Source organism: Mustela erminea, chromosome 8 (assembly GCF_009829155.1).
Source record: "Mustela erminea isolate mMusErm1 chromosome 8, mMusErm1.Pri, whole genome shotgun sequence".
In the NCBI taxonomy this organism is placed as follows: domain Eukaryota; kingdom Metazoa; phylum Chordata; class Mammalia; order Carnivora; family Mustelidae; genus Mustela; species Mustela erminea.
The window spans coordinates 31,821,911-31,966,089 of NC_045621.1; the positions used below are offsets into that span (position 1 = coordinate 31,821,911).

Below are 144,179 nucleotides of genomic sequence, written 5' to 3' on the forward strand. Positions count from 1 at the left end.
CAAATGCTTATTTCCTGTATCTTTTTGGGGGAAATACCTGTTTAAATCTTTAAGTATGCTGGATACAAACCTTTTGAGGTTTTTTGTGAACATATCTCACTTACTTTAAATGCTGTTAGGTTCTGCCTACAACAGATTTGGGAAAGAACAGGATAGTCTGTATGTTCACAGATCTTGCTAGGTTGGACGCTGCTGCCCTGACTCAAGGCCGTAACTGGGTGGGGTTCCTCACAGTGGCTCAGCAGAGCTCCAGAAACAAAGCCCTTCCTCACTCCATTAGCTATTTCTACTGGAACTTAAGGTTTTACATTTTGTGTTCATGTCATCTTAACAATAACTAAGAACTTAAACATTAGACCTAGCTTTTTTCACTATCAGTATCTACTGGAAGAGTCTAGATCAAAGTATAAAAGTAAATCAGAAGGCAAGACAAGGAAGACTGACAGAAAATTAGCTTCAGAGGAGATCCAATACTTCCCTATAAGACAGAACCTAGTTGCTCAATTAAATATTTAACGCCACAATTTTATAATACTGATTACAGTGAAATGTATGGCCTAGGGCAAAAGTAATTTTTCACTGTTTCCGATGTTCCCGCTGCACCGCTGTCACCATGTTTAACTCCGCCGGCAGAACACAGCTATGCAGCAGGTGCTTGGTCTCAGGATATCAGGGAGTGAAAACACCTCTGCACATTCAAATATTTCAAATACTTGCGACATTTTTTTCACTTTAAAATAACTTCAACGGCTGCAAGACTAACTGCTAGACTGTCACTGCTTCCTAATGGTCTCCTAAAAATACTGTTTCCCAATGCTGAATGTCAAATGTGAGCACTGACTGGAAATCTTTCACTCTTTCCTACTCGTGCGCCCTGCATCCAAATCCGCTCTCTGCTGCTTCATCCGTTAAGCCTCCGGTCCTGTGCTCCTCTGGGCTTTTCCTAACCATGTAGCTTCACGGACACCGTGTTCGCACAAGCTGGCCTAACGCAGGGAGTGGGCGGCATTTATCCACCGAGCCAGAATCGCTTTCTACTTTATTAAACATTAAAGCGTAAATGGATACTCTCTGTGGGGAGGGCTACAGGACACCAAGGAAGGAGAAGGGGACACTCAGGGAGAGAGTCACACAGCGGAGCCCGATCTTCACAAAAATGGCTCAATATTGATTTCCAGGGAGGAGCAGGGCATGGTCAGCTCAAATTTGGTGATGACGTCAGGATGAAGGACCCCAAGCTTCCCGATGCTCTGACCCCTGGCAAAGATCTCTGCGCATCTCCCAGGGAAGAAAGCCGGGCCTGAAAAAGAGGACAGAAATCAACGTTTCTCCTGGCAAAAGCATCAACAGACATTTAACACCTAAGTTTTTCATTAGGCTGCTGGAAAAGTAAGTTCTTTAAACCACTGGCTAAGAAATAAAAGTGCCATCCTCATACTTTCTAATCTTGAAATATTTGGTATTACAGCAAGAAACTCTTAAAAGGAAAAAGTTAAGGGCAAATATGAAAGTCAGGGCCCTGTTCGGGTTTTTGTTTTTGTGGGTGTTTTTATTTGTTTGTTTGTTTTAATCATGGGGCTCCAGGAAGGCAGAAGAGGCTGGAGGAGCACAGCTAGAGAAGTCTTGGGGAGCTCCGCGGGGAGGAATGACAAAGGGGAGAAAGGAAATGTAACACTGATGACCTTGCATGGGAAGAACCTGTTTTGAAATAGGTTTTTCCATAGTCCTACCTGCTGGATAAAAAGTCCACCCTGAATCCATTTACGACTCAAAACTCACTCTTCTACCTTATTACACAGACAAACAAGCTGCATGGTCACTGGCAGGCTCAAGCTTTGCTACCATAATGCAACCCACATTCCTGCTGGAGAAAGAACTTTCTCAGTAGTTTCAGAGCACCTTCCGTAAAACCCACGCTCGCAAAGGCGAGCACCAAACCAGTATGGGGTGAGCCCCGAGTTACTTAAGACAGGTGGGAAGTGCTCTCTTCTTCTGGGTTCAATGCACAGGGCTAGGGCTCAGCGAACCAGGAACTGTTACGGAGGTCCAAACAGCTAAAAACAAGCAACCATCCGGGCCCACTCCATACTCGCTGACGAGGGCCACAAGAGTTCATCAATGCTTCAGTGCTCGTGCCCTACTCAAGATTCAAAAAAGGCTGACTCATTTCACTTGCCACCAACTTGAAAAGGGATCAGACCCACAGCTCCCAACTGATTCAACCAAAACTTTTACCGGAATGAACTAAAAATACCCAGCAGGGCTGGGCCACAAGCCTGCAGCCTGCCATTTCAGAGTGAGTGCATTATTTATGAAAGAATAAACTGCTGAGTCTCTACAATGGCTCCAAGGTCAGCAGGATGAAGAAATCCAGCACTGGCGGGGGAGCACATGCTGCTAACAAGTCGTGGGTACCAGCCACACCATAAAGACGCAGGACAATTCCACCTACCTCACAGTCAGCCTAGGACGATGTGTGTTTATATTCCTGAAAAACATTTTTAATTGTCATTCTTAACCCCCAAAGCACCCTGAGCTGGAACAGAAGGTGGCCTGTTCCCCACAATCCCTCAAACTAAACAATTCTGCCTCACTGTCTTATTAAAGCAAGACTTTCACTGCACTGCCTTTGAAATAGACGGCCCTGCACATTATTCCACATCTGGGGACAGGGCAGAGAGGGAACTCAAAAAACACAGAAACCCAACTGGACTGATAATGTAGAGCCTTAGTGAGATATGAATAGCACTAAATCTATTAAAGATGGTCTACTTATTTTTAAAGATTTTATTTGTCAGAGACAGAGGGAGAGAGCCCAAGCAGGGAGAGCAGCAGGGAGAGGGAAAGGGAGAAGCAGGCTCCGGGCTAAGCATGGAGCCAGATACGGGACTCGATCCCAAGATCCTGGAATCATGACCTGAGCCACCAGGTGTCCCAAGATGGCCTGTTTTAACACTATCAAAACAAAAACCCAATTTACAAAATTCTGCCCCTCTCCCTGGCCCAAATCTTCAAACGACAAAAAAGTGAAGCTGATATAAAGCATTAATGCTAAGCTGTGTAACCAAGAATCAGGAAACCTTCACTTCACCGTGCGTCACCCCTTTTTTTACAGAACTATAGCGGAACACCCTTCACTAACTGGAAAAAACAACAACAACGAAAAACAAAACCAGCCTATTTTTAAAGGTCATCCAGAAAGGAAGCTTAAGGTCTTCTCTGGTAACCTTGTCATGTTTAAGAATCCTCATGTGTATCAAAATCCTTCCTTTTTATCTAGAAATTCCAATTTGATTGGATTCATTTTAACTGAAGCATAAAACCAGACTATTTTAGAATCTAAGCCAGATGTGCTAGTTCTAACAATGTTAGCAAAATAAAGCTTAAGAGATAAGAACTTAGAATTTTTACTTCATAAAACAACTTTTTGAATCAGCACTTTTTAGCGCAACCAGTTACCTTCTTCTTCAGTGAGCAGGCATGATAATGCCATCTCTGCCCCTTTCTCCAGAAGTCTGGGCCACACTTGGCTTTAGCTCATTAACCAGTCGGGTCTCAATCAAACAAAATGTCCCTATTACAATTTTCCCTCTTTCCGAAGAAAAGCAAAGAAAACTGAAATCTGTATGTTGCATTATTTAAAACATACTCAAGTAGGAGAGTATTCTACCTGATGTCAATATCAACAGCTCTCCGCCCCGCACACAGATCTGTCAGAGCCCCTGTCAAACCCCAAATCACCCCAGCCGGAGGGCCTTCACTGCAGAGGAGCTGCTTTCCAACCGAGAGGGCGCCAGAGGGGTCCTCGGCCTCTCAACCAGTGCTAATCCTCCCCTCCCTCCCCGCATGTAACAATGACATTCACTAATGGATTTCTGTATAAACTTTGCTGAAAACCGCACACTTTAGCCTATGACGACCATGATCATTTTCTTGCCATTTTTCATTTCTCACAAAGTCAGATGATGACAGGAAGCCCTTAGGATTTGCTTCCTCTCTGTTTAGTCAGAGTGAGGCTGCAAATTTTGTTCTTCACATGCACAAGTTGAGAGGCACACAGAAGGGACTTGACTGATGGGTGTGGACTAGAAATCCTAAAAGAAAATACAAGACTGAGTGGTCGCAAACAAACTCTGCAGCAGAAAGGAACCGCTCTGAAGAAGGCAGTCAAGAGAGCATTGCTTCACTACCAAAACAAGGGCATGCACCTGCTAAGGCAATTCGGCCCAAGTTCAAAGACAAGGGCATCTCCCATCAGCAGCATTGTGGTTGTGCTCAGTAACTCGGGTGGAGGGATGGATCCTAACACTCTAGAGCTGGGACAGGAGGCAACTTAAACCAGCCTTTCCGGAAGAAGTCACATCCAAATAGAGCCAAAGTCTGGGTCTGGGCTTGTGAAAAACCACACCCGGATGGCAGTCAGAGGCCACTCTAAGCCCCTCAACAAAAACCAAACAGGTGCCTCTGGAGAAAGAGCAGCCTGCTGGGTCCAGAGACAAAGTTGTCAATTCAAGGAAAACCATGTTGTCCTATGAATGGGAAATCTAAAACTCAAATTCTAAAAAATACAGTTGCCTACTCTTCAGGTATCTAAGCCCAAAAAGAGTTCCCGGTTTGCTGTAAAGACTCCAATTTTCAACCTGTGCCCCCAACACTCCACGGCACAAAGCCCCTCAGCCCACTTTTCCACCTGGTTCCTGACATGGATTAAGCGCTCCGCTTTGCTGGTATCCATCACAGTGAAACAGCCTCCAACATAAAACAGACCCGGGGGGAAATAGCACTCTCTTGCTGAAATCCATGTGGAAGCCCAGACAAAAGAAACATCAGTTAAGCACAAGCAAGAATTTAATTTCCAAAACTTAGTGGGGTGTAAGTAAGTCCCTTAATTAAAGCTTTTGTAGCATCTCCTCGAGGTCTATAATTGTCTCTCTGTGCTCAAGCGGCAGGACCACTTTGAGGACCTTGGGGGTAATTCTCGGCCAGTAACGCAGCCCAGCACCCAGTCTTTAGCACATTTTCTGGCTAATTGACCTTCAAAGAGTTTGTGAGCTCCCACTCTTGCTCGTTGCCAAACACCTTTCACAGTTTCTTTTTCCCCTGTCTTTCTTTTAGAGTCGTATTATAGGCCCAAAGTTTGGATAAGCTTTCCACAACGAGTCACTCCTGTAATTTTATGAAGCATCGGAAGTAGAGGTTTTGGGCGGTAACTGAGCAGACCCCTAATCCGAACGCGGCACAGGTTATCAAGCATGAGGCCCTTAATGCCTTAATCTTCAACCCCTGCCACTGGCTATATTCAACTAATTCATCTGGTACTTAAGTTCGCCATCTCTAATAACCATCTGACTTACAGTTTTATTTTTCCCTCTCTTCACATCACTGAGACACTTCGGGATTCAAATCTACACACTGTTACCTGCCTTCATCACCCCGATTTTCTCCAAAGAAAGGTAAGAACAAAATTAAAAGAGGCCAGGAACTCGGAGAAAGGACTGAGTGTACATCTCATGTGTCAGAGCAAAAAAGAGAAACCATCACTGTTGGCTTAAATACAAATAAATACAAAATGCATAATTCTATTGATACAAGGGACCAGTGGGTCAACTGAGTGTGCTTTAAATCTGTTCTAAATGACCAATGATGTAATATGCGTAACAGAACAGGAATAATCACTCGACAGGCTGGTCCCAGGGGGTGGCCCTACCAAAGCCTACCTGTCCTAAATCCCTAATTCCAAATACAATTAGATATATATAAAATAATCGATTCCATGGTGCAACAGTCCATCCTAGGAAAAACACAAAGGACAAAAAATCCCCAGTGTTCCATTCTCGAGTGAAGCCAGCAGAGCACAGCACAGAGTGGGGCACAGGTCAGAGTGGAAGAGGGCTCAAACCATGTTTCCCTTCCCTACACAGGACGCGTCTCCCGGTTTCCCACCAGCTCTCTGGGCGTGGAGTAACCACAACTGTCTAACTCTGCTGCCAGCACCTCAACCCTCCCTTTCCTTTTCTGAGTAGCGTCAGTTTAAAGGAAGAGGAAGGACAAAATAAAGGGCTTAAACACACACACACACACACACAAAAACTGGGTACACACTTAAACTGAACATGGGAGCATGGCTGGTTGTTCTCCAAGTTTTCAAGGCAAGAGTTTTTGAGCGTACAATTAGAGTTACACAAAGTGGGGAGAACCGAAGGGGCAAGGGGGAGGCACGATGTAGGCAACATATTAACTTATAAAAAAAAAACAAAAAAAGGTAGGAATAGAACAGAAAACAATCAGAATAACTGAGATATATGCCTGCATAATTTATTTCCCCCAATCTCAGTCCACTACAGTTTGGGAGAAAATACCTCTACAAAGATCACGTAATTTGTAAGTGGAGACTGAATAATTTCCAACTGGTAATATAAAACACCCATTTTCCCTCAGATGTATACAATTCTTCACCTTACATCTGAAGTGAAATATTTATGGTACCTAAAGTCTTTAAAGAGAAGGGACCTAATCCCTTGAGTTTAATGGCTATCTTTCATCCCTTTCAGAAGATCAAAAGAAAGAAAAAGCCCTTACACAACTTTACAGTGCTAATCCCAACACACCTGCAGACATCATTAACTCTTAAAGCGAAGGCAACCGGACATGAGGAGGCCGGGTGCCCGCTCAGCCCCACAGCACGGGACCAGGGAGGACACCTGTGCTCTTGGCGACATCCTATCGAGACAGGACAGACAAAACCCCTACTGGATCCTGGAGACTTTATTCTTAAAAAGTAATCAGCAGAGCCCAGATTATCTAGTCTTCGAATAAAAAGGAGAAATGTCTTCAATAAAGCACCTTTTAAAATAAATCACCACAATCAACCTTATGATAAGTTTTTAGAATCAGAACTCCGAAGTTTCCCAGTTTTATTTTGTATAGAAAAATGTGCCATTTATTTCCATGGATATCACTTAACATTTCTTAAGATCTACTTTAAAGTTTAATCTTTCATGCCTCTCATACACATTCGTATTTAAAAACCTGAAGGTGGTCAGCAATGTTCGAAGAATTTAAATGTGATCCATCCAATAACGATTTTTTTTTTTTAAAGATTTTATTTATTTATTTGACAGAGAGAGATCACAGTAGACAGAGAGGCAGGCAGAGAGAGAGAGAGGGAAGCAGGCTCCCTGCTGAGCAGAGAGCCCGATGCGGGACTCGATCCCAGGACCCTGAGATCATGACCTGAGCCGAAGGCAGCGGCTTAATCCACTGAGCCACCCAGGCGCCCCAATAACGATTTTAAATCAGGCTCAAATTTACTTGTATAAATACAAACTAAAGGATTTTTAACTCCAGATTAAAATGTGCCCTATCTCTACTGGTTTTGAAATTCCTATTCTAAAATAATGCCACTATCTGACATGTAAGTCATTTCCCCCAAACTGTCACATTTCTTAAACACTCATAGGATGGTTTTAGAATTACAGTCTCAGAAATAAAAGGTATGGATCACCTGCCTTCCTGGGCCGATAAAATGGTTCTTTTCTAGTTTTTCACCTATAAAATCCTTTAAGGAGACAATTTCTCAAGCCAAATATGAACTTTATTAATTTCTCCACAATTACAGTGAAATAACAGATTATTACAGGGCTAATTGGGGAAAAATGGGAATATGGAATAAATAAGATTAGATCTATAATTTCACAATTAGTTAACTTACTATTCAAATTCAGACCTTTGGCCACAGTGCAGTGAACAGAACTTCCAATGTGTAATTATGCTGGATGGGCTTTAGTTGCAGAATTTGATTACTGCAGACAGGTAGGGAATGCAGGAGAAAACGGAAAGAAAACAGAGACTGTTAAAGCCAGAGTACCCGGCCTTCTACTCCTCTCCTTCCATCCCCAGAAAAGGCAGTGCCTCCTCAGTCCCAGCGCAGCCCTGGCCAAGCCCCTGAGGACAAGCAAGCTACAGATGGGGAGAAAGCGAAGCACAAGGAGATTAGGAGACCTGCCCAAGGCGAGCAACAGTATCGGCTACAGCGCGCTGAAGGTGCCGCGGCCACAGACAGGGGTGCCTCCTTGTGTGGGGCCCAGAGGCACAGATGGCCTACAGGATAGTGTTCTCAACCTTTTGGTCAAACTGTCCATTTCATGTTTGCAAACTCCTTCTGGTTTAAAATAAAATAAATAAACCAAAACTTGAGAGGGAAAAAACGAAACAAAACAAAACCTGACAACCTCTAACCTTAGGACATGCCAAGTACGCTCTATAAAATTATGAATACAACATAATATTGACGAAACGAAACAAACCCCCAGGCCTTCCAGGGAAAAGAGAACTACTTTTTTCTGATCTCACACAACACAGGCACCCTTCAAGAATAAACTCCAGATTCTCGAGACAAAGCTAGAGTAACATGAGCAGCTCAGTCAGCACCACAGCGACACCAACTAAACAGGCGAGAAAGAAAGGCAGGTCTGTCCGAACTCGCGGCAGAGCCTGCTGCCGAGGCACAGACACTCCCGCAGGGTCTGCACACTGGCGAGGGCTCTGAAGACCCTGTCCGTGCTCTGTTTTAGAGATGAGAAAACGGTACCAAAGAGGAGAGGAAAATCACCCAGTCGGGCAGCAGCAGGACGGAGACTCTTGTCTCCAGGGCTACCTCGCTGAAGGGCAGAGTTGAAATCTGCCCTGGGTTTACTCTGGAGAGGAGCTATTCCAAAATGCTGTCCCAAGCTTACCGGACTCTCAACAGCTCTGTGGTCCAGGCGGACATACCCCACCATTCCCACTAGAGATGAAGACACTGCCACGAGAGGACTGAGTCCTAAATCACCAGGAGCAACATCCAGGGTTGTCTTCACTGTGCCACAGCTGACCACACATCCGAGGGTCTAACAGAACGTACTCTTCCTGTCATTTTAAATGGTGTCTCTACCATTTCAGGATCTGCATTTCAACTTAGTTTATATTCATACATGTAAAGAGATTTTTAGCATTTCCATTGTATGTGCCATAGTGTTGCCAGACTCTAAAAGTATGTTATGTTGGAGTCATTTCCAATTACCCACTGTTACACAGAGGGCTTCTACAATACACATTGCTTCTTGCTCTTTCTTGGTTTCTTTCCCTTGGCCAAAAGTAATACCACACAAGTTTAAAAAAAAAAAAAAATCGAATCCTTGTCTAGCTCATTATATATCAAAGTGTTCAACAACAGACTTCTAGCAATGGTAGCAACAAACCCCAAACTTACACTAATAAGGACTATGCGGATCCCATCTTGTGTGACACCAATTAAGAAATACCTTCCCTTGCACTATACCAACTACTACCTTGTTTAGTTCTACTGGTGGGGGAAAACAAAATGCTTCAAAGCAGCCGAGGAAAATAATTTTAAGAGAAGGTCTCTGTTCAGAGAATGTAATTCAAACAAGCCAGGAGCCTTTAGGAGTTAAGAGAATAATCAGAAACGTTTCTCTTCCGGACGGTGAGTGCCAAGTTCAGTGGCTGAGATCACAGCATTGATAAGAGACAAACCAGCTACTGACGAACGTTAGACACAGCAAAACAGGTCTTACCGTAGAAACAGGACATTCTGGAACTGTTCAGGGCAAGGCATTTTATCTGATATTTTTGCTCCAGTGCTTACTCTTTACGGCCTTCAGTATCAACTCAGAAGAAATAAAAATCCTGAAGCTACAGTCACAGTTTTCCTTTAGAGTAAGGCAAGGAAACAACTGCCTGTATTTGCTAGTATCCTGGGCAGTGTGGTGGGCCCACGTTTCTCCTTCCGCCTCTTCCTGAAGATGCGTTTTTCACATAAGAGCATGGCTCTCACGAAGGCACGGTGTCAGAGGGCAGGGAGATTTTTCTATTCCACCAAATTAGCCCCCATTCTTTGTGTTAATACCTGAAATTGTTATAAAGGGACCATATTTCTGCTCCTTCATAATTAGAAAGGCAGCTAAAAATCAAAGCATCTCTTAAGTTCACACTGATATGCACCAACTTAACCGAGGTCAGATCCTCTCCCGAGAAGAAAAATGTTTCTCAAGGAACAGAGGAAACAGGGAAGAGCAAGAGGGCAAGTGGGGCGAACACCCGCGGCACAGACGGCCTGCAAGGGCTGCAGCACAGCGAGGCCAGGGGTCCTCGAACACTAGCTGCCACCTCACCTCTGGCCTGTCGGGCCTAGAATAACGCCTGGCAAGGAGATTCCTGACCCCCACCCCGCCTGCGCCTGCAGTTCTCAGAGTTGTTTCCAGGAGGGAGGAGACGACGGCTACGTCACCCTCGTGACCGAGAGCGCCGCTTTCTCAAACGGGTCAAGATGAGGCCAGAGTTATTCAACACCAGCATAAAGCAAAGTAACTCCTCAAGATCCAAGTTCTCGATTGGGGCCTTGATGAAGTTGATTTGTCCTTCTATCATTTATTTAAAAGCTTGGAACACTGAATGTCGATCTGTGGCATTCCTGCAATCAGTGATAACAGAAGACTAAGCTAAATGGCAGAAAGCAGTCTCTCTAAACAAAATCTGGGGAGAGAGAAAAGGTGCTGGCGGACGAAAGAAGCTCTGGAGAAGACATATCTAACGAACATATGATTATGGTTCGGCTTCCCCAATGCCCCAAAGTGACAGTAAAATATGTATTTCTCATCTTTAAACAAAGCAGATTATGGGTTGATATTTAAAAATCAGCAAGCAGGGGTGCCTGGGTGGCTCAGCGGGTTAAGCCGCTGCCTTCGGCTCAGGTCATGATCCCAGGGTCCTGGCATTGAGTCCCGCATAGGGCTCTCTGCTCAGCGGGGAACCTGCTTCTCTACCTTTCCCTGCCACCACTCTGCCTGCTTGTGCGCGCTCTCTCTCTATGGCAAATAAATAAATAAATAAAATCTTCAAAAATAATAAATAAAAATCAGCAAGCAATAGGCTATTAAGGATCCCGGAATCTTGCTTGCTAAAAAAAGGGAAGATGTTGGTCAGTGATTTTTAACAACCTTTTAATTTCCTAAGCCGTAACAGACAGTAAGCTATTAGCTACCAAACAGTGGGAGTTACTACATCAAACTATACCTTTGGTTCAACTAAGCAAAGAGGGAGCAAAAACCGAGGCTGCGAGAAAGGTGCTGGCATCCAGTGGAATGACTTTGTTATTCTAAAAGGACAGAAGCAAAAAACCCAAACCAAACCAAACCAAAAATCAACAACCTCACAAATACATCACTCTAAACAAAGTCCTTGGGTGGGAAACTGGTTATTAAGTTGCAAAGTGCTCTGAAAGGATGATGGATACCAACATTTGCTCCAGCTCCAGGACAAACCGACCACATACAGAGTCCTCTACTTTGATACAAACAATTACAAAATAAGGCCAACATATAAATACACCATCAGCTAAAGGTTTTATATACTTCCCAGTTACAGTACAGATGTTTCCTTTTGGAATATCTCTGAATCTTATCAATATATTACATGATTAAGGTCTCACCTCAATTTCTAATTATCTACCTTTACATATAAACAAGACATTTATTTTAATGCTGGAAAAGACTGCTAATGGACTAAGAGGGCTGGGCTGATTAAGGAGACTATCATGCCAACTTTGATTGTGCTTGCCAGTTTCTTAAAATAGTTCCCAAGAGTTGAACAATGGAAGTTTTATTTTCCTCAAATAGTCTGACCCATTCAGATATCCTCGTGTTTTCTTCTGTACCTGTTCACTCTAACAGAGGACTTCCAAAAATCATTCTATCTTTTAAAGATACCAAAGATAGAAGTTCAGATCTCTTCTATTCTTTCATGGATTCCAAAAAAGCATTTACCCTAAATTTAGGAAGGTAAACAGTATCATTTTAAAAAAAGAAGAAGAAAGCAAGCGAGCGAGCGGTAACTGGAAAACAGCATGTATCAAACTCTCCAAAGAATATGGAAAAAGAGAAAACTGGATCTATTCCTCAAATGTACTCAGGATAAATTACAAACAGGTAAGAGGTGTGAATGTAAAATAAAGAAACACTTAAGCACTAGAGGAAGCATGGGGAATTCCTCCCTCATCATGGAGTAGAAGAAACTTTAGGACTCAAAATCCATAGGCAATACAGAAAAAGCAAATTTTATTACATAAAAATCTACATGGCAAAAACCAAAAGAAAAAAAAGATAATTTAAGAACTTATAAAGAATGGTGTGATGTACATCACAAAGGGTTAATATCCCTAAACACATAAAAAAATTTTAAACAGAGAAGAAAAAGACCAACATACCTGAAGAAAAAATAAGACACAGGAACAGGCAGCTCACAGAAAAAGAAATAAAAATGTCCTAAAACACGAAAATATGTTTACTTGCTCATAAGAGCGCCAATTAAAACTACAGTAGATACAATTTTCCTCCTGAAAGACTGTCCCCCAAATAGAGAATTCTGACAAGTCTGTGAACACAGTTCAGGAAAAAAAGGTCCTCTCATCCAGTGCTGCTGGGTTGGTACAACGCCAGAACACAAGCCTTCTGGAGGAGTATTTGGCAGTATCGAACAAACATACGAATTTACCCTTTGTCCCAATAATCCCATACTTCTAGCAATCTGTCCCAAAGAAACACTAGCAAAAATACCAGATAACATATGCACAGGGCTAGTCACTGCGGCATTATGTGCAGCAGCAAAGACTGGAAAGACCCTAATTACGTCCATCGAAAGGGAACTAGCCAAATCAACTTGTGGCACTCCAAAGCAGCGCTCTGAAAAAAGAAAGCGGCAGATCTCCCTCCCTGTGTGGCGGCAGTGAGCTTCAGGTGCAGATTAAGTAAAAAAAAAAAAAAAAAAAGGTACAGAAAAAACCTTATGTAAAGTTTCAACTCCCGAGTCAAAAACGTGGAGAATACACACACGCATTTTAAAAAAACTGTAAAAGGTAACTGAAAACTCATAAAAATCATAACCTATACAGGCAGTGAGGGAACAGCGTGATGGGAATAGAAATGGAAGCTAGAATTCTTGAAATACACTTCATTTTGTAAGCTATATCTTAAGTACAAAGAAAACTGAGGATAACATTTAATTTATTATAATAATCATATGATCCATTTTTGAAAAACACGTAGCGTGATAACACCCAAAAAACAAATAATCAAGTCAAAAAATGGGCAGAAGACATTAACAGACACTTCTCCAAAGATGACATACAAATGGCTAACAGACACATAAGAAAATGTTCATCATCATTAGCCATCAGGGAAATTCAAATCAAAACCACACTGAGATACCACCTTAAACCAGTCAGAATGGCAAAAATTCACAAGGCAAGAAACAACAAATGTTGGGAGAGGATGTGGAGAAAGGAGAACCCTCTTACACTGCTGGTGGGAGTTCAAGTTGGTACAGCCACTTTGGAAACAGTATGGAGGTTCCTCAAAAAGTTAAAAATAGAGCTACCCTATGACCCAGGAATCGCACTACGGGGTATTTACCCTAAAGATACAGATGTAGTGATAAGAAGGGGCACAGGCACCCCAATGTTCATAGCAGCAAGGTCCACAACAGCCAAACTGTGGAAAGAGCCAAGATGCCCTTAAACAGACGAATGAGTAAAGATGTGGTCTATATATACAATGGAATATTACTCAGTCATCAGGATGAATATCCACCATTTGCCTTGACTTGAATGGAACTGGAGGGGATTATGCTAAGTATAATGAACCAAGCAGAGAAAGACAATTATCATATGGTTTCACTTATATGTGGAACATAAGGAATAACATGGAGGACATAAGAAGGAGGAAGGGAAAAATAAAAGGAGGGAAATCAGAGGGGTGACAACCCATGAGAAACTATGGACTCTGGGAAACAAACTGAGGGTTTCAGAGGGGAGTGGGTGGAGGGCTGGGTTAGCCCGGTGATGGGTATTAAGGAGGGCACATGTTGTAATGAACACTGGGCGTTATAAACAATGAATCATGGAACACTACATTAAAAATCAATGAAGTACCGTATGGTGACTAACATAATAAAAAAAAGGAAGAAAAACACATAGAATAAGCAAATAACATAAGCTCATTAGGAACTGAGATTTTCAATGTAAAGGAAAGAACTATAAATATAAAGCCAAGTATATGAAGTAAAAATCCTCTAATCCTAAATATAAATTGGAAATATCCATATGAACTCAATGTTTTCTCATTTAAAAGAGGACAAAAAAAAAGCCACCACCACCACCAACAAAAAACCCCTGATTTCCTCAGCTCTACACACCAAAGTCCTAGAAACAACTTCTTTAGTAGCAGTGTACAACTTCAGCACCCAGATGGCAATCTAAATTAGATTTCTCACTAAAAGGAACCAGGGCCACTTGGAGATACACCTGCTTCCAGGTCTGCCACCAAAAATACACAGGAGCCCAGAAATGTTTTCTATATTATCACCAGCTTTAGAAAAAGCCTCCTCCATGCCTTGTATACAACCATTTCCCCTTCTTCGTTTTAGTAAGAACATCCTGACAAAGGTTTCTCAAGACTTATAGTCTTTTCCCTTCTCTTCCAGAACTTTTCAGGCAGAAATCCCCACCCTAAGCACCGTCTGTCCCCCAGATCAGGAAAGAGAAAGTTCAGCAAGGAGCTTCAGAACCTAAGGGGCTGGGGAGGGTATGCACAGGTAAGCAGAGTGATGCGGAGGCAGAGTGAAGAGCAGAGTAAACTTGCAAGGGGAAAGACAAAGACGGAGTCAGGTTACAAACGGGGCACTGTTCAAGTAAATAAAGAACATAGGAATAACAGAAGCCAGGTTTTTCTCTGGTGAAGAGACAAACAAATATGGACCAAGAGAAAACTGGAATGAACCATGAAGGTCTACATGGAATGGAGGAACTGCTGTGGACTTACGGTCTTCACAATACTTACAAATAGAAGAAAATGTGTGTGTGCATGCACATAGGCATGCAAATAAATCTTACCCCTACGAGCAATAAACACACCCTAAATCTTGGCTTTTACACCAATCCCTAACAAATAGAATCAGGATGGAGAAATGGGGCAATGAAAAGTTCCAGATAAGCCTGAGAACATCTTCTTGTGCCCAAAGCAAGGGAAGGATAATAAGTACAGGAACATGTTAAAAGGACACAGAAGGGGCACCTGGGTGGCTCAGTCATTAAGCATCTGCCTCTGGCTCAGGTCATGATCTCAGGGACTGAGCCCTGCATCAGGCTCCCCGCTTGGCGGGAAGCCTGCTTCTCCCTCTCCCCCTGCTTGTGCTCCCTCTCTCGCTGTCTGTCAAATAAATAAAATCTTTAAGAAAAAAAAAAAAAAAAGGACACAGAAGCCAACTTGAAGGACACTCACTTGCCAAACTGGGGACAATGTGAGCATCATAAGAAATGGTTATAATGGATTAAAATATTGAATAAGAAATAATGAGTCCATACAGATATAGGTAGGAAGACACATTTGGAACAGGACACTTAAATAATTTCCAAGATCTCCCACACGGACGAAGGAATAACTTTACAGGATACCCTAGTCCCTACCACCTTAATGATGAAAGTGGACAGCATCAGATACGAAATAAATGGAGACTGGGTGCCACCTGAGAAGACAGCAGCATTTCTATATTTCTCCAAAGATGCCTAACCTGAATCTAACAGTGAGAAAACCACAGACAACCCAAAAATTGAGGAAGGCACTAACACGCTCACTCCAAAAATGAATAAATCTTAAAACAACAACTCTTTTCAGAGTCACTCCAATGGGTAGATGGACTGATGGTTGGACAGATCTTAAGAAGGAAATATCCTATCTAAATATATGCATATGTGTTTTGTTCTCTATCATAATATTTCCTGTTGTGGGAAATGCAACACCTTATTTCATTTTGTTCCTTTACCCTGACAAAATATTAGACATCACACATTATTTTAAGTGACTAATTGTGTTGAGTAATTTGAGTTTATCAGACTAAAAAGGGACTGCCATATTACATTAACTCCTATCATTAACTCTTCAAATTATCAAAGAACTTAAGAAATGTAAATTCAATCAATGTTTTGGAAGAGTTTCCCTTTTAAGTCAGTGTTAATGAAAAATGTCCTTAATTTCCAGTACCCAGAAGTGTTAAGACACCGTTAGGTACCTGGTCTTCCTGAACAACTAGAACTGGAGGGCACCCAAGTCTTGGCATCTCACTGCTGACTTACGAGAAGCTGGATTCACAGCAATCGTTCTTCACAATGTGCCACTCCATGTGACAGGAGGCCTGTTGTTACTAGAATCTTAGATACTCTTAGCCAGGGCATGTAAAAGAATAGCCAGTGAAACTATATAGTCAGGAGTGAGAATATCTAACCATCGTCAATACAGCATTCATGAACTTCCTGCTTCTCTACCACGGTGGGTTTCAAACTTCTTTTTTAAACAGGGATGCTTTGTTCAAATCTTACTTGGAAGTATATATATAAATGGTTTGTTGTTTCACAGCAGCCCAGGAGACGCTGTAAAAGCCATTCCCACACAACACATTCCCTGGGAATGGCCCAGGTCTTCATCAGCTGTAAAAACGCACACTGGAACGAAATGCCAGTGATTACCATCAAGGCGTAAGTGCGTCCAAGAGAGGAATATCCACGAAGGTGCCTGGACTGAACACTCCGTATGTGGACAGGAGAGTGAGCCATCGAAATTGTGCTCAAAAGTCAGAAATAAAAAGACACAGCAACTAAGAGAAAGAACAAATTATTTTACTAAGAATTTTAAGATGACTTAGAAGACTACTTCCATCAAGATGGAAACTTGATTCCATCACCTTAGAGCGGGACAGCACTCAATTCTCCCAAGGAGTTCAGGCAGGTAGAAATTAAACTATAACTTGTAAGTCAGGATTGGTTCTATCCTTGAGAAAAGAAAACTCTGAATACCAATGGCTTAAAGAACACAGAAGTTTGCATCAAAGGCAGAGTTAAGTGCTCTGGGGAAATAGGCCTTTATTCTGAACGCCCACGTGTTCCGCTGACTACTCCACATTAAACCCACCTAGGGATTCATTCAGTGTGTCCCGCTGCTTTTCTACCCACCCATCCATCCATCCTTTTAACCTTCTGGATTGGCCACTGAGAGGGCTGAGATTTAGTCGGCCAGAATGCATCCTTCCCTAGGAATTCACCGGACGGTGTTCACAACCAACACACGGCAGCACACCCACGTGCCAAAACCAGCCGCCACAGAAGTTGGACCAATGTGCAGATCTGTGACCTGAGGAAGGTAAAGCTGTCTTATACGTGAGATGAAAATGGAGTCGTCCAAGTTACCTCCCAAATCCTCTAATTCTCAGCATCTGGGCACTTGAAATAAGCTAAAAATGAACTTCTTTGTATTGGGGCCATTACCTTTTCCACAGAAGAGCAGAAGCCAGGTTCTAGCCTGGAAGCAGGAAAGAGAGGAGTACAAGGTGGCAAAGACTTTTTGCCCACTGGACTGCAGCAACTCTGAAGAATGCACGCATTCACCGCACCAGGCTCAATACTAGGTCTTGGGGGTAGAAAAGGAGGGGTGAAGAAATCTTATAAATTACAATGGTTTGTGGCCCTCCAAAGCCGAATCCAACTCAACCATCTCACTCCTCAGTATTCAGTTCCTCTCACTGGGTTGTCCTGGGCATCAAAGGAGCAGCACTGACATGGGAGAGAAAGCAAGCATACACAAGACCAGTCAGTACGACACAGCCACAGCGACAGACGGCTGTGATTCTGTGGCTGAAGACTTGCCACAGCTCATGAAGCCCTGTGCAGGGGTGGCCCGCACACGCGCAGAGGCTGCTGTCAGCTGCCTTAAAGATGATGTTCATGTCTGACTCCAAGAGCTTCTGTGCATGGCTCAGGCTTTGAGAAAAAGAAAGTTTCTAATTCAAAAAGTTATTCAACACGTCATTAATTACATCATGTGCCAAAAAGAAGAAACAGTGACAATATCCGACTACTAGCTAGTTATTTCTTCTCAAGGAAAAGTTAAATTCACTAATGATTAAGAAATTAATTTCAGTTGTTTTACTTCTGAAAAAATTGTTTTAAATGACAAAATGTGATTAATTGGCTTGTATATAATTTGACACACTATTATTGTATAAGTAAATATACCTGAAAAGTTATTCAATAGACACAAACTTTCATTTAGAACTTCAGCTATTTTTAACCTTCAATTTTAAGAAGGTTCATACTTATTCCTTTTATGTATGAAGGACAGCTCTACATGGAAGTAGGTAATATGCAGGGGCAAATAGAAAGAGGTCTAAGAAGGTTCACTAGAGGAGAGACAATAAGAGCAAGCTGAGAAACGGGACAACATCTATCAGATGGACAATGGAGCAGAGTCATCCAAGTGGAGGGTCCAACACACCAGTCTGCTGAGTTCTGGAACATCAAGTAAGTCCCCTCCGCCCCCCACCGCACAAAGTGAAAAGAGCACAGTGCAGGGAACTTCGTCTGGCCCATGTAAGAGAAGGAGGCAAAAACAAACACTCCAAACCACGGGGCTAAGTGAACTGCATGCTAATGGCTAGAGCGTCAGCATCGTGGCCCCCGGTACAGGGCTGCTCCCTGCGTGGGGATCACGGCTGCTGTGACACTGGCTCCAGCTCTTTAATCCCTTCCAAGAAGGTAACAAAAGCTGTATTTGAAGGCTTGCCTCAAACGCAAAAAAGAGAAGCAGAGGAAAGAAGAACTGTTTTTACACAGAGTAATAAGGTCAGGAAGCTTAAACACATCTAAACCTTTTTTCTTTTAAGCCTGATGCCTTAAGAATGATGCCTCTGTTGGCAACTAGTGTGGACACATCATATGGATCCCACTTCTACTGGCGTCCAGAACAATTATGTAAATCAAACCATAAACGGAACACCTCCACTTCAACAGTTGTTCAACAGACCTGCTGTATTTCCAAGCTCAAGTTACACTAAAAACCAGTGTGAAGACTAGAAAAACCTCAGTTTCACTTGTATTTTTTTAGCATCTGAAATCCTTCACAGGTGTCCTAAAAAAGGAAAAGGTCATGACCTACAGGTCAAGTCGATGATCATTAGGTGTTACTGTAACAGAAGGTCTCTAAAGAAGCACCAGCAGCACATATGGTGCAGGATTAAATGTGTGTATTCCTTACACGGTCATTATTCATTTCACAAGATGAATTCTGAGCAGCATGAAAACTAGAATGGTCAAAACTAAAATCTGTAAAACCTGTCTCTTAGGAGTCTTATCTCAAGTTAAACTGAAGTTTTTTGGAGAACTGTAAATAAAACAAACAACTCGGTAAAAAAGTTAAAAAGGGGAAAAAATACAAACTAAAGTCAATGCAGCCAACTGCACACAAAAGCCTACCACCTCCTACAAGAAATTATTTTTGCCACTGATTTGCCCAGCAACCATGTAACTGTCCTAAACACAAAATCATTGAGATTTTTTTTTTCTTGCCCAAAAGTGGTTTCTGAAAAAGATAAATGCATTCTGACATACATAATTTAGTTTGCAACAAACCACAAAAGGGAAGAAGCTTTGGGGGGGGGGGGGGGAGAGAAGGCAATATATATGCTGCAATAATCTGATCAAATGCCACTAAAACACTGAGCAAACCCTTCTGAAACCCTCAAAGGGCTCTACAGTCCACTAAAACGTTAAAGGTCCTCCCTCCCCCATTAACTGCCCTTATTCTATCACCAACTCCATATTCTGTCTCATGCTACGTTAAGTGCACAGGTGCTCAGCAAGGAAAACTCTAAAGCTAAGCGACATGGCTTCTAAGTCCAGCTGTAGCCGCGAGCCCTGCGTGCTCCTGCACAGAACCCTCAGGCTGTAGCGAGCGGCTACCTAAGGTTACCGGGGCACCTGGGTGGCTTAGTGGGTTGGGGCCTCTGCCTTCGGCTCAGGTCATGATCTCAAGGTCCTGGGATCAAGCCCCACATTGAGCTCTCTGCTCAGTGGGGAGCCTGCTTCCTCCTCCTTCTCTCTGCCTACTTGTGATCTGTCAAATAAATAAATAAAAATCTTTAAAAAATAAAAAATAAAAAAACAAAATAAACATGGTTACCCTCTGATGTCAACAGAACACCTTGGGATCAATGCAATGATCAATCAAATGAGCTTCCGGATTTCTCTCACAATGGACAGGGCCACATTTCTCAAAGGGGAATCAAATTCTATCCACTTATCACCACCAAACAGTACAGCACAAAGGGAAGTCCATGGTGTTCATTAGAAAACACAGAAGAAATCAAGTGTAACTGCCAAAGAACTGACACTAGCAGGGATCTCTGGCAAACAGACTTAGCTCAATTATAAATGCAAAGCCACCAGGGACTTTTAATTATTAAAAAGGAAACCATATGCCAGAGTAACAGAAGACAACTCAGTAATCAAGAATGGTAGGAAATGGTAACTCTTAATCCGTTTCTATTCTTTACGATACTTTCAAGACCTTTTCTTTGCAGAAAAAGCTATATACAAAATAATAGTAAATCGGTGGAAATGATGTAGCTAAACATGCTCCAACTATCAAATTCCTATATTTACATTTTTACTTAGGAGATATGTACATATATCTATATGATCTATATAATATATATGTGAAATTTTAGATGAATACCAGCTTTACTCCTGACTTATTCTGACAAACCACTTACTTTAAGTGTTGATTTCTTTAACCATAAAAAAGTCCATGTTTGTCATTAATCAAAATAGACTTAGAAATGCCTACTAGAAATGAGGAATTATTATTTAGAATGACTGTAATTCTCTTTGGTTTGATGGCTCTTACAGAAAGCGCTTAGAAAAAAAGATGTGGCCAAAGCTGGTGATAAGGACACTAGAAGTAAATACCCTGTTTTATTTACCCAGAATAGCCAGTTTAGATATACTGAAATACGTACTGGTCCAGGCCACCCATATATATAAAGAAATTGTACCATAGCTTTTCAAATTATATAAATCTAGGAGATTTCGTAGGACGTCAAAACTTTAAAATATTAGAATATTCTACTATGAAACCCTAAATAAATTCAAAAAGAAAATAGACTATTGACTCTGTTCTCATACTAAATCAAAACCATAGTAACAACTTGGTCTAAAAAACTGAACATAAAGATTTACAACCACATGAAATGGTTACAATTTATGAATGCATTTTCTAATTAAAAAAACAAAACACAACTCCAAACCAAAACAGAATCCACATATTAGGGAAATTAAGTGAGAAGCATTACATATTTTAGCAACAAAATAATAAAGGATTTAAATACTGCGACAGGTTTAGAATTACAAAAATCTGAAGATCAACATATACTAGCTGTTATTATAAAAGTTCCAAGCAGCACATACCATGAAATTTTCCAAATGCTAAGTGCTACAGCTTCTACCTTTCAGAAGTTCCTTGAATCAGTCTTCTCCTTGGAATAGCTATGCCTAGTACTGAAGTTCAAGTCCACACCTCACTACTATAATTCAGTGTCTACTCTATCACAGTATACTCACTGCAGTACGTTCCAACCATCCTCTCTACCCCTACTCTCTATGCCACTCAACCTCCATATTGCTGCCAGATTAATCCCTTGGACTCACATATCTAAGTCATATCACTTACTTGCTTAAAAAAAAAAAAAAGCCTTCAGTATTTTTCTCCTAAGTAGCTAAAATCCCTTGTTCTAGCATCCAGGATGCTAAATATAGTCCTAAGCTTACTCCTCATCATATAGCCAAACCAAACTGCACCAGGCCCCATATGCCATCGTATTTGTCTTTCCTCATGCAGCCTGCCTTGCTTGCTCTGTCTCCACCTACTTCTTCCTTCAAATGCCCATCTGACTGCCCAGAAGCTCATTAATGCTCTCCCAGATGCCCTCAGTTGCATTACTTCCCTCTTTGGAAACCTTAAGGCACTTGTCATACGGAGCAGTGTGGTACGAAAGTCAGTTTGTTGTGCTCCCCCCGCCCTCCGCAGGCGCCTGGACAGCAAGGCCTGTCTTCATCTTGGTCTTCCTGAAACCTGCCTCATTAACTAGGATCTCAGATTCTTCTAAGAAATAAATGTCTAAGGAGCTTACTAAAGCTAGAGGGGCATAATATGAAGATGTTGGTTTGTGGTTTACAGAAACATCATTAATATAAAAGTTATACCTAAAAGTATCCTGTCCAAAAGATGTGGTTTGTACACACACACACACACACACACAGGAATATTACGCAGCCATCAAAAAATGAAATCTTGCCAATTATAACAACGTGGATGGAACTAGACATTATGATGCTAAGTGAAAGAAGTCAGAGAAAGACAAATATCTTATGATCTCACTGATATGTGAAATTTAAGAAACTAGGCATAGGATCACAGGGGAAGAGAAAAAAATGAAGTAAAACGAAACCAGAGAGGGAGACAAACCGTAAGAGATTCTTAATTTTAGGAAATAAACTGAGGACTGCTGGAGTAGAGGGGTTAGGGGGATGGGGTAACTGGGTAGTGGACATTTGGGAGGGTTTGTGTAGTAATGAACACTGGGTATTACATAAGACTGATGAATCGCAGACCTGTACCCCACATTATGTTAATTTGAAAAAGATTTTAAAGTATCTTATCCATAATCAATTATGCTGCATTTTACCATTTCAGCTCTTTGCAACCTTTGAAGAAAAAGAAAATTATACCTCATATACATGGCATAATCTGTTTCAGAGCTAACTTTTATCTGGTTAATCTGTTTATGAAGTGAAGATGCTAAGACTTCAGAAGGTGAAGATGAGTCACATCAGCTTTCAGGCTGCTATTCATTTGGAGGACTGTATCTTAACACAGAATTCTAGAAGAGCAAACTCGTGAAGGAGTAAGTAAAGGCACTGTGAAGGTAGGCAACCTGGTGCTGTGGGAGGGCCACTGGGTGGCAGGAGCCCTCAGTTCTCCAGCTGACACACAGTCCAGCTCACTCGACTTGCCCGGTCCTGGTTCCTTCACCTGTCAAACCGGGAACGGGACTTGCTGAACTCCCAGATCCCGCTCTACCACTGCCGAGGTTAGAAGGGTAACGCAGGTTTCAGTAGGTGATTGTTAATGAGAGATGTAGAAGAAAACAGTAACTCCCTGTCATATTTAATCTCTCAAACTTCATTAAAAAAAATAAATAACCTCACACATCTTCAACCTAAAAAAGGCCCATGTGTTTTAGGATTATTGCATTTTCAGAGAAGTCTTCAAATAAAAACAAAACATTAAAACAAACCAACAATAAAAAATAATCTATGAGGACTAAGAAAAATAAATATAAGAAAAACAAAAACAGGTCTTCCGACAAACCTCACACCACTATATGTAGATGCCAAATAACACTTTTAAAAAAAAATGAATGTTGTGTCATAAGTTTAAGAGGCCAAATAATGATGAAAAATTGTCAGGTAAGCAGTAGGAACAAGCTCCTGGATATTTCTTTGAAGCTGTTTCTGGATCTCTAGTCTAACAAAACAAACTCAGATGCAAACTACAGGGATACTAAAAGCAAAAACTCCAGAATGCCTCACATCAGTAGTACACAGACTCCGTCTAGTTAGCCTGACTGAAACTCCCCAACACATTTTACTGCCCTTGGGCTTTTAGACAGGAAGAAGCTCACTATTCCTCAGCCAGCCTTAGAACTTAATTACATGTGAAGCCTCTCAGGATAACTTTCAGGTGTTTCCTTTGCCTTAATCACTTCAGACGGGCAGCTTCTGAGTGCACATCATCAGGTCAGGTTCTCCCAGCATCCAATCTGGACTCCTAAGTTCAGAAGTCTCACCCTGGGGCTGGGGGCTTGACAGTGCCAATAACTATGGGCTACCACACTCCGCTAGAACAAAAGTATTTTGTGCAGACCTAGAAGACTCTAGAAGCATTTTCCCAAGATGCTTCAAGGAAAAGGAATGTTTTCTGGAAAATACTAACAATTAAATGAAGTTCTATTTCCCACCTCCCCACCCCAATCAAACTGAAAAAAATACCAAAACGGAGCCTGGACTCTTCGTTACATTATCACTAACTCTGGATTCGGCCGATCAGTCTTACCTTCTGATGCTTTGATCACATATCCACCCTTCTTTTCACCAGGAGGTACATTAAGCAACTGCATGATTCTGTCCAGCAGCCCATGGATTATCTCGAACCCAGGATTCTTGTTGTAATAAACAGCACAGAGATGCCTGTAGTTTCTTGCACCTACATCTGAAAAAAATAAAAGAATTGGCCACAAGGCCACAGTGACCATTACTTAAGAAAGTACTGTGAGCCTAAAAGGCATCTTTAGGAAACTTAGAGCAAATACTACTTATAGTAAATTGGGAGGAAAAAAAAGAGACCACTAAGTTCAAAAAAGGTCGAAATTAAATTATATTGTTTGAAGAACACACATAGGTTGGAAAACCATGAAGTGAAGAAGGGAATAACTATCACAGAAGTTAGGATAGTGATTACTCTAGTAAGAGAAGTGATATGAAGGGGAAGAGCCTCACAAGACACCTAAGATACTGGCGATATTCTATTAGTTTGGATGGTTACCGTAGTATTTGCATTACAGTCTTCTTAAACCATATATTACAGACACTCCTCATAATTAAAACATGAAAAAAAGCAAAAAAGGAAGAGAAGAACCACACCAATGTAAAAATAAACTAAAACAAAACAAAACGAAAACCTCTACACACAGGAAAAAGACTGAAGAAAAATATACCTAAATGTCAACAGAGGTTATATTTGGGCAGACACTATTTTCTCCAAGTCTTACCTATTTTCCAATTGTTCCTTGATTAGTATACATTATTCTACTTTGAAATCAGAACTTACAAAATGTACTATTTTAAGACAGACTTGCAGCAATCCAAAAGAACCCTGCCAGTGACCGGATAAATAAACTGGTTCATCCACACAGCGGAATACTACTCAGCAATAAAAAGGAACAAAGTATTAACAGACCTGACATCTTGGATGAATTTCAAGGGCATCCTACCGAATGAAAGATGCCAGTCTTGAAAGGCTACATTTAAGTCCATTTTTTGGACATTCTGGAAAAGGCAAAACAACAGCATATGAGAACAGACAGTGGTTGCCAGGGTTTCAGATGTGGGGGAAAAATGTGACAGGTAGGTTTTGGTTGTGACAGAGCTGATCTGTATCTTGTAGCCATGGTTACAAAGATCTGAACTTTCCTTCTCTCTCTCTGCCTACATGTGATCTCTCTCTCTCTGTGTCAAATTTTAAAAAAGGGGAAGGGGTGCCTGGGTGGCTCAATGGGTTGGGCCTCCGCCTTCAGCTCAGGTCATGATCTCAGGGTCCTGGGATTGAGCCCCGCATCAGGCTCTCTGTTCGGTGGGGGGGCCTGCTTCCCCCTCTGTCTCTGCCTGCCTCTCTGCCTACTTGTGACACCTCTCTCTCTCTTTCTCTCTCTCTAAGAAAAAAAAAAACTTAAAAAGAAAAAAAAGAGATCTGAAACTTTATTAAAACCTCTTTTCAAAAAAAAGTGTACAGCATATAAAGGTAAACTCAAATTCAACAGTGAGCATTTAATCTTAACAGATATATACACTTGTGGCCCTTTAATTCCGAAGGAGACAACTGCTCTGACACAAACACTGTATAAATACAGACTTCATTTTGGTGTTCAAATTACAAAAAGAAAAAGCAATTTCGTATTGGGGGTAACTGAAAATAACCTTTATATAACTTGTATTAGCATGTACTGAGCAAAAGTTCTTCCACAGATTTATTCCTGTAGCCATTCCCAATGACAAAATATAAAATGTCTTTTACCTTCCAGATATCCAAATAAAACACAAATTTTAAGACATGATACTACTAAAGTGATATAAAAGTAAGCACATAAATGGAGTGAAAAGTGAAACTAACAACTGATGATCTACTATGTGGTAGGTACTTAGCACCTATATAATCTTAATTTTCAAGACAATCATGTAAAATGGGTTTATCATCCCTATAAAATAGGATAGGAAAAATAAGATGGAGAAACAAAGGCTCAGAAAGACTGTCTAGCATCAAGCCAACTGGCTAGAGCTAACTGTAATTGATTATACAGTTAGTAAGTTATAAAAGCAGAATTTGACCAGTGTCATTTAGCTCTAAAACACACCTTTCTACTAAACAATGGAAATCTCAGTCTCAAAAGGATTTAGAGGAGAAAGTCTCTGAAGGACTTAGATGAAAACAAATAATATAAGAACAAACTTACCGATAGATATATACCTACTTAATGTTAGCCAAAGATACGGTTTGGCTAATGGTTTTGACAGGAGACATATTTCAGTATTCTCAAGTGTTTTATTTTTGAAGTCCTTAAACTAAAGTCTCTAGCCATCAACAACACTGTAATTCATAGAAAGCGTTCAGAGTGAAACTTCTGACTGAGAGAAATAACTGTTCTTGCCATATAACATTTCTTATCCTGGAGGGATAGAGTCAAAGCCAGCACAGGGTCTGCACAGACTACACTCTCAAAAATTAATTTCTGAATAAATGAATAAAGCCTGGAAAAGGAGGTAAACACACACACAGAACTATTAAACAAGATCAGGCCCAGTCAGTGGGCCACATTCTAAGTCAGCACAAGAACTCACTGATGTAGGAAAGGGAGTTCTGTACCACTGTCACTCTCTATCATTTCCTTTGGCAAGAATAAAGAAATCTGGTATCTAAATGCTCTAACCGAAGGTGTAAGAATAAAGATTAATATTAAAACCAGGCAGGCATAAAACCTCACTAAACCAACCACATGCATAAACTCAAATGAGGGGCTTGATTTCTCCGTAGGAACACACACACGCTTGCATATACAGGCATACTCCCTGAAGGGAAAAAAATGAAATGAAACAGAACTAAATTATCCCTTTCATATTACTGACTTGCTCCTGGGTATCTTTGCCATGTGGTACCCATTTGTTGGTGTCACATGCTTCCACTTTAACACAGACATGTATTCAAACTACTTTGTTCCATTTTTGCTGGGAAAGAAGAGCCCAACAGTAATGCCAGCATTCAGACAGCTTAGCAACATAAACTGAATCTTTATTTTGGTAACCTTGTACTTTGGAATACTTCTTCCCTGATCTCTAAACTGTGTAAAACTTACCTTACTGATAAGAGGAGCAACATCTGGTTTAAAGACATAGAATTTATAACAAGTTGAGTGATTCTGATAATCAAAATGATGCGCTTAGAGTAAAAAATAAAGGACTTAAATTATACTCAAGTCAAGAAAGGTTTCAGGATTCTGCATAACACACACATACACAAATAACCTGTGTATTTCTGGATTCGATTCTGCAATATTTTTAAGAAAACCCACAGATTTTTAGGGCCTTGTACTAAATCCACTGTACGAATTAAGCTATTTAGGCTGCCCTTCCTACTCCCACCACTGATTGGCCATTTTCTCCACATTTCCCAAGCGTTACCGCTCCCTCTAGACTTGCTTCTTCCCATCTCGCTAAGATACTCCCCTTGCTGTAGCCGAACTGAATTAAAGGAGGAAATAACCACATATTCAGTTCCACCCACTCCTTCTGGAGAAACTGCTAGGTATAGTAAAATTCTCATTTCCTTATATTTTGCACTGAGGGACTATATTACATCACCGGAAGTTCACTCACTGCATGCCACAAAGTAGGAACTATTTAAATTTCATGCCAAAACAAGGGTTTGTTGGAAATGCCTCAGTTCTTTATAACTCAGTTAACAGACCTCTTGTGTCATACCATCAAACAATTCTGCTTTTTAAATGGGCCTGCCAAGTATGTCAGCCTAAATTACCAATGTATTTCACAGACTTCAAAGTACTGCCCGGAGAGGCAGATCTAAACCACCCAAGGGGGGTTAGGGGGGGTGGGTGGGGTAGGCTGGCTACAACTCCATAAGCTGAAAGAACATGCCAAATGATTTTTTTTTAAAGAGGAGGAAAAAAAGAATGGTACATGATGTTCCTCAGTGAAGTAAAACTACTGTCTACAACTCAAATTTTTCAAATGGGCTCCTACTTGGTAACCAAATTAATTACCAAAGTACCAATGATAAGAAACAAATTAAGGGTGTTAGGTTACGTTATTATATATGGACTGCCTGGAAAAGGGCAGAGTCTCTGAGAAAATGACTCCATATCTATTCTCATATTCACCTGAAGGCCCAAACATAGATGCTAGAAGAAAGCCTACTGAAAAACCAAGAAGGCTTTCAAAGTAATCAGTGGCTAATAGGGAGCATGAGATTAGTAATCCAGCCAAGACTGAGAAAATAAAATGAAGCACCCTGATTTTAATTCCATCCAATACATTTCTTTAACATTAGTACCCAAGAGACTATAGTTAACATGGCAAATTTTTCATATTTCCTGAAGAATTTCAGTGTAATAGTAAATGATTGAAAAAAGCTACAAAAATCCTGTGAAGACACACACCTTAAAAACTATCTAATGTGTGAAAGAGGAATCTTTACACACTGGTGGCAGGGCTGCAAGTTTGTTTTAAAAAAAATCCTTTTTGGAAGAGAATTTAAGACAGCAATCATTTAATATGCTTACCTATGGACTGACCAATTCTATTTCTACAAATACAAATAAGTAAGTCATTACAATAGACATGTTAGCAAAAACCTGGTTGCAATCTAAATATTCAAAAATATTCTAAATATTCAAAACAGTCTGAATTATTATGCAGTAATACAATGGAATATTATACAGCCATTAAAAAGAATAAGATGGGCAGAATGTACTCATAGGGAAAAGGTAAAACATAGGACAGGTAAAGCATAATTCCATTTGTGTAAACACTAGAAAGTATTTTTTGTAAATATTTTACTTATTAGAGAGCAAGTGCAGAAATTGGGGCGGGGAGGGAGAGAGGAAGAGGGAAAAGCAGACTCCTCACTAAGCAGGGAGCCCAGCGTGGGGCTCGATCCCAGGACCCCGGGATCATGACCTCAACTGAAGGCAGATGCTTAACCAACTGAGCCACCCAGGTGCCCCAATACTAGAAAGTATTTATCTGTATCTATGGCTTACAGAGAAATGGACAACATATAGTTGCATATGCAAAGAAAATATCTGGCAACTTATTGTAAGAGCAGGATTAGGGAGAAGTTAGATACATGTTTTTTTTTTTTAATGTGAAAAGAACAGAATTGCTCTTAATATATATCTATGAAAGCCCTTAAAGGTGGTACAAATTTTATGAACATAAAACTTAAGAACAATTTTCCTTAAAATTTCTGTGTAACACCAAAGTACCGATTTTTTTTTTTTTTTTAAGGTAAGGCTGAAAGCCAAGAAATTAATATGAAGGGGAAAAAATCTATGACCTTCTCAGTGCATGAAGGAAAAAGTTATAACTTTGAGTTAGCTTTTAGTTAACATAAACCTGGAATAGATTTTTATCTATTAAAAAAATACGGTATGCAATGCATGACAGAGCAAATTATACTCACGTTTGCAGATTTTAACTATGTGGAACCAAATGTACTAAAATAACTTTCCATATTAAAAATGATGTTATTTACAGTTAAGATGCCATCACATAGGAGAATGATGCTATCAAATATTGTTAATGTCAATGTTCCTTACACCCATATTTTTTGAGTTATTAATTGGAAATTCTACATGCCAAAAATATGAAGTAGTAAAATTAAATTAATCCAGACTGATGACATAAGCTCTCTTCAGAAAACTGCATTCCACATGTGGATGCTAGATAATCTTCCATCATTTGATGGCTACAGAATTAATGGACAATTTCTCAGAGCTTAAGTATTTCTCAAGCTCATAATGAAAATGCTTATTATTAAGCTCTTTATCAAGCAAAGAATTATAAAAAAAAACTATAAAGACCTGGCCCTCATATTCAGTAGGTTACAATATGGAACAGATCCATGAATGGCACAGAGAGCAAACTGGAAGAACAAACCAAATCATATAGCAGTAACTTATTTATGTTCTATGCAGCCATGGTAGCCCCAGGAGGAAAAAGGAACAAGAATCTTATATATTGCGATTAACATTAAAAGAGTTTCTGAATTTCCACATTCAAACAAGTCAGGGTAAAAAGTAGATCACTGTGATTTAGAAAAGCTGCAGGAAAGGGCACCTGGGTGACTCCAATTGGTTAAGTGTCTGACTCTTGATTTCGGCTCAGGTCATGATCTCGAGCTCAGGGGACTGAGCCCCACAGTGGGTTCTATGCTCAGTAGGGACTCTGCTAGAGATTCTTTCCCTCTCCTTCTGCACCTACCGCTGCTCACACCTCTGGGCCCTTCCCACCTCCCACCCCTCACCCACAAATAAATAAATCTGAAAAGCTTCAGGAAGTATGTGAAATTCTAGAAACTAGTAGAATAATCTAGGGGGTGGGCAGAGAAAATGCAGCTCGTTACCAGAACTGTAGCAACGCTCTGGAGAAAGTAGGAATGGTCTGAGCAAGAAATGAAGGCTTGGAGTGAGCACGCATCCTATGGCAAGTGAGGCAGCTGGAGCCCTCTAAGTGGTCAAGGGCCTGCAGCCTACTTCATCTACTATAATATCAAAACCCAAAAGTCTCTCAGTGCCTAGTTCAAACTAAAGTACGTGGTGATTTGATTTTCAAGATTCTCTACAGATACACGTCAGAATAACAACCAGACGACTGTATCATGCTAAATCTAACCGACCCTGTATACTTTACAAAGCCAAACTAAGTCATCTTTCTTAAGCTGTGGTTCCCTTTAAACTCAGACTCAAGGGCACCTGGGTGGCTCAGTGGGTTAAGTCGCTGCCTTCGGCTCAGGTCATGATCTCAGGGTCCTGGGATCGAGTCCCGCATCGGGCTCCCTGCTCAGCAAGGAGCCTGCTTCCCTCTCTCTTTCTCTGCCTGCCTCTCTGTCTACTGTGATCTCTCTCTGTCAAATAAATAAATAAAATCTTAAAAAAATTAAAAAATTAAAAAATAAACTCAGACTCAACACGGTGATGTGTTTTCTCCTGCCATCTCAGTGAGCTTCTAGGCATGCTGGCAGCCTCAGGAATCATAATGGAATAAACTGTGATGGCAGAATTCAATGTGCTTTTAATAAAAAGCCGGAATGTTGGACTTTGCAAAGTATAGTTGCTTTTCTGGGCACAAAGATTAGCAGTTTACAAGTAGGTACTTTGCTCCCCTACAGTAATTTACTATTTTGTTTATAGATTAGTTAGTCTTGCCATCGAAGTAGGAACAACTGAAACCAATCAAGAACTCACACAGCAGCCTGATTTGATAGCTCCAGGGCCGCTTCTACTGACTTCCGCCATAAAGCTGAAAATGTACCCCACAGCAGAGTCTGCATTTAACTTCTCGTTCCAAAGACACATGCCACTCTGCCCAAAAGGGATAAATCAGCTTAGCTGGTGGAGTCATGACTAATTTTTAACAAGGCGGCAGCAACTCTGGATCTTACAGCTCAATAAATGTAGTAATTGGCTCAGCCTTAAAGAACTGGAATGTGCAGGACTCCAAGTGGAAGTTTTACTATCCGAGAAGTGTGCCTGACTTAGTCACTAGATAGGCAGTGGGACGGACAATCTCACAACATGGACAGTCAGTCAAAGAAGTCCACAAGAGCAAAGGAAACTATCCAGTGAGGTCAAGCATGAAAACAGGGGCCAGTGGGCTTTCACTTACTTATAGGAATTTAAGTCAAACAAAATTTGTGGGAGGCATACTGAAATCCAGCATAGATTCCTTTTCATTTCCACTGTGGAAGATACGTTTGCCTACACAGAACTGACAGGAGGCTGAGAGTCAGGGTTTTCCTTAATGTTAGAAAATGACTCAGTGGCAACGGTCACTCCTTCTCTGTGTTCTCAGGGCCCCTCGTACATTCCTTCAGAGTACTACCTATAAAAATCTGCTCACCATCAGTCTCTCTCAAGACGGGAAACTCTCTCATAGTCCAAGCAGACCGTAGCAAAGAACAGGAATTCAAAAAGACTTTTCTCCCAGTGCAATGAATGAGACTGTCTTGCTCACTGTTGCCACACATCTCTGCCCCTTCTGAACCAGTCCTTTGGGTATGGCCCCCACTAATGAAAATCTAGGATTTATACATAACTGGAAAATTCCTCTATCATTTCACTTTTAATGGACTACATTTTTTTTTTCCAAAACAGTTTGAATACTTAGGAGGAAATGACTAATATAAATACAACAGAACAATGCTGACTGGCTTGAAAGGTAGTAAAAACATTTGTGCTCAATTCATTGAAAAGTAGTGGGTGATGAATTACTAGAAACACAGCATTCCTTAACAACAAAAAAAAAAAACCTCAAAAACAATGCCGCCCCACCCCACAAAACACAAAAACAAACAAACAAACAAACAAACAAAAACCACATGCCTATTTTTAAGTAAATTGCCCCATCAGTACATTTTGGTTTTCATAACCTAAAAAAGATAGTGCACAACAGAAGAAAAGCCAATTAAGTCAAATTAAGGATAAAAATGAGCCCCAAGTGCCTCATTTTTAGTGTCAGCAAGGTGACATCGAGTCACCTTTAATAGCCAAAAGTCTCTAAGTCACTCTCACAGAAAATTACCAAAAACCAAGATGCTATGTATCTGGCCTTAGGGACTCTAACAGTAAGAGCAGACACCAAACAGTATTTCTTTTTTTTTTTTTTTTTTTTAAAGATTTTACTTATTTATTTGACAGACAGAGATCACAAGCAGGCAGAGAGGCAGGCAGAGAGAGAGGAGGAAGCAGGCTCCCTGCTGAGCAGAGAGCCCGATGTGGGGCTCGATCCCAGGACTCTGAGATCATGACCTGAGCCGAAGGCAGCGGCTTAACCCACTGAGCCACCCAGGCGCCCCACCAAACAGTATTTCTTATGTGGCTCGAACTTTTCAAAAAAATTTTCATTTAATTCTTACCAAAAATCTAGTAAGTACTACGATCATCCCTGTTGCAACAGATGAGAAAACAGCACAGAGAAATTACATAAATTGTCCAACGTTCAGCAGCTCATAAGTGGCAGAACCATGACTCAAAACCGAGTAGTCTGGCTGTACAGTCTTAAATCCACGTGCTATGATGCCTTTCCCATAGAACCCTCTATGTACACCAAATGACAAGTAGGGAGTCTGCCTGAACATATGTACAATAATCCTTCAGAAAAGCTACTTGTTAGGACATAAAGTCCAGGCCTACCTAAAGAGAAAAGCCACTCCGAAGCAAACTTATGTTTTCAAGATGATAAACTTATTGAGCACACTTACCTCTTCTCATTCCTCAAATCCCATTAATGGCATAGAAAATTGTGAAGAAAACCATAATTCCAAGACAACAGGCAAAAGCAGTATCAGATAAAAATGTTCCCACAGGGAAAACCGCAGAATAATCACAACTAAACCCCCAAATAAAAGAGGTCTGCTACAGAATGAAAACTATTCTTTCTGATGAAACAAAGTGCAGAAGAAATCCTAATCTGAGCTTAAAAGTATAGGGACTGTATTTCTAGGGTTTTCACCAGGGTGACTTATTAAATGATGGCCTACAGCCTAGCCCTGTACAATAGCTCACTCTCAACAGCCGAGGTTATCTCCTAGCATGGGCCTTGGGGCACAGTGGAGTCTATGTTTGGGACTTCCCAAAAGACACATGAAAGAAAAAACAGTGAAGCGATCCATACCAAGGACAGCAATACAGTCAAGTGCTCCGTGCTTACTGTGAAAATTGCCCGTGGCAATTGTGGGGAACCCCAGCTTGTTCCTCACTCTCCAGACTCTGAGCTGATCGCCTACAAGCAAGCCTAGCTCTGCAGAGCCCTGTAGGGAGTCCTTACCATGAGGGAGGAGGCTTACTGCTGATATAGTATTATAAAACTTTTGAGGAAACTTAGACTCATTTTATACCTAAAAACTCCTGCAGATTGAAAGTGAGGGGACAGTGAACCATTTATCATGCTAATGGACATCACAAGAGCAACCTGGAGTAGCCATGCCTACACCAACTGGATTTTAAACCATTTTAAATATAAAGAGTATAATGAGACACAAAGAAGGGCACTATATCATAATATAGGGGTCCAACAAGAAGATCTAACAAGTATTTATGCCCCCAAATTGGGAACACCCAAATATATAGAAATTTTGAGGAAACTTAGTATAATTAACCTAAACCTAATCCTATATTTATAAATACGTTTGGATTGCCAAGGATCAAAACCTACAATTCAAAGACATAAAATGAAAGGAAAGAAGTCAAAGTTCACAGAAAAAATTTGACATTAAAATCATAACAAATTCTTAGGTATCTGTACCAGTGGAGGATTTGAGGCACAAGAACTACAGAACTACTTACAGCTGGCACTGAAAATGTTTTCCAATTCCTGCCAGATTGACCACCCAAAGGAAATTCTACATAGACTGGTATGAAAATAAACTTTTATTCTCTAAGGATATATGCACAGAGACCAAATTCTGGCCCTAGCTCTAAGTCCAAAATTTATGCAACCTTGGGAAAATTACTACTTTTCTGTCTCAGTTCTCCTACAAATTAAATAGGGACAATATTTTTTGGTCCAATCTGCCTCAAGGAGAGAGATTAACAATCCCAAGAGAAAAGGTATATTTTTTAAAATTTTTTAAAGTACAAAGCACCACACAGATGCAAGGTGATGCTATTAATTGAAAAGAAGGCTACATAGTGGAGAGCAGATGGAATCCAGCTTTGGCTGCGAAGTTTGCTATAGAAGGTCCACATACAGTCAAGCAGGCAAGCCTATGGTATCTATTTCCTAAGACAGACTGATTTAGAGTCAATAGTTCTTGACGGCTCTGGGTAGTCAGAATAATGCCACATTATCCTCTTCAGGAATAACTAAGGAAAAGGCCTTTGCTGTTGTCGAGTGATTCAGGAGCACATACTCAGTTTTAAAATCTGGAATGAAACTCCTGTATAAACATGGTTAGGACTGGAACTGTTCCCTGGTTCTCAGGGAATAAGAGAAATACTGCCAGCAATTCAGTCATTTCATGGCCCTGCTACCAAGAAATGACCCCATATGCAGCTCCAAAAAGACTTGTGTCAGTCTAAAGACAGAAGTTTGAGTAAGACAGATATCCTTGGCAATCAGGTTTAAGTACTACCTAAATATGTTCACCAAATAACCTCGGAGTTCCATATGGTAGACCAGGCTACTCACTATACTAACAAGTCCAGCCTATTCTTGAGGCAAAAACTGGTCAAACACATTTATAATGACAAATAGCTAATGCTAAACTAGAGTGACAAGACAAAGTACCTTAAAATGATATGCACATAAATCACAAGATTTTAAAAAAATGTTTCACTGTACTTTTCAAGTTGAGGTTTTAACAGGGTTCTTCATAAATGTTAAGTTCTTTAAGATCTGCTTTCTACTAAAAGAAATAAAAGCAACCAAATATCTGAAGGTATTACTTGGATGGATTTATATCAATCAATCATGAAAAGTAAATTTATGAAACAATTAGGAAAGTTTAAACACTAGCTGGCTGTTTGATGATAAAATAGTGTTGGGTTATTTTTTAAAAACAAAAGTAGTATCTTTTATTTTTTAGATATATGTATCTTTTGGAAGTACATACTGTTTGCTGGTGAAATGGCAGGATGTCTAGGAATCACATCAAACTAACGTGGGGGAGTGCCATGTGCTGATAATTGCTGAAGGTGGGTGCTAGATTCACAGGGGTGGTTATACTGCCCACCTTTATATAGAGCTGAGATTCTCATAATAAAATGCTTTAAGTGTACAATCAAAGGTGACTTATTCTTACCTCTGCTAGAATCTTTTACTACGATGTCAGAGATTTCAAACAGTTTCAGAGGAAGGGGCATCTTCCGATTCGCAGCTATAGTCTTTAGGAGGCCAGGAAGAAGGGTAGTGCGTGCCACCTACAGGAGAAGACATGAAACTGAAATGACCAAAAAATAACCCAAACTGACTTGGTTATAAAACAAGGCCAAAAGAACTCGACAGCTTCACAGTAGTAAGACTCTTCTGGAAAATGCAATGAGTAAATGTCCAAATCATTTTTAATTATCAATTCCAAGACAAAAAACTGAAAATATCCTGGCTCCCAAACTTACAAAATAAAAAAATCATAAAGTCTGATCAAAAACTAAGAAGTATAAATACAATGCCTGTATCTAGGATTGGTTATGATCATTTTTAAAATTAAAGTTAGCTTTTAAGATTACAAATATGTAAATTTTGATATCCTGCTTTATTTTATAAAGTAACTGAAGGAGATTACAAGAAATTTAAGTATTTATTTATTTATTTATTTATTTATTTTAAAGATTTTATTTATTTATTTGACAGAGAGAAATCACAAGTAGATGGAGAGGCAGGCAGAGAGAGAGAGAGAGGGAAGCAGGCTCTCTGCTGAGCAGAGAACCCGATGCGGGACTCGATCCCAGGACTCTGAGATCATGACCTGAGCCGAAGGCAGCGGCTTAACCCACTGAGCCACCCAGGCGCCCCAAGAAATTTAAGTATTTAAATGAGATTAAATATGAGCTAATCAAATTCTTAAAAACCAAGACTAGGGAAAATGTAAATGCAATTACAGTATCACAATGAGAAAACAGAACACAAATATGTAAGCACTAAAAAAATTATGCAGCTTCTATGGACAAGCTGTAACCATAGTTTTCAGCTTAGTGGCCAAAGAAATAAAAACAAACATGCTAGTTCTAAAAATAAACAAAAAGACAAAAAACAACAACTTCCCTACTTCTATCTCAAATTTCTTACTCTAAGCTATATGATAGGTTAGCTGTCAACACCCTACTCTCAGAAGTTTTAACAGCAGTGGTAGGGCACCACCCTTAAGATCCTGGGCTCGCAGCAGACACCAGCACCACTACCCTTCACCCAGACTACTGTAGGAGCTTAAGCTGGTTTCTCTGCTTCCACTCCTGCCGCCTTATGGCCTGCTCTCCACACACAGTGATGATCTAAGGCCTACATAAGATGACACTCCCCTGCTCAAAAATCTAATAGGTTGCCATCAAATTTTGAATAAAATCATGCCCTGCATGGGGTCCTATTTGAATCTGGCCCGGGCCTCCTCTCCACACTCCATGCCTGCCGCTCCCTCTGGTTTACTGGGTTTCAGCCACACTCCCCAAGCAGTTCCATCTCAAGCGCCCATGCCTCCCTCCTTCCTCTACCACATACAGTCTTCCTCTGGGTTCACATGTGGCTGTCTGTCTGTCTTCAGGTCTCTGTTCAAAAGGTCCCCACAGAGGCCTGCCCTGACCCCCCTGGCTAAAACAGCAGCCCCTCCTAGATCCTACAGGCATAACAGTAAACCCCTATGAAGACTTGCTTGTACAATGTGTATTGAGGGAAAGAGAAAACCTTTCCGAATACATTCACTCTGCCACCTGCTGCTGGTAGTCTTCAACTCCCTGCTTTTGTAAATATCTCTTACTTTCACAACTGGAGAGCAAGTGCACAAACCACTCACAGAAATAAAAGTACAATGTTAAAAGAAAGCTTAACGTACTGGAATATAAACAAGCTACCTATGTAAATAGCTTTTCCTAGTGGGTTTTTTTTTTTTCCATTTTATAGATCAGCCTTATTTGCTTGTTTAAAAACTCACAGCAATACGAAAAATGAAACCTGAATCTAATCAAGCTTCTAGATCTACCTGCTAATTTACTAGAATGTATCTAACAAAATCCTAACTGCGCGAACTCTAAGACAAATGACCCAGTTTGTTCAATGCAGAAAGTAAAAGGAAGAGAGACAGAGAGATGGACTGGGGGGCAATCTGTAGATTAAAAGAGACATATAGATCTGTAGATCTATAAAATGGGTGGCTTAGCCATTAACCAGCTGCCTTTGGCTCAGGTCATGATCCCGGGAGTCCTGGGATTGAGCCCCGCCTCGGGCTCCTTGCTCAACAGGAAACCTGCTTCTCCCTCTCCCAGTCCTCCGCTTGCTGTATTCCCTCTCTCGCTACATCTCTCTCTCAAATAAATAAACAAATCTTTTTAAAAAAATAAGAGACATAAGAAACATTATCAACTTTGACTTGGGATTCAGATGAAGTTCATGAAAATTGTCTATTAAAAAAATTTAGACAATTAAGAAAATTTCAACAACTGAACATTTAAAAATATTAAGGAATACTATTGCTAATTTGGGGGAACATGGTAATATTCTGTTAACTTTGTTTATAAAATCTACATGTTTACTGACATTTTTCTTTTTATTCATTCTCTAACATATCTAGTTAGAAAACAGCCCCAAATTAAGAATTAACCAAGAGAAAGAATAAACAATAAACTGGGTTACTAGCCCAGAAACAACTTTATATTTAAACAAACAGAACTCTGTTAGCTACGTTAGTAATGGGAGGACCTATGTACTGGTAAAGCAGGAGTAAAATATAGAATCTGTCCAGTCTAAAAGATGGACTCATTTAATGTGTTTTATGCAGAAATACAGATTCTGAAAGTGTGCTAATCCACAGCTATTTATAGTGTTATTTAATGTGTTTGTAATTTTCCTTCTACTTATTAAAGTAGAGAAAGCAGGATATAAACCCTACAGAACATTACCACATCTTAAGAAATCTATCAAGCTTGATAAATGAAACTGGGAGGAAAAGGAAAATTTGGAATAAAAGCAAATAAAAATCCAGTAAGATTTACTGAAAAGTTCCTCTACCCAAACGAATTTGAGTGTCTCTCACTGAAAAGAACAGGGCATCTTTTAAGAGCAGTAGGAAAGTGAGTGGACCTTCTCACAATCCTTCCAAATGGCGTAAGAATTTAAAGTTCTTACACTGAATACAGAGAAACAATTTGTGTACTTGATTATTACTAACAGTTCTTTAAATAGCAAGCGAGCCCTAATCTACCATTTTAGTGGTACATTTTAAATCTAACTTAAAAAAAATCCAAATTTTAACATTTTTAGATCTTTAAAAATTTTTAGAACTTGAGATCCCCTCCCCTACTTTCAGAGATATGAAAATCAAGATTCACAGAAGCATACAGATCAAAACCACAATGAGATACCACCTCATACCAGTCAGAATGGCTAAAATCAACAAGTCAGGAAATGACAGATGCTGGCGAGGATATGGAGAAAGGGGAACCCTCCTTCACTGTTGGTGGGAATGCATGCTGGGGCAACCATTCTGGAAAACAGCATGGAGGTTCCTCAAAATGTTGAAAATAGAGCTACCTTACGACCTAGCAATTGCACTCCTGGGTGTTTACCCTAAAGATATAAACGTAGTGATCCGAAGGGGCACGTGCACCTGAATGTTTATAGCAGCAATGTCCACAATAGCCAAACTGTGGAAAAAACCTAGATGTCCATCAACAGATGAATGGATAAAGAATATGTGGTGTATATATACAATGGAATACTATGCAGCCATCAAAAGAAATGAAATCTTGCCATTTGCGACAACGTGGATGGAACTAGAGGGTATTATGCTTAGAGAAATAAGTCAATCGAATAAAGACAATTATCATATGCTCTCCCTGATATGAGGAAGAGGAGATGCAACATGGGGGGTTTGGGGGGTAGGAAAAGAATAAATGAAACAAGATGGGATTGGGAGGGAGACAAACCGTAAGAGACTCTAAATGTCACAAAACAAACTGAGGGTGGCGGGGGAGGGGGTTAGGGAGAGGGTGGTGGGGTTATGGACATTGGGGAGGGTATGTGATATGGTGAGTGCTGTGAAGTATGTAAACCTGGCGATTCACAGACCTGTACCCCTGGGGCTAATAATAAATTACATGTTTATAAAAAAATTTAAAAATTAAAAAAAAGGTTCACAGAAGCTAACTCAAGTCACAAATGTTCACATATTATAAAGCATTAATTTTTTTTTAGAAGACTTTATTTATTTGACAGACAGAGATCACAAGTAGGCAGAGAGGCAGGCGGGGGGCGGGGGGGGGGGAATAGGCTCCCCGCTGAGCAGAGAGGCCGATGTGGGGATCAATCCCAGGACTAAGATCATGACCTGAGCCGAAGGCAGAGGCTTAACCCTCAGAGCCAGCCAGGCGCCCCAAGCATTAATTTTCTTGAAAGCATTTCCTCCCAATTCTAAGATTCCCCCTGATTCTAAGCGAGGGTTAAAGAAAATCATGAAGAACTGCATGTGCAAGAAAAACAGAACAAGAGCTGACCAGTAAGAAAGAGATGGTCTAAGTTATTAATAAAGATATAGGGGTGTGTGGGTGGGAAACAGTGGTTTAAATACTCTGCCTTTGGCTCCGGTCATGATCCCAGGGTCCCGGGATTGAGCCCTGCATCAGGCTCTCTGCTCAGTGGGGAGCCTACTCCCCCCACCACCCACCTGCCTCTCTACCTACTTGTGATCTTTGTCAAATTAATAAATAAAAATTTTTTTAAAAAAGATATTATAGGGGCGCCTGGGTGGCTCAGTGGATTAAGCCGCTGCCTTCGGCTCAGGTCATGATCTCAGTGTCCTGGGATCGAGCCCCGCATCGGGCTCTTTGCTCAGCGGGAGCCTGCTTCTCTCTCTCTCTCTGCCTGACTCTCTGCCTACTTGTGATTTCTCTCTCTGTCAAATAAATAAATAAATAAATAATTTTTAAAAAATAAAATAAAATAAAATAAAAAAGATATTATAAACTATAAAAACAACATTTGGAAGTAATTTCCTATTCTAATAATGTAAATCACTTAACATTTTCTAAGACAGTATTCTCTCCCTTTTTTTTTAAAGATTTTATTTATTGGGAGCCTGCTTCTCCCTCTGTCTCTGCCTGCCATTCTGTCTGCCTGTGCTCGCTCTCTTCCCCTCTCTCTCTCTGATAAATAAATAAAATTAAAAAAAAAAAAAGATTTTATTTATTTACTTGACAGAGAGAGAGATAGCTAGAGAGGGAACACAAGCAGGGGGAGTGGGAGTGGAGAAGCAGGTTTGCCGTTGAGCAGGGAGTCTGACAGGGCTCCATCCCAGGACCCCGGAAGGCAGACGTTTAACGACTGAGCCACCCAAGGCACGCCCTAAGACAGTATTCTCACTGAAATATCCCTGCACCCTATGTGAAACTGTCACTGAACTATAGGATTACCATGAAAAAAATGGAGGCAGTGCAGTCAAGAACTGGTGTTAACTACTACTTTTAAAGTAATGACTTAATGGAGGTACTAGGAACAGTTGCTAACTCATTTATTACAAAATGGGTAGAAAAGATGAAATCTGAAAACAGTATTACAGTCAATTGATTTTAAGTGAATGAAATGGAAAGTTTAGACAAGACTAGGCAAGCAAAGCAAACAAAATACAACTGTAGGCCAATCAAGAAAAGACTAAAAAGTGTTAAGAATTCGTCAACAAGAGGCACCTGGATGGTGCAGTCAGTTAAACATCTGACCCCCGGTTTCCGCTCAAGTCATGACTCTGGGATTCTGGGATCGAGCCCCAGTCAGGCTCCCTGCTCAGCAGGGAGTGTGCTTGTCCCTCTGACTTTGCCCCTGCCCCAATTCTTGTTCTTTCTCGCTTGCACACACATGCTCACTAGTATAAAATCTTTTTTTAAAAATTTTAAAAATTAAAAAAAATTTTTTTAAACTCTCTGCCCCTTTCCCACATGCTCTAATAAATCTTAAAGATCTTAAAAAAAAATTCATCAGCACTTATGTAAGAACCAACCATAATCTTATCTAAGAAGAGATTTTTAACAAGTTCTAAGATTTTGTCACCTTAAGTATAACTTATGTACTGCCTCTCAGTATTTACCCAAATTCTTACCTATTTAAAATTCTCACCTGAAATTCAGCTGTTTTGGGATTACTTATGTGGACTGCCTTTGTTGCAGAGATGTCCAAACCAAGCTTATCAGCAATATCTTCTTGGGAACACTAAAAAGTATATGCAAAATAAAGAAAAACAATGACTAAATTTAATATACAACGTATTTAATGCTGTAAGTCAACTTATAGTCTCATAGCAATGTAGGTTCTCTATATAAAGAGGTTAAAAATAACAACTATACCAACTAATTAGGGCCACAGCAAATACAATTTAACATTAACAGTTAGTTCTCTTACAAGTTCTATCTGTGATACAGAGCAAAGTTTTTCCCATGTTGATGGTGGTATAACTGTATTTGGGCCCTTCCTAAGCTAGTCTCCCATTCACCTTACCAGTCTAGTTCCTTACAGTTAACTATCCATTCCCTGATTCTTACACTCTTCCTTACGTTCACCAGAAATATCTCAGGGTGCCTGGGTGGCTCAATGGGTTAAGCATCTCAGTTCAGCACAGGTCACTATCCTACGGTCCTAGGATCAGGCCCTGCGTTGGGCTCTCTGCTCAGCAGGAGTCTGCTTCTCCCTCTCCCTGCCACTCTTCCTGTGTCAAATAAATAAAAATCTTTTTTCTTTTTTTTAATTTAAAGATTTTGAGAAACAGAGTGAGAGAGAGTATGAGCAGGGGGAGAGAGGGAGAAGTAGACTTCCCGCTGAGCAGGGAGCCAGGTGCAGGATTCCATCCCAGGACCCTGGGATCATGACCTGAGTCAAAGGCAGACGCGTAACTGACTGAGCCACCCAGGCGCCCCAGAGAAAATCTGGGAGGGGAGGAGGGGAGGAAGGACGGAATAGCCTCTCCTCCCTACCTGCTCTCATCCCCCAAGGCTCTACCTTAAATGACAGCTCTATACTTCCATAAAAATATTCCTAATGACTTCTGTCAATTCACTCTCCCCACCCTGGTGTTCCTATGGCATTGTAATCCCTGCTAAGTCCATACTGACTTGTGGTAGAACAGTAAGAATAAGAGCAGAACTCAAGTGGCCTGAATTCTGCCCAATATTCTTTCTACCTGACCATTTAATTTCTGTGCATAGGTGCTTGATAAAGCTCTGAGCAGTAAACTCCTAAGCACTCTAGCTCTGAAAAGAAAAAAATACCTGTTGCACTCACAACTAGGATGACTGACAGAAGTTATGAAAATAAAACTATTAGATGCATCACATCTAATAAATGATTAACAAAGTAATGCAAATAAAGTGCCTGCCAGAAACTAAGTGCTCAAGAAAATATTAACAATGGTGATTAATAAATACTAAGAATTATCACATATATTAATGCTAACTGTTGCAAAGGAGTTAAAACAAAATGAAAACTGATGGGGCACCTGGGTGGCTAAGTGGGTTAAAGCTTCTGCTTTCAGCTCAGGTCATGATCCCAGAGTCCTGGGATTGAGCCCCATGTCAGGCTCCTCTGCTCAGTAGGGAGCCTGCTTCCCCCCCCCCCCACCCTCTCTGCCTACTTGCGAGCTCTCTGTCAAATAAATAAATAAAATCTTAAAAAAAAAAATTAAAACTGATGTACCATCAGATTAGTGAAAAATTTTCCAACATTAGGTCACGTTGCCTACTGCACTATTTTACAAAGTGGACTTCGAGGACTAGTCTGCATTTCTTAGAGAAGCACACACATACACGGGTTTAGATTTTAGGTCAATGCCAGTTCTAATGATTCCTGCCATGCTTTCTTGGGAAGGATACTAAAGTCACATCCAGACAGAGAACAAAAGGGCTCCCTGATCTGCCACGGCTGTAGAGGCGGAGAATGGTAGCAGGCACGCTGGACATAACCAGATTTTTCTCCTCAGAATGAGGAGTTTTTTAACATGATATAATGTGATTAATTAGGAAATGCAATTTCAATGATGCAATCAACTCTCAAATAGAAGTAGTACTGTGTGTGTAGAAGAAAGGTTGTTCCACAAACACAGGGCAGTGGAGGTATCTGAGTGGCTTTGTACTTCATCATGACAATAAAAGGGACAGATATTAGAAGCAGTTCGAAATCAAGGGAACCTTAAGTGGCAGTAGCTAGTAAAAAATATAAATTTTTTTTTAGTGTTAATATGTTTAAAGTATTAGAAAAATATAGTAAGTATTTTACTTACTATAAGAAAAGTATAGTAAGTATTCACTGATTTTTATGAATATTCTTGTAGTAAGGCTAGTTAATATGTTTAAAGTATTAGAAAAATATAGTATTTTACTTACTATAAGAAAAGTATAGTAAGTATTCACTGATTTTTATGAATATTCTTGTAGTAAGGCTAAAGTAGATACTTAGTTTTTAAAATGAATTAATTTAGGGGTGTCTGGGTGACTCAGTGGGTTAAGGCCTCCGCCTTCAGCTCAGGTCATGGTCCCAGGATCCTGGGATGGAGCACCACATTGGGCTCTCTGCTCAGCGGGGAGCCTGCTTCCCTTCCTCTCTCTCTCTGCCTGCTGTTCTGCCTACTTGTGATCTCTCTGTCAAATAAATAAATAAAATATTTTTTTAAAAAAAGTGAGTTAATTTAAAATATTACAACTAGTAAGCAGACAGATAAAAATCATAATGATGAAAACAATTACTTGCGTTTGGAAAAATCAAGGGCTGGGTTTTAGAAAAGACTGTTTCATTGAAAACTAGATATAAGGCACAGAGATACTTAGGTTTGCTAATTATGTCACATAAATACCTCTGACATTGAAACTCCTGTAAGAAAACTGTCATTGCGTATCTGAAGCTCTAACACCTCATTCCTTTCCCCCGCCCAGTGACAATGTGTGTTGAACTGACGGAACAGCTGAACAGACTGTTTCTGGCATCCCTAGGGGACAGTATAATCACGGGCCCGAGGTGCACATAGGCCTGGGCTGGAATCCTGCCCCACAGCTGACTGGCTGTATGGAATGGGACAAGTTACCTCAATTACCTGCTGTGTAAGACAGAAACACCTACTTCAGAGCACTGCACAGAGAGGGAATCAAAAGCAAAAAGGCCTGGACACAGGATAAACCCCCTGTAGAGCAGCCCTGGTCAGGCAGAGTATGCACTCCCCTGAGACACATGGGGCTACCCACAGTTACAGGCTTAAAACTCACTACACTTCTATAAAAGGGCAGGGAAATACACAGGCCAAAGTCTGAACCACAGTTACTTCTGGGGAGGAAAACAGGGTTGGAATCTGAGGGGAAACAGAGCGGAACAGTCATGGTTCACTCTACATGGTTCTTTCTGTATAGGTTGAATCTTTTCAGATCAATCCTATGTCACTTAATTTTTAAAAACGAAACATATTCTCAATGCTTTTTTTTTGTATTTCATTGATGTTCAAGACTGTATAAGTATATGCATAGATGAATGACCTATACTATAAACTGAGCATACACAGGCCGAGAACAGAAAAGCACTGCTCTAAAAGCCAAAAGGCTAGGATTCTGGTCCTGGTTCTCCTGCTGTCTGTGTACACTTCATTAGGTACTTATCCTGTTGACTTCAGGCTTCTTCACTCCTACAGTGCCTGGCATACAACAGATGCTCTGTAAATGCGGAATAAAGGACTCCTGAGTCAAAAAAAAAAAGGACAATGCTGAGCTAGAAAATCTGTAAGGTTCCTTCTGAGGTTAGCATCCTGTGAATGACAAATGCTCAATAACAGGAGAGAGGCTCCTCTCCTTTCCGATGACCCTCTCCCTGTCTTTCTGGAGTTGAGCTGGGGGTTGAAAATGAAGTCATTTTGTTTTTGTGTGGTTTTGGTTTTCACCTTCCATCATTAACCTGACACCTACTTGAAGACTCCAGAACTACACAGTGTAGGCACCACACAAATGCTCAGCAAGGCAAGAGGAAACTATAAACGGCACAGACTTTTTATTCTTTTCAAATGGTCAGTCTGGTGGGGGAAGGGCATTTCCTTCAATTTTGTAATAAAATTCATTTCCTAATTCAGGCCTTTTATGTCAGCTTTCCAACGCAAAGCAAACGATGTGAACACGTTCAAAGAAAAAGTTTAATGTGGAACAGTCCGCAAATCCTTAACTAGGGCGGCATCTAGTGGGCATAGATCAACCAAATTAAGACTAAACATTCCAACTTAATCAATTTGATTATGAAATTTGTTGTAAATTCAACCCTCAACACTTCCATAAAAGTAAAAAATACACTGTTATGTGTCATTTAAGACTTTTGTCCTTCAAGATTTTCTGTGACTGAAAAAAAAACTTTTTACTGGACTATACAATCTTAAGTAAAAAAAAGGTTATTCTTCTAGAACTTGGAAATTTTAGCAGTCTAGATTTTATAAATTCATGTAAGGAATCAGAGTACTTCAGAGATTCAGTGTCAACAATCAGCTGCAGAGACCGCACATGAAACATACCAGGGCAAAGGTAAGTGCTTCCGTGAATCCAGCAGCTGCCATATCATGTCTTAGGAGTTCTGTGAGCTTATTAAGAGGAAACTGAAAAAAAAAAAAAAAAAGATAGTTAACTTTACTCCACTTCAGTAAAATTTCCTACTAGAAAAGGTTTATACAGAACAGGTCATTAAAGGGCAAACCCCCCTTCCATCCTTACTAATACTGCTAGTACCACCACTTCGCCACCCGCTCCCGTGCACTGCCTCACTACCCCAATACTCCTACACACATGCACTAACCCTCCACTTCATCTCTCCCACAACGAACTTCTGCCTACAGGCCAGGCTGAAAAATGAATCTCCCCGTTCAAGAGTCAGAAGAGCTCCAAACTCAAAACCTGTCTTTCTTCAAATACTAGTCAACACAGGTTTTAAACTTACTCTAATCCACTGGGCATCTGTTTTGTATCCCCCAAATGCTTCTCATAGCACAGCATGTCCAAATACTACTTAATTCCTATGTGCTGTTTTTCTCGAAGCCTTCCTGGCATTCAATAATCAGTTTCTAACAACAAGGAGTATTTATTTAAGGGTACAATCTTACTTGATTAGCTATGGTGTAGGTTTTTGGAAGCATCATCTGAATGTTGTTATATCCATAGGCAATAGCTGCATCTTCTACAATATCACATGCATGGATAACGTCAGCTCTGGTCGGAGGGATTTCGATCTCAATCTGATTCCCATCACCTATTACTTCTGACTTTAAATACATCCTGGTTAGAAGCTTGGCAATATTTTCTGGAGTTTCTCTGAAATAGGAATGTACATTCCATAAACGTCACTGGATTACTTAAAATCCGCTCATATTTTGTTTTTAAAATATTCTATTATCTGAAATATCACCTTCCTTTCGGAATTCCATGAGACACCAGACAGCCTAACAGACGATTTATTATCATTTACTCACTCTGAAAAGATACCAAAACCCTCTCTAAGCATAAGCATTCTTTCAGGAAAAATTAAAGTCTTGTGGGTACTTCATTCTTGAATTCTCTCCAACAGTAAACAAATGTTTTCAAAGCATACCTGATTCCAACTTTTTTGTTAATTAGATCAGCTCTCACTATCTCCTTTCGGTAAGCCAGTTCCTTTAAAGAGAAAAAGTTTGAGAAGCTTAAGTGAGTCCCTGTCAGCTACAGCGTTAGGCTCTAACTTTACCTCCTCTCGTTCTGGCAGTTTCACTGCCCTCCCAAAAAACAGTTGTTAAAGAGAGACACTGAAAATAAATGTAAAGTTTCAAAACATTACGGAGCAGTAAATCTGCTACAACAGGCTCATAACTGGGGTGCCTGGGTGGCTCCGTGCGTTAAGCCTCTGCCTTTGGCTCAGGTCATGATCTCAGGGTTCTGGGATCGAGCCCCACATCGGGCTCTCTGCTCGGCAGGGAGCCTGCTTCCTTCTCTCTGCCTGCCTCTCTCCCTACTTGTGATCTCTGTCTGTCAAATAAATAAATAAAATCTTTAAAAAAAAAAAAAACAGGCTCATAACTGAACATTCTACTTGCTAGACAACTGGAACTGCTCAGAATAGAAAATGTCCAACACTTTTCTCTCAGATGGCCAATCACCATTCTCTGCAGTAAAAGCCTGGTGCATTACATCATTTCTAAGATGCTTATAAATCCTAGGATTTGCAGTCTCCTCGCAAGCAAGCAGGTATTTATGACCAAGAAAGAAAAATTCAAATATCAGCATTCAAATATCTCCATGTACTATCAACTATCACCATTATACTAAGCCCAAGTATTAAGAAGAAATTCCTTTCTTGTCATTTATCCAGGTGGGGGGAACACCACCAGGCCCCCAGGCCGTCCTAGCTATCATCAATCTGCTCCAGGAGATGGCAGGACTGGAAGCATCTCATATATTGGTACTCTCCTTCAAACAGTATATAGCTTTACCATGTTAGGTAGGAACAAACATGTAAAAAACCCAGGCTTTTGAGCACCTTTGCAAACATATCTATGAATGTTTCTTATCATTATATTACTCTCAAAGGTATATTTACCACTGGCAAAAAGGCTATAAATCAAAAAATCTGACTGGACTCAAGTAAGTACAGACCAGAGCCTTGCCATTCAAAATGCAACTCTCAGGCAGAAGTATCATCATCACCCAAGTACCTCTTAGAAATGCAGGCTCTAGGCAGGGCCTCTAGAGCTGGCAGCAGTGACACTGGACTTACTGAATCTGGAACTAAAGGTTATTAAGATCCTGAGGCCATGTGACTACACATTAGGGTTCAGGAAGTGCAAAACTAGCTAGTGAAAAAAAAGCTAACGATTGCAACAGAAACAAACCTTTACTGAGCAGTTAACCGTGAAAAAAACACTTTCAAGATAATCTTAACCCTCATAACAAATACTATTAGATTCCTTATCAGTGAAGTGAGAACTGTAGTAGATGAGTAACTATTCTCAAGTCCCAGCAATGATAAACTGCTGGGCCCTAGTGCTTACAAAAATGCTTGTCAGATAATAAACACTCCATATGCAGTTAAAGAGTAAATGCAAAAAGTAACAAATGAACAAATTAATGAGTTAACAAGTTCAGGCAGCCTAATTTCGAAGCTCACACCATTAACCATTCCTCTCTGAGTACCTTCCACTTCTCTCATCTGGTCCTCTTATTCCAAAGTCCATTCTTCTATATGAAATAACAGAAGACTAGAAAAGAACTATCAAAGTACTTAGAAAAATAAACTATTTCATGTGAGGAAGAATAAGTTCCTCAGAGGATCATTCTCTTCTGGGAGACAACCTGAGAAGAGCTGTTCTAATCCACATTCAGAAGAAAACAGATTAACAAATAACAACACTGACACAATACTCCTTTTCAGAAATCCCACCATTTCAAATTTATGAAAGCTCTTTATAATGCAAACGATTTCAAGGAATTATCTACATGAGAAAAGTGAACCAAACTTTTTCCTCCCCAAAGTAAATATTTCACTTCTATTAATAGTTAGTTGACAATTCTTCATATTAAAAAGAAAAAAACTTTTCTCAAATCAGACATCATTTTAAAATAGACTAAAAAGCTATCTCTGGCTAATCCCAACTACTACTGTGGTATAGATGACCGCCTTCTTCCCTTCCCTGCTGCACCCAAGGCCTTAAAATGAGGTACCTCAGGTCCTCGAGCTGGGAAATGGGAGTCTATTTCATCCTTCTTTGAATCTAGCAAAGTGACTGACTGAGGCCAACAGGACACCATGCTTAAAAATACTTAAGCACTGGACTTGCTCTTGTGCTGTTGGGAATCCTGCAACCACCACCATGTAACAAAGACCAAGCTAGCCTGCTGGATGATGACAGACACCTAACCTGGTAACTCTAAGGGTAAGCAGACTTGTGAGTGAGGCTGTCTATCCCAGGTCACCTAGATGCTAGTTTACCAACTGGCTGATTACACAGAAGCAAGCCCAAGAAAGGTTAGCCAAGCCACTCAACCAGAACTACCCACCTGACCCACAGAATCATGATAAGCAAATCAGTGTTGTTTTAAGTCACTAAGTCTTGGGGTATCTAGTCTATTATGTAACAAAAACTAACAACCACTACAAATTTTTTTCAAACGGAGACTGCCTATAATTTCAATTAAGTTTTCTACAGCTATACACTTGTTTTGAATTATAATCAATATTCTAGAATAAAGTATGACACTAAATGCTCATGTTTTCAGGAAGGGAAAGGTTTTGATCTTGGCAGGTTTTATCTACTTTAAATACTATTTAAAAGAGTAGAAATAGGGGGCGCCTGGGTGGCTCAGTGTTGGTTAAAGCCTCTGCCTTTGGCTCAGGTCGTGATCCCAGGGTGCTGGGATCGAGCCCCACATTGGGCTCTCTGCTCAGCAGGGAGCCTGCTTCCCCCTCTCTCTCTGCCTGCCTCTCTGCCTACTTGTGATCTCTGTCTGTCAAATAAATAAAAAAATCTTAAAAAAAAAAAAAAAAAAAAGAATAGAAACTATTCCAGGCTATGATTCACTTCTTAAGCAATAGAGGAACAGTGAAAAAAATCCAAAGAGCTAAACAAATGACCTAACTTCATTTGCAAATAAATGATTAACACAGTCATATGCTGGAACAGCTATCTTTATATTAATAAAATCATGGGGGAAGAAAAAATTTATATTAATAAAATCATCTTAGGGGAAGAAAAAAATGCTTAATTGTTTAAGCAATTAAAAAATGCTGTTTTTCTTGGGTTTTTTTGTTTGTTGGTTGGTTTTTAACCAAGATTCCACGTCTTGACAATAATTCTGCTTACTACTTAGTCCTGTTAATATATCTGGAATCATTAGTTACAGTAATGGCTCTTCAGTGACTGTTAATTCAAGTGAGAACAGACTAATTAGGTTGGGAGGGCTGAGTAATCTAAAAAGGGGGAAGACTAAATTACCCAGTAAACAAATTAATAGGAGAATAAATCAGAACCTGCACCCCAGTGTTTACAGCAGCAATGTCCACAATAGCCAAACTATGGAAAGAGATGTCCACAGATGTCCATCAACAGATGGGTAAAGATGTGATCACACACACGCACACGTGTGCACATGCACACACACACACACAAAATGGAATACTACTCAGCCATCAAAAAATGAAACCCTGCCATTTGCAACAACGTGGATGGAACTAGAGGGTATTATGCTAAGCGCAGTAAGTCAGAGAAAGACACTTATCATCTCACTCATATGGAACTGAAGAAGCAAAACAAAGGATCATAGGGGAACGGAAGGAAAAACAAAACAAGACAAAAATCAGAGAAGGAGACAAACCACAGGAGACTCTTAACCACAGGAAACGAACTGAGGGTTGCTGGAGGGGTGGGGGTGGGGGCATGCGATAACTAGGTGATGGACTTTAAGGAGGGCACATGATGTAATGAGAACTGGGTGTTATTTAAGACTGATTAATCACTGAACTCTACCTCTGAAACTAATAATATACTCTGTGTTAACTAACTGAATTTAAGTTTTAAAAAATAAAATAAAAAGAGTAAGTCAGAGGAATTACGGCTATATAATAAAGTGGTATAATGGAGCACACTGGAGCTGAAGCCAGACTATCACCTAGCTCTACCACTAAAAGTAACAGGCAAGCTATTTAACATCTCAAGGTCTCTATCTCCATCTATGAAAAGGCCAAATAGCACCCACCTTCATAGGGTTACGATGAGGATTAAATCCAGGTAATGCACATATTATCCCTGGCATGTGGGTGGATGGAGGGACAGACATACAACGAGCACTCTATAGCCATTATTATTACTAGTATTATCATCAAATCCACTTCTTAAATACTTACTGGAAAGGTATAGGATTTTCCATTAGGAAAAACGACCTCAGCAGCTTCAACCCTTTAAAAAAAAAAAAAAAAAGGCCAGAAATATTAAAAACAAAAAGGGCCATAAATTCTAGAAATGTGTATGGTTAACAAGTCTCTCACTTATTATACAACAGTAACCTCAACACAATCAATATACGCACGTTCCAACACTGCTGCCTGGATTAATCCTCCTAAACACAACCCCACCCTTCTGTTCCATTCCCTGTGGCTCCCACATCTCTTCAGACAGCACGCATCTCATGTTTACTTCTCAGTGTGACAAAACATGCATCCTCTATTACTCCTTGACAGTATGGATATACACATTCCAGGCTCTACCAGGGTGCTGTGTTACACCATGAAAGCTAAGCAACCAGTAATAGGCAAATCAATTTAAAAAACGGACCCTGCCACACAATTTCAGTCCTGCACTCTGCAGTAATACTGCTATTTTGAATTATAATTAACATTCTATAATAAACTATGATGCCAGTACACAGCAAGGACCATTTAGTGAAATCTTTTAGTGAAATCTTTAATTAATTTAATAAAAAAATAAGCTTTGGAAAAAATACAGTAATCCTATTGATTTTAAACAGTTATGCATAGGTCTAAGCCCCATTCCCCCACCCCCGGCAAAGAGAGGATAAGTTCTAGTCACAGGAGCCACATTTTTCATCTTTATATTCACTATAAGGCCCTAGTGCTTTGCCTTCGGAACAACAGGCTTCAATAAAGTTGTCAAACTTACGTAAATTGATTCTCACAATATTCACTGAACATGGTGACAATAACATCAAGAACTATTTTTGCCTGCAAAAAAAAAAAAAGAGACACAAATATTTTAATCTAAAAATACACTCTCTTCACTCAGATGGAAAATTTAGCCCTCAAACATCTAAAAATGAAACATATATACACATTCTAAAAAAGGAGTGGAATAAAAATTTATGGGCTAAAGTAGCCCAGCCTTATCTTCAGGTGGTCTGCATTTATTCGGTTCCCTGAGAATTAACAATCCATGACTGAAACAAATCATTTACTTCCCCTGGCCCTCTCCCTTGGTTTCAAGAGAGACAAATAGCTGACTATGGGAGTAGACCTTATCAATCTCCTAGATCTCTACAGCCAGTTGCGGGACTCCTGGCTCAGGCACTTACTAATAATCTGACGTTGGGCAAGTTACTTACATCTTTGTACTTTAGCATCTTCATCTGTTAAGTAGAGATTATAAACATTTCTATATCCCATTTGGTTATTATGAGATTTAAATGTCTTAATATATGAGCAATGCCTAGCAAAACTGTAAGGACTGTACAGATTTGTTCAAGTTTTTAATTGGAAACATATTCTTGGGAAAAAACACAATAACCTTAGCAGGATATATATAGGGTTTGCTTTTATATATACATCACTGTTTAAATATAAGCTTCAGGAAAGGTATCTAAGGTCAAGGTATGAATTTTTTAAAAATTTGTAAATAGTATATGCTATATTATTCTAGTATATCTAAAGGCAAGTATGGCCCATAAAAGTTGTAAATGAGGGACGCCTGGGTGGCTCAGTTGGTTGAGCGGCTGCCTTCGGCTCGGGTCATGATCCCGGCGTCCTGGGATCGAGTCCCGCATCGGGATCCTTGCTCCGCGGGGAGCCTGCTTCACCCTCTGACTCTGTCTTCCACTCTGTCTGCCTGTGCTCACTCTCGCTCGCTCTCTCTCCGACAAATAAATAAATAAAATCTTAAAAAAAAGTTGTAAATGAAATACCTTACAATGGTGTCCAATCCTGTAAGATGTACTGAATGCCATTTATGGCCCTATTTCTACAGGCCAACCTTCTTCTGCCATTCAAGCTTACCTGACTAATTTGCTTAATTGCCACATTACCCTATGCCTTAAAATGTATAAAGAAATCTTATGCCATTAAAAAAAAAAAAAAAAGCTCATAGCAATACAATCCAATAGAGGTAGTTACTAAATGTGAGGGAACCAGTATTCTACATATTCTAGGTATCACCGTTACACAAACCCTTTATCAATTTGCCAAACAACACTTATTTATAAACCGCTTCATTTTTAAACTTTTATTACCAAGAACACAAAGGTACCAAATTTCTCAGCATTTAAATTAAGCCAACTAAGATAAACAATGGATAAAACACTTATTCCATTCTCAGTTTTACAGTTAGGTATATGGCGAATTCTCCCACTAGAATGAGCTCCTTCAAGTCAAGAAACATGAAACTCATTAAATGCACAGCACTGGAAAGACAGAAGTGCCCGTTAAAGATTTGTTGATTAAACGAACACACCATAACCAAAGTATAGAATATCTGTATCTTTCTAATTTTCTAAATTTCTGAAATATGTTCCCACCTACAAAACACTTTAAAATTCAGCCATCTAGTCTTGGCCCACAACTAAAATGTCCTGTCTGACAGTACAAAAGTGGAATTAGAGTTTTATTTACCTTAGTGAAATCAGTTCCTGTGCATTCAATAAATACATTTTTAGTATTTGTGGTTATTTTAGAATGATTTCCTGCAGTAAACACAAAATAACACAATCAGTTTCAGAAACATAGGTACACTAAAAAAGTTCTCCAAAACAGAAACTACATTTTCACTTAGAGTACCATATAAATGGACATCTCAGAGATAAGGTGATAACACAACATGTATTTTAAGCCCCCACTACAAGTGGGAGAATACTGCATTCAGTGTGTCAGAGTTGCTCCACCCAGCCTAACAAGAGACAGTCTCATCTCCTCTTCACCACAACCCTATGATAGAGCTAGAGGCAGATCTAAGATTCAGAGCTTCAGCTCACTAATCCTGATTCACAGTCTATTACGCAGCAAGGCTACACTCTGGGTCTGGGTCTGGCTACTCCGAAGCTCAGGTTCTGAACCCCTGTTAACAACTCGAGTTCAACCTCAAGAAGGAAGAGACTCTTCCCATGATGAATCAACTAAACCCCCTTCTCACCTCCAGATGGTCAACATCTATGGCTATGACACTATTAAATTTTGTAAATACATGCAAGTTGCCTCCTCAAAAGAGCCTTCAGAAAGGAGGTAAGAAGGTAAAATTCAGTTTAAAAGTTTTAACTATAAAATAGCAGGCAAGGCAGAATTTGAGTTTAACCAAGTTGAGTCATGGGCTAAAACCAAAAAATATCAATGCTCTTTGGAGGAATATAACAGACTCCAGAGAGTGGCACCAGTAAATATCTATGTACTTATAAATATTTATACATTTAAAAGTTATATAAAAATCACAAGTAAACTGTTAATAAAAAGAACTACTAGAATAAAATCTACAAAAACCAGAAATTCCAGATTAAAATTTATTTTACTCCATTAGCCAAGCCTAGAATTCAATTCTTAGAGAAATGTTGAAGGATAAGAGAAAAAAAAAATCTGATGTTTAAGAAATAACTCACCATTGATAATCGGAGGCATTGAAAGGATGACACCATTGCTATCATAGATAACTGGGTACAGGGGTTTATTTTCAATGATATGTAAATAATGTTTAAGGTGGTTGTCAGTCTGAAAAAAAAAATTGATTTTCTATTTCTAAAGCTAATTACTTTATATACCTATCTAGTACAAAAAAAGGGGAAAAGCTAGAAAAACAATAAAACAGCCCCATATTACAAAAAGTCCTAGATCTGTAAGATTTCCTAAATATCTTAATATCCTTATATACCTCATCTCCTACTGGGGAGAGATGAGAACACAGCTAAGTCATTTTCCAAGAATAAAAATAAATTTGCACTGGTAAGTCTGACTCGTCTCAAGGAAAACTCAAACCATCACAAAACTGTTTACAGAAACAGGAAGAACACACTGGCAAATCAGGCCAAGGATAAAAACTTTTTTTTTGCGGAATGATACACACTACTTTTATTATTTAAGCACCATTAAGTGACTATGCAATCATTTTAACTGCTGTAATCTAAAATGTTAAATAGTAAAAGACAGACACTTCTAATACCAGTTCCCACCAAAAAAACTTCTTAAATCTTATTCTTTATACTGTGCATGTGTTATAATTATACCCACATATGAATATTATAATGTGACATATTCTACTTAAGTGGTTCTCAATTCCAGCTGTACATTAAAATCATCCAAGGGGTTTAAGAAGTAATGAAACTTTGTCCAGGCCCCACTCTACATCAAATGGATCAGTAGCTCTTGACTGGAGCACAGACATGATTTTTAAAAAGTACTCCTTTACATCTCCCGAATTCCAAGACCTGACTTTGAAGAAATTTTCTTGATTTAAGGAGAGCTATTTGCATAATATGAAAAAAAAAAATCTACCTTGTATATGTTCATCAGTTCACAGGCTGTATACTCCTTGGTCTTATTCAGAGGCTTGAATTTGATATCTGAAGGTCGCTTTGCAGTGTATGTAAAAGGGCCTGACAAAGTGTCCAAATCATGGGTACCAATAGCAACCAAGGCTCTTTTCCTAAAATGTTGAGGGAGAGAGAAAAAAAGAGACCAAAAAAAAAAAAAGATTTTTTTGACACTTCCCTAAAATAGCCTGCTACTATAAAGCAACTTTAGAAGAGTATAAGGAACACATTCTCACAGAATTTAAAGTAATGAGAAATTCTAAAAGCTGTCCAAAACACATTATTTCACAACGCAGAGTACTAACCACTATACGATCACGGCCAAAACACATTATTTCAGTAGCTACAGTAAATTCCTTGCCACTATGCCTTCCCAAGTACTGTGTTAACTAGGACATTTTCCAAGTGAACATTCCCTTTTTTTAACCCATTTCCTCTCAGGGTCCTCAAGTAAACAAATGTTTTATTAGAATAAACTACCAAATTGCTCTGTTTTTTTTGGTTTTTGTATATTTTCCTAAGTTTTCTGTCACAAAGCTGTATTACTTTAATCATAGAAAAAAATAACTGAATTACAGTTAAAATTTAATGTGTAAGGGAAGTTCAAAAGCTATTAATTTCATTTGTTCTACGGTTTATGTGCAAAAGAATTTAAGGTAATTTGGGGAGCTTACAGCAAGTTAAGATTAGGAGAGAAAGAAAGAGTAGGGATATAAAACAGAGCCAGGAACAGTGTTAATACCAAGAATCTAAAGGCCTATAGTCTTAGCATACAGGATCATAAATTTTGCCCTAAGCTTTCTAAAAGATAATTCAAAAAGAAACTTGGCCAGAATTTATGGCATTCTTAAGATTTCTTAGAATTAGTTTTAGATGTATGTACAAATATATTTGAGTATTTATGCTTAAATGCATATGTTTATATACAGATAAAATACATCAGTAATCAAGGATTTTATTGAAGTCCATATTACATGAATTATGAAATAGTTTTCAAAATTTGTAAGAAATAATTTTTAGTTATCCTTCAAGACTGGTAACAAGAACTTTAATAAATATGATTAACTCAAAAAAACTGTTAACGAGCATGAAAGAAGTGTCACTCAATGATTTACACACTTACAGAAGGTAACTCCAGAAATACCAGAGGTTGAAATATACAGTTAAGTGTAGCTAAATTAACAACTGATGAAACCACAAGTAAGAAGGTCCATGTTTTGTTTTTTTTAAGATAGTTATGGTCCCTAAATAACTGAATAACTAAATAACTACATAACTAAAATAGGGGCGCCTGGGTGGCTCAGTGGGTAAAAGCCTCTGCCTTCGGCTCGGGTCATGGTCTCAGGGTCTTGGGATCGAGCCCCGCATCGGGCTCTCTGCTCAGCAGGGAGCCTGCTTTCCCCTCTCTCTCTGCCTGCCTCTCTGCCTACTTGTGATCTCTGTCAAATAAATAAAAAAATTAAGAAAAAAAAAAACTAAAATAGTTATTTTAGTTATAATAAACTAACTAAATAACTAAATAACTAAAGATAGTTATTAATCCTAATAGTTAATATTAATAAAGATAGTTATTAATCCTAAAAGAGTACTCCCACAAAAGATCACTAAATTCCAATTTCAAACCAATTACAAAAATAAATTCTAGAGGAATCAAAGAGCTATGCATTTTGAAAAAACAAGACACAAATGTACATATACACCCAGAAGAAGTCACAAAAACTATTTAAAGAAAATACAGGACAACAATGTGTAAAACTGGAGGATACTCCTTGACACAAAATAGAAAAGTCATAGGAAGAGTGATAAATGGGACTATCTAACTGGAAACTTTACATAGCCAAAGACCCCAAAAGTCAAGACAGACTGAGAAGAGACTTGTAATTTACATACAGAAAAAGACTGATAGCCCAGACATATGAAAATATGCAAACTAAAAACAAGTCAGAAATCAAAACTGTAGCTATTGTATTGGCAAAAATTTTAAAGTCTTGCTGTGAAAAAGCAGGACAAAGCTGAAAGAACTGAACACACTCTGCTGTTGCCAACTTCAGAGACCTTGCCTAGCCAAGTGTTTCAAGTTTGAGTCTAGCTAAGTATCCAAGAGTCTCTGCCTGTAAGACAAAAACCAGTCCTTAGAAAATCAAGAGCCTTATCCATTACATAACATTCTATGTGCAATCAAAAATGCGATGGACATGAGGGGCACCTCGCTGGCTCAGTCAGGAGAGTATACAACTTTTGGTCTTAGAGTCCTAAGGTCAAGCCCCACAATGGATGTAGAGATTGCTTAAATAGCTTTTTTTTTTTTTTTTTTAAAGCAGCGGACATGAAAACAGGGAAATGGGATTTCTTCTCTAGACAAAACCAGTCCATACAATCCAATGCTAAAATGACCCAGATTTTTAAATCACCACACAAATTTTAAAGTTCTTACCACAAAAAATATCCAAAAATTATGGGGAAAATACGCACATAATGAACAGATGAGGAAGTAACAGCACAAAAAGAAACTTGCAAAAAGAAACCAAATGGATTCTAAGATGCAAACTAAAATAACTGAAGTAAATAAAATCTTTAAAAAAAAAAAAAAAAAAAAAAAAAAAAAAAAATTCATTGGCTACTTCTAGCCGAGATGGAGTAAGAGACTAGATTTACACTCTTGCCCAAAACTACCACAAAGGGGCAAAATACAGCAAACAGTTTCATGGGTGGTGCTGGACATCAGGCAATAAAGGGTAGCAATCTCTGACAGGAAGGAAATAAATGAAGTGAGCCCCACAACTGACTCAGCTTACTGCTTGGAGGGGTTTCCACATTGCATGTTAGGAAAGAGGGACAAGAGTGAAGATCAGCAGATTCCCTGAGTTGAGAAACCTGAGAGTCTAAGGAGACCCAAGACAGCGGGGGTTCACTGGAAATGATACTGAAGTGGACAGAGCTATGAGAATTCTGGAGATCTGCAGAGGTTCCCCTACCCCACTCCAAGTGTTTGGTTGAGTCCTGATCAGTGCATGCATGTGAAGAAATAGACTCATCGGTGAAGAAATAGACTCATCGGAGGAACAGTGTTCTTATAGACTGAAAACCTCACTACTTCTTGTGGGAATGGATCAAGTAGGCAGAAGGGTCTTGCCTCAGTATTAGCAATTAGCCCTACACAGAACAGTGCTTAATAAATGGAGAGGGGAAAAGAGCCAATAAAGCCAAAACCTGGTTCTTTGAAAAGATCAGTTTATTGATAAACCTCTAGCCACCCTCCCCTGATCAAAGGAAAAAAAAGACAAGTGAAAAAGGTGGTATCACTACAGATACTCGATATTAAAAGGATAATAAGAGAACATTGTGAACAACGTTATGCCAATACATTTGCTAACGAAAACAAAAGGCATATTTGAAAAACACAAGTTTCCAAAGCACATGCAAGAGGTTATTTAGGGGGGCACCTGGGTGGCTCAGTGGGTTAAAGCCTCTGCCTTCGGCTCAGGTCATGATCCTAGGGTCCTGGGATCGAGCCCCGCATCGGGCTCTCTGCTCAGCAGGGAGCCTGCTTCCTCCTCTCTCTCTCTCTGCCTGCCTCTCTGCCTACTTGTGATCTCTGTCTGTCAAATAAATAAATAAAATATTAAAAAAAGTTATTTAGGATTTACTGACAGATAAGGACTCTGGCACACCAGGGATTTATTTTCCCCTTTCAAAAAGCTCATGACTTCCAGAAATACCAAATAACAGAGCTTAAAGCTGAGTAAGACGAGGAAACACCTTCCAATTCAGATAAAAATAGATTCTTCAAATAAACTATGTTCAAAATAGATAATCGGCCTCAACCACTTACTAGCTTGTCAGAAATCTATTTTGTTCTTCATCTGAGATTATATTTAAATTCTTATTGTTTTGCTTAGTAATTCATAAGCTAACAAATAGACTATATAAAAGAACAGGAATAAATATTATTTAGAATCTGAAAAAGCTTCTTTTACCACATAAGCAAAGATGTTTCTGGAAATAGAGACCTACTGGTGTTTTATTTTTAAAACATTCCACCCCAGAAGAAAAAAATCCAAGGTCCCCTCCAACCCTGTCCCTAGCCCATTACTTACATAGAGGACTTTTCAATCTCGTTTACCAAACTGCAATTACAATTAATAAAAATTTTCTATTTTTATTCAAGATATCTATAACCATTAATCATAACTTCCGATCAGCCTGAGATAGGCTGATGTACTTAAGGACCAATACAAAAAAAAAAAAAAAAAAAAAACTTGACATGTTAGTTAAAGCTTAATGTTTATCAGTACATCTATAATTTCCATCAGGATTTCTTAAATAATGAAGTTAGTTCAAAGACTCCCATTGTTACCTTCCTTGACCTTTAGGAGTTCAGGAATTATGTTTGAAGATCACTGCATTAAAAGGAGCAGATGAGAAATGATGGATAGTGAGGTCAAATAGGAGTAAGAAAATACAGTTATTTGAAAGTCTTAAGTTTCATCTGTAAATTTATAATTATACTCAAAAAGTGACATCAAACGAAAAATTTTTCCATTTTTTAAAATAACAGGTCATACTTCAACTACCATCATTTAACATTTAGTAGTATAATTCACTACTAATAATTTGAACCAAACAACAAAAACGCAAACATAAAAATCAAGAAAATCTCTAGGACAAGAGACTTCTTGTCTATGTGGTATTCCAAATAGAGCTCTTATTTTTCCATGCATGCACTGTTTAGTAACAGTAACAGATAACTATCTGGTAAAATGTAAACTTACTTAAATTAGTTACGCAAATTTAAACTGTTATTCTCACATATTAACTTAGAAATGCTCTGAAAAATCTGCAGAGAAAGAAAGGAAAGAGAGAGAAATAGAAAGGTTAAAAAAAAAAAAGAGAGAAGGGAAAGGACAGAGGAAGGCAAGGAGGAAAGAAAATACAACTACAAACCTGCAAATGTTCTGATGTAATTTCTCCTGGAGTTCAATGAAGCTGTCATATCGATCTTTAGTGAACTTTATATTTCGGAGAACTGCTGCCACAGCATAAGGACGTATTTTAGCTGTCTGAAGTTCAATGTATGATTAGAGATTGTCCATACTATCACAAATTCACAAACAAGCATATATATTTCATTCAAAGATATAGTGGTGACAAGAGACAAAGTTAACTTTCTCGTGGAATGTACATTTCAGTAAAAATTTCTGAATATTTACTAAACAGAAAAAATTAACCTGTTAAGGTTAACCTGCTCATAGTTGATATTTTCACCAAAACAATGTCCCCTCAAAATTTCTTTAAACTTTATTAATATACCAGAACTTAATTCTATCTCAAAGTGTTTTAAACAAACACTTGGGTGTTATTTTCCAAAATTATTCAGGAAAATGAATGCTTTGCTTTCACCAATAAATGAAAGGGAACAAACTGATAGTTTTTAAGAGCTAGGAGATAAATATATGTCCATTTTGGGCAAATGTCAAAGAAAACTGTATTTGGCAGAAGGATCAGCTTCGTACCTTTTCCCTCCCCACTTCATAAATATATACTCAAAAGAAACTTTCTAAAAAGGAAAATAAGAATTTATCCTTATTACCTCTTCTGTGATGATCAATTTCTGAATTTCTCCATTAGGCATTACCCGTTTATACACTGGAGGCTTTATCCTAAAAGGATTAAAATTAATTAATTAATTTAATTAAAATTAATTAAAAATTAAACTTGATTTTTAACCAAAACATTTGGTAAACTGCATTCTGCATAAAAGTACAGAAAATGAATAGAGCTAAGACAACAGGCCGAAGTTACAGCAAATCAGATTTAGGCTGAATATTAAAATGCAAACTTTCTAACATTTAAGGTGGTCCAAAAATGGTATAGGATGCCTCATGGTAAGAAATGTCTGGTCACTTGAGGATCAGGAGAGGCTAGAAAACCACTAAGAAATCATATAGGGGGCATTTGTATCAGCTGAGGGACTAGAATTGTTAACTTTTTTTTTTTAGATTCAATAACCTTTAAAGTTTTATTCCAACCATGAGATTCTGAACTTCTAAGAAAAATAGGGTTTATTAAAAATACAGATTCCCTGGTCCCTTCTGGACCTCCTGAATCAGGATATTCAAAGGAAAAGCCAAGGAAACAGTACCTTTTGAGGCATAGTCCAGGTAATTCTTACCAGGAGAGACTGGGAATTACTGTTTTCATTCAGTGCTTCTCAAAAACCTTAAGTGCTCACAGTCAAGTGGGGAATTTGTTAAACCACAGACTCATTAAATAGATCTTGAGTAGAGGCTGAGATTCCGCATTTCTAACAAGCTCTTGCATGATAAAGAGGACGCTAATCCACGGACCACACTTCAAGTAGCAAAATGGCTAAATTACTTTCCTAATCCTGTCTGATCATCAAAACGACACTAGGAGTAGAAAACTCTAATGAAGCAGGTCTGGAGAATGCCTCTAAGGGATCATCCCTGGCCCTAAAATGTGAGGGTCTGATTGTCACACAGAACCAACTGAACCACCTTCCAAATTTTAACCACCTAAGCCAAATGCCTAACTATCACCCTTTCACCAATACCCATCAGTCACCTGAAACCTCACAGGTTCAGAGTCTAGCCCATTGGCCAGTGGCTCTCCTTCTGCAGCTGACCAGACGATGTGTCATTGAAAGCAAAAATAATTTTTTTTTTTTAAAGATTTTATTTATTTATTTGACACAGAGAGAGAGATCACAAGTAGGCAGAGCAGCAGGCAGAGACAGAGGAGAAGCAGGCTCCCCGCCAAGCAGAGAGTCCGATGCGGGGCTCGATCCGGAGTTTCACATCTTCCACTTCATATACTCATTACTTTCTATACTCATTACATGAATAATTGGAAAGGGACTTAAAATACTCATTATAAATTAGGAGACTGAGGGGTGCCTGGGTACCTAAGTTGGTTAAGTGTCTGACTCTTGGTTTTGGCTCAGATTATGATCTTAGAGTTGTGAGACTGAGCCCCAAGCTGGACTCCACACTGGGTCATGGAGTCTCAAGATTCTCTCCCTCTCTCTAGCCCCACTCCCCCGGCAAGAGCAGGCAAATGCTCCCTCTCAAAAACAAAAACCAAAAAATTAGAAGATTGAAACTAGAGGTCAGTTAACCTGAGCAAGATCTGAGAGTCATCATAAGACTTTCAGCTTTCCAGTCAGGAAGCTCCACTCCTGAGCTTCTTTAAAGCTCTTGAGCAAACGCATACTAAGTTTTGCCACCTCTACTTTCTTCCCAACACTTAGCAAATCCAACTACTCATCTATTGCTATTGGCTTACTGAGGAAATTCACATGAACCCACTAAAAACTTTGTAAGAAGCCATAAAATCATTAACTACTCCAGTTTTAAATAGCTCCCCAGATGGAAGGCTAGGACTCAATATGCAAATTTTTAAACGGCTACAATCCACATTAACCTTCCGGTCCAACTGTCCCTCTATTCAAACCTAAAGTTGTGTACCTGCCCAACAAGTTCTTTTCTAAAGACTTAAAACAGCATTGCTGATAATAACAGGCAGAAGAATCTAACTAAGCAAACTATTTAACAAACATAGTCTCTCTTTTTTTCATCTTTAATAAACATATTCTCTTACCTTTCTTTGAAGACTTGAAGTCCTCGAACCAATCCTTCCAAACACAGGAGATCATATCTATTGGCAGGTACGTCAATTTTGTAAAGAACAACATCAGAGGCTCCCTCTGCCTTTTCATTACCTTGTTCCTTACTTATGATTTCCTTCTCGGAAGTCTAAAACAAGCCCAAAAAAATAAGGTGAAACAAATCTAAATTCTTTATTTTTTTTTTTTTTAAGATTTTATTTAGTTATTTGACAGACAGAGATCACAAGTAGGCAGAAAGGCAGGGAGAGAGAGAGAGAGGGAGGTAGCAGGCTCCCTGTTGAGCAGAGAGCCTGATGCGGAGCTTGAACCCAGGACCCTGAGATCATAACCTGAGCCGAAGACTTAACCCACTGAACCACCCAGGTGTCCCAACAAATCCAAATTCTTTGGAAAAAGTCATTGTTCGTGCTACAAAGGGGCACCTGGGTGGCTCAGTCAGTTGAGCATCTGGTTCTGGGTTTCAGCAAAGGTAAGGGTCTCACTGGTCAGGTCGTAAGATCAAGCCCTGGAGCAAGCTCCCTGTTCAGCAGGGAGTCTGCTTAAAGGCTCTCTCCCTCTGTCTGTCCCTCCCCCAACTTGAGTGCACACACATCCTGGCTCTCTCTCTCCCAAAGTAGATCTTTAATTAAAAAAAAAAAAAAAAGTGACATTATACATGTTTTTCCTGCAATAAAACGTGTTTATTATACTTGCAACAAAAATATTGTTATTATCACAGCAACAGAAAATACCTAAATTTTTGCTGACTTCAGACATCTAGCATCCTCAGTCATTTCATAACAGCGTAACTCCTCTACAGCAAAGTTCAGCAAACTATGGTCCGGTGGCCACCTTTTTTCCTAAGTTTTAATGGAACATCACCAGGCCCATTTGTTTACATATTATCTATTGTGACTTACATACCATAACAGCTGAGTTGTGATAGAGACTACACCATCTACAAGATTTACAATCTGGCCCCCTATAAAAAAGTTTATCCAAACCAGATTTAAAAGAAAATACCACCAACAAGTACGCAGAGCAGCAACAACAAAAAGTGTCAAAGAGGCAAAGTAAATAAAGATAATTCACCAAATAAATGGGACTTCTTACAATGACTCTAAAAGCTAAATTCAGTAGGCTCCCAAGCCTCGAAGCAACATGAGAATAATATTAAAAACAAAACAAAAACAAACATCTGAAGAGATCAAAACTGTGGTATAAATTAGCAGAGATTACAGGCACAATGGGAAACAACCTAACAGTAAAGGTCTAGAACAGTAAGAATAAAGGCAACCAAAAAGATAGAAGAAACAACAGTATAATTTTAATGCAGTAGCCAAAAGCTTAGAATACCTCAGTCATCATATTCTAGCAGAGAATAACAGATTTTCTTAAAAATAACCATTTGGCAAGAATCACTATGATACACGCCTGAGAGAAGATAGGTCTCTTATTCTTCAACTTAAAAAGGCAGCAATTCTACGGACCCCTTTGACTGAACTTTATTTAAATTCTAATTCTTCCTTCTTTTCCTGCCTCCTTTCATGTCATACTCTCACTCCCTCATCATGCGGGATGAGGCATTTTAGGATAGACCCATATGCCAAAGGGGAGAAAATGTGGTAAGCAGAGAAATTAAGACACCTGAATTAAAAAAGAAAAAAGGCCTATTCCTTTTTGCAAAAAAGATACACCAGCTTAAATCTTTCACCTCAGTATCTCAATTCATCATAAGACTATCTTAAGACTGGGTCTGTAAAGGCTGATAAAATCCTTATAGAAATAAAAGGTCACAGAACTTTCAAAGCTAAAAGGGATCTTCAGGGATCATAATCCACAGCCCCCATTTCACAGATGAAAAGGAGGCCGAGAAGCAATGTGGTTATCCATGGTTACATAGCTAGTGAATATGGGACCCCGAACTCAGATTTTCTGATATCCAGTCTAAGGCTCTTAGATATCATACAGCCTCAAACGTAACTGAAGTCTAACTATTAACAGCAACTTGAAGAAATCATAACCAATTTCAAGCATAAATAAGTTCATTAACAACAACAAAAAACTTCCTATAACACCAGTAAAAAAGCAGCAGAAAAAACAATGCACATTTTTGTCAGCCTAAACCTCCTGTTAGAACACTGAATAGATCAAGAAAATAAAAGGCTTAAGAAAAAAAATTAATTACAGCAGAAATACAAAATTATTATTTTAGTTATAAATATAATGTCTTATGTGATCATGAGTAACATTTTGCAAGTAAGCTTTTTAGAAGTATTTTAATGATACAATTAAAAGACTAGGAAAATGCTTCATAATGATTTTTATAAGCAATTCTTCAAAATCTAGAAAATCATCTCAGCCTTTAAGATCAAATAAAAAATTAAGATCAAATGCATTAAGATCAAATGCAAAAACTAAAAGATCACTTTACAAGGTCAATGTATACAAAAATGATTAGGAATGAATTAACACTGGTGAAACAGAAACAGAGGAAACAGGAAAGGCAGGAGAGCACAGAAGAAGTGAAAGAGGAGGAGCCACAGGCCACCGGAACTCTGGCTAAAGCAACATTTCCATTGCTCCCCAGGCCCCTTTCCATAATTGATTTGTAAAAAGACACCTCACTGCCAGGGAGCACACACTCATTCTGGGTTACTCAAGATGGTCTATCCATCTCCATAGCATTAGCCTGATAACTTAGGTGACTGCATATAACTTAACACATGAACCTCTTGAGATTTTAAAGAAAGCAACAGATACCCTTAGAACTGGAGCTTAACCCCTTAACACCAAGAGCACAGAAATCACAAGAGCCCACAAATGTTCTTAGTCTAGCCATACAGTAACAAAATACAGTAAACCTCTGAAAAACGCACTTCTATGTGAAACATTTAAAAAATATTCAATACATACAATTTCATCAAGTTCCAGACCAAATTCAAAACATAATTCATCAAATTCTTCGTCAGCTGTAAAAAAAAAAAAAAAAAAAGATTGCTAATTTTAATCTGCTCAGTTTAAATAATAGTATGTAAACTGCATTTTCTTAATAACTGTCCAAGACCAAGCTAGTATCAGGCATCAGATAGTACCATTTTAAAACCAACAAAAGGGACCAACACAAAACAAAAACCCTTAAAAGAAACAACTATTTGAGGTCTGATTCCCTTAATTTCAACTACAGAATTAGGTTACATGCAGTGGGAAACTCACATTTACTCAGAAAAACCTATTAAGTAGCTATCAAATGTAAAGTAGGCTCTAAAATACAGATCCAGCACAATGGGATAATGTCATGTAAGTCTTAGCATTTAAAATTCTGAGGCCTGATAATAGGCTTTGGAGGCAGGCCAATCAAAATTTGAACTCCTGACTATTCCATATATTAGTTCTGAGAGCTTGGCACCTTATATTAACTTCCTGATACCTAGGCCTCATCCATAAAGTAGCATTTTACAGCCATTTTTTAGCATGGAACTCTGGGAAAGATTTCAATGACATTATGCAGGTAATGGACTTGCACAGCACTCCAAAACACAGTAGGTCTCCGATAATTATCGTTTTCGTCCTTGAAGTTCTATTCTACTTTGCTACCTCATGCAGCATTTAGGGGAATTCCGTCATAATCAAAACTTGAACACAAACGGGGCGCCTGGGTGGCTCGGTGGGTTAAAGCCCCTGCCTTCACCTCAGGTCATGATCCCAGGGTCCTGGGATCAAGCCCCGCATCGGGCTCTCTCCTCAGTAGGTAGCCTGCTTCCCCCTCTCTCTCTGCCTGCCTCCCTGCTTATTTGTGATCTCTGTCAAATAAATAAATTAATCTTTAAAAAAAATTGAACACAAACCATCATTACTAGTATATTCTAGTGAAAAGATAGTCTTAAAATTCTGACCCTGGGCACCTGGGTGGCTCAATTGGTTAAGCGACTGCCTTCAGCTCAGGTCATCATCCTGGAGTCCTGGGATCGAGTCCTGCATCAGGCTCCCAGCTCCATGGGGAGCCCCCTCCGACCCTCTCCCCTCAAATGCTATCTCTCACTCTGTCTCTCTCTCTCTCAAATAAATAAATAAGATCTTTAAAAAAAAAAAAAAAAAAATTCTGACCCTGACAATGGACTTCAATGCGACACTTAAAAGTGTTATCTACTATATGCCAAGAGCCATACTCAGTGCCAAGGCTACAAAAATAAAACAGTTCCTACTCTAATAAAGAAATCAGAGGTGTAAATACAGTTATGTTAACTGCCAGGTACAGAGGTGGCACAAAGAAAGTAATCAGCTCCACTTGTCCGCTAAGGCTTCACACAAAGGCCCAGTTCACCAGGCAGAGACTATGGGGAATGGGACAACAGCATGGAAACTTTGGAAAGGTCAACAGGGATGAAGCATAAGGATAAAGTCAGAAAGAGACACAATGCAGCAAGCAGAAAGAACCCACATGCCCAGGGATGTGCTCAGGCAGTGGGGGTTACCCTGAAGGATTTACCGCCGAGAAAAGCATGATTAGATCTGCACTTTGAAGAATGGAGACAAGTGGTGGATGGACTGGAGCAGGGAGGCTTCTGCAACAGTACGGGGGAGGCACAGTGAAGACCTGCCTGAGGGAGCAGCAGTGGGTACAAGGAAGGAAGAACGTGAGGAACGTCAAAAAGGCAGAATCTGTAAGGCTCAGCGACGGGATGGGAGGTGGAAAGGGTGGGAGCAGGAAGAATCTAGCACTCCCAGGTCTCCAGCGTAGGTCTGTCAACTAGGGCAGGAACAACAGATGTCCCCAGTGATCCCTGCTCTTGGTATTCACACCCCTGAGTAAACCGAGGTCTGAGGCAACCGCAGGAGTGATCCTGGAAGCCTACTCCTCAGCCAGCCAAGCCTTCAGACGACTGCAGGTCCAGCTGACAGCTTGCCTGCAACCTGGTCAGAGACCCAGAGCCAGAACCACCGAGCTGAGCTACTCCTCCACTCCGCTCTCCAAAACTGAAATAATCACTTGCTTATACACTCCTGTGTACTGGGGTAATTCGTCATGCAGCAACAGAGAATACAGACTTCAGTTCCTGGAAGTGGAGTGCTGCCCTCACAAAATATGGGGGGGAAACAGGAATGGCTTGAGAATCAGGAGGTGGTCTTTGAGCAAAGTGTAAATCAAAACCTCAAATGCCTTGAAAAAGCTGTTATATTCAAACAGCTATACTTACATAACTACACCTAAAGAGCCTCATCCACACCTGGACCTGATTTAGAGGAGATTCTGGATTGTGAGATGCTGCTGTAATGGGATGACACTTCTGGAATCCTTGGAAAGGGGTGAGTAGATTTTACATGTAAGAGGAACATGAATCACTGGGGGCCAGAGGGCAGACTGGCAGTCAGCCTCCCAAACTACCTGCCTCCTGTTATTCACACCCTTGTGCAGTTCCCTCCACACTGTGAATGTCACTTCTGAAATACTACTGAAAACTGTGCTTCTATCATTCCGAACACTCAATTACCTGCTCTCTTGGGTCCTCTCATTCTGAGACAAACAAGCCACCATATTGCAAGCAGTCCTAGGAGAGGTCAAGGTGGGAGGCACTGAAGTCTCTTACCAAAAATGTGCAAGAAAAAGAGACCTGCCAATAACCACTTGAGTGAACTTGGAATTAGATTTCAACCCCATTTAGGGCCTTGAGAGGACTACAGACCTGACACCTTTATGACACGGTAGTAAGAGATCCAGAACCAGAACCACCCAACTAAGCCACTTCCCAATCCTGGACCCTCAGAAGCTATATAACAAATGATTGTTTTAAGCTGCTAAATTTACGGGTAATTCGTTATGCAGTAACAGACTGCAATCTGGTCAGTAACTATGTAGTTATTAAAATATTGAATCTTTCAGGACGCCTGGTGGCTCAGTGGATTAAAGCCTCTGCCTTTGGCTCAGGTCATGATCCTGGGTCCTGGGATCAAGCCCTACATCGGGCTCTCTGCTCAGCAGAGAACCTGCTTCCCACTCTCTCTCTCTGCCTGCCTCTCTGCCTACCTGTGATCTCTGCCTGTCAAATAAATAAATAAAATCTTTAAAAATATATTGAATCTTTCAATGAATCCTAATTATACAGTTTTACTCCTTTTAGCTGTATTTCATGTGCTTAGAAACAAGAACCAACAAAATTGCAATTAATAATCCTAACAAAATGATGCACCTAAGTGCTTATACCTTAGCAGTTTGTAGGACATACACAGGTGGCTCTGACAGTACTGTCAGCAAGTCACGCCAAGGCAGAGCAGGACCAGAACTGAACAGCAATAATCAGTTAACAAGAAAACACCGGAGGTGATAAAAAGGCAGACTGAGAGGGACACCTGGGTGGCTTAGTCAGTTAAGTGTCTGCCTTCGGCTCAGATCATGATCCCAGGGTCCCGAGGTCAGTCCCACATCCAGTTCCTTGCTCAGGAGAGAGCCTGCTTCTCTTTCTGCCTGGCACTTCCTGTGCTCGCTCCCAAATAAATAAAATCTTTAAAAAAAACAAACAAAAAAAAAGACATTGCCAGATTCTTTGGGGGGATAAAAAAGGTAAAAAGAGAGAAAATTGCCCCAGAGAAGCAAAATGACTAAAACTAAAGCAGCTTGAGAAATATCCCTGGTAAGCAAAGAGACTGAAAGGGAAGGCGGGAAGGGATGGACTAGAAGAAACAATGGAGTTTAGGACAAAAAGAGATACAAAAGAGTTAGTACAGAAAATAGAAAATCGGAAAATAGAGAGGAAGACTGATTAAGAGGGGGTAAGAAAGGAGATGGACCCACACTACTTGGAAACTAGATACTTTGTTCAACATGCTTTTCCAACTGTGACCTCAACCCAATTAAGTTCAAAAGTTTCAAGAACATGAAATGTAAACTAATAAGCTATTTCTGACTGTCTTAAGTACATCTCAATAACATCAGTCTTTCTGACTGATGTTTTTAGAGTTAGTAGCTGATGGGTACTTATGGGGGGGGAAATCAAGCTTGCCTGAAAGCTCTCACTTAAAAAAAGGGGAGGCAGCTAGAGAATATATTAAAACATCAGATGACAGTAAATAGGTTATAAATCTCACCATTTTTTTTAAATTTTTTATTTATTTGACAGAGATCACAAGTAGGCATAGAGGCAGGCAGAGAGAGGAGGAAGCAGGCTCCCCACTGAGCAGAGAGCCGGATGTGGGGCTCGATCCCACGACCCTGAGATCATGACCTGAGCCGAAGGCAGAGGCTTTAACCCACTGAGCCACCCAGGCGCCCCAAATCTCACCATTTTAAAAACCTAGAACAGGGGCACCTGGGTGTGTCAGCCAGTTAAACAACTCTGGATTTCAGCTCAGGTCATGATCTCAGGGTGGTGGGATACAGTCCTACAATGGGCTCCACACTCAGCAGGGAGTCTGCTCGAATTTCTCTCCCTCTCCCTCTTCCCTCCCTCCCCATGTTTGTGCACACACTCTCTCAAATAAATAAATATTTTAAAAAATAAAAATTTTAAGAAAGTAAATAGGAACCTAGAGAATGTCTTACTTTCCCAGAAATGAATACTTGGGTAGTAACTAATCACAGAGGTCTTGAACAAATATTTGCCCCATACCATCTTTTGCAATTCAGACATATCATACACCAGTAGACATATGAGAATATGGTTTAGAAAAATGGGTTAAGGGGATGCCTGGGAGACAGAGTCATTAAGCATCTGCCTTCGGCTCAGGTCATGACGCCACTGTCCTGGAATCTAGTCCCACATCAGGCTCCTTGCTCAGGAGGGAACCTGCTTCTCCCTCTGCTTGTTGCTCCCCCTGCTTATACTCATTCTCTCACAAATAAAATCTTAAAAAAAAAAAAAAGAAAGAAAGAAAGAAAAGAAAAAGTAAAAAAGAACTTTTTTTTAAAAAAGAGAATGGGTTAATATAAATATACACACAAAAAAAGCATATAAAAAGTATTTAAAAATTTAAAAAGTATAGAGAATTAGAGCTGAATTCAGAGTTCAAGAGCATGACCTCTACTTTTAAGGAATAGGGCAGGACCCTAAAAGGAATACTTGAAGAATACATAGTACCTAAATTTACATCTTCAGAAACATTTTAAAAGCTAACTATTTTCAGGTAACATCTCATTCTAGGAAGGAGTACCTGTTAAACCGACTAGGGGTCTGTTATCATGCTGAGCCCTAAAATCCAAAAATAGCTCTCACAAACCAGTTGCCACAGCCTTTATGTAAGCTGATAACTAGGAGAGGCAGATGTCATTTCAACTGCTACATCCATATGGTCTCCGATAATTGTACTTAGTATTTCATCTTTTTTCTAAGTGGGGATGTTTTTGGAACTGAAGGAGAGACGAAGTGTGTATGAGATGAAGACAGCCCACCCAGGAGACTCCTCGTCGTCATTCGGGTCTCAGCTCAGATGTTACTACGGCATCTAAGGTTCTTCTTAGCACAGTATTTGTGTTTCCCTGATAGCCTTTAATGTAATCCAGAATCATTTTATTAATGTGCTGGGTAATCATCGTCTGCCTCCCTTATTAGAATGTGAACATGGACCTCATGTCATGTGTCATGTGCACCGCTATATTCCCAGAGCGCTTAGAACAGTGCCTGGCACATAACAGGTGCTCAGGAACCATTAATAAAACAGACATAATACCACCCCTTCCTGCTCCAACTTCTCCTTCCACTCCCTCATAAATGGAGTTTCTATAGCGCTCTGGTTGCACTCCACTAGCTGCCCTCAGGCTGCAACCCAGGGCTTCATTCCTACTCGACCCCCTGGCACCAAGCAAGCACGCGGCAGATGCTCCTTGGGAGATGGCTGAATGAACGACACGACGAACTGGACAGGCGCGAATGATGCAAAGACAGCCCTGGCATGTCTGGTTGCGAGAGGTTACTTCAGCGCAGCCATTCCGGTCTACACCTGGAGCACCCGAGGCCAAAACCTGCCGGGCAACATGAACGTTACCACCACGAAGCCCTCTTGAGGGAGCTCCAGGCCGCTGAGGCCAGGCACAAAGCCAGGTAATGGGGCCGGCACTTACTGTAGTTCCGACCCAGAGCTTGGAAGAGCAGATCTCGCTTCACGCTGACAGTCGGCATGGCGACTCAGACCCCACTGCGCCTGCGCCGTGAGCCGGCCGGCGCTCAGCTGCGGAGGCGCGTAGGACCCGGCACCACGTGCACGGGCTCTCTTAAATATTGCCAGCCTTCTTCCAATAGTTTCTGCCTTGTTTTTCTTCTGAAGGCAAGTACATTGCCACAAAAAAACTCTCTAAATCCATCTAGTTGTATGAATGACTTTAAGGCTAAGAAAGAAGGCAAAAATTGGGTAGAAAATGTGCTATGATTCGATAGGCAGTAGAAAGGACAGACTGCGAAGGCCCTCACGCGTCTAACCCCACGGTGGGCGGAATACGACCCACTAGTACGTGAAGCACAAGGGACAGCACGTAGAGGGGCGGGGCCTTGGGGGCGCGTCTTCTCGTGGGGTGGGGAGAAGGCAAGCGGGCAGGCGGGGTTTGCGGTATCCTACGAGGGAAAGTGTGCAAATATGAGCTGTGGACGCCGGACCGCAGTTTGGGCTTTATTCTTCCTGCTTACCTAGTTTCCCTTGTCCCCTGTAAGTTTCATGCCTGGGTTGTAGCCTTGCAGCAGCCCCCATTTAAGGAAGGTTTCTTTAGCGACTTTAGAAGAAATTGATACTCAGTGCTGTCTGCTGGCCGAGGCTGGGCTCAGTCCTCCGCCGGCATTAGCAAGTTTCCTATTTCTGGCAACCTCGAATGTAATGCGCTGAATGCCCCTCCACCCCGCCCAAGATAATCAGGTCCTAAACTCTGACCCCTATAAATTTTACCTCATGTGGAAACAGTCTTTGCAGGTGAATTTAACGATCTGGAGTTGGAGGGATTATCCTGGTTTATCAGATGGATCCTGAATGCAATCACAGGCGTCCTTTGAAGAGGGAGGCAGAAGAACATTGGACGGACAGAAGAGGGGCAGGAAGTATAACCAAGAAGGCACAGGCTGTAATGATGTAGCCACAAGTCAAGGAATGCCAGAGGCCACCCGAAACTGAAGAGGCAATGAGGGATTCTCCCTCTGGTCTCTAAAGCAGACCTACAGTGTCTGCATACACTTTGATTTTGGCCAAGTGAAATGGATTTTGGACTTCTGACCTCCCCAACTGTGAGAGAATAAACTCGTTTTAACCCACCAAGTTTGTGATTATTTGTTGCAGGAAATACCCCTACGTAGGTGATCATTATTCCCATTTTACTGATGGTGAGACTGAGGCACAAGCTGAGTCACTCAACTCTCAAGGCAGAGCTGAGGCAGTTTCATGGGCGGAGACCTGCCCTTAACCTTCCTCTATACAGTGAGTGAGGGCCTCCAAAGCCATTCAGGTGGGGGGCAGTAGGTGGGTGGAACTTGGGCCTATCCGACTACCATTCAGGCAGGTTTGCACTACATTAGCTTCCCTCCATGACACAGAGAATCCCTCCCCAGTGCCCAACATTACAGATTGGCAGAGGCCCCATCAATGGCAAACATCTCCAATGCCCAATAAAATCTGCCAAATTGGTACTCACCTCCCAGTGAATAAAGGACTTCTTAAGTTTCTGCATGCTGACCTGCTCTCCTCTGGGCACTCCAAAGTGTTCTGTCACCTCTGAACCTCACTTTCCTTATCTATAAAAGGGACAATATACACCTTAGAGAATTATCCTAAGGATCACAAATTCTCATGAATGATTAATACAGTTCTTACGTCCTAGGTCCTGGAAGTCAAGGAGCTGTCAGTCATCTACCTTCCTAGTCAGTTTCCTGCTGGTCTCAAACCAGCAGGGCATTCTGGTTTTATCTTCCCATATCCCCCAATGCATCCACCCTGCTTTTCATCTTTGTACCTGCTCTGGTACTGAACGTTTAAAAGATTCTAACGGAAAAAAGAAAACTATATCACTCATCACAAGTGCTCAGCTGACTGATAGGGAAGACATTCAGAAAATGTTGAGATAGTAGATCACAATGTAGGTAGGTGTTGCTTTTGTCTAATGTTAGGGATGGCTGGAGAGCCAGAGATGGCAGCATTTCCTAGAAATGAAAGATGGGCTGGCCAATACACATAAAGGAAGTTCTCGCACTAGAAATTAGGGAAAAGCAAGTTAAAATCATAATGAAGTACATTTTCATACCTACCAGATTGGTAAAAACGTGAAAGTCTGACCCAAGCAAATGTTGGCAAGAATCTGGAATATAAATTGGTACAACCAATTTGGAAAATAGGGCCTTAATTAGAAAGGCAGAACACGTGCATACCTGACTACCGTTACACTCCCAAGAATATTCCCCAGAGGAACTTACCCATGTGCCCTGAAAGAGCAAATTAAAATGGTCATTATTAAAAAAAAAAAAAAACCCACAACCCAAACTGGAAACAACCCAATGTCCATCAATACTAGAATGCATAATTAGGATAAATCCATACAACAAAACACCATGCAGCTGTGAAAATGAATGAACTACAGCTGATGTATAAACTTGGATAAGTCATAAAAACCGAATATTGAGAAAAAAAAGTGAACCACAGAAGCATCTACACAGTGTGGTGTCATGTATATAAAAACAAAAACCAAGTTAACCTAGAAAGTATATTGTTTAGGCATACATAAATAGATGGTAAAACTAAATGAAATGGATTATAAAATATGGGAGTAGTTAGTTCAGAGTGGAGTAGAATCGATGTAGCCTGGGAGTGTTTCAAAATCATTTCAAAAATATTGGTAATGTTATGGGGGCACCTGGGTGGCTCAGTCGATTAGGTGGCTGCCTTTGGCTCAGGTCATGATCCCAGGGTTCTAGGATTGAGCCCCTGAGCAGCAGGTAGCCTGCTTCTCCCTCTGTCCTCCTCTCTCCCTGCTCATGCTCTCTTTCCCTTTCTCTCTCTCTCTTTCTCTCACATGTACTCACAAATAAAATCTTAAGAAAATATATTGGTAAGGTTCTGTTTTACTTAGCATACCTTCATGGGCATATATTTTTTTTAAGATTTTATTTTATTTATTTATTTTTTTATTTGACAGACAAAGATCACAAGTAGGCAGAGAGGCAGGCAGAGAGAGAGAGGAAAAAGCAGGCTCTCCGAAGAGCAGAGGGCCCAATGTGGGGCTCAATCCCAGGACCCTGGGATCATGACCTGAGCCGAAGGCAGAAGCTTTAACCCACTGAGCCACCCAGGTGCCCCTCATGGGCATATTTTAAGAAATTAAAAATGAAGGTAAGAAACAAGAGATGAAGGTGGCATTTTGGGGGGGGCAAGGGGGACAAATGCTTGGTGGCCTTTAAGAAAACAATAGGAATAGTTGACTTTGGGTTTTTTTTTTTTTTTTTTTTTTTAAAGATTTTATTTATTTATTTGACAGAGAGAAATTACAAGTACACTGAGAGGCAGGCAGAGAGAGAGAGAGAGAAGGAAGCAGGCTCCCTGCTGAGCAGAGAGCCCGATGCGGGACTCGATCCCAGGACCCTGAGATCATGACCTGAGCCGAAGGCAGCGGCTTAACCCACTGAGCCACCCAGGCGCCCCTGGGGTTTTTTTTTTAAATGAAGATTTAAATAAAATGTTTTAGTATCATTTATAATTCTCTTGCTTTATAGATTCTGGGCTTTAGGTTACATTTTATACAGTCTTTCACCACCTCAAGATTGTTTTATAAAAATCACATATGCTTCTTAAAGGGCTTAGAATTTTTTAAAAAAATCTTAGATCTTGTTGAAATTTATTTGGGTTTCACAGCAAGTGAGTAAACCAGCTTTATTTTGTTTTCAAATAACAATCTAGTTAGCCTAACACAATTTGCTAAGACTTTTCTCCACAGATTTGAAATAAATGTAGAGTATTACATTTCTTTTTAAAATTTTAATCCAATTAGCCTGAACATATAGTGTATCATTAGTTTCAGATGTAGAGTTCAGTTATTCATCAGCTGCAAATAACACCCAGGGTTTATCAGTGTATACTATATTTCTATACATATTTGGGCCTACTAAATGTTCTATTTCATTACCAGTACCAAAGTTTTAGTTATTACAGCTTTGGTTTTTTTTTAAGATTTTATTTATTTATTTGACAGACAAGAGATCACAAGTAGGCAGAGAGGCAGGCAGAGAGATAGATGAAAAAGCAGGCTCCCCGAAGAGCAGAGAGCCCAATATGGGGCTGGATCCCAGGACCCTGGGATCATGACCTGAACCGAAGGCAGAGGCTTATCCCACTGAACCACCTAGGCACCCATTATTACAGCTTTATAATGCATTTTAATGTTTGGAAGAGTTAATGTATCATCAAAATTAGAAGGTGAAGGAGGTCAGTATTCTCCAGGCTGAGAAAGCACTTTGAGATGTAAAAACAAAGCTATCCATATATATATATGGATGTGTGTGTATATATACACATATATATACACACATACATATGGATGTGTGTGTATATATACACATATATATACACACATATCCATATATATATGCATATATATGTATATACACATACACGTATATATGTATATATACGTATATATATACTTATACGTGTATATATGTATGTGTGTGTGTATATATATATATATATATATATATACGTACAAGTATATATATGTATATATACACGTATATATAATGCATTCTCTTTGATCCTGAAATTCCACTCTTGGAATTATTTTAAGAAAGTAAGCAGGTATTTTTCTGTTTGTGATATTAAAAAATCTTGAAACAACCTAAATGTCCAACAATACAGGCTTGATTAAATAAAGTCTGATACTGCCATACAGTGGAATAGTGTAGGTCATTACAAATGATATGGAAGGGTGGAGGACAACCCTGCCCTAGGCCTGTGGGAGAGAGGGCTGTCTTTATGAATATCACCTGTGACCAACAAAGAATAACCAGCCTCTGAAGGTGTTATCAGTAGAGATGTTAAAAAAATCTAAGTTTGCTGGTTAGCTTTCTATAAAAGACCAACCCAAAAAGCCCTCATTGGCAGCCCTGCTGGGACCCTTCTCACTCTTGAGAGCTTTTTCTGTATCTTCACTTAATAAAATTCACTTAATAAACTTTTATTGCTTTACCTTAAAAAAAAAAGAAAAGAAAAGAAAAAAATGATTTTGGAGAACTACATTTTTTAACATGGAAAAATTCTACATTAGATGAAAACAAGATACTAAATAGACTTAAAGCGATCAATTTGGTTTTTTTTAAATGCATGTACATGAATGTGAATAAAATCGAAACAGCTGGCATGATATACACCAAAGTGCTAACTTTGTTATCTTTGTCTTTTATAGTTTTCTTCCTTTTTTTCAAACGTTTTCTTCTTCTTCTTCCTCCTCCTCCTCCTCTTCTTCTTCTTCTTCTTTTAGGATTTTATTCATTTATTTGACATAGAGAGAGAGGGAGAGAGACAGTGAGAAGGAACACACGCAGGGGGAGTGGGAGAAGGAGAAGCAGGGTTCCCACCAGGCAGGGAGCCTGATGCAGGGCTTGATCCCACCTGAAATCATGACCTGAGCCAAAAGCAGATGCTTAACAACTGAGCCACCCAGGCTTCCCCTTATTCCTTAATATTTTTCTTAACCATGGTTATCTTTGGGTGGTGAGATTATTTCCTTTACTGTACCTTTTGTACTTAACAGAATTGTAATTATCAAGAATACTTCTGTTTTGAGGGGGAAACAACAAGGTTATTATAAAACGCAATCATGTGTCATTCCCTGTCTATCAGACAGGTGTAGAAAATCCAGCTCTATCACAGCTATGTGAGATGGGATCCTGTGTAGACCCGTGCTCGCACGAATGTTTTTGCCCCTAAAATGGGTAGTGAAAGTTTCTGAGATGATTGTACCACCTTCCTATAATGCTTTTGGGTTGGGCAGCAACTGGTTAAGAAATGTAATAATATCTGAAATCCTTCCAACATAGATCCTAAAGATGCAGTTGTGTCTAACAACCTTTCGCACTCCGGCCGCAGATAGTTTGAAGCGGCACACCAAACACATCGTCCAAACTGTCCTCGGGTTCTTCATCCGTAAAATGCAAACAGAACCTCAGCAGACGGCTGAGTGGGGATAAGTATTTGGAAATGATTTGCAACCGGCAAGTATTAGATATTTATACTCCAGGTAATAACTCAGTGATCTGAGACTATAAATTTGCTCTCATATTAAGCTTAGTAAAACTGGAGCTGATGCCTCCAGGGGGATGAGACAGGGCTTTAAGCTCAAGGAATAGATGATACAATTTACCATAACCAGCCTTGTTTTAATTGTGGTATATGCAAAACTGGTTCTGTTCTGGCTAAAACCTTGTATGTCTTTCCTATAAATTTCCAGGACACTCTAATCCCTTTGCAGGTGACCCTGAAACTTTTAGGACATGACCGAAGTCCATCTTTCTTCTTGGGTTTCTACTGATGGATCTATCTGGAACCAAGAAGGTCTGCTAGACCAGCCAAGAGTCAAGTTGATTGGTATCGACTTCCCAAATGTCAAACCCATAGCTGTTTTAAATTGTATTTTAAAAATAGACTTGATATGGGGCGCCTGGGTGGCTCAGTGGGTTGAGCCACTGCCTTCGGCTCAGGTCATGATCTCAGGGTCCTGGGATCGAGTCCCGCATCGGGCTCTCTGCTCAGCGGGGAGCCTGCTTCCTCCTCTCTCTCTCTGCCTGCCTCTCTGCCTACTTGTAATCTCTCTCTGTCAAATAAATAAATAAATAAAATCTTTAAAAAAAATAGACTTGATAGACTCTTTTTATTATTAGCCATCTCCTCATCCTTGAAATTCTCCCTTCTTAATTTTTCTGACTCCAGATTCCTCCATTTAGCTCCCTGGACTTTTTCTACTACTGCTATGTGAGAGACAGTACACTGTAGTGGTAAGATTTCTCCAAGTTAGTAATAGATTAAAACCTTTTATTTACTGCTGACAGAGACTTTGGACCAATTACTGATTACTGATAAACCTCAGTTCTTTGTGAAGTGAAGGTAATAATAAAACGCACGCCATAGGTATGCCATAGGATGCTTATGCAAATTTTAAGAGTTCATGTTAGGTTTTGGTACTTGATACATACTAACTCTCACAGCCTCCTCTCCCTCCTGTACTACCTTTACCCTGCCTTCAGTGTAGGATACCCTCTGGAATTATGTCTGAAGATCTTTTCCCCCAACAGTCTCAGCTTCCACCACTCCCTAATTGCAGATGGTGCCCATTCTAACCTCCAGCCCATCTCTCTCTTCTGTGCATATTTGGTACCAACTTCTGAACATCTGGATGTGGATGTCCAACGGGCTGGCATGTCGAACTCAAAAACTGAGCTTTCCTCTCATCCCTAAGCTTATTCTTCCTTGTGTGCTTCCTATCCTTTTCAAAGTCACCATCATCGGCCAAGTTACCCAGGCCAGACATATTTCACTTGACCCAACTCCTCCTTCATCAGTCTCTTCTAACTGGTTATGACTGAGTAAACTTGGGACAATTCACCCAGCATGCCTTATTTCTCTCTGCACGAAGTAAACCTTTGAGTCACCATGCTAAAGCAATGGGACCCAGTATCCCACGCCGGTATACCAGGACTAAACACCTGATCCAAGCTGGATCTTGGACCTGAGACCGCAGGGAACTTGAGTTCCATGTTATTCAATGGTGGAAGCAACAAGGTACAAGTCTGGAGTCACTGATGGTCACCGTTTCCCACCGCTCAGAGAAACTAATCTGCAAAGAGATAAAAAGATTCTAACACCAAGAGAAAAGATAGTGGAGAGAAACCTGAATGCATTTAAATGGGTGTTCTTAAGCCCCCGCTGTCTCCCTCTTCTTCCTGAAATTTGGTTCCTCAACTGAATGAAGTTCAGATGGCTTAAACTTTAAAGTGTGAGAGGTGGAGGGTTACACCTGAGACTCAAGAGGTAAGCAGACCCCCTTAATGTGGGGCTCAAACTACAGGAAAGGGTTTGAACTTTATCTTAAGAACAACAAGAAGATGCTCAGCAGGGAGTCTGCTTCTCCCACTGACCTCTCTCCTCTCATGCTCTCTCTCTCTCATTCTTAAAAAAAAAAAAAAAAACCCAGCCAAACAACAACAAACAAACAAAAACAATGAGAAGAAATTCAAAGACTTCAAGCAGAGAAACAACATGATCAATGAAGTATTTTGGAAAGATCACTTTGGGTACATTATGGGGAAGGAAGGAGGGGTGTCTGTTCAGAGGGCAAAACTCAAGGCAGAGAGACCAGTTAGGAGGCTGCAATTATGGAGGGGAATAATGATAGCAGCCAGGACTGGGGAAATGGCATGTGTTTAAAGAAAACAAAAGGTTTGGGCGCCTGGGTGGCTCAGTGGGTTAAGCCGCTGCCTTCGGCTCAGGTCATGATCTCGGGGTCCTGGGATCGAATCCCGCATCGGGCTCTCTGCTCAGCAGGGAGCCTGCTTCCCTCTCTCACTCTCTGCCTGCCTCTCTGCCTACTTGTGATCTCTGTCTGTCAAATAAATAAATAAAATCTTTAAAAAAAAAAAAAAAAAAAAAGAAAACAAAAGGTTTAATAATAGACCGGAAAAATCCACAAGTCATATACCAAGTAGCCATAAACAACCAGAAAGATACAAACACAAGCACAAGCAAACCCATTGGATTGGACCTTCTTCGAAACTGGAAGAGGTGGAGTCTGTGCCATTTTCTCCAAGGACACTGTTGTTGGACACTGCTGATTGCCTCTTTGAAGAGCTGGTCCAGACCAGGTTGGTAGCAGTAGACCTTTCCAATCTCTTTCTCCTCATTCCTCCCTCACTTGGGTTGCTGGAACCTCAAATAGGTTTCCAGACCAAGAACGAATGGAAACGTGGATGAGGGTCATGAGAAGAGAAATCATGGCAGCTGCAAAGTCTTGGTATCTTGGGAAAGACTGCTGCAGCTCTGCCCAGAGCAAAATACTCGAGCCTTGTCAGACTGATAAAATAAGTTGATAGGACAATAAGAAAACAGAGGGGCCAGAGCAAATTTCTTGAACTTAGTTCAAAAGAGTGTTGAAAACAGAACTTCTTGAAGGACATTCCATTGAAACTATCATTATGATGGCCTTCTGTTGACTTTAACCAGATCTGGCCACTCTCAGTGACTTACAGTAACCATGATGTTTGAATTTCATGAATGTGGGGTGTGTATGTAAGAGAGAGAAAGAGAGTATTTGCCTTTATGATGAACGCCCCTTATGAAAACTGTCACAGTGACCTTTGTTCTAAACTATCCCCTCTGAGAACTCTCAATCTGGGAAAAATACTATTTCCTTTTCAACTAAAAGATGGGAACATATTAGCTTAGGCTACAGTAAAATGTCATGTTATGGCGAAACATTCTCTTCCCTTTAGTAGAAATTACCTGTCATGAAATGCACCGGAAAAAAACTAAAACAAGGAAGTGATTTTAAAGTAGTCATTTCCACACACAGGTTTTGTAACCTATGAGGCAATCTGAACCATCATCTTCTTATTCCTAAACTGGAGCTGAGACCTAGAAAGAGGAACCATCCTCTGTTGGTGGAATCTCAGATCTCCAAGCTGGACAGTGTAGATTTCCTCTCCTCATGATCTCATCAGGACTTGCCACGGCACAGGTGTTTGATATACTGTGGTTGAATTTTTGAAAGTGTATTTATGTTTTATTTGCTCACAGATACCTAATGCCAAAGCCATAGTATGTGGTTGGTAAATATTTGTTGATTGAACGAATAACTAATCCCAACCCAAACTATGGCACATTTAGTCCTCTGCATTCTTCAGCTCATTGTTCGATGACTTCTCCATTTCAATGACATCCCTTTCCTTCCTTGTGCTATCATTTAAGAAACAGCAGTTATGTGCTCGGACTCTGGAAACAAATTTTTTTTCAAAACACAGATGGGGCCCCTGGTGGCTCGGTGGGTTAAAGCTTCTGTCTTCGACTCAGGTCATGATCCCAGAATCCTGGGATCGAGTCCCACATCAGGCTCTCTGATCAGCAGGGATCCTCCTTCCCCCCCTCTCTCTACCTGCCTCTCTGCCTACTTGTGATCTCTGTCTGTCAAATAAATAAATAAAAAAATCTTAAAAAAAAAAAAAACCAGACACTTAGTTCTACTACTTAATAGGTGAACAATTCGTTTCACCTGTGTCTCGATTTCTCCATTGGTTAAAAATAATAAATACCACCTAGACTGGAGAGCTGCTGGGGGGTTTACATCAGACACAGAATTATAAAGCACGAGCACAGTCCTTCCTAGGTGGTAAGCACTTAGTAATATTGACATACTTGTTTTTTTTTTAACTGCAACCACATTCAGACCTTGAACTTCTCCAAATATTAGGATACCCAGACACACACACAAAAAAAGCAAAATAAGCTTCCAAACCGGGTTTTGCCAAACCCTACGAGCTTCTGAAACTGTTTAATATCAATTTCATTTTGTGACAAATACAGTCACTATGGGAAGGAAGGAGATGCTGAGAAAGTGGGTGCCTCGCCTTCTTTCCCAATAAGAACAGGTTCACTTGGATTTATCACTCGGAGATCTTTTGAAGATTGAAAAAAAATTCCTCTACTAGAGTCAAAGTTTGAAACCATGATTCCATACCACGTTGCTTCTCCTCATCCATTTTAGTAGGCTATGAAGAGAGCCCGGTCTATTCCTTGCCAGTAACTGGCTGGGTTATCTTGGGCAAATCACTTAACTTCCCTGCTCTCAACTCCCCATTCCATGAAAGGTGTAGTTTGGAAAGATAATGTTTACGGTTCATGTTTTCATGTTAGTTTTAGTTCTGGAAATCTGAGAAGAGTTGTTTTGAATAGCTTGATAAAGCTTTCTCGCCATTTAATGCTGGTAATCATTTAGCTACAATAACCTGGGGCACAATATATACACAGACACGTGTTGAATATTAAATGAGTGAGTGATTTAATTGTTACTTAGGATGGTGATAGACTGTGCCTTGGCGGGGCCATGCTTTGCTTCAGTGTGCTATGCTAGAGTGTAACAGCTGTTTACTACTAGCTGAGGGCCTGGGAAAGTGACAAGAGCATGACTCAGTACAGTAAACTCCAAATGATTAGGAAAAGTCTGGATGTCTTGCTTATTTACCAAGAAATTGTGAATCTGATTAACCAATTCTACCATTTATATCTCCGAGCATATTCCAAATCCATCTCTATCCTCCTTTAATACCACAGCAGACCACACCACCATCTCCTAGTCCAACCCTACAATGGTTCCTTAGGGTCTGCCTGCTTCCCACTCTTGTTAATTCCAATCTGTTCTAAATACATGCTCACTATTCCCTATCACTGGTACCTGCATGTTTCTTTCAGGCACTATCTTATATTTGGTTCTACACCCGTGTGGTTACTTTGTTTCTTCCAGGAGGCTGTGAGCCCTCGAGGACAGAGACCTTTCTTATTCACTGTTATAGCCCATACCTGCTCCCCAGCTCGTGCCTAGTACAAGAAGCCTTTTCATAAATAATCAATGAATGAATGCTCAAAGGCTCAGAGACCATGTCTTAATTTACTCTCATGCCATCAACACCATGGGCAACGGCAATGCAAAGCGAGCAATCGTTTGTTCCAGGTAAGATTCATTTAATGAAAGGATGACTCTCCTCTCTGGGTTTTAGACAAAACTGTATTTGAATCTTTTCCACTTTGCCAGCTGTGTGACTTTGAGCCTGAATTTCATTAACTGCAAAATGAGCAATAAGCTAGTGCTTATTGCTCTAGGGTTGCTCTAGGATGAGTGAAGTGCTCTGCACAACATCTGAGACAGTGTGTACACCTAGTATCCCCACTGGCACTGGGGGAAGGCTCAGGGAAGAAGTCTAAAATAAGAATATGAATCCTCAACTAGGTAAACAAAACAAAACAAAACAACAAACAAACAAAAGCAAAACCCACAAACCAGGAAGTTTTGCATACAAAAAGTCACAACTACCCTGAACTACTTTGCCTTAAGTATTCATTTGTATCCAACTTTCTATTAGAATTGTTGGAGAAAGAGACATGATGGTGGGGGTGGCTAGTCAACTTTGTTGTTTTGCCCTGTTGCAGATCCCTTCTAGCAATGACTTAACAGTCACGTGCCACTTGGAGTTGTTCAACTATACAGTAGGTAGTATTTATTAAAAAAAAAGAAAAGTAGCAGTGCTCACAAGGATTAGGCAACTACTCAGAATCTAACCATTTAACGCATCATAACAAACCCTTCGGTGGCAAACTTCAGGGTAAATAGTTGAATCTAAACACAGGCTGCAAAGGTCTGGTCTTTGGCCATCATTTTTACCTCATTCCACCCCAATATTCTCCTTGAGCTACCAATATATTTTATTTGAATTTCAGCCACAGGACTTTTGCACATGTGCTCCTTTTTTTCTGGACAACTCCTTCAGTTAACTAGATTCACCTTTATAGCTCAAGGTCACTTCTTCAGAGACTTCCCTGACCTCCAGCTTAAGTCCTAGAACCCTCCTACAGCCATTCACAGTAGGGTTTCACTTTGCAATTACACACCCAATTATGTGGTTATTTTGCTTAATGTTTGTCTCCGTCCGTAATTTGTACTCAGAGCAGAATCAATGAGTGTCTAGGTAACCAGGTGTAAGGCCAGGGCCCAGAATGGTTCCTGACCTGTGGGAGGTATTCAGTCAATATCTGTTAAAGGAATGAATAAATGAAAGGTTTCCGGTACTAGTGGAGGGATCTGAGTATCCAAAGGAGGAAGTCGGCTCTCTGCCTCTCCTCTCCCGCCGGAGTTAAAAGGTGAGATAGGGTACACACACCAATAAACACACAGAATACACAGAAGCAATGTCCCGCACCTCCTTCTAGCTGGTGGTCGATTTCTTTAACTAATCCTTCCCCAGCCAGAGTGTTCCGAGGAAGGGGTGGGTTTAAGGGCAGATACTGAAGGTGATCGAGTAGCTGAACAACGATCAGATCCCAGTGGAGATCCCAGTGGAGATCCCAGGTCCTCCGCAAGGCTGCAGAAGCCCAGGCTGCCGAGCTCGGGTAGGCGACCAGCTGACCCCTCGCCATCCCTAGTACCCACAGCGGCGCGCTCTCATCAGCGCCCCGGCGCTGGGGCCAACGCGCCCGGGCGCGCCAGCTGCACCTCGGCCCGGGCACGCGCGATTGGCAGCCCCCAGCCTCAGCCCTCCCGCCCCACCCCCCCGACGAAGTCCGGCCCCCGCCTGCTACCCGGGCGTCGCTGCCGCTGCCCCCTCGCCGCCACGGGGCAGTCCCGCGTGGGGCCGGAATCCGGCCGCTCACTCCTCCCAGGCGCCGCGAATCAACCCGGCGCCCGCAGTCGGCGCAGTCCTGTCCCGGGCCGGAGCATGAAGGTCGAGTTTGCGCCGCTCAACATCCCGCTGGCGCGGCGGCTGCAGACCGCCGCGGTGCTGCAGTGGGTCCTGTCCTTCCTGCTGCTCGGTAAGGACCTCGCGCGCTCCCGGGCGCCAAGATCCAGGCCAGTCTACTCGGTGCAGGGGGTCTCCGTCTCCTCCCTCGCCGACATTCCTTGTCCAAGGACGCGCTTAGATCCGCCAGCCCTTCTTTCCGTGTAAGTCAGAACAAGAAGGTCAGAGAGGGCTTTGGAGAGCTAACTTGGGACTCTTGGTTTTTCTCCCCACGTGCACCTCGTAGCAAAGGACTGTTCGGCAACTGTTTTCCCTGGGATTTTTTTTTTTTTGTAATTGATGCCTACCTTACCTACAGTAAAAGGCACTGATGATAATTATGCAACTTGATGAGTTTTGGCAAATGGATACACCCAGATGTCACCAGAATCCAATCAAGCCATGGAACATTGCACTATAGGCCTGCAAAGTTAGTAAACTCGTTTCCTGAATTGTCGACTGATTAAAAAAAAAAATGCTCGAGTATTTACAGCCTGATTCCTTCCTCATCCCACCCTCGTGACAAATAGCCGTGTAAGCGTTTCCGTGTTTAAGATCCCTCAGGTGCAGAAAGGTACCTTTGTACAAGGAAGTCTGCAGCAAACATCGGTTTTGCTTGGGTGGCTTCTGTAGGTAAATAACTCGACCCAAGGGTGTGTTCTAGCGGGTTCCCAAGTTAATCCCATCGAGAAAGGCACCTTGAGGCTGTCGCTAGATGGAGCGGGTTGGGTTACCCGAGCGCTTTTTTTCCCTGGATTTTTGTTCAGCTCTTGGAGTAAATGGGGCGTGGATGGTATGAAACGAGGGAGGAATTACCGAAAACTTGCGCTGTTCTGAAGGCTAACAGCATTTGTATGCTATATTAAGACCATGGGTTCTACCCTGTGGAGGCCACAATGATAATAATAATAATAAATTCTTTGCACTGTAGAAGTCTATAGTTTGGAAATGCTTTCATATTTTGAATGCCTGTGTCAGTGTTTCTTGACCCTGGTTACACATTAGAATCACTGGGGGAGCGTCTAAAAAATACAGGTGTTGGGGCTCCATCCCTAGTATCTTTAATAAGTTCGTTACAGAATGGAGCCCGTGGATCAATATTTTGTGTATCTATGTAACTATAAATGTGTGTGTGTATACACACAAACTCTCCAAGAGACTCTAGGGTACAGCTAGGGTTTACTGAAAAAGGAACTTCAAACCGGTAACTCATTAAGTCTTCACAGGCCAAACCCCGAGACAGGTGTGGCAGCATTACAGTCCAAGGAGCAAAGGACATCACAACATTGACATCATAACAAACATTTACTGAGGGCTTAGTGTGTGTCAAGCCCTGTTCTAAGCACCATACACTATCAACCCTGTGATCTTCCCAACAACTCTATGAGACAAGGAGTGTGTGTCCCTGCACTCATTGGACAGATGAGGAAACTAAGAGGTGAAGTAAATTGTTCGAGGTCACATAGCTGGTCGGAGTGCGAGGAGCTGGGTGCAATCCCAAATATTCTACCCAGGGTCCCTGCTTTAACCACTGTGCCGCCCACTCCAATGGCTCAAACTTGGAGACTGTCTAACTTGCTGATCGGTCGCACACTTCTGGTGGCCCACAGTCCTTTCCTTTTATGGCAGTCATTGTCATTGCTTATATTTATGTATGTCTGTGGTTACTTGAGAAAGGTCTGCATGACCAACCTTGTCCACCAGCTCAGTGTGGGAGCCTGGCCCCTGGAAGGCACAAAGTAAATACTTGTGGAATGACTGTCTTCCACTGTGTCACCCAGAAGGGAGGCTCTCCGCTCCCTTTTGTCTCTAGTTGTATTAACCTGCATCACCCTCAGAGCAACCGTTGGAGGTAGGCCCTGCCGCATACTTGTTTTACAAATGAAGGTGCCTAGGGGTGAAGTCAGTTGCTCAAGGTCACAGGTGGGGGAGCCGCAGGTGTCAAATGTGAGTGAACCGGTGACTGAGGTATGACTAATGATTCTTTTTTTTTTTTTTTTTGACTAATGATTCTTAATTTGAGTCAGGCTAGAGTGGCTTGCAGACCATTTAAATGCCTTTTACTGCATGCATTTGACATTTTTGTTACTAGGAGCATATTATTTTGTACTTTATGTAGCGGTAATTTTTATTTTAAAACTTTCAAACATGCAAAAAGTAGAGAAAAGTGTATGAACTCTCATATATACCCATTACCTGGGTTTATAATTATTTTAACGATTTACCATATTAGTTTTATCTATTGTTTTTGCAAAGACATTTAAAATCGTATATTTTAATCCTAAATACTTCGGTATGCATATATAAGATTAAGTATTTTTTACATATTTATGGTACACATGTAGCATAATTAACAATCATTGCTTCAGATCATTTAAACTAAGTGCATATTTCCTAAACTGTGCCGGAAGTACACTTTTCTTGGTGATTTATTTGAACCAGGTTCCAAACAAAATCCTTGTGTTGCAGTTGGTCTTTACGTGTCTTTTAATTTAGAACAGTGTTCCCTATTTAACTGTCAGCGAAATGCTAAAAAAAGGAGATTATCTGTCCTGCAGGGTGTCTCCCTCGGTGGTTTTCCTGATTGCTTCTTTTGTAATGTTAACCTGTCCCCTAACACCCTGTATTTCTTTCTTTCTTTTTACCTTGTATTTTTTCTACAGTGGAAGTTAGATCTAAGGCTTAATGAGATTTATTTATTTATTTTTAAGATTTTTATTTATTTGAGACAGAGCACACAAGCTGGGAGAGCGGCAGAGGGAGAGGAGAAGCCAACTCCAGCCTGGGATCATGACCTCAAGCAATGGCAGAGGCTTAACCTGCCGCCTGGCCTGCCGAGGCTTGATTCAATGTAAATGAAACCTTTGTGGCAAGGCCTCTTCCCCAGGCACTGCTGTGTGCTTCACACTGCATTATGTCAGGGTGTACACAATGTCCAGTTGTCCCATTAGTAGTGTCTAAGTGTGATCTGTGGGTGCAGATAGGAAGTAATTTGAGGGCCGGTAATTGGCATGTGCAAGTAAAAGTTCTCCACTGACCCTAGTGGACTGCATTAATGATCCTTGCCTGAGTCATCTGCTACGTGTCACTGCAAAATGCTAGTTTTCTTATTCTGTCATTTACTGGCTAGAATTTCTGCAAAGAATAATTTTTCTCCATCATTTAGGGCCATTTGACTACACTGCAATTCAATTCGTATTGGAACGGTAAGATAAGAGCTTACTTCTTTCTTTCCATTTAATTATCAGTCTTGAAGGACGGAGTAGATGTAGAAGCTACTTTCAGTGGTGTCAAGGGAGTTTTTATTAACTGTCTATTTTAAGACCTCTAAATCAAAATCTTGGAAAGCATTTTCCTTTCCAGGAAATGAGTTTAAGCTATTAGCCCTTGAAATGTATTTTCAAAATCTCAGAATGTTTCATTTAGTCATGCACTCTTTCCTTGACATAAATGTTATATACCTGTCATCCAGTTTTATAACATTGTATTAGTATTAGGTGGATGACATTAATAATGATTTGATGCGTGTTTATGACAAAATAATTTTCACAATAAGTTTAGTTAATGTCTATCATCATACATAATTACAAATATTTTTTCTTTTTTTTTTTTAAGATTTTATTCATTTATTTGACAGAAAGATCACAAGTAGGTAGAGAGGCAGGCAGAGAGAGAGGGAAGTAGGCTCCCTGCTGAGCAGAGAGCCCAGTACAGGCCTCCATCCAAGACCCTGAGATCATGACCTGGGCCGAAGGCAGAGAGGCTTAACCCATTGAGCCACCCAGGCGCCCACAAATATATTTTCTTTGTGATGAGAACTTTTAGCAACTTTCAAATACAATATAGTATTGTTGGGACATCTGTGTGGCTCAGTCGGTTAAACGGCTGCTTTCAGCTTAGGTCATGATGCCAGAGTCCTGGTATTGAGTCCCATCTCAGGCTCCCTGCTCAGTCAGCATGGTGTCTGCTTCTCCCTCTAGCTTTGCCTGCTCTCCCTCTGTTTGTGCTCTCTCTAAAATAAATAAATAACAGCTAAACACACACACACACACACACACACACACACACACACACATATACACACAGTATTGTTGACTATAGTCACTATGCTGTGCATTCCATCCCCAGCACTTATTTATCTTATAACTGGAAGTTTGTACCTTTTGACCCTCTTCACTCAATTTGCCCAGCCCTCCCCCCCCCTGCTTCTGGCAACCACTAATCTGTTCTCTGTTTTTACAAATTCATTTTTTGGTTTTGTGTTTGTGTTTTGTGGGGGGATGGGTAGAGGGATAGAGGGGCAGAGGGAGAGGAAGAGAGAATCTTAAGCAGTCTCCACGCTGGTCATGGAGTCTTATGTGGGGTTCAACCTCCCAAACCCGAGATCATGACCTGAGCTGAAACTAAGAGTCTGACATTCAATGGACTGAGCCACCCAGGCACACCTATGAATTAGTTTTGTTTGTTTTCTTTTTAAAATTTCACACACAAGTGAGATCATACAATGTTTGTCTTTCTCTGTCTCACTAATTCCACTTAGCCTAATGTCCTCAATGTCTGTCCAATGGTACCACACATGGCAGGATGTCCTTCCTTTTTTTTTTAATGGCCGGATAACATACCTATCTTTATCCATGGACACTTAATGTCGTTTCCATGTCTTGACAACTGTAAGCCATGCTGCAGTGAACAGGGTGGTTGGGGGGTGAAGGGCAGATTTCTTTTTGAGATGATGATTTCGTTTCCTTTGGATAAATTCCCAGAGTGGGATTGCTGGATCCCTAGCCATCCGATCTTAAATGTTCAGGAAACTGAACCATTACCTACTAGTTTGTGGGCTACCAGCCTGCTAACTGGAAAGTAGGAAGCTGACAAAGAGAGAGCCAGCTTTTACTGACCGTCTTTTACCTATAACTGCTTGTGGCAAAGAGGACTAGATTTCCTTTTTTAGAGGACAAGACTGGAACGCAAGAGGTTAAGTGTCTTGCTTAGATGGCATTGGATTGGCCCATGATCTTCTGCTGAGTGGGTTTATTTATTTACTTGAGCATTGTTCTTGAAGCATGGCTGACATACAGTTTGATATGTATACAGTTTGATATGATACAGTGTACAGTTTGATAAGCTGACATGTATCTCCCCGAGACATCACCACAGTGAGACAATGAACATCATCCCAAAGGTTTGTCCTACCCCTTTTGTAATCCCTCCTTATCCGTTGCCCTTCATCTCCTGTGTTTTCTCTCCTACAGATTGGGTTGCGTAGTGTTTCATATAAATGAAGGCATGCCATAGGTACTCTTTTTTGGTCTGGTTTTTTTCACCCAGCATCATTATTTTCAGATTGGATCTTGTGTATAAGTAGTTCACTGCCTTTTGTTTTGAAGGCGTATTCTAGTGAAGGGATACATTGCAATTTGTTCATCTGTTGGTGAATAGTTGGGTTGTAGGTATTATGAATGATATTGCTGTGAATTTCTGCCTACAAGTCTTTGTATGAACACGTGCTTTCTTTATTCTTTATTTCCAAACCTGGGAACAGAATGGCTGGTCACGGAATGGTATTTGCAGGTTTAACTTAAAAAAGAAAAAGATTTTGTCTATTTATTTGAGATAGAGAGAGAGAGCACAAGAGGAGGCGGGGAGGGGAAAAAAGGGCAGGAGGAGAGGAGGAAGAGGGGAGCCTGAGACCGGACTCTGAGATCGATCATGACCTGAGCCGAAGGTGGATGCTTAACCAGCTGAACCACCCAGGTACCCCAGGTTTAACTTTCTAAGAAACTGCCAAATTTTCTTCCCAAGTGGTTATACCATTTTTCTATTCATACCAATAGTGTATGAAAGTTCCAGTTCCTCCAGATCCTTGCCATCACTTGATATACGCATTTTTTTAAATTTTGGGATTTAATAAGTGTGCAGTAGTGTTTCATTGTGGTTTTAGTTTGCATTTCCCTGATGACTAAGGACCTTGAGCTTCTTTTCATATACTTATTTGCTATTTGTGTATTTTTCCTTTTGAAGTACCTGTTGAAATCTTTTGCCCATTTTTAGTTGGGTTGCTTGTTTTCTTTCTGTTGGGTTTTATTTTTTTTTTTTATTTTTTTTTTTTAAAGATTTTATTTATTTATTTGACAGAGAGACATCACAAGTAGGCAGAGAGGCAGGCAGAGAGAGAGAGAGGAGGAAGCAGGCTCCCTGCTGAGCAGAGAGCCCGATGCGGGACTCGATCCCAGGACCCTGAGATCATGACCTGAGCCGAAGGCAGCGGCTTAACCCACTGAGCCACCCAGGCGCCCTTCTGTTGGGTTTTAGAGAGTTGGTTGTGTTCTTTGGGATACAAGTCTTTTGTCAGGTATATACTTTGTATAGAATTTTCTTCCACTCTAGGGCTTATCTTTTCATTTTCTAAACTGTCTTTGAAAGAACAGATGTTTTTAACTTTGGCAGAGTCCAGTCTATCCATATTTTCTTTGTGGATTGTGTTTTTGGTGTTTTATTTAGGGACCCAAGGCCAGAAAAATTTCTTTATATTTTCTTCTATATGTTTTATACAGAGGTTGGTGATCCATTTGAGATTACTTTTTGTATGTGCTGCAAGGTCTAAGTTCATTTTTCTGGCATATGTGTAATCCAGCTAGTTCCTGTCCTGGGTCTTAAAAAACAAAACCAAACCAGAATCTGTCCCTTCTCTACTGTAGTGCCCTGTGTATTTGTATATGGGTGGGTTTACTTCTGGAGTCTCTGTTCTGTTCCATTCATCTGTTTGTCTGTCTTGATGTCAGTACAATGCTGTAGTGATTGCTTTAGCTTTATAATAATTTGTGGAATCAGATCTCGTTAGCCCTCAGAACTTGATGCTTTTTTTTTCAGAGTGGTTTTGATAATCATATAAATTCTTTGTGTTTCCATTTGCACTTTAGAATCAGCTCGTCAGTTATCACACACACACAAAATGCCCATTGGGTTTTCATTGGAAGTGATTTTTTTTATTGCGATTAATCTATAGATGAATTTGGAAAAAATTGATATCTCAAAAATACTGAGTCTTGCACTGTGTGATTTTATTTATAGCAGAAGTTTTTAAACTTTAGATCCTATTTAAGAATGACTTGGGGATTTTGGTTAAAATGCAAATTACCCAGAGACTTTGATTCTGTAGGTCTCAGGGAGGGCCATTATATGGTTTTTTTTTTTTTTTTTTTCTTATTTATTTGACAGACAGGGATCACAAGCAGGCAGAGAGGCAGGCAGAGAGAGAGGAAGGGAAGCAGGCTCCCTGCGATGTGGGGCTGGATCCCAGGACCCTGGGATCATGACCTGAGCCGAAGGCAGAGGCTTTAACCCACTGAGCCACCCAGGCGCCCTTAAGCTTTTTATTTTGAAATAATTTCAGAAATACTCACTGTAGAAAATAAAAATTCTGGGCATCTGGGTACCTGCGTAGCTCTGTTCATTAGGCATCTGCCTCGGGTCATGATCCCAGTCCGCTTTTCCCTCTGCCCACTCTCCCCCTCATGCTCTCATGCTCGCTCACTCTTTCTCTCACAAAAATAAATAAAGAAAATCTTTAAAAGAAAAAAGAAAGAAAAGAAAAATTCCAGAAAGTTACAAAAATTCCAGTATTCCTTCACCAGATTCCCCAAATGTTAACATTTTACCATGTTTTCTTTCTTTCTCTGTCCCTTTTTCTCTTTGCACAAACACACATGTGAGCGTGCACACACACACATGCATAGTTACATTTTTTTTTTTAAGTCTTTAAGGATAAGTTACAGACTTGGTTTTCCTTTATACTTGAGTACTTTGGTGTATATTTCCTAAAAGCAAGAATACTCTCTTATATAACCACAGTACAATTATCCAAATGAGAAAAAGAACTGGTACGTTCATCAGCCTAATCCATACACAGACCCTATTCATATTCCGGTAACTGCCCCACAAATGTCCTTTATAGCAAAGGAACCCACATGTTGTATTTAGTGATGTCTCTCTTTAATTACGGGTTTCAGTTTGTAGCTATACAAAATCGTTGTGCTTATTTTGTCCTTCAAATGCTAAACATTTCAGAAATATTAGGAACATGGGACTCGTTTCAACTGGATCCTGGTAATTTATGTGCATTCATTAGGTGAAGAAGTAGGTCCAACAATGAATTTGCTTTTAGACGAGAAAAAGGCAGTTCCCTCTCCCTAAAACATTTTAAAAGCAATGTGGAACAGAACCATGTACGAGGAATACTGAGATGCAAAATTCTGCAGAGGGATCTGAGGTTTGTCTTTTAGTACCATCCTAAGAAACTCTGGGAGGTAAGTTCCCTAAATAGGAATTTTAAAAATCAGAAGAATGTTACGCTTACATTCTTATAATCAACAGATGGCTCTGATTGTGTTTTGAAATACAGTGCCTCAGGAACAGGAAAGAAGAGAATGTGATGTGCTAAACTTTGAATTCCATTTCCTTCTTCCATACTCTGTTGCATGGTTAAAATAAGTATAGAAACAATTTTCATAGGGGAGAAATGAAAACTTCCTGGATACAAGTGGGAAGGATACACAAGCAAATTAAACATTTCCAATTATTTCTTAATAATTGGTCGTTATTTAATCCAAATACATAAAACTTAAGTAGTTTTTTGCAATATTTTTCTGATCCTGTTTGCTCATGGAAATTTAATAGAATCATGTTCAAGACGAGAATATTCTCACATAAGTAGATTTGTTCTACAGTTTATTTTCTTATTTCTTTCTAGTGGAGCCATTTTGTTTCTTTCTTCTTCTTCTTCTTCTTCTTTTTTTTTTTTAAGATTTTATTTGTTTGACAGAGAGAGACAGTGATAGAGGGTGTACAAGCTGGGGGAGTGAGAGAGGAAAAAGCTGGCTAACCGCTTAGCAGGGAGCCAGAGGCGGGGCTGGGATCATGACCTGAGCTGAAGGCAGGCACATAAAGACTGAGCCACCCAGGTGCCCCATTTTGTTTCTTTTTAAAAAACAATCTTGATTATAAGATAATTCAGACTAGTTATTAGAAGAATTGAAAAGTGTAGAAGGGCTTTTAAAGACCCTAGAGAAATTCCATATTCTTATTCAGAGGTAATTATTATCAATATTTTGGTGTATTTTTTCCTCCTCTTTACCTGTTTTTTAAAACTTACTTTTACTAAAGTAATACGCACACTGGAGAACAAATCAAATAACATTTTGGAGTGAATCGTTTGCCATTGGTGTTTTTGAAGGTCTCAAGCAGTCAGTGGGGGCTAAGAACATTTATGGAGAGTTTCCCAGTGTGCTGTCACTATTCGAAAGCCTATGTGTTCTCTAAGTTTTATTAACCAATTATTTTTCTGTGTTCTAAATATTACTGTCTGATATCTTGAACAACTGATAAAGTTACACTGAGAACTTAAAGGATTTATCAGTTTATATGCATCAGGTCTTTGAAGAAGTGCCTATAGGTAAAACATGTCATTAGGATTCACGGACTTTTCAAATTCTGCCAGCATTGATGGGCGTTTTGCCCTGGATCAGACAATGCCTTTGCATTTGTGCTTTCTAGATCAGCACCCTTGAACTGTTGTCAGCATCCAGGTGAGTGCACTGGAGTCAGGAAGGGGCGCGGGACAGCAGAGGAAGGTCATTACTTAATGCTGCAGAAAATGACATATGGGTCTACATAAGCACTGAGGGACTTTCGCCACCCCAGAGCGCACACCTTGCCACCCCTCCTTGCCAGAAGTCTAAAGTTCATGGGAAAAATGTAATCTTCACCCCTGATTTTGCTAGAAGACTTCTTTTCTGTAAAGCTAGGGAAACCTACAGGCAGCTTTGAAATGTTCCAAGTGGTTCATTCAGTGATTCCCTCTACGAGTGGAAGGTTGGAAGTCAAGATTTTTTTCGCAAATGCAGAGTTGGCTCTGTGAGATTCCAGCTCATTCCCAGCCAGATAGCAGTGCTTAACTTGCTATGGTCAGTTATATGTATACGTCATGTATTTCCTCCCATTTTTTAATTTGGAAAATTTCAAACTTACAGAAGTATTGAAAGAACAGTTCAGTAAGCCTTTTTTTTTCAACCTGGATTCACCAGGTCTTAGCATTTCTCCACATTTGAATGCATACACACACACACACACTCTCTCTCTCTCTCTCTCTCTCTGTGTCCCCCTCCACATACACTTTCTTATTATTGTTACTGTTGAACCATTTGAAAGTAAGAAAGTAAGTTGTAGACAACGTGGCACTTCATGATAAATACTATAGAATGTGTCTCTTGAAAACAAGGAACTTCTACATAATCACAATCCCAATATCATACCCCCCAAATTTGTCAGTGATACAAAAATCTTATTTAATATACGGCTCATATTCAGGTTTCTTTAATTGTCTTCAAATTTTCCTTTAAAGCCAGACCAGCTCCTATACCTTTCTTTATCCTCCAAGATTTTATTTATTTGTTAGAGAGAGAGGGGGCAGCAGCAAGGGAGAGACAGAGGGAGAAGCTGACATGCCACTGAGCAGGGAGCCCCATACGAGGCTGGATCCTAGGACCCCAGGATCAGGACTTGAACCAAAGTCAGATGCTTAACCGGCTGAGCCAGCCAGGGGCCCCACCTTTTATTTGTTTTTTAATCTCTTATAACTCTGGTATTTTCTGAATAGCCCCCGCTAACTATCTTATAGAATGTCCCGGAGTCTGGACTTGCCTAATTATGTTGTCATGATTAGAGTCAGGTTGAGTGTTTTTGGCAAAAAGACCACAAAAGTAATGAGGTTTATTTCCCATTAGATCATATCAAGAGGCGTCATGTCATTTTGTCCCTTTATTGGTGTTGCTAAATTTAATGACAATGCCATACATTTTGGCTGAGCGCTCTTTGTTTCTCTTAGTACTGTTGAAGTGGGTGGGCCATTGCAGCACTATTCATAGTAGCCAAAAGGTGGAAACAAATCAAATGTTGAATGGTGAACGTTGAACAGATGAATGGGTGAACACATCATGATATAGTCATATAGGGGAATATTATTCAACCCTAAAAAGGAATGATGTACTGATACACGCTTCAAGACAGATGAACTTCAAACACCTGATGTTAAGTGAAAGTCTACAGAAGCTTACGTGTTGGATCATTCCATTCATACGAAATATCTTGACATAGACATAATGCAGCTTGCTGGTTGCCAGGGGCAGAGAAGAAGGGAATATGGAGTAACTGCCTGATGGGCTCAGGGTTTCATTTTTGAGTGATCTAAGTATTTTGCAACTAGGTAGAATTGCAACACTGTGAATGTATTAAGTGCTACCAGATCGATTTCTTTAAAATGGTTCATTTGTGTTACGTGAGTTTCACTGCAATTAAAAAAAGAAGTGAGGGGGAGGCTGCTTCTTGATGATGTATAGGAAGTAGAATCTGTGGGCATGAAGTTATAATAGAGTGTGAATGATAGAGGCTGGCTTTTGGTTTTTCATTCAACATATACCTCGGTCATCACAACTGAAATTTATGCCTTCTATGCAACTTGGTTTGTAGATCAAGACACTTTTAAAAGGTATCAGTATCAGTTTTGAGAACCATGCAGTACATTGGAGTAGACTTTTTAAAATCTTTTCTCTTTGACCTCCCATTCAGAGGAATCATGTTACCTTGGATTGCTTACTGAGATAAAAATAGAAAAGAGAGGTGATCCGGTCACCTAGTTTTTTAAGCGTTTTCTTCTTTCAGTCCAATTTAGGATCATGGGATTTAAAAAGCTATTTTGGTGCTGTAAACGATATGAAATATTAAAGAATGCATGCAATGCGTGCAGTGGGAGTTTAAATTAGAACAGCGCCTTTGGATGGTGAGGAATCAGAGTGTATCAAGTGACAGAGGTGTTTCTGCTTGGTGATCCAGGGTTTTCCTGACTGTCCTCTAGAAATTAATTAAAATGTGGGCAAATGTTATACAAGTTTATGTTTTTAGAGAAAATTTGTGAGAAGCCCACATTTTCAAAAAGAAAAGAGTGGTTGAATTAGTATTGCCATCCAATGGAATGTGAATCAGTCATCAAAAAGACCATTTTTAAAAAAAGATTTTTATTTATTTATTTGACAGACAGAGATCACAAGTAGGTAGAGAAGCAGGCAGAGAGGGGAGGAAGCAGGCTCACTGCTGAGCAGAGAGCCAGATTTGGGGCTTGATCCCAGGGCCCTGGGATCATGACCTGAGCTGAAGGCAGAGGCTTCAACCCACTGAGCCACCCAGGCACCCCCAAAAGACCATTTTTTTTTTTTTTAAAGATTTTATTTATTTATTTGACAGAGAGAGATCATGAGTAGGCAGAGAGGCAGGCAGAGAGAGAGAGAGGAGGAAGCAGGCTCCTGCTGAGCAGAGAGCCCGATGCGGGACTCGATCCCAGGACCCCGAGATCATGACCTGAGCCGAAGGCAGCGGCTTAACCCACTGAGCCACCCAGGCGCCCCAAAAGACCATTTTTGAAGAGGTTTTTTTTTAAGATTTTATTTATTTATCAGAGAGAGAGAGCGAGCGAGCTCAGGCAGACAGAATGGCAGGCAGAGGCAGAAGGAGAAGCAGGCTCCCTGCTGAGCAAGGAGCCTGATGTGGGACTCGATCCCAGGACGCTGGGATCATGACCTGAGCCGAAGGCAGCTGCTTAACCAACTGAGCCACCCAGGCATCCCTTGAAGAGGTTTTTTTGTTTTTTTGTTTTTTTTTTAAAGATTTTATTTATTTATTTGACAGAGAGAGATCACAAGTAGACAGAGAGGTAGGCAGAGAGAGAGAGAGAGGGAAGCAGGCTCCCTGCTGAGCAGAGAGCCCGATGCGGGACTCGATCCCAGGACCCTGAGATCATGACCTGAGCCGAAGGCAGCAGCTTAACCCACTGAGCCACCCAGGCACCCTTGAAGAGGTTTTAATACCAAATTTATAAAATAAAACAGCTAGTGTGAGATCATCATAAGAGATACAATACAGAACCTTAAAAAGTGATCACCCATGTTAAGGAAACATAACTGTTCATAGGAAAAAAAAAGACACAAGGAAAATTTTAACAGTACTTCTGGTTGAGTGATAAGAATGTGGGTGCTATTTTATCTGCTTTTAGTTTTTGCATTTTCCAAACGTGTGATAGTAAACACCATCACTGTAACACCACTCCCATTAGTCAAGAGTGTGCTAGGCATGATGGCGTGTCTATGTTTATTTCCCCGTCATCCTTGGAGGCAGGTGCTGTCATTAGCTCATCTCACAGGTAAAGGCATTAAGGTTCAAGAAGTAAAAGAACTCGCTGCAGGTTAGGCAGCTAGTCGGCAGATTCCAACATGAGCGGTCCAATTCCAGGTCCGTGTTTTAACTATCATCCAAGCAGAACATTTAGTGGCTGTTGAAGAGAGATGCAGTATGTATTCAATTAGTGCGTGTGTGGTTGGGTTAGTGGAACACTGAATGCGTAGCCCGGGGACTTTATTTCTGGATCTGCTCTTGACTCCTATGGTTCAAATTAAGTTACTATGCTTTTGGTCTCAGTTTCTCCATCATTATAGTAAGGAAAACAGACCCTCCCGTTTGCCTGATTTCTTATGCTTATGAGGCTGCCTATGCGTTTCTAATAAATACTTGTAAGTTTATGGTGCTCTTGCCATGAGCTATGATTAGTTTAGTTTAGTTTTGTTTTGTTTTAAAAAAGTGTGTGTCTGGGGCGCCTGAGTGGCTCAGTGGGTTAAAGCCTTTGCCTTCAGCTCAGGTCATGATTCCAGAGTCCTGGGATCGAGCTCCGCATCAGACTCTCTGCTCAGCAGGGAGCCTGCCTCCTCCTCCTCCCCTCTCTCTCTCTCTCTCTCTCTGCCTCTCTGCCTACTTGTAATCTCTATCAAATAAATAAATAAAATCTTAAAAAAAATAAACAAAATAATAAAATAAAAAATTGAAAAAAGTGTGTGGGTTTAAGAATTAGGCAGATCCAGGTTCAAGTCCTTTGGACCCTAAAAATCCCTGAGCTTCAGTTTCCACATCAGCAAAATGGGTACAGTACTGTGTACCTTGAGGGGTGGGAGGAGAGAAAATGACATTGCCTGGGGGAGGTGGTCATCACTCAGAAACTGATTCTCCCTTCCCTGCTGCATCTTAGCTCACCTGATCTAGTGGAGAGTGCAGCCTAATGAGACCTATGGAAGTTTCTTGTACATAATTGACACATGGTAGTGTCATAATTGACACATGGAAGTTTCTTGTACATAATTGACACTTGGTAGTAAAATAAAGAGAAAATTAACCAACAGTGGTAAATTGTCAGCACTCAGACCTGGGTAGAGGGAAGCAGGTGAAGCAAAATGAAATGACCCTGATAGGAATGAGGGCAGAGGACACTCTCTTTGGCCGTACTCCTGGAGTCATGGAAACGTCCCTGGCTGTTCCAGAATGCAACAAAACACCCCATGGAGGGATAGAGGGCACGTTCTTCCTTAACCTTGCATGTACTTTCCTTTTACAAACCTTAACCTATCCTGGAGAAAGCAGGTCTGTCCTCTTATGGGGGTCAATTCTGTATTTAGGTTAAATCTATACCAGGATATTTACTGATTTATATAACTCCAGAAATATAAATATATGTTCTGTTTTTGGCAAAAAAAAAAAAATTGTACCTACAAAACTGTGATAGGTCAAAGTTCTATTAATCAGATACTATGATGGATAGTTTGGAAACAGAACTCTTTGTAGCAGTTGATAGGAAGTGAATAGGAGTTTGGGGAACTGAAGTCAGCTCTAAAACCAAGACTGCAGATCATAACAGAAGAAGAGACAAAGGCAGTCCTTAAAGTCCTCGGTTACGTAACGGGTGGTATTTATTGGGCACGTACTATGTGCCAAGTTTTATGACTATGCTTCCCTCCTCCTTTCTCATTAGTATTTCTCTCCCTCTCTTTTTTTAAAGATTTATTTCTTTATCTGAGAGAGAGCAAGGGGGTGGGTGGGTGGGAGCAAAGAGGGAGAGGGAGCACATTTTAAGCAGGCTGGCTCCCCACAAAGCATGGAATCAAGACCCAGGCCTCCCAGGACCCTGAGATTAGGACCCGAGCCAAAATCAAGTCACATGCTTAACTGACTGCGCCATCCAGACCATCCATATTACTCTTTTTTTTTTTTTTTAAGATTTTATTTATTTATTTGACAGACAGAGATCACAAGTAGGCAAAGAGGAAGACAGAGAGAGAGCGAGAGGAGGAAGCAGGCTCCCCGCAGAGCAGAGAGCCCGATGCGGGGCTTGATGCCAAGACCCTGGGATCATGACCTAAGCCGAAGGCAGAGGCTTCAACCCACTGAGCCACCAGGCACCCTCATATTTCTCTTTTTATAAATATTTTTTAGTATGAGAGCACTGATCTAAAAAAAAAAAAATCTGACTTAGCTTAATGTATTACTTTAAGGCAAACATTCTTGTCACTACTACCCAGTCAAGTTTTCTTGCTTCATATATTTTGAAGCTATGTCATTCGGTGCATAAACAATTTGGATTTTGCTTTGTCATAATAAAATGTTGTAAGTAGTGAAAGATGAACTAAGATGTAAAGAGTTTCTCCTACGCTATTTCTGTCTCTGGCGACAGAGTTCCTGAAAATAGTTTGTTGCTAGAATGTTCCCTCTTTGTGGACACATAAATAATGGTGGCTCAGCAAGGTAAACACCTATAGTAGGAATTCCTGCATCCCTTTTTTCAGTAATGATTCCTCCATATATCATGTCAGGGAGGCTTGCAGACCAGCAGCTGTGAGAGTAGACTGTGGATTTAGATCAACCAGTTCCTTTCTTGTGGGGCTTGGGCAATCCACTTAACCTCTCTATGCCATTTTCTCTTCTACAAAAAGGGCTGTCTGTGGCCACTTCGTTGATACTGTAGCTATGCAAGGACTACATGAAAATATTTTGGGAGAATACATAATACAGTACTTGGCATATAGTCAATAGAAAATAAATGTTAAATAATACTGTATCATTGCTGTCTTGTTATATTACCTCACTTGGACTTAGGCTCAGTTTAACGCACCTAGTGTATTAATTAAACCCCCCTGCCATGGACCACTGATTCTACAGTACAGTGAGCAGATGCTGACTGACCCTGATTCCTGAGGTCTTTTCCTTTCTTACAGCACAAGTGTGCATTGCAGTCATCGTGATACTGATCGTATACAACTATTGGTTCCTCTATGTCCCTTATATGACATGGCTTTATTTTGACTGGAATACCCCAGAGCAAGGGGGAAGGAGATCCAATTGGGTCAGAAGCTGGACCGTTTGGAGGTATTTTAAGGACTATTTTCCGATTCACGTGAGTAGAATTGTTTTATGTTGTACTATTTTGAACTGGGAGAAGAGTGGAAATTTGTTTTCATCATAAATAGTTCAAGCTTTTCTCTTTGCAGAGGGAGAAAGCCTACAGATCAGCCCAAATTTCTAAATGGGATCTGAGCTAAATGAACACCATTTTGAAAGCTATGTGCGGGGGGACTCTGGGCTCAAGAAATAGTTTACACATTTGGAAACAGCTCTAACCCAGAGAACTAAACAAGTCATGTTTTCCGTTTCCTTTTTTGTTTGTTGGTTTTTAATATTTTATTTATTCATTTATTTGAGAGAGAGATAGCAAGAGAGAACACAAGCAGAGGGGAGAGTGAGAAGCAGCCCCCCCCCCACCTCCCCACCTGCCTCCCCACCAAGCAGGGATCCCAGTGTGGGATCCCAGGACCCTGAGATCATGACCTAAGCAGAAGGCAGACGCTTGACTGACTGAGCTACCTAGGTGCTCCTCTGTTTCCTTTTGACATAAAAACTAATCATGAGTTTCTTGGTTTCTTACTGGAACCTAATCTGAACCTTTTTTTTTTTTCTTTTTTAAATCTCACTATATATGGTAGCTTATCAAAACCTGGGATTTGGATCCAAGTCACAACTATATATTTGGGTTTCACCCCCACGGAGTGCTTGTTGCTGGAGCCTTTGGAAATTTTTGTACAAATTATTCAGACTTCGAGGAGCTGTTTCCTGGCTTCACTGCGTATCTTCATGTGCTCCCATTTTGGTTCCGCTGTCCACTCTTTCGAGACTATCTGATGACCAGTGGTAAGTGAAGGCAGATTCTTATTTCTCCAGTGTTTGAGGGTGGTGGGATCACACAGGATGTTCCCTCCAAAACACAGGTTTATAGTTTCTTTCATTTTTTTAAAAAAAAATTTTACTTACTTATTTGACGGAGAGACTGAGAACACAAGTCAGAAACAGAGAGAGGGAGAAGCAGGCTTCCTGCCAAGCAGAGAACCTGATGTGGGGCTTAATCCCAAGACCCTGAGATCATGACCTGAGCTGAAGGCAGAGGCTTAGACCACTGAGCCACCCAGGTGCCCAGGTTTATAGTTTCTTAGTTAAGCCCTGTGTCTGTATCCCTGTCTGATTCTTCCCGTGCTGCTTAGATGTTTCTTGTCTCCCCCATTGGACTGGAAGTTTCAGGAAGACCCAGACTATTTCCTTTTTTACCCACTCCTTTCTAGCATAGGGCCTGGGATATAGGACTGTTCAATAGATGTTAATTCAATGCAAGAATAAATTGATGAATGCATTTTGTATATCCAGATATGGAAGAAAGAATCTTGGGTCAAACAAGTGATAGATTGCACCTTTGGAGAAGCACTTTGCCTGTGTTTATTAGCATTAGAGATGGAAAATAGCCTCCAATATGTCTTGAAGTAACAGCCGTGCATAAGTGAAGCATACTCACGGAGTTTTTCTTCCCAGATTAAGTAGAACTTGGCTCAGAACTGAGTTCATTCTACTCTGCTACTCTGAACTAGTGGAAGACTCTTTGATCGATGAAACAATGATTCTACCAATTCCAAGAATAAAATTGAGCTGAAATACTATAAAGACATATATGAGTGTGTACAGAGGCTAAGCTTGTGTGAACAGCTCTCACGTCGATTTGAGGGTTTCAATTTATTTGATTTTTTAACCCGACCAACTTATTGACTCAGCATGAACTACAGAATCTTACAAAGTGCTTTATGTTTATCATCATCATCTACGTTAACTATTGTTGTCTTGCATTTCTGGGATATAAAGAAAAGTGGGTAGCCTTTTTTTGAAAATGTGTAATTTCAGGATAAGCGGCATATTCAAAGATAGAATTTTCCAGGGTCTCCCAGGTTTTCATTAGTTCCTATTAATCTCTCAAGTCTCTGTTGTCATTGTATACCTGATAGGAAATCACTAACCACCAGAGGACTGGGATCCCTGGCTGGGTTTTCAGGTGCTGCATACAGACGGACCTTCACCCATAGGGCCCTGGGCTCTCTGTCCAGTCTGGCTGTCACTGCATGTGGCCTCTAGAGGGCGCACCAAACCCCCAAACTACTATACAGGCAAAAAAATCCCTCCCTTGTTTTGTAGACGTTGATTGGGTTAGTTTTTTAAGAGGAAAAAAAATTAAAGGGAAATTTTTTAAATTTCAAAAAAAGCACAGAAATATATTTCCAATATACTGTTTTCTGATTCCAAGCTGCAAGTGAGTTTGGGTAGTGGTAACTGAGAGCAGGTGTGGCAAATTTATGGTACAAGAGATGTACGAACACCCCTTTCCGTGGCCATGTCAGATACATATAGTCAACCTTAAGAGTCTTTCTCCATATAGTGCCCTCGGAGTCATTGCCATTTGCTTGAGATGGCATGTGAGATTAAGCTTGTCTGTTCTTTCTGGTTTATGACGTCATGGGATCTTTTCCTTTCTGCCATCACCTGAGTTATCTCTAAAAGCTAGATTAAAAATATCCAGACTAAAGCTAAATAAAATATCCAAACTTGTAGCTACATAAAAGCTAAAATAAAGCTAAATAAAGTTAAATAAATATATCCAAATTTGTACCTGGTAGAGCCTTAGGGTGTCCTTATCTCAAAGTTTGGAGAGTTCTCAATTTTTTCCTAGAACCAGCTTCCAGGATGGCCCCTAGTCCAAGGCTGCCTTTCTAGTCTATGCCTGGATTGGTGGCTCTCTCTCTGGGTGTGAAAGACAGACAGACATGTGTACCAAACCTCATGCAGTAAAGAAGCAATAGAGGGGTGTCTGGGTGGCTGTCATTAAGCGGCTGCCTTCGGTTCAGGTCATGATCTCAGGGTCCTGGGATCGAGCCCCACATCCGGCTCTCTGCTTGGCAGGGAGCCTGCTTCCCCCTCTCTCTCTACCTGTTGCTCTGCCTACTTGTGATCTCTCTCCTATCAAATAAATAAATAAAGTCTTAAAAAAAAAAAAAGCAGCAGCAGCAGCAGCAGCAATAGAGTTTCAGAGGTCCTTTGCTGACCAGTGCCTGCTTTACTCTTACCCAAGGGATTTCTGTCACTGTAAGTCCCCATAAGTCTCCCCTCCAAACTATTCCTCTGTGGTCCATTTTGGTGAATCTCTACTCATCAGCCAGGGCACATTCTGTGTTTCAAGGCTCATGTTCCTTCCCATGTGCCCAGTACGGCTCGGCAGTTAGCAGAGATCAGATCACAACAGCCACGTATATAGCCCAGATGAGGTCGCTATGAAAAACAGCTGATGGATTCAACAAGACTTACAGACTGATGTGGCCTCATGAAGGTAGCAACTATATATGTCATATCATCAGCATCTAGCACGGTGTCTTGCCTGTAGCAGGTGCTCAAGAAGTGTTTTGAATGAGAGAATGAGTGATGAGTCAGCATGGTTGCTAAGAAGAGGGCGGTATGTATGGGAGGAGCCTATACCTCTGATTTGTGTGACAAGATAGGTGATGGTCCCATTCACCTTGAGAGGTAATGTTGCAAGAAGAACACAGTGCATTGGGTTTGGAAACATGGAGTTTGTGGTGTCTTTGAGTTGGTAAGGTAGAAATGTCCATTGGGCCATTGGAAGTGTGGGTGTAGAGCCTCAGGAGGAAAATATCCCAGGAGATGGATTTGGGAGAGTTCAGCACACTAAGTGGTACTTGAATCCATGTTCGTAGATAACGTTAGAAGATATTAGAGACTCTGAAGGAGCCTGTCTTAGTTCAGCCTACTGTAACAGAATACTATAGACTGGGTGACTTAAATAATAGACATTTATTTCTCACTCTTCTGGAGGCTGGTGTCCAAGATCAAGGCTCTGGCAGATCTGGTGTCTGGTTAGAGCTCCTTTCCTGGCTTATGGATAGTCATCTTGTTATGTCCTCTCTTCCTCTTTTTGTAAGGACACTGATCCCATCTTGGGGGCTATGTTCTCATGACCTAGTTACTTTCCAAAGGCCCTACTTCTTAATACCTTCCTACTGGGCATTAGGGTTTCAACATAGAAATTTTCGAGGAATACAAATATGCAGATCGTAGAGCTCTAAGTCATAGCAGCATTTAAGGATGGTCTATAAAGAGAGCCCAGAGAGGGAACTGAGAAGTGGCCGGAGGAGAGCTGGTATCTGGAAACTCAGAAGGCCCCCCTTTCCAATGGAATTAATGCCTCCAGCTCCCACTCCAGGCATGCAGGGCAGAATGGCAATGTCTTGAACTCAAGAGAAGTTCAAACCCATTGAGACTCAGGTTCTCTACCCTCTGCCTCTTTAGTAAGTTGTTGGTCACTCAGAATCCTGCCTTATTTTATATTCCCCCAGTAATAGGCTCTTATAGTAAAATGAGCATATAACTGTCCTTTAAGAAATGAGGTGTATTGTGTCTTAATAAAGCCTGCCTGACACATTCTTTTATGACTCAAAAAATGGATAAAGCCATGAATGGAAGGAAACAATAAGACTTTAAAAAGCAATTATCTCTGTAATACAGGTCATGAGTGGCTTGTTTTTTTTTTTTTTCCTTTAAGAGTTCATGACTTTTTCCTCCACGAGGAAAAAGTATTTAGTACATTCAAAATCTGACAAGGAATCTTTAAAGTTATTTTTATGTGGGAAAGCCTGGTACAAGACTGAACAATTATATAACTATCTTAAACAAACAATTTATCAAAGTCAGACTAGATATTTTGGAACCATGTAAAGATCTGGTTATTTGTCAGATGTCTGCATTTTTTAAATCGTTTACATTATAAATCTAGATTTGGGAAATAAGAATCCACATAAAATATCTGAAAACAGGTCCTTGTGTGTTCAGAAGGTCCAGTGCAACCTCTTTGGTTCTGAACCAGGATTCACCAGGGTAGTGATCAAGGCCACCATATACAGCTATCCAGGTTGTGCACTGAACAACCTGCAGAGGGCGGAGGGCATCTTTCACTTATAGTGCAATGTGAATAGAGTCCACAATATGCAGAGGGCATCTTTCACTTATAGTGCAATGTGAATAGAGTCCATAGAGTTGAGCAGTATACAACCTACCCAGATAAGTGATAGATCTAAAAACAAGTGATATTTTAAAGACCTAACCCATAACCTGCCAAAATGATGTTTTATTAATGGAATATATTACCAAAGATCCAGCTGTGACAAAATTATAAACTACAAGATGTTCAAATGTAAGCAGAATAGGGAATTTTGTTAAATGTTCGCTGATGCCATTGAATATTATGATAAAAACTTTTTAATTTTTAAAATAAATAATTAGCCTTTTGTTTTATTCACTAAGGGTCAGTCTCAGTTTCTAAGAAAAGTGTGTCCCATGTGCTGAGCAAGGAGGGAGGTGGAAACATTTCAGTCATTGTTCTTGGGGGTGCAGAAGAATCACTGGATGCCCATCCTGGAAAATTCACTCTGTTCATCCGCCAGCGGAAAGGATTTGTTAAAATTGCTTTGACCCATGGGTAAGTAACTTCTCATTTCAGGTACCTGGGTCAGAGAAATTAAGATGTTATTAAATGAACACAAAGAAATAAAGTAATTTTTCTAGTCCTTAAAGACGGACTTCCTCTTAGTCGACCTTACAATAAAAGCAGATGTGGATATTCATGGGAAATGGTATACAGCCTTCCCACTAAGGTAGCTCAATTCTGTCACATCCAGAAGTTAAACGCACCTTTAAAAACAAAGCAAACAGGGTGTCTGGGTGGTTCAGGCAGTTGGGCATCTGCCTTCAGCTCAGGTCATGATCCCAGGTCCTAGAATTGAGCCCCACGTTGGGCTGCCTGCTCAGGGAGGAGTCTGCTTTTCTCTTTCTCTTGCCCTCTCTTCCCCACTCATTTTCTCTCTCTCTCTCTCTCTCTCTCAAGTAAATAAATAAACTCTCAAAAAAAAAAGCAAGCAAAAATTCTGAAATTTTATACACGGAGTATAAATTTCCAGCCAAATGAACAAATGAATCATGGCCTGAATTATAGGTGGGAAAGAAACTTCCTGGACCCTTGATTTTTCTGTGGAATAAAATTCCGCAGATCACTAAATGGCTAAAATACCACCCCAAAGGATTTCAAGTATAAGTCAGTCGCATTGTGTGGAACATGAAATTAACAGTGCAGACAGACATGGGAACACTGAAAAATTCTTGGTTCACATATTCATCGGTTACGTACAACACCCATCAAAACGCATGCCCAATCATTGAACATTACATCAAAAACTAATGATGACTAGTTGAACTGAATAAATAAATAAATAAAAATATTGAAAGGAAAGAAGAGAATTCTTCGGATATGTTGCAAAAGTCATCTGAACAGAATATAAACACTTAAATTGTTTTCCGTAAAAATTTGTATTCTTGGGGTGTCTGGGTGGCTCAGTGGTTTAAAGCCTCTGCCTTCAGCTCAGGTCATGATCCCAGGGTCCTGGGATAGAGCCCCGCATCTAGCTCTCTGCTCAGCAGGGAGCCTGCTTCCCTTCCTCTCTCTCCGCCTACCTCTCTGCCTACTTGTGATCTCTGTCAAATAAATAAATAAAATCTTAAAAAAAAAATTTGTATTCTTCTGCTTTGTTCTTTGTAGCGCCTCCTTGGTCCCGGTGTTTTCTTTTGGAGAAAATGAGCTATTTAAGCAAGTTAACAACCCTGAAGGCTCATGGCTACGAACTGTGCAGGAGAAACTGCAGAAGATCATGGGGTTTGCTTTGCCGCTGTTCCATGCCAGAGGAATTTTTCAATACAATTTTGGCCTGATGCCCTATAGGAAACCTATCCACACTGTTGGTATGTATATTGAAGACTAAAGGCTTGTTAGAATAAGTAAAAGTATTACCTTCCTTTGAGCAATGTTATTGTTATTGATTGCAGTGTTAATGCAAGAGAAGGGGCTTTGAATAAGACCTTCCTAAAATAAGAATCCTGTAGATGTTATTTGAGCTTCATTTACGATATGCCCTCTGGCTAAGAAATGACTGTATTTTCCATTTGGGAATTGATTACTTTCACGAATACTACTGTTGAACTACAACAGGGAGAATCCAATTTAGACATAAAGTTCCTAGTACTCTATATGAATCTACTTCTCTGTACCAGCAGATTGGAACATAGCAGTTCTTAGATGAACACATTACATCAGTCTGTTAATAGAGGCAGATTTCTGTGTAATTCACATGCACCGATTTCTGTGGCAAAAGCATTTTGGGGGGCCACTCGCTATTTTTATGTGTATTCTAATATGAGCTGATTTTATTTCAAAAAGTGGTATACTGGGGGGAATTGAGATGGGGGAGGAGGGTGACAGACTGTTGATAGAAGGAGCAAGGCGCAGAGTAATGAGCTCTTCACACTGGAAGTGACCTGGATTGCTGAGCCGGAGACCGCGTAGAGCCAGACGCTGATAGCACCGTTAACCAAACTGTGTGCTTGATCTGAAACTGAAAGTAACAGTTTCACTGCGGATGGTCCATTAAATGACATTCAGAATGTTTTTAGATCTGTTTCATTCGCATGGGATTTTGCCACTTACTGTCAGTTTCTGAGAGCCTTGTGTTTCATGTGCAGTCACGTGACACTATTTTTAAATCCCGTATTTAATTCAAATGGAATGTTAACGCTGTTGATTAGTTAGTGTAATGGGAACAGGGAGATAAGTCTGCAGTTGTGTTTTTCCAAGATAAGCTGGTTACATTTCTTTGGCATAATGTATATTTTTTTGACCAGATAATCAACATGGTTAGACCATGATTTTTCTTCGTTGTAATATTAAATAGTCATTTTTGGTCCCTTATAGGCAAAGTACTATAATTGGCGTTTTGGGGGATATAGGGAGAATTGAAAGACATGATTTTTAGGAACTAGAAGTTTGATTAAGTGCAACTCATACACGTATGAAGTTAGTTGCTGATGTAGAAAGCTAAGTGTATTTTGTTGATTTAAATGATTATGGTGACCGCCTGGTGGGGATGAACTTTAGTGTTGTGTGTTTTTTTTAACTCTAGTTTTAAGTTAAGTGGTCATCATGTGAAGCAGCCTAGTTACAACTCTACTGACAAATAATTAATTGGTCAGGGGTCAAATAAAAATGATTGAATCCGAATTTGTTTTTGAGACTAGAAAACCTAGAGCTCTTGTTTTCACTTGTGCCTATCTAACATGCTAACATTCTAACTTCAAGAGTTAGAATAAGAGAAAATTGCTTCAGTCTATCCTTCCACTTACCTCCCAAATGATTAACATCAGAAATACCATATCTAGTCTCTAGCATCCTCAGTATCCTGCTGTTCCTTGAAGCCTCTTAAAAACCAAGCTGAGAATATGAATGTTTATTACATAAAATCTCAGCTGCCACGAGGTAGGTTTTATGGCGGTAGAGTAGGAGTCAGATGATTGAGAGCAGCCGGATTTGGGTGAACCAGACCCTCACAGACTGTGTGCAGAAAAGACTTTCATTTGAGGGTGACTGGATGGCTCCGTCGTTAAGTGTCTGCCTTCAGCTCAGGTCATGATCTCAGGGTCCTGGGATTGAGCCCTGCATCGGGCTCCCTGCTCAGCAGGAAGCCTGCTTCTCCTTCTCCCTCTGCTTGTGTTCCCTCTCTCACTGTACCTCTCTCTGTCAAATAAATAAATAAAATCTTTTTTTTAAAAAATGAGACTTTCATTTGGAGGATGCTTGGCTGGTAAGTTGGTAGAGCACACAACTCTCAATCTATGGATATATGAGTTCAAGCCTCATGTTGGGCATGGAGCCTCCTTAAAAAAATAAATAAATAAAATGGAGACTTTTATTTATTCCATAAACAGAAGCAAAGCTATGTCTCAATCCAGTGCAATGCAATATGGTAACAGTGATCTAAGTTACTATGTTCATTTCTTTCTTTCTTTTAAGATTTTATTTATTTATTTGACAGAGACACAGTGAGAGAGGGAACACAAGCAGGGAGAGTGGGAGTGGGAGAGGGAGAAGCAAGCTTCCCGCTGAGCAGGGAGCCCGATGTGGGGCTCGATCCCAGGACCCTGGGATCATGACCTGAGACAAAGGCAGACACTTAATGACTGAGCCACCCAGGCGCCCCTCTGTGTTCATTTTTATTTTAAATCAATGCACTGCAAACCCCGAATTGTTTCTTTGCTGACTCCCTGACATAGCCCAGGCAGATCAGGTAGAGTCGAGACCAGCAGGTTATTTTATGGCCCATCTGCTCCCCTTCCATTTAGTTAAGAGTTTGTGAACTTACCTCTACCTCTTCAGATCAGTAAATGTTAATTCAGTCCATCGTAAATCATCACTTCATCTGTAACCGTCTCAGCCACAGCTGTCTGGAGATGCTCAGATTCTCCATCCTGCAGTCTCCCCACATGCCTGGAGACCTCACTTCCTCAGTGACCTCAGAGCATTCATTTCAGTGTTAGTGATTCTTGAATACTAGTGAGAATTATTAACACTAGGGATTTTGTCTGTTAATATCCTACTAATTAAATCCTCTTAAATATGTGTTCTTGGGCACCTGGGGTGGCTCAGTTGGTTAAGCTGTTACCTTCAGCTCAGATCATGATTCCAGGAGTCCTGGGATAGAGTCCCATATCGGGCTTCCCCTGCTATGCCTGGAGCCTGCTTCTTCCTCTCCCTCTGTCTCTCTGTGCCACTCTGCCTGCTTGTGCTCATGCTCTCTCTCTCTCTCCCATTTATCCAAATAAATGGATAAAATCTTTTAAAAAAATAAATAAATAATAGATAAAAATAAAAATAAAAGTGCTATCACCAGGTCACACTTACCCTCTCTGCATATTTCTTACACTATACCTTGCTAAACCATCAGGTTTCTCTGTGTCCTCCATCAAAACCATCTTCCCTATTTTTAAAAACATTTTATTTATTTATTTGACAGACAGAGATCACAAATAGGCAAGGAGGCAGGCAGAGAGAGAGGGGAAAGCAGGCTCCCTGCTGAGCAGAGGAACATGAGGCTTGAACTCATATATCCATAGATTGAGAGTTGTGTGCTCTACCAACTTACCAGCCAAGCATCCTCCAAATGAAAGTCTCATTTTTTAAAAAAAAGATTTTATTTATTTATTTGACAGAGAGAGGTACAGTGAGAGAGGGAACACAAGCAGAGGGAGAAGGAGAAGCAGGCTTCCTGCTGAGCAGGGAGCCCGATGCAGGGCTCGATCCCAGGACCCTGAGATCATGACCCGAGCTGAAGGCTGAGGCTTCAACCCACTGAGTCTCCCAGGTGCCCCTCATCTTCCCTATTTTTTTTAAAAAGATATTTTTTAAAAAAAGGTATTTTTTATTTATTTGAGAGAGAGGGTGCGCAGACACAAGAAGGGCAAAGGGAACAGGGACAAGCAGACCCCTCTCTGAGCATGGAGCCCAGGGTTTAATCCTAGGATCTCGAGATCATGACCTGAGCTGAAGTCAGTTGCTTAACTTACTAAGCCACCCATTTTTCCCCTTAGCTGAGGGTCACTCAGTGGAAATAATTTGTGAAGAAGATACCATATATTAGCTTCTGCACAGCAAAGGAAACAATCAACAGAACTAAAAGACAGCCTACTGAATGGAAGAAGATATTTCCAAATGACATCTCTGATAAAGGGTTAGCATCCAAAATATATAAAGAAGTTATACAACTCAACTTCCAAAAAACAGTCCAGTGAAAAAATGGGTAGAAGACATGAAAGAGTGTTACTTCAGAGAGGAAATACAGATGGCCAATGGACAGGTGAAAAGACACTCAACATCACTCATCATCAGGGAAATGCAAATCAAAACTACAAGATAACACCTCACAGCTGTCAGAATGGCTAAAGTAAAAACACCAGAAACAATAAGTGTTGGTGAGGATGTAGAGAAAGGGGAGCGCTTTGCGCTGTTGGTAGGAATGCAAACTGGTGCAGCCACTGCGGAAAACAGTACAGAGGTTCTTCAGAAAGTTCAAAATGAAACTACCCTATCACCCAGCAATTGCACTACTGGGTATTTACCCCCCCCCCAAAAAACACTAATTAAGAGGGATGCATGCACCCCTGTGTTTATTGCAGCATTATTTACAATAGCCAAGTTACGGAGGCAGCCCAAGTATCAGTCATCAGATGAATGGATAAAGAAAATGTGGTATAGGGGCACCTGGGTGGCTCAGTGGGTTAAAGCCTCTGCCTTCGGCTCGGGTCGTGATCCCAGGGTCCTGGGATCGAGCCCCACATCGGGCTCTCTGCTCAGCGGGGAGCCTGCTTCCTCCTCTCTCTCTGCCTGCTTCTCTGCCTACTTGTGATCTCTGTCTGTCAAATAAATAAATAAAATCTTAAAAAAATGTGGTATATATATACTGCAGAATATTATTCGGCTGTAAAAAAGAATGAAATCTTGCCTTTTGCAAAAACATAGATGTAGCTAGAGTATAACGCCGAGCAGAGTAAGTTAAAGAAAGACAAATACCATATGATCTCTCTCATATGTGGAGTGTAAGAAACAAAACAAATAAGCAAAAGAAAAAAAAAGAACCCAAGAAACAGACTCTTAGCTAGAGAGAATGAACAGAGGAGAGGTCGGTGGAGGGGATAGAGGAAATAGGTGATAGGGATTAAGAGTACATTTATGATGAGCACTGAGTACTGTATAGAATTGGTGAATATTGTATACCTGAAACTCATATAACACTGTATGTTAACTATACTGGAATTAAAGTAAAACATTTAATAAAAAAGTAAAATAAGATATACCATATATTTATACATTTCACAATAGTATGCAATTTACATATTTTGTTATTGTCAGTTTTATTTTTATTTATTTATTTATTTTTAAAGATTTTATTTATTTATTTGACAGAGAGAGATCACAAGTAGGCAGAGAGGCAGGCAGAGAGAGAGGAAGGGAAGAAGGCTCCCTGCTGAGCAGAGAGTCCGATGAGGGACTCGATCCCAGGACCCTGAGATCATGACCTGAGCCAAAGGCAGCGGCTTAACCCACTGAGCCACCCAGGCGCCCTATTGTCAGTTTTAAAATGTAAAATATTCACATATATTGTGTTTTGTTACATAAATAAATAATGGAGAGAAACTGATTTAAATATCATATCCCATTATGATACCCAGGAGGGATAATTTTTTTTTTAAGATTTTGTTTATTTATTTGACAGAGAGAGAGAGAGAGAGGAGAGATCACAAGTAGGCAGGCAGAGAGAGGGAGAAGCAGGCTCCCAGCTGAGCAGGGAGCCCATTACGGGGCTCCATCATGAGCTCAGCCGAAGGCAGAGGCTTAACCCACTGAGCCACCCAGGCGCCTCCCAAGAAGGGATAATTAAAAGAAGTTTAGACTCGAAAAACAATGTGTAAGGAATTGCAGGCTCCTGGAATTACTTTGTTTCTACATACAGAGCTCCAGGAGGGCAGGGATTTTGTCTTGCTATTCTCTGCTGTATTCCCCATGCCCAGTGGATAGTGGCTGCAGACACATTTGTAAACAAATCATTCTTCAGTTATGCCTTTCTGATTTGTAAGTTTTCAAGTATCTAACAAGTACCCATTAAAATTTTTAAGGGAAGCTAATGTTAAATTCAAGTTGTAGAGCCAGTACAGGTAGTATGACGGGAAGTTACATGTTTGGGGAGAAAGTAAGAGGCAAGGCTATTTGCCATTGAAATGGGGAGGTTTCTATTCAAAGGTTCAGAAAAGTTTCCTGAACAGTAAAATGAACTCCTGTGTGCGTTTCTCCCACACTCACCAGTTGGTAACATTTTGCTACGGTTTTTATCTCTCTTTAACGGTGTGATAAATACACTCTTTCCAGTTATCACTGAGCTGTTGGAGTGTGTGCAAACATGACATTTGCTCCTATGTATCTCTTTTAAGAGCAAGATGATTCTGATCTATAATGTCAGTGCAATTCAGGAAATCGAACGTTGATAAAGTACTGTTAACCAGTGTACAGTGTGTATTTAAATCTCACCAGTTGCCATAATAATTTCCTTGTTAGCTGTGCTTTTGGTGGGTATCAGGGGTGGGCGGGGGGTCAAGTGTTTTTTTCCCGCAGCAGGATCATACATTGCATTTAGTTTCCACATCTCTTCAGCTTGCTTCAAACTGCATTAATTTTTCAACTTCCTTTCTGTCTTTATGACATGAGCAATTTGGAAGAGTGTAGGTCAGTGGTTTGTAGGTCAACTTGGGTTGGTGTATTTCACCATGAGTATATTCCAGTTATGCATATGTGGCAAGAATTACACAGAAATGATGTGTCATCCTCAGTATGTCACATCAAGAGGCTCTTGCTGTCAATTTGTCCCATTGTTGGTGATGCTCATTTTGATTACTTGAGTGGGGTGTTTGCCAGGTTTCTCTACTATAAAGTTAAATCACAAAGATTTATCTACATAAATTTTTGTTTATATATATTATGTTATATATTATGTTTATATTATATTATATTTATATATATTATGTTTATATTATGTTTATAAAGACTTTTCCTTTTCATCAACAAGTAACCTGGGGATGGTGTCACTTAGACACTGTGTAATTATTCTGTTCATCAGACTTTACTTGATGGCTTTAATAGCCATTGATAATCCTTGCCTGAATCAATTAAGGAAGTCATGGTTGCAAACTGGTGATTTTCTGGCTCTAGTATTCCTTCTATATTAATTATTTGGCTGTCCATCTTCCCAGTGTTAGATTATTTGAATTCTGGATATCCAGGGAGGTTTATCAGCTGTGTTTGTGTGTGGCATGGGAAGGGTTCTCATCCCATCCTGTCCAGCCTCACCATGTCCCCTGACTTCATAACTCCTCAGTCTGCCTTTTGATTATGGATGTGATAGAAGTGTTTGTTTCATTTTTATACTTAATGGCAAAATTGAAAGATAGAATCACTGCCATTAGGAAATTGATTCTTTCCACTGTAGGCTCAATATGATGGTAGCCGCTACACTCAGGCACCAGATACATAAAGAAATCAGTATTGACATTAAGAAGCTGTTTATCATACATCAGCTAAAATTTACAGATGGAGGTAATGTGGGTTTGGGGCCTGATTCAGGGTGCTTCCTTTCTCGTCCCTGAGCCTCAGCTTTTACATCTCTGAAGGAGAGACTCTTATAATTGTCCTGTCTTGTCTTAGGGTTATTCTGGGGATCAGATGACATGGTGTGTGGGGAAGTGCTCCATACGCCCCAGGTCCTGAGAGAGCACTGGTTGGTGCAGGAGGCCTGGCCAGATTGTTGAGAGCTATTAAATGTGTTTCCATCTCCCTGTGTAAGTATTCTTGCCAAAGTGTTCATCTGAATCAGACTGTGAGGAAACAGACAAACCCAGATTAGGAGACATTGTATTAAACAGTTGGCCTGGATTCATAAAAAATACTAACGTTGTAAAAGACCAAAAGGAGAGAGTACCTAAAGACACAACAGCTGTCATAGGGAGAAGCAACTGTAAGGATATCACGGAGACAACCCATCAAGTTTGAATGTAGATTTGGTACAAAAGAATATCACATAGAGGTTAAGTTCCTTGGGTATGATAATAGTGTTAAAAAGGACAGTGTTTTGGTGGCGCCTGGGTGGCTCAGTGGGTTAAAGCCTCTGCCTTTGGCTCAGGTCATGATCCCAGGGTCCTGGGATTGATCCCCGCCTCAGGCTCTCTGCTCAGCAGGGATCCTGCTTCCCCTCCCCCCCCCACTTGTGATCTCTGTCTGTCAAATAAATAAATAAAATCTTTAAAAAAAAAAAAAAAGGACAGTGTTTTTGCTCTTAGTTACTTCATGCCGAAATAGAGAGGATAAGGCTATTGAACGATTGACATCTACAGCTTATTTTCAAACAGGTCTACAAAAATAAAAATACATATGTATATACACACAGGGGGGTGTGCAAAAGATATTAAGAACCTATGAGTCTAGAGGAAGAGTATGCAGGTACTTATTGCATTATTTGTTCTGTAATTTTGAATTTTTTAACATAAAGATAGGGAAAGGAATGTACTTTAATAAAATAAAACTGGTTTGAAAACACTTAAGGACCAAAGTGGTCCCTTATATTTCAAGTCATTATTATATTCTGATGGCGGGGGTGGTGGGGGGGAAGCTGGCCAAGGGATTCTCTGAAATAGAAAGGAAAGGGAACCTAATTTAAATTTAAATATAAAGTAGGGATTTCAGGAGATAAAAATGTTAGGGGGATTAGTATGGTACCCAGTACAGCCCATTAAGTGTTTAATAAATGTTCTTGAGTGTGTATGTGTATGGAAGCACACATACACTCTCTCTCTCTCTCTCTCTCTCTCTCTCTCTCTTTCTCTCTCTCCTCACATCTGGCATATTTGAGCCTGCACCATGAGTCTGAGGTTCAGTGAACCCATGCTTCATTGGCACCCACATTTTGACTCTTCCCAAACCCGTGCCAACAGACTGGCCTTGTCTCGTGTACAGCTGTGTAGCATCCAGGAAAAGCCTAATTCCTGTATGGGACTGTTAGAGCTATAAACTGTGGAATGTTCATAATCAAAGAAAAATAGAGAAAAGATTCCTTATTGCAAAAGATCTACTCTTTGCCTCGGTGTGAAGAAAATGATGCCCCTTTCCAAATTTCTCTCCGGCCCTGAGCGCAGTGCCCCATGAAGCTGCTCATTCTTCATCTTAGGTAAATACAACACAGCACCATAGAAATGAGGGCAAGGCTGCTGTGTGAGGCCCTAAGTGCATAACTAATCTTGAATTGCTTGATGGAATTGGAAAAAGGAACAAATGGGCATGCCAGCTAGATAAAGCACTGCAACAGAAACAGGAGCATGATGATTCCTGACTCTGCCATGAGGAGATGTGGGCTGATTTTTCCAGGGCAAGGAGTTCTGTTTCTTTTTTTTTTTTTTTTTTAAGATTTTATTTATTTATTTGACAGAGAGAAATCACAAGTAGGCAGAGAGGCAGGCAGAGAGAGAGAGAGAGAGGAGGAGGCAGGCTCCCTGCCGAGCAGAGAGCCCGATGCGGGACTCGATCCCAGGACCCCGAGATCATGACCTGAGCCGAAGGCAGCGGCTTAACCCACTGAGCCACCCAGGCGCCCAGGAGTTCTGTTTCTAAGAGCAGTGTGATGAGGCTGGGTTTTTTTGTGTGTGTTTTTTTCTTTGTGTTGTAAAGAGAGTTACAGGGCAATTTGCAGCTAACTTAGTCTTAGCTTCGTTTTCTTCTCCTTAGTAGTAAAAAAAAAATCTCCTTTTTGGCAGTGGGTGGGTGGGGAGAATACTGGTCTTTCTAGGGCTCTGGGGACTCTTCCCAGATTTGTTTTGTGACCTCAGTCTTTATTCCTAAAAAGTAATTGAGAATGATTTCTTACTCTCTAGTCCGATTTTGGATTAGTAGGAGGGGTAGGAGAACCAGTTTTACCTCCTCAATTCCAGTTCTTTTGGCGTAGTTTGGGAATTTCCAGCATCTCCATTTCTCTACAGGTAAACAAGAGAAGGGCAAGGATGAAACTGCCCATCTCACACTTCAAAAGAGAAGTCATGGGCATATTTGAGCTCTCTGGAAGAACCGTCTGAAATATAGTGAGCGCATGATTAAGAAAAGAACAGGATTGAAATTAGTTGTATGCAACGAGGAAGTAGTTTCTTCTTTCATAGGAAGTAAAAATTAATTAATAATTCAGAATTCATGAGTCTTAAGCTGAGAACAACACACTTCATCTCCTCAGACCTCTCTTTCTAAGGCCCCCCCACTCCCACTCTGAATAGTTGCACTTGACCTTTCTTTTTCGTCAATTTTACTTTACAGAAGCTAGTTCTATAAAACTGTGAATTTGCTAGTAGATTGCTATTGCCTAATAGATTCTCAATTCACATGTAGATATCTCAGGGTTGTTTTTTTTTTTTTTTCTCTTGAAACAAAAAGGTCAGAGTGAGGAGGAGGCTTTGAGATCATTGAGTTCTACTTTTTTATCCTATGCATGTGATAAGACCAGAGAGGAAGCTACTGCCTAGCTCAGTGTGCTGGTCTAGTCTAGTGGTCTTTGTCTTGGACCAGCTCCTTCCTGTTCCACCCCGTCACCCCATTAGCCTCCCCTCTTCTGTATTTCCAACCACAACTGACAGCAAGACAGTTCCAGTTCTTTCTGTTGGGTTACAAAGGACTGATGTCTACTCTATGTAAATTTGACATTCAGGCTATCAAAAGAGAACTGTATGGGAGATTCTTGAGCCTGGATCTGTTTAAAAACTAGCAATTGGAGAATATTAATACTGCAATAAGGCGATATGTATCTACCATGTATGTCTGTGTATATCTCCTTACTGCAACATTAGAGAGATAATCAAAATGTATTTCATATATATAACCTATATATATGTGTTAGATATACATACATCACTCTGCTCTGTGCCCCCTTACGTCCCATACTGATTTCATTTATCACTTCCTTCTTTCTCTGTGCCTTAACATTTGCCTGGTTTTCTCTTAACTCACCACCTTCTGTTACTGACATGGATTTGAACCTTGGATGTAGCATGGAACAACCTAGGGTAGGCCAGAGGAAACCTCCTCTCTCCCCTCTGAGTTCCATTCTAGTACCCACGGCCCCACTTGGCCTCATGCCCAAGTTAATAGAGGGGAATAGAGAAGCTGTTTGCTGCCCAGCAGGTCACTGAACGTCTGTAGGTTTTCAACTCTTGGCATCTGTAAGCAGCAGGGGTTGCAGTGAGCTGGGAGGACCCAGGAAAGCAGATGCCAAAGCCACCTGTATCTTATAGTTTCAAACAGTCTTGAGACACAATCTAAACATCTTTTTAAAAGATGTTTAAAAAAAAATTAGGGATGCCTGGGTGGCTCAGTGGGTTGAGCCTCTGCCTTTGGCTCAGGTCATGATCCCAGGGTCCTGGGATCGAGCCCCGCATCTAGCTCTCTGCTCAGCGGGGAGCCTGCTTCCTCCTCTTTCTCTGCGTACTTGTGATCTCTGTCAAATAAATAAACAAAATCTTTTAAAAAAAATTTCTTTATTTGACAGAGAGAGTGATCACAAGTAGGCAGAGAGGCAGGCACAGAGGGAGACGGGGAAGCAGGCTCCCTGCTGAGCAGAGAGCCTGGCGCAGGGCACATCCCAGGACCCTAAGATCACGACCTGAGCCTTAACCTACTGAGCCACCCAGGTGCTCCTAAACACCTTTTTAAATATGTATAGAGTTTTAAATATGTATAGAGTTGCCAGGTTAAATAATAATTAGCTCATTTTTCATTATAGGTAAAACACAAATGCATTTTCATTGTAGGAAATTCCTACAATACAGATAAAGTGAAAAGTCTCCCACCTCTACCTTCCTTCCTTCCTAGAAGTAATGGTTATTAGTCTCTCTTTCTAGATTTTTTTAAGTGCACTAAAGCTTATGATGCACCTTGGTATATAAAGGTCTTTTCGTAAATAGGATCCTACTGTATTATTTCACAACTTTTTTTCCCCACTTCTTACATTTTAGACCTCGATGTGTGTGTGTGTGTGTGTGTGTGTGTGTGTGTGTACACATATAATTTCATTTTTTAAAAAACTGCTGCCTAGGATTCTGTTGCATGAACGTTCTGTGGTTTTACTTAAGAAATTTTCTACGGAGAGTTCTGCTTGGTTTTATTTTCCACTCTTAACAAACAGTGGGACTCTTGTGATTGTGTGTGTCTTCTATTACGGATTCTTAGTTGTGAAGATACACATTCCTTAAATTAAAAAGAGTCAGAGGAGAGGGCCGATGCCTGATGACTCAAGACTTCGCAGTCGGTCACAATAGGGCACTGTGGCCGAGCTGCCAGCCGTACCAGAGGGACAGGGCTGGTGACGTTCATACACAGCTATGCCCTCTTATCTCACAGCTGTGCTCAGCCCAGTAGTTCACTTGACTCAGAGTCAAAACCACCAGGGGCCTTCCACTGCAGCGACTGCGGAGAAGGAAAGTTCTTTATTGGTTCTCAAGTGGGATGGTGTGACTCTTGGAGGCAGCCAGTGAAATGAACCAGGGATTAGAGCAGGCGGATTCTGATTGGTCGATCTCTCTCCCCCCGGCCGTCTGTCCGGTCGGTGAGGGGCAGCTGGTGCAGGTGGAGTGGTTTCATTTCCTTACTTCAGATGCATTCTCTCTTTTTGCAGTTGGCCGTCCAATCCCTGTGCCTCAGACCCTGCACCCAAGCCCAGAGCAGATTGAGGAGTTGCATCAGACCTATATGGAAGAGCTGAGGAAGCTATTTGAGGCCCACAAAAGGAAATATGGCATCTCGGAGCACGAAACTCTCATTTTTAGATAACTACTCTTAGAAGGCATACAGAGGACGAGAGAATATCCGATTGGAGGATACATCATTTTAAATAAGGATTTTTTTTTTCTTTCACTCTGGAATCAAGATTACAACTGAAAAGTATTATTTATGGTGACAAATGTTAATGTCTCTCCGTGGGAGATAAAAATACAGTGGGTGACTGTAGGAGAAGCAGGCAGAGGACCATAACCCTTTGGATAATCCTCATTAGGGAAGGTGCAAGCATTTCCCGGGTTAAGAAAAGGTTTAGGATTATTCGTGTGCTTAAAAAAAAATTTTTAAAAATTAGACCCTTTTACCAAAATCACAAGAATTTAAGGTGGTGTTTTCATGAAGTATCACAGCTCTTGTTTAGCACAGCTGAAACACTTAGGAGACAGTGTGTCAACTAATTTTCCATACCTAGCTAGAGGAGATCTTTCTTTTTTTTTTCCCTCCTTGAACGGAGAATTTTTTGGGTGAATAACATTACTTTTCAGAGTTAGATAACTTGATCCTTTAGGTCCTCTAACCCAACACATTTTTATACAGTACTGCAGAATTTCTGCGCAGGTTTTGAAACAGGATGTATCTACCATCTGGAAACCCATGTGGATGAGAGCACGTCTCCTCATTTCTCTTCATGCTTAGAAATGCTCATGCTTGTCATTTGCTCAGAAATTCTGAGCATTGTTCATTTGCTATATGTTCATTTGCTATATAGACAAGAAGGTCTTTTGGGAGACATGCTTTAGAACATTAAAATTCCAAAAGGTTTTCATGGTATTAGAAATAGTTTTAATTTCCTTCCCAAATGGCCTCTTTGAGTAAGACCAGCTATGAAAGAAAGTGTCCTCTCCGGTTGTAATTTGTCCAGTTAGAGTTGTCTGGTCCACGGGAGTGGGAACCCTGTTCCTCCTGTTCACTGACCTCTCCCTAGTGCCTGGGTCCCGCACAAGATAAGTGCTTGTTTACTGAATGTATTTATAGATGAACCCACAAACATTTTTGCCTTAAGGTGAAGAATTTTTAAAGCTTTATTTACAATAGGACGAACGTATTATAGACAAGAGCCTCTTTCAGAAGGGGAGAATGTGCTGGGTCTGTTTGTCTCAGAACGGTGATTGACAAGTCAGTCAGTCAGTCAGTCTTGTCAATTGCCTTAAGGAAGAAGAATGTCTAGTTTCCAAATGACCTCCACTGCTGCTTGTTGCTTCTCTCGCTGCTGCACTCTTAAGTATTTGAGGACACCTTCACTGAGTTCTAACTTAATAGATCTTCAGGCCTCTGATTGTTAAAACGTCAAGCCCTGGGCTAGAGTCTAAACTGTGTTCAGCATCAGACAGACAAAATCATGCTGGGTAATGTCTTGAGGAGGAAAGCATTTCACAGAGGAAAAAGTGAACCTCCCCCATGGTTCCATTTGAGGTGGTTTTGGCCAGCATCACTCGGGCTTCACGCTCGTTGAGCAATCCTGGAGTCCACTGACCTATGGCCTTCAAATTAGACCAATTTTATAATCAAAGCAGAGAAGAGGACACAACCTGTTTTCAACGGACGCAGAAAATTGGATTGTAAATCCTTTTTTGGTATTATTCAATACTAGCAAGGCGTAAAGGAGCACCATTTATGGAAAATGACACACCCTAGCTGGTTAGGGGTCAGTCTTCGTAAGGCCAATTAACCACCACAACTAAAGACTTTCAAGTTATTTAAAAACCTGTGGGGACTCCTGGGTGGCTCAGTTGGTTAAGCCACTGCCTTCAGCTCGGGTCATAATCCCAGGGTCCTGGGATTGAGTCCTGCATCGGGCTCCTTGCTCGGCAGGGAGCCTGCTTCTCTCTCCGCCTCTGCCTGCCACTCTGCCTGCTTGTGTGCTTTCTCTCTAACAAACAAACAAATAAATAAATAAATAAAATCTTAAAAAAAAAAAAAAGAAAAACCCATGAATTTGGACCAGGTAAATTAAAAAAAAATTTTTTTTAAAGCATGAATTTCTTTCCTTTAGAGAAGTTTGTTAAGCGCTTATGACTCATAGTGGCGATTTCATGTGCTTTCTTTCATGAAGGTATGATGTTTAATCTCCTACTTGGTAGTGGGGGCCAAGCTGACCGCCACCCCCAGCATTAGCTGGATTATCGAGGAAGCAGTTAAAGCCCACATGTAGTGAAACAGAGACACTAAAAATGAGAAAAGTTTTGCTCTGATGAATTTATCTCGAATTTTGCCATTTCTAAAACCCAGACATCAGCAACTTTAATTTTGGCATCTGTAAAAATCTTATTTTTAGGGACAAATTAGGGATTTTTATCTCTTTTTCTTTCTTTGGGTCTCCAGGGGTCTTAGTCCAGCCAGAAGTCCTTTCATAAAGTCAAAGCATTGTAGGAAGTTCCTTTATAGTCCTAGAGATTACAGATGAAGATTTGGACATGAATTTTTGCTATAGCACAAGTGTGGGTCATACATGGTATGCGCTAATCCCTTCCTGTTGTTTTCCAGTAACCCATGATTGCCAGTTGTATCTGTCTTTTTATTTATTTATTTTTTTTAAAGATTTTATTTATTTGTTTGACAGACAGAGATCACAAGTAGGCAGAGAGGCAGAGAGAGAGGAAGGGAAGCTGGCTCCCCACTGAGCAGATAGCCTGACTAGGGGCTTGATCCCAGGACCCTGGGATCATGACTGAGCCGAAGGCAGAGGCTTTAATCCACTGAGGCACCCAGGTGTCCCTGTATCGGTCTTTTTAAACTAAATGATAAAATGTCTTTCTGGGGCTGGAAGAGGTACTTCAAATAGAATTTGTATATCTTTTTAAAGCAAAAAAACAACAACAAGGCAACTACTATATAACCAACTGGTTGTGCCAGTTTCTCTGGGATGGCAAATACTGAAGCAGTTTTTTATATTTAAAACCAAGGGGTTTGTCAAATACCTTATATGTCAGTTATTTTACTTAATCCTTCCCAAACACTCACAGCCTAGTGCCTTCACAGCATGTGTGGGAAGGCGAAGGTCTAACTCCGTCCACAGTTTGCTCACGGGATGGGTTCCGTGTTGGTGGAATCTGTGTCTGGCTGGGTTGGATCCCGCCCCCGACGGAGCGCAGGCCTCCGGTGCTCTCAGCGAATGCTTATGGCTCTAACCCAGAAGTCTGATAGACTGTGTCAGTGGAAGTCAAGTTCTAGGGCCAGAAGGGGCTTTGTGTCTGGCATGAGTCCTTCTGCAGATGGAGCAGTTGAACCCCAGCGGCTTAACGTGGCTTGACACCGACTCCATGATCATATTCCTCTGCCCTGATGGAACAGGAGGGGATACGGCTCTTCCATAATTGTTGATGAACCCACCTGTGAACCCTCCCGTAAAACCAAAGTATCCAAACATGGAGCGTGATTAAAGATACTCCCAAAATGCAAGGGGTTTAACAACCCTGGAGCAAGCTCTGTCTTTTTGGGACCTGGAACGTTTTTCTTTTTTGAGACTGGTCGGCTGCATTGTTGATTTTTCCCTTCTGCAAGAGCTATTTTGGGGATGTGCACTGGGTAACGTCCAAGGTTTTCAGCAACAAGCTAAGCCACTAGAGCCTTGTGTATGGAGTAGCAGGATAAGGCAAGGTGCTTTATGTCCCCGTGAGAGCCGCAGAGGATTTTTCCCTCTCAGTCACGTTGTGACCATTAATACAGGTCAGAGCAGTCCCGTTACTCAGCGGTGGAAGCAAATCTTCTGTCTGTCACCTTGCTGACAGCCCTAATCCCATTCTGGCTCTAGCATCATTCAGCTGGGTGCTTTTTTATTTTATTTTATTTTACAGCTCTTAGATTCTGGTTAAGAATTTTCTTAGGCTCTCTTGAGAATAAAGATAAATCTGACCTTCTTGTATTCCCAAGAGCCATGTAATTCTCCCCTCCTCCGTTTCCAGACCCTCTTGGAGCCTTTGGTCTTTCTGGTTGGATTCCAACTGTCCAGTGTGGGGTACAGTCATGCAGAGACAACCAGAAAACACAACTGTGCTATTTTTTTCTACCTTCCAGGGGCTTCTGTTTCAAATAATCCTTTAGCCTCTGGTCCTCCACTAAGTGCTGGGTGACCTGGACTCCTTCTTAGGAGTGAATGATCTCCAAGGTCCCATTCACTCTGTCTCGATGGTCTCTGCTTGGCCCTCATTCTCTCATGGTAATAACATCCAGCGGGAGATGGAGATTTATCCATAGACTTCTTTTTCCTCTGCCATCCTCCCTTGTATTACTCTGGACACGCAGAGGGTTCAAATGACTGTCTCCTTTAGCATATGGAAAACATAAATTGCTATGGAGATTTCTCCAGCATCACAGTGGCCTTTAGGCATGGTGTTCCTAAGAAACAGTTTCGTTCTCTATAAATAAAAACTGGAGACATTTATCGAAGTGGTCTCCTTCTTTATATGGCTCAAAACTGTGAAATAACAGTTTATTTCTTGTTAACATCTTTTTAAGAGATGGTGGATTTTTATATTTTCTGTTTTGGATGTGTTGCCGTGTGCTTTTAAAAAGCTCTTGGTTTCTAAAGTGTTGACCAATAAATGTGTTTTGTGCCAGAGTTGTAACTGTGTGGGCGTGGTGTTTTGGCTGAGTGGGATGGTTTTCCTGCCCATGCCTTGCCAAGGCTGGAGGCGCTCGGACCTGGGGATGGATTCAGGCAAGGGAATTGCGGTGGTGGTGTGGGCATTGCCTGAAGAGCCAGGCCTGGAGATCCTCTCCACAGAGAAAAGACAAAACAAAGCGGGGGCAGGGCTAACCGAAAAGTGCAGACAGATGTGCCAGTTGAAAGGAGCAGAGGGCAGGAAGAGGAAACAAGCCGGGGAGGGGCCGCGGTGGAAATAGGAGTGAAACTTGTCAGATACGGAAATGTTCAAAAACTCGTAGAAGAATGGATAGATTCCAAATCAAGTGAATCGCCGCTAGTAGGTTTGGGGTTTCTTTTCGGGTGATGAAAATGTTCTGCAATTGGGTTGTCGTGATGGCTGTCCCACACTGCAGATATACCAAAAACTCCCAAATGCCCCTCTCCAAATGGGAGGATTTTACGGTATGTGAATTACATCTCAATAAAGTGGCTTTGTACACTCGAGTCAGTCATACACTTGGCAAAATAACAGAAGAAGCTAAAAACGCAATTTCTTTTTTTATATGTCAGGAGTGAAATTGCCTCCTTTGGATGCGTTTTGGATGACAAAGTTTACATTTTGATTTTTGAGACTTGTTGGTGTTTCTGGTGTCTGTTATCAAAATAGGGGTTTGCAATACTCTTTTAAGATATTTTATTGGCTAAAGAACATGCTGAGATTGCCTGGGTGGCTCAATTCGTTAAGCGTCTGTTTTCAGCTCAGGTCATGATCTCAGGGTCCTGGGATCGAGTCCTGCACTGGGCTCTACCTATAGTGTGGGAAGTCTGTTTCTCCCTCTCCCTCTGCCACTCCCCCTGCTTGTGTTCTCTTTCTCTCTCTTTCTCTCTCTCTGAGTCAAATAAATAAATAAATAAAATCTTTAAAAAAAAAAAAAGAAAAAAGAAAATGCTGAGTTATTATTGTGTAAAAATACTGTTTGACTTTAATTTTCCTAGTATTTTATTAATACTGTAGTTAGAATATATAAATAAATATAAATAAACAAAACTGTGGTTAATACTAAGTAAATATTATCCTATAAAAACCATTAATATTTATTAACCACCTTCAATGTGCCAGATACAGAACTAGGGACTTTAAGTACATTATGACATTTAACTCTTAAAATACCCTGTGAGGTCAGTACTATTTTTATCCCATAACGAATTAGAGTTCAGAGGGGCTAAGAACTTTGCTCAAGATAACCCTCATGGTGGTGGTGGAGTTCAGATGGGATGCCAGGGCCTCTGGCCAGGGCCCTTGCTTCGGACGTAGGGCTCAGGAGCCCTGGGGTATCCACCATCTCTGTCACTAACTCAGGGAAGTGAACTTGACCTACGGAATGAGAAGGTGGAACCTGACCACAAAGGTTCTTTATGGGTCCGTCTGCTGGTGATTCTGCTCTAAAGCCGTCGACATTTCCAAACACTGCTCCCTCTCCCCAACCCCAGCACATACACACACACACACCTAATAGGCACAGGAGTCCCCCACCCCCACCTGCGCTGAGAACAACCCGGAGAACCAGTTGTGAGATGGCAAAGTGTTGTGGCCACCCTCGGAAGGACGGGTAAAAAAGTTTCATAAGTGGGCTAATATTGATTGTCAAAGTTAATCATTCAAAATGTTAGCTTAAGAACACCTGTCTAGCTTAAAGTATTGACTGATTGATTGATTGTAGCTGTGGTTGCATGAAGCATTAGCTGGGGTAAGCTCATTTCTCCAAACTGTCTTTTTAAATTGATTTTATTTTGGGCACCTGGGTGGCTCAGGCGGTTACGTGTCTGCCTTCTACTCAGGTCATGATCCCAGGGTCCTAGGATGAGTCCCACATTGGGCTCCCTGCTCGGCGGAGAGCCTGCTTCCCCCCACCCCCGCCCCTCCCACCCTGGCCCAGCTCCTGCACGTGCACTTTCTCTCTCTCTCAAAAATATATAAAATCTAGGGCGCCTGGGTGGCTCAGTGGGTTAAGCCACTGCCTTTGGCTCAGGTCATGATCTCAGGGTCCTGGGATCGAGTCCCGCATCGGGCTCTCTGCTCAGCAGGGAGCCTGCTTCCCTACCTCTCTCTCTCTGGCTGCCTCTCTATTTACTTGTGATTTCTCTCTGTCAAATTAATAAATAAAATATTTTAAAATAAAAAAATATATATATAAAATCTAAAAACTATCCTTGTTAAAAAATTTTTATTTTCTTTCTCTTGCGTATATGTATGTGTGTATTTCCGAGTACCTCTTAAAAGTTTTCTTCATAAAACAGTTGCCGCATGTTCCAAATTTAAGAAGAAACGTCTTTGGTTTGACCTCTCCTTGCCTGCCTCTTCCAGTTCACCAGCAACATCTTTAAACACTCTAGATGGAAAGGAAATGTGATCTTCAGTTTGACCTGGCATGACATCTTCTGTGTAATGCTGAAGGAAAGGAATGCGTGATCGCTCTTAGATTGCTTGACTCCATAACAGCAGGATCATATAATTTGTCATTTCAAATTCACTTAACTTTAAAATAACATTGAACCTGTAAATATGGAATGTTAAGTCATAGAGTCATTGATACGTAGATACATCTGCATTGCTGTTATTGAAATAAGAATACCCAAATAAAGGAAAATTTAAATCATGGGGAAGAAAAGAAAATGTGGCTTATTTGGGAGCTAGCTGTACTTTTAAAGATGCATTCGATTTATATTTTGAATAATATATAGGCGATTGAAATTAGTGTCATTATTACTGCAAATAAATGCAGGAAGTGTGACATAGTGACAGTCCGTGATATTTCTGCTGGAAGCAACACACTATTCCAAACCAGGACCCAAGCCTATCCAGGTCTTAAAAGCAGTTTCAGAGGGAGGAATGCCCTTCTCAACCAGGGACGTTGACCCACATGCCTCCCCTTTTCTACCTTCTTCTATAATTTTAGCTTTTCCTCTCCACATTGGTTTCTGCTTTTCCCACAATCCAAGAAAAAGAAAAATAAAAGGAAGCGAAGGGAAAAGTTGAATTTCAGGAAGGAACTAAGAACTCTTACTTTCTAGCAGAGGTAAGGTCAAGGACGGTAGAAGTAGGGAAAAGTTGAACAGGAAGCAAGGTCCCTGCTCAGAGGAGGAAGGACCGCAGGATGGAAGAGAGAGACATCTTACCATTATACACGTGATGGTCAAAGACCTTTCCCAGTTCGCTCCACGGTGTGCCCTTGTCCCAGAGCATCTTCTTTTCGGTGACAGATGACAGGAAAACGTCTGGGACTGCCCAAGAGAGATGTTCTCTCGGAAAAGGTATTCGGCCAAAGGAAGACTATGTCCTCATGTGAGCCCCTTCTTGGTAATGAGAGAGTGAGTCCTGCGTTAGAAGTTCACCCTTTCCTTATCCTTACCAAGACGCCATGATTAGGCTCTTTGCTGATGTCTGATTTCCGTCATGACTCCATCTAAGTAGACAGCTCGACCGTGGAAGATCGTAGCTGAAAGTTATGGGATTCGCGGAAAGCCCTTTCTGCCCCCGTTACTATGTCAAGTTGATGCATGATATTATAGCTACGATCCACAGATCAAATAGGCAAATGACAACAGTGGTAGAATCGTGTTTGTCCAAATCTGAGTACGTCTGTCTGTTTCCACTGTTCCTGTTGAAGGGTTCCGTGAAACACACCGTCAGGATGATTTGGCTACAAAGCTGAGTTTCAGTGTTGAAGATGACAGACTGTATGCAAAGCAGTGTGCCCTGCTGGTCATTTGTGGCCGGAGGAAAACGCTTTTCATAAAGAGCTGTGGAGACTGCACTTTGGAATCGCTCTGAAGCTCTCACCACATCCTTTCGGCCTAACTTCCCTGTGAGGGTTATTTCCTTTTCCACATCTTGATAGGCTTAGACACTGCCCCAGGGCCTTCATTTCAAAGGAGAAATTTCTCTTCCATCCCACCCGGGATTTCTCTTTGCTCTGGGCTCTCGTTTCTGTGAAACAGGGATGCAGAAGCTTTGGTCTGATCCTCTGTCTGGGTATGTAATGTGTTTTCTGCTCATTCACAGAGTTCCATCAGGGATAGTCTCTGCCAGGATTCTTTGGCAAGAATCCACTGAAGAATTGCTTTCAGCTTTGTTTGTGGTTACTAGATTCAGTTGGAATTTCCTGCATCTCCCGGCGATTCAAAGATTCTCATGGAGAGCTGGAGGCTGGGGGCGGCAAGGTGTGTTGTTGCCAGTAAATGCAAGAAGTCTGGGTCCTGTGAGGAAGAAGATGCGCAGGGCCCAGTCATTCTGAACGTCTTCCCAGTCAGCTGGACAATATTTTTTTTTAAGATTTTTTAATTTATTCATTTGCGAGCGAGAGAGAGTGAGAACACCAGCCAAGGGGAAGAGCAGATGCAGAGGGAGAAGGAGACCTCCCGCTGAGCACGGAGCCCTACGTGGGGCTCTATCCCAAGACCCCGGCTTGTGACCTGAGCTGAAGGCGGACGCTTAACTAAACCACCCAGGTGCCCCTCAGCTGGACGACCGTGATCAAGCACCGACTTGGAGGAAAGAACCAAGCTGCAGGCTCCATGCACTGCCCGCTCTGGGCCCATACTTAGAAAACTATCTCCTTGGAGAGTGAGGAAAATGAGGGTCACAGGAGCAGCTCCAGCCAGGAGTTGTGAAGAGATGCGTTCCAGCGGGGAATTTGGGGGAGTTCTGGAGGGAGCAGGATCCACTGAGGCTTTCAAGATAAAGATAAAGAAGGCTTAGGTGAACGCCAAGGGAAAGCTTAGGCAGAGGAGTCAGGATAAGGGTGACCAACTTGTCACAGCTGGCCCCGAACTTTCCTGCCTTTAGCAGTGAAAGCTTCCGTCCTGGGAAGCCCCCTAAGTCTAGGCCAAGTGGGACTCCCCCCAACCCAGGCAGAAAGGCACAGCACCACATGGCCCTGGTGTGGCGGGCACAGCTAGCCGCTCTGTCTACCTTTGGGTGGGGTGACAGGGAAGCATTTTTTTTTTCTTTTTAATGTTCCAGAGGGCAGCTTTTAAACTAATTTTTGAAAAACGAATATCCAACTCAGCTCTATAATCATATGATACTCTGAAATGTCTCAGTTTCTGTGAGTTCCATGTGAGCGGCAGTCTCAAGGCTCTGGAAGGTCTCCATATATTTGAGGGAGATTTTTTCATAAATTGTCCTTAATGCACTGTCCTGTGTGAGGGGCCTCGAAACTAATGACAGTGACTGTTCCCTAAGAGTCTGGGTCCTGTGGAGAGGGTTGTGGGCATGTGTGAATGTGACTGACTCTTTTGTGCTTCAGTTTCTTTCTCTTCAAGGAGAAGTTATGTTCTCCTGTAATGGGTTTCTAAAATATTTTTAATGAAGGGATGCTCAGACCCTGAAACTCAAATCTGAAATGTTAGGAAATGCCCTAATCTTTACATAAACTTTAAGTGTTTATTTTTCCCCCCTACCTTTTACTTGTTAAAAATATACATATAGGGGCGCCCAGGTGGCTCAGTTGGTTGGGTGACTGCCTTTGGCCCAGGTCATGATCCTGGAGTCCTGGGATTGAGTCCCACATCGGGCTCCCTGTTCAGCGGGGAGTCTGCTTCTCCCGCTGACCTCTCTCCTTTCATGCTCTCTCTCTCATTCTCTCTCTCTCAAATAAATAAATAAAATCTTTAAAATATATATATACATATATGTTTAAATCTTATTTATTTTTTTATGCTTTGTTCCTGAAAGGACCATAAATGGAATAATTCTGTTGGAGACTTGAGAATCTTATTCATCACGTGAAATTTAATAAAAATGAGAATTGAATATAAGAACATAACATTTTGAGCATTCACTTACAATAATAAAATTATCTCTCCTACACAAGAAGATCCATTGAGTAGTAGAAACTAGAAATCATGGGGGCGCCTGGGTGGCTCATTCGGTTAAACGTCTGACTCTTGATCTCAGTTCAGGTCTTGATCTCAGGGTCAGGAGCATGAGCCCCACATTGGGCTCCATAAGGGACATGGAGCCTGCTTAAAAACAAACAAACAAAAGAAACTAGCGATTACTGATACTTTTATATCTTTGCCACAGTTAAATGAGCATATTTAATCTTTTTTTTTTAAAAGATTTTATTTATTTATTCGACAGAGAGAGATCACAAGCAGGCAGAGAGGCAGGCAGAGAGAGAGGAGGAAGCAGGCTCCCTGCTGAGCAGAGAGCCCGATGCGGGACTCGATCCCAGGACCCTGAGATCATGACCTGAGCCGAAGGCAGTGGCTTAACCCACTGAGCCACCCAGGCGCCCGAGCATATTTAATCTTGAAATAGTTTTTTTTAGTGTAAAAAAAACTAGTAGGATTTTAAAAAAATTTTATATACTTATTAGAGAGAGAGAGAATGAGCAGGGGAAAGACAGAACCAGAGGGAGAAGCAGACTCACCGTGGAACAGGGAGCACGATGTGGGACTCGATCTCAGAATGCAGGGATCATGACCTAAGCCGAAGGCAGATCCTCAACCACCTGAGCCACCCAGGTTGAAACATAGTTTTAAATTTTGTTTTTAGGGTGTGTGGGTGGCTCAGGGTTAAGCCTCTGCCTTCAGCTCAGGTCATGATCTCAGGGTGCTGGGATCGAGTCCCACATTGGGCTCTCTGCTCAGCGGGGAGCCTGCTTCCCCCCTTTCTCTGCCTGCCTCTCTGTTTACGTGTGATCTCTCTCTCTGTCAAATAAATAAAATCTTTAAAGAACAAAACAAAACAAACTAATAAACTCTTTTAAAAAAAATAAAATAAAATTTGTTTTTATATCCTTCCCACTTCAAGTACCTTGGCAGATTAAACTTAGGCTGAAGTTGAACTCCCCTCAAGTGGAATCCAGAGTTACGTGACCACAATCAAATTCCTAAAGAAACAGAAAGTTTCCCATGAGAAGCATCTGTCTAAATTATTCTTTCCACAGTGACTATGCTTGAGACTAGATTTAGAAAAGCTCTAGATTGCTTCAAATCAATTCCAACTCCAGAGACTCAGGAAAGCATTAGATCTTTGACAGATGACCGACATAGCCAGTGAAACCGCAGAGAGAAAGGCCAACCTCATGCTTGTTTTATCATAGAGGCAAAAAGTACCACCGCACCTTCAGCCACTACATTTCTGTTTAAGGCAGGAAGATGAAAGGGGTCCTCTCTCTTCTTTGACTTTTTTTAGAATCCTTGCTACCTTTCGCAGAATCCCTCTGGCAAACTCTGCTTGATATCTCATTGGTCAGAAATGGGTCCCGTGGGTCACACCCAGCTACAAATAAGGCGGGGAAAGTAACAACTGACTTTCCATTCTCTATGGCAGAGCTTAGCAAACTTCCCCAATCAAGACCAGGACGGGAAATATCTTACCCAGTAACTACTCACTCCCTCATTATAGTGCAAAAGTAGCTGGAGATAATTAATGAAAGAACATGGCTGTGTTCCAATAAAACTCTGTTTATGGACATGGAGTTTTGAATTTCATGTAATTTTCATGAAATAGTCTTCTTTTGATCTTTCTTTAACCATTTAAAGCTAAAACCACTCTTAGTTCGGAGGGTATATAAAACCAGCAGGCTGACCTGATTCAGTTTGTGGATCCCAGAGGAGGGTGAGAATGGTTTGGGGGGTGGCGGGATACCATAATTCTGCCACAAATAGGCTCTGTACTTTGAATATAAAATACCGGAAAGTGATGACAAGTTCAACCCATGAAGCCAACTTTAATTTTCCTGAGGTCGGCAAGCAAATTCTGCTTCCAAATCATGTTGCTTGTCATAAACACATTAAATCTACCAGGTCCCTTTAACTCAGAAAATCTGTACTGCTGACATCCAGGAGATCTTTATATAGTTTTATACATTTTCTTTTAAATTGCCCTATAATGACTGCAAAACTGGCTCAGACCTATACAAACAAACTCTAGAATGGAGTGTAGAACTGAAAGTCGAAAATTATTGACTCTATAACATAGACATTTGCACAGCTGCTCAAAGGTCTGTTTGCATGAGCTTCATGAAAATTCAGAGATAATACTACCTTTGATACTAGTTAAACAGAAGAGTGGTATCTTAGATATATTGTTCGAATGATTATTCTTTTTGAAACTATTTCTTTTTTTTTTTTTTAAAGATTTTATTTATTTATTTGACAGACAGAGATCTACAAGTAGGCAGAGAGGCAGGGAGAGAGAGAGGAGGAAGCAGGCCCCCTGCTGAGCAGAGAGCCCGATGCGGGGCTCGATCCCAGAACCCTGGGATCATGACCCGAGCCGAAGGCAGAGGCTTTAACCCACTGAGCCACCCAGGTGCCCCTCTTTTTGAAACTATTTCTAAAACGTTACCTTTTCATCCCCTTAGAAATGTTCTGTATGTTCTCTTTTGAAATTTATAGTTAATTTTATAATTATGCTATATGTATGTGTATGTAAATATAAAAGTATTATTATGTATGTATGTATACATACATAATATAATACAACTAAATCATAATATATAGCATATATATTACATATAATAGATACATATAATTATATGCATATAATTATACATATATACTATATACATATTTATACATAATAGCACTCTCTCCCTCCTAATAAAAGAAATCTGAGTTCCATAGCTAAAGAGTCTAGGGGTTCAGGCATGGATCCAGATGCTCAGATGATATCGTCAGAACTCAGTCCTGCTCCATCTCTCTTCTCCCACTGTGTTGACGTCACTGTCCAACTCCCTTCACCTTCCTGGTGTCAGACAGGCACCGGCAGCTGCCGGCGCACATCCTACTAGGTCAGCACTCCCAAAGGAAAAAGAACTGCTCTTTTCCCTAGAATTGGGTCTTACTGAACTGACTTGGATCATGTGTCCAATCCCTGAACACATCCTTGTGGTCAAGAGGTTGGAATATGCTGACTCGCCTGGGCTCTGTGGTTAAGGGCCTCTGCCCTAGAGATGGGGAGATTGTGGGGCCACTGGCTTTCTGAACCACATGGACAGAGAATAAAGGATAAGTGGTTCCCCAAAGGAAATCAGGGTGAATGGATTCCGGGAAGACAAAAATAATTATCCGGTACGATAACATTCACATTTGACTTTTAACAAAGGAATCAGGAAGAGAATAGGGAGACTCAAAGGAAATAAATGAGAAATGGGAAATCCATGGGAATGTGAGCAAAGTGTTTTAAATAAACCGGACAGGGTGAGTGGTTCATAATCTTGGCAATGTATCAGAAAAATCAAAGTGGTTAAAAAACAAACAATGAAACAGACTTCTGCACCTTACACCAGATGGACTGAAGCAGAAACTGGGGAAACGTGGTCTGGGATTCTGTTATCTTTGTAAACCACCCCACACGGAAGATCTGCCGCTTATGCATAGACTTGCTTTGGGAGCTACCAAAGGAGGTTGCATTAGAGCAGGGGCTAAGCTACTGTAGCAGGGAGACCGCAAACCACGGAGGTGGGAAGAAATTGATTTCTGTCTCACATTATAGTTTGGAAGTGAACAGTCCAGAATGGTGACCGTGTTTATTCAAAAGGAAAGTTCCTTCCACTTGTCCTGGACCATCCCCCCTCCGGTGTTGTCCTTGTCTGCACAGTTGGAGCTGGCCGCTGCACCTCCACATGCTAGCCCCCCGGGAGAACAGAATGAGGAGGGCGGAGAAGCCCTGAGTCCTGAAGGCCGAGGCTCCCGAATGCACACGGCATTTCTGCTTTCTTTATATTGGTCTGAACTTAGTCACGTGGCACAGCAAGTGCAAGGGAAGCTGGGAAGTGTAGTCTTTCTCTCACCTAAGATATCAGTATATAGGGGTACCTGGTATCTCAGTCAGTGAAGTGGCTTCCTTCGGCTCAGGTCAGGATCCCAGGGTCCAGGGATCCAGTCGCCCATCGGTTTCCCTGTTCTGGGGGAGGTTTGTGTCTCCTTCTCCCACTCCCGGTGCTTGTGTTCTCTCTCGCGCTGTCTCTCTGTCAAACAAATAAAATCTTAAAAAAGAAAAAGAGATATCAATATATATATTTTTCTTGTTTCTAAAAACACCCCCCATCTCTACATCAGTGGCTGGGTGGGTGTGTGCCCAGCTCACATCGGACACCTACAAATGAAACATCCACAGCTTTCCGTTAAACGTGACAAGTTGAATCGCATTAATCTTGACTTCTTCACGAAACTCCTCTGAAGTGAGAATAAAGGAATAAAAGTGGTGAAAAGCCAAAGAGAACAGGGAGAAGTAAGAGGAGAAAGTGACGTCAACACTATTCTGCAAAATGAAAAACAGATGGACAAGTGGTGAGTGAGTTGGCAGCACAGAAGAAGCAGAAACCGTCTGCCAGAGAGAGTGTGGGAGGGAGAGGGTCCTGTCGGAAGCAAGTGGCTGTGGCCGCAGGATCATCTCAGGAAGGCCGGGCACGGAGGCCACCACGTGTGGTGTCTGAGCAGACTCTCAGGTTCCCTGCCCTAACTCGAGCAGCTTGTGCATACCTGAGCAGAGCACAAGAGTTTTGCTCTTGGAAATTCTAGAGAAGCTCTAACTGGCATGCCAGGCTCAACAGAGAGGGATGGAGGTGGTGAGGCGACTCGAAAGCCGGTTGAGTGACAGCCTCCATTTTGCATGGTAATTCCCATCCTTCCCCCTTCCCACACCACGTTCCTACAATCCTCAGCAGCCAGCTTTCTATCGCCCCAACAGGAGAATGGATGATTCCTCTCTGGGGAAACCCACCAACCGACAGATCCCATCTGCCATGATCTACTGAGGTCTACCAATGAATAAACTACTTTCACAGAGCCGCTGGTCAGTTTTCTGGTGTCAGTAAAGGACATTGAACAATCACCACAGTTTTCAAGAAGGGCTTCAACGGGAGACGGAACAAATGAGGAACGTGAGAGAGAGGGAACCAGGGGAAGGAAACTTCAGAAAATGGTAATTTATACCTTTAGAGAGATGAGACCATTTTGTAACAATAAAACAAGAACAGAATGCTATGCAAAGAAGAGTGTGTAGAAAAACAAAGTGACATTACTATAGAGCGTGACGGGGGCAGGACAAAAATAGGCACAAGAATGTATGAGGGAGCCAGATCCTCACACTGAAGAGAAGAGAGACAACAGAAGAAGTCCCAAGTTAAAAAGTCAAGAAAGAGCAATTTAAGCATGTAATTTAGGGGCGCCTGGGTAGTTCAGTTACTTAAGCGCCCACCTTCAGCTCAGGTCATGATCGCAGAGTTCTGGGATTGAGCCCTCATGGACCCCCCAGTTGTGGGGGGAGTTGATCAGCGGGGAGACTGCATCTCCCTCTCCCTCTGCACCTCCCACCCTCCTGCTCTCTCTCTCTCAAATAAATATATAAATAAAATCTTTTTAAAATTATAAAAGGCAGGGCACCTGGGTGGCTCAGTGGGTTAAGCCTCTGCCTTTGGCTCAGGTCATGATCTCGGGGTCCTGGGATCGAGTCCCGCATCGGGCTCTCTGCTCCACGGGGAACCTGCTTCCTCCTCTCTCTCTGCCTGCCTCTCTGCCTACTTGTGATCTCTTGTCTGTCAAATAAAGAAAGAAAATCTTAAAAAAAAATTAAAAATTGTAAAAGGCATGTAATTTAGAATGTAGATATAAACACATAAAAGAAAAGGTAAATGAGCTGAAAATGATTGACTCCAGAAGTGGGAGAGGAGGGCGGGGGGAGCTGAGGGGGAGACGGCTGCTTTTCCTTATGAGCCGTTTACTTGGCTTGCTGATTGGATTTGCGAATCCATGCCTGTAACAGTGAAATACATTCTAAGACTTTTATTGGTTTTAATACTATTCTAAAATAGTTTATATATACCTTAAAATATTTTATAATGTTAATATCTCATATCACAAGGGGTACTTCTTCACAAGATGTTGAGATAGAAATGTATGAGAAGCTTCTATGTGAATTAGTGAGAAGATTCACAGATGGACCAGGGGGAAGAGGAAGTTTATGAGGGACCTTTGCAGACTTAAGACATGAAGGCATTTGAGAGTCCAGGAACTTTCAGGAGGGAAAGTGAGAATTCGCATTTTAAGAAATCTGAGCAGGGGCACCTGAGTGGCTCAGTGGGCTGGGCCTCTGCCTTCGGCTCAGGTCATGGTCTCATGGTCTCAGGGTTCTGGGATCGAACCCCAAATCGGGCTCTCTGCTCAGTGGGGAGCCTGCTTCTCCTTCGCTCTCTGCCTGCCTCTCTGCCTACTTGTGATCTCTGTCAAATAAATAAATAAAATTAAAAAAAAAAAAAGAGGGCGCCTGGGTGGCTCAGTGGGTTAAGCCGCTGCCTTCGGCTCGGGTCATGATCTCAGGGTCCTGGGATCGAGTCCCGCGTCGGGCTCTCTGCTCAGCAGGGAGCCTGCTTCCATCCCTCTCTCTCTCTGCCTGCCTCTCCATCTACTTGTGATCTCTCTCTATCAAAATAAATAAATAAAATCTTTAAAAAAAAAAAAAAGATATCTGAGCAAACCATTATAGACCAAGCTGCCAAATATCTACAGAGAGTTGGGAGATGTTATAAAAATCATAGATGCTCTGGTTTTTTTTTTTCCATTGTTCATATATTTTAATAATAGGAAGTCACTTTGTTTGGATAATTTTGGGAAATGATGACGTGGTTTTCCTGTTGAGCTATAAGCAGAAATGCTTTGCAGAGCATTTCTACTGATCAGCTTCTCAAAACCCTGTCTCGCTCACTGACACCCGCTCACTGCACTGCTCAACTCTGAGCTAAGAGTGCCCACGTGTTCCAGTTCTGGTCAATGAAATATATGAGGGTCTTGGTCAGGGACCTCTGGCAAGTGTTTTTCTTCCTGATAAGGAGTTGGTGCATTGAAAGAGAGATTCCACGTGATGCCTTTAGACAAAGGGATGTCATTTTGGAGCTCTTTGTGGCCATCTTGAAACCACAAGGGCAAGGCCAGAGGAATTTCTGAAGGCACTGATCCAAAGCTGGGGCAGCAATAAATGATAAACCAATACCAACAACAAACTCATGCCTCCTTGTTATGCAAGAATAAGAAAAGCCAAGTTTTCTATTTTGCGCTACAGAATCATTCCTGTTTTCATTATTGGTCCAAATATGTCATCATATTATTTTTATAAATAATATCACTATCTCAGGGTCTGCTATATGATAAGGCACTGCCTTAATTACTATAGGGCAGTGCCCCGATTACTATAGGGCAGTGTCCCCCGTTGTAATTGAGTGAAGGAAAGTAAAATGATTGACTCACATCAGCACGATCATTCCATGACATTTGTACACTTGTATGAAACTTTAAAACAGCTTTTCAAGAAGTGTGGCTTGACACACAGATATTGCACTTGTGATGACTTCTGGACTCCCTCAGCCCGCCGGGTAGCTTAGAGGGCCTGGAATGGTAGGCATTTCTAGGGCTGCTGGCGTCCCTGGGGCAGTTGAGAACCCCTTCTTGGCTGCCTTATCGATTTACCCTCAATGCCCTCTGCAAATATAATCCTTCACTCTGAGCGCCATTGGGTAGAAGGTGCCCGGAAACCATGCTTTAGGATTTACACATTGCGTTTACGTGCACCTGCTCTCTTGGTTTTTGCAGGAACGTTGTGGCCTTATTATGAATCTCATCCTCCAAATCCTCAGCCTCAGTAGACACCGAGTGTCTGGATAAGTTAGATATTTGGGGATTAAAAAAAGTCAGACATTGCACCACTCCAAAAAGAACTTTGCCCTATAAAACTTGATTTTTAAATTTTAGTCACCCATTCTAGGTTTGGGCCATTTTTGCTTTATCTGTTGATTCCTTGACAAATGGTCAGCAAGCATTTGCTGAGTACCTATTATGTATTTAAAGGCCTAAGGGAAGAACATGTCAACTGAAATACCCGCAAAACAGGCCAGAAATAGGCAAAAATGAGAAAAGGGTTAAGCCTATTAGGATGGCCTCTAAGCTCTTACTACATGGGACCCATCACCCTGGCATGATATCCTGTTGGTTCACATGGGTAAAGGCTGCTTTAAATAGTGATTAAAGTACGGGGGTGTTAAATGGCCAGAAAGACGTAATCCTCCTCCCCAGGTCTTTCAGCATTGGGACCCCCCAAGAGAACATTATTATACAGAAAATAAAGTTTACTTCTTGACTTTAGTCCCAACTTAAAAAAAAAAATTTACGTAGCGTGTCCCAAGTCACACGGCCATTTGGCGGCAGAGTCAGAATTTGGAGCTGGGTCTTCCCTGACTCTGCGCTGCAGACAGAAGAGGCGTATTTATTACCCCCAGCTCTCCAATCTTATTTTACACTTCCCTCTGAATCTACTGGACAATAATGAGCTTTGATTGCTCAGAGGGGGTGGTGGGAGGAGGAAGCGAATGGGGTGATGTGATGGAAGAACGCTTTGGCAACCACAGAGCTGGAAGCTGACAGGAGGGTGGTTCGGCCAGCTCCAATCTCTTTATTTGTGGGCCGGGGAGATGTGACGAGACCAGAGAAGCCAGGACGGAAGACAGTGACCACATTGTTCTGCGGGACCGAGGGCCCACGTGCTTCCTCACCATTTGTTTCTTTGGCCTCCTGAACTCCTCTAGATGGCATTGTACTTGTCCGCTGTGCCAGGTGCTTCTGGCAAGAAAAGGGGGAAGCGTCTGTGGGGGAGCGCTGGGCTCTGTCCAAGCGTGTGCGTTATTTCTACTTGTTTCCTTAACTTCTGAGGCTGTTTGTCTGAGTCCCTCAGCCCTGGGGCCACGGCTGGCCAGACATTTTATTTCTACTGGTGAACCAAGATGGTGGGGCTCCATGACAGGGGTTCGGGGGACCAGAAGGTCCATCCAGAAGTCCCTTTATACACATGAGAAAAACAAAGCCCTAAAGGGCCCAAGGAATTTCCCCAAATCCCTAAACTAATGAATGACAGAGGCCAGAAGTTGCCCCTCCTTGGGAGCCGCTACCTCCTCGGCCTGTGATTCTGGCCAAGAAACTTGGCATCTCCAAAATGCAACGTTCCTATCTGTAGAGATTATAAAAGCACGTTTTCTACAGGGATAGGAGACATAGCTGAGGTTATGCATGTAAAGAGAATGCTGGAAATGTTTGCTTTCTATTTACGCTGCTTCTTTCCATTCAGTTCTGGCTCTCCTTACTGTGCTAATCTAACTGTGGGACTCACAATAAAAAGCATCCCATTTGTCAAAAATCATGGAAATTACATACTGAAAGAGTATGATTTTTATTACACCTAAATTATAACTTAATAAACCTGAGTTGTTTTTTTTTAAAGGCTTTTATTCATTTCAAACTATCAAGTCTCATTAAAATCCTATAACCCTATCATTTAAAAAAGGCCCTTGCACAGTTACAGGGGCCAACTTAAAACATGAAGGATAAAGGTATCCAGTTAGAACAGAATTTAAGCACTTTAATCTTACTGTAAGTAGGAACAAACTGAGGGCAGTGTGGGTACAGCTGTATATATTGCCCAAAGGATGGGTTAAGTATTCAACAAAACCTCAGCAGCTAATTCCGGAAACTGCTGATTTTCCATTATAGTTTATTTTTTTTTTAATAAACAGAAATCTTGCATTTCAAGTCTTGAACAATTTCCATGAACTCCAGAAGTTCTTCCTCTGAAGCTTTGTGAAGTCGGAATATATTTTTCTGCTTTCCTTTTTCTCAAGCAGACATGACTTCCCTCCTCTGAAACCTCATGATATGTAATAGTGTCACCAAGATCTACCCCACAACATAATTATCTGTGACTCTGTCTTATTTCCTCATCTAGATTTTTAGCTTTCTGAGGTCAGGGCTCTCTCTGAATAATGTTGCCATTCCTCATGGTGCCTAAGATTATGCTTAGTGAATGAATGAAAAAAATCTATCATTGTTAACTGATAAAACAGAATTAAGAAGGGATGCATTGTTTCATTGAGAAGTGAATGAATGGATAAAGACCAACAAACAAAATGGTGTTTCATTATTGTTAACTGGTAGGGGCAGCATTAAGAACAATAAATTGTGTCAGAAGGAACTATAGGTCCTTGACTGAGTAAATAGACAATCTTCCATTAACATATCCATTATTTTTAAGTGAAAGCTCCTGACTAAACCTGGAATTAGGACATCGGGACTGTAATCCCAGCTCTGTGACTAGCAAACTGGGGGAACTTTGCCAAGTTACTTGAGCCTCTGCATATCAGTTTCCTGCTCCATACAATGAAGAGATTGAAGTCAACATTAGGTCATCACTGAAGATCCTTCCAGTTTTAGCGTCCGACAAGTGTGGGGCTCTCTGTGTCTGTCTCAGTGTCTCAGGCACAGTGGACCTTCAGGAAACATCTTTGACTAAATTGAAGGAGTTAGTGAAAAGGTAGCACATTTTTATTTTTTTCATCAAGCTTATGCCTGAGCTGCACACATGTGTGCCCGTGCGCACACACACACACACACACACACACACACACACCTCTAGACTATAAAGCTCCAGGAGGAGAGCACCTCATTCTGTCTTGTTCACCAATGCATCCCAGTGTCCCCAGAAAGGGGCCTGGCACTGAGCAGTTGCTCATAAACATTGAATAAATGTGTAAACCAAAACTAAGCAGATTATTTTGGAACAAATCTCAATTCACCATCCCATCCCTAAATCCACAAATCCAATTCCAAATTCTTTTAAAAATATGTAATTTCTGAAGATTGCAACAAAAGAGAATGGGATATTTCCCAAATACACATCAAACTTTCCCCAAACCCTCTTTACCCATTCATCTGTCCCACATTTTATACAAGGCAGGGATCTTAAACTTTCTTTTCTCTTTTTTGCCCAAACTCTGACCCATACTGTTTCCCTTGTCGTCCTCATTTCTTCTCTCCTGCCTCTAATCCCTGGCCTATTCTTTTTTTAAAAAAAATGAGATATAATTCTGACACAATCAAGTTCACTATTTTAAAGGGTATACAGTTCAGTGAGTTTTTGCATATTAGCAAGGTTGTACAAGCATCACCACTAATTCCAGAACATTCTCCTTACCCTATAAAAACTGGTACCTGCTAGGGGTCATTTCCCATTATCCCTTCTCTCACCTTACCTCTTGACTCTCTCTGGATTTGCCCCTTCTGGACATTTTGCACAAATACAATCATATGTTATGTGGCCTTTTGTGGCTGGCTTCTTTTGCTCGGTGTGACATCCTCAAGGTTCATATGTATGATAGCACGTATCAATCCTTCATTCCTTTTTATGGCTGAAGAATATTCCATTGTATGGAATATTTTTGCTTATTCTTCATGAGAGGATGGCCACTTGGGTTGTTTCTTCTCCTTGGCTATTAGAAACAATGTTACTATGAATATTCATACGCAAAACTTTCTGTGAACAGCTTTTTCTGTGTTTTCAATTTTCTTGGAGACTATACCTAAGAGTGGAATTGCTGGGCATGAGAAATCTCCTCCCAAATTGTTTTCCATAGCTGCTGAAACACATTTGCATTTTCACCATCAGTGTAAATGCTTTCAGATTTCTCCACATCTGTGCCAACAGTGGCGGTTGCCCACTTTTTTTTTTTTTTTTTTAAATCATGGCCACCCTAGCGGGTGTAAGGTGGTATTTCATGCTTGTTTTGGTTTGCATTTCCTTGATGACTAATGATACTGAGCATCTTCTTGTTAGGCATACCCTTGTTAGGGATTTTTCTAGTCAAGTCTCTTGCCCATTTTAAAATCAGGTTGTTTGACTTTTTATTGTTAAATGGAGAGAGTTTTTCGTATACTCTGAATACAAGTCCTTTGTCGGAGAGATGATTTGCAAATATTTACTCCAATTCCGTAGGCTGTTTTTCACTTTCTTGATGATGTCTTTGCAAGGAAAGAAGTTTGTAGTTGTGTAAAGTACATTTTGTTTTAAGATTTTATTTATTTGACAGAGAGAGACACAGCAAGAGAGGGAACATA

General features: G+C 40.9%; 2 protein-coding genes across 6 annotated transcripts; one reads left to right on the forward strand and one right to left on the reverse strand.

The window, feature by feature from the left end:
• Positions 1–1,022: 1,022 nt before the first annotated feature.
• On the reverse strand, positions 1,023–72,751 carry FARSB (phenylalanyl-tRNA synthetase subunit beta). 2 transcript variants are annotated; one of them, XM_032354950.1, is made up of 17 exons: positions 72,636–72,744; positions 66,500–66,555; positions 63,577–63,731; positions 61,547–61,616; positions 60,901–61,016; positions 55,919–56,069; positions 55,030–55,138; positions 54,056–54,126; positions 52,338–52,399; positions 51,566–51,617; positions 47,285–47,346; positions 46,800–47,007; positions 46,218–46,298; positions 41,813–41,905; positions 35,805–35,922; positions 24,051–24,206; positions 1,023–1,300 (listed from the first exon to the last, which is right to left on the reverse strand). In XM_032354950.1, exons 1-17 carry the CDS (start codon positions 72,691–72,693, stop codon positions 1,149–1,151), a joined length of 1,770 nt encoding a protein of 589 aa, XP_032210841.1. In that variant the 5' UTR covers positions 72,694–72,744; the 3' UTR covers positions 1,023–1,148. The 2 variants fall into 2 exon arrangements, with proteins under 2 accessions (XP_032210841.1, XP_032210842.1); XM_032354951.1 differs by lacking the exon at positions 66,500–66,555 and having other exon boundaries at positions 72,636–72,751.
• A 13,124-nt stretch (positions 72,752–85,875) lies between these two features.
• On the forward strand, positions 85,876–122,497 carry MOGAT1 (monoacylglycerol O-acyltransferase 1). Of its 4 annotated transcripts, none has more exons than XM_032354958.1 (6): positions 85,876–86,098; positions 102,204–102,382; positions 102,969–103,173; positions 107,668–107,842; positions 108,956–109,155; positions 121,488–122,497. In XM_032354958.1, exons 1-6 carry the CDS (start codon positions 86,005–86,007, stop codon positions 121,640–121,642), a joined length of 1,008 nt encoding a protein of 335 aa, XP_032210849.1. In that variant the 5' UTR covers positions 85,876–86,004; the 3' UTR covers positions 121,643–122,497. The 4 variants fall into 4 exon arrangements, with proteins under 4 accessions (XP_032210849.1, XP_032210853.1, XP_032210850.1 ...); XM_032354962.1 differs by having other exon boundaries at positions 86,030–86,228; XM_032354959.1 differs by lacking the exon at positions 85,876–86,098 and adding an exon at positions 86,355–86,494.
• Positions 122,498–144,179: the final 21,682 nt, after the last annotated feature.

What these genes read in the sequence shown, in the direction of transcription:
- FARSB (XM_032354950.1), bottom strand. Translation starts at nt 72,693, where the DNA reads ATGCCGACTGTCAGCGTGAAGCGAGATCTGCTCTTCCAAGCTCTGGGT. An exon ending in AGCTCTGGGTCGGAACTACA is followed by an intron (nt 66,556 to 72,635) that starts GTAAGTGCCGGC and finishes TTTTTTTTACAG; the next exon opens with CTGACGAAGAATTTGATGAA. An exon ending in AACTGATGAACATATACAAG is followed by an intron (nt 55,139 to 55,918) that starts GTAGATTTTTTT and finishes TTTTTTTTTCAG; the next exon opens with ACTGACAACCACCTTAAACA.
- MOGAT1 (XM_032354958.1), top strand. Translation starts at nt 86,005, where the DNA reads ATGAAGGTCGAGTTTGCGCCGCTCAACATCCCGCTGGCGCGGCGGCTG. An exon ending in AGGACTATTTTCCGATTCAC is followed by an intron (nt 102,383 to 102,968) that starts GTGAGTAGAATT and finishes TATATATGGTAG; the next exon opens with CTTATCAAAACCTGGGATTT. An exon ending in AAAATTGCTTTGACCCATGG is followed by an intron (nt 107,843 to 108,955) that starts GTAAGTAACTTC and finishes TGTTCTTTGTAG; the next exon opens with CGCCTCCTTGGTCCCGGTGT.